Below are 110,558 nucleotides of genomic sequence, written 5' to 3'. Positions count from 1 at the left end.
TTGAGATGTTTGCAAAGATTACCCTTAATTTTGGCCAGAGTCTAATCTTGTCTGGATTTTGCTCAATGATAGGATGACAGCTGTGTTTATGAGAAAGATCAAAGTTTTGTAGTTAACCACTTTCCTAAGCGAAGAAGCCAGCTGCTTTTGCCTTTTATTACAAAGCAATAGAGACTCAACAAAGCATTCTGAATGCAGATGGCAGAAATGCCTACTTCATAAGGGTAAATCCACTGCACGATGCAAATTGTTCGCAAAGGTCAAGAAACCTGGTGGCTTCATTCTGTTTATTATTCGACGCTCATATGGAGTTTATGAGCTTGCAGAAGAGTTACGAATTCCAAGGTCTTCTGTCAGAAATTACCCCGGAATGCAAATACAGACAAGACAAAGGCACACATGGAAATAAATCGACCCAAAGAAATTTCCAGACAAAAGGTCACTTGTTTCTGCTAAGAGTGGCTGTTGTTTTACCAGGTTAGTTATAGAACGGCTGAAAAGGTCAGAGAAGAGATTAATGCTCTGGTTTCCCATGAAGACCGTGTCCATGTGTGCAACAGAAACGCTCACGCTGAACCTGGCAGTAAATACACCAGAAAACATCAAGTTTTTATTTTACAAAATGAGATCTTCAAAATGATGGCTTAATGATTTTATTGTATTACTGTGCTTAGGTAATGTCTTAGGGTTTTTATTACTGTAGAGAGACACCATGACCACAGCAACTCTTATAAAGGAAATTGGAGTGACTTACATTTTCAGAGGTTTAGTCCATTATCATCAGGTGGGACATGGCCATGGCGGCGGGCAGGCAGACACGGTGCAATTGCATTTAAAGGTAGAGCTCTCTTTCAATCAGCAAGGTGCACTACGGAAGAGACTGCCTGCTCCTGTCCTGTTCCGGAGGACACAGAAAGTGTTAAAGACACGCTGGAGGAGAAAGCTGCTTCTAAGGGCCTGACTGAGCTCCTGTAAGGGAGTTTGAGGATGCAGCAATCAAAACAGCCGCTTCTAGTTTGCAAACTTCTGCTTAGAGCAAAGGCATCACTGGTTGGGTCAAAATGAGTTAACTTTTTTTTTTTTTTTTTTTTCTTCGAGACAGGGTTTCTCTGCAGCTTTAGAACCTGTCCTGGAGCTAGCTCTTGTAGACCAGGCTGGTCTCGAACTCACAGAGATCCGCCTGCCTCTGCCTCCCGAGTGCTGGGATTAAAGGCGTGCGCCACCACCACCCGGCTATGAGTTAACTTTTTAAGTATAGAAAATTATGGAAGCAGTCTGAAGTAGCTATTTCTTAGAACTAATAAACGTAGCTTGGGGCATAACGTTGTCTTATTACTCCCCAGCATTTCTGGGATGTCTGATATTGGACAAATTAGATGCAAGGAAAGCAACAACAAACAAGTCACATATACGCAAGAAATATTTCATATTTCTTTCCCGACACGAGATTTCAAACAGTTATCTGATTTAAACATATCTGAGTCAGCGCCAATATGCAGCCACAAGTTATCACAGTAAGCAAGCACGAGTGTGGCTCTGTTCTGGCAGCAGAGACACTGAAATGTCTCAACAGCCAGATCATCAAAAGCGAAGATGCCTATGACTGCATCCTCCTGAAAGCAGAGGGTCAGTCCTGACATCCTGCAGGCCCGTGAGATCCTGACTGCTCAACGGTGCTGAGCAACACAAGTCAGAACGTATCAGCACGGCTTTTTCTTCCCATGACGCTTGTGAGTGGAGCCATCTTGAGGGAAACTGGACTTCAAAGAAGGAAAACCCTCTCAGACATATTTATTAACGAAAACAAGAAAACTAAACCCAGGAACACGGTATCAGAACCAGGTTATTTACCATGAACCGGAGTGAAGACTAAGAACCTCCTGTGGACATTTCCACCCATTTTAGTCTGACTTTCCTGTCCATCCGTCCACCCGTCTGTCATCTGTCTGTCTATCCAATGGCCTGGAGCTGATGGCAGGCTTACTAAGGAAAGAGTGCCAGGATGGTGTAAGAGGTGAGCAGCTGGAAAGCGTCCTGTAGCCTGTCTATAACCAAGGGCAACAGTGAACTCTAATTCTTTCAACTAAAAGATCAAGGACCCCCTCTCATTCCCAGATAATATCTTATTGTATAGAAATATATAATTTACAGTTGGAAACAGCATTTTCTTCCCTGTTAGGTTAATACCTATTTTTGGCAAAACTGTATTTAAAACAGTTATCTTTTCCCAATATAGGTACTTTTAATAAACAGATGGTAATTATACTAGATAATTTCATTAGACAAGTTTTACATTCTGAATTAATTTACAATTGGCATCTCACGCTTGATCCCAACTTCAGCATACTTACGTCCCCAAACTGGATCCCTAAATACGACTATGTTTTCACAACACTTCTTAAGCTTAAGATAACAATTTTCAAATATGGTGGCCCAGCTGATTAACTTTGGGTTCTCAATATTTTTATTTCTGACAATTAGGAAAAGCTTATATGTCCTCAAAATGTAGAGCTAGGGTGTTCAGCTTCATATTCCTTAGGAAAACGTAGACCTAGGACGTACAGCTTCAAGGCTCAAAAGTAGAGCTGGGACGTACAGCTTCCTGCTCCTTAGCAACTCTGTCCTATGTTCCTCGTCATCTCATCTCTGCAGCTGAGCTGCTGCGGTCATTAAACAGTTCTTACAAGATCTTACAGAGTTTGTGCACACACATTTGACAGGCAATAAAGAACAACAAGAACATATGTTTCAAGAAGTCCTCATCATTTTATTTATCAAAGAAGACAACTGAGGCATTTCTAGACTTACAGTATATTTGATATAAAAATAAGGATTTCTCCAAAATATACACCAAAATACAAAGTATAGGATAAAAAATACAGAGGAACATCATATTTCTGTCACCCAAAACAAGAGCTTGTGGTCTCCTCCAACTGCACACAGTGGGAGTGTTCTATGCCAGGAAAGACCAGATCCGACGGCCACAGAACCAGTGAGGATGGGCTGGAAATATGTGAAGAATTGAAGAAGCACAGTGAATTCTTAAAAAAAGGAAACCACCGTATTTCTTTATTTCTTTTTTTTTTTTTAGAAATGTATTTTACATTTATAACTGCTTGGTAAGTGTTGATGAAATAATTGTCATTTACAGTAAGGGACTTTACTTATTAAGCTACGATCCCCTAGAGTCAGAGACAGTGTCACAGAGCAGAGATCTGAACGGTGCAACATGTGAGCAGACGTTCAGACGACAGGACAGGTGCTCCCCTGTAAGAACTATGTGGAGAAAGTGAGCTGCAAAGCGGTGGGCTCTTACAAGTTAGAAATGGGACTGGAGAGATAGCTCAGTGGCTGAGGGCCCTTTTTGAGCCCCACACGGCTGTTCTCCATCACCCCAACCCCAGTGCTAGGGATCCAATGCCCTTTTCTGAGCTTCGCAGGCACCAGGCATGCATGTGGCGCACACATGCAGGTAAAACACTCACACACATAAAATAAGGTAAGAGACTATTGTTGTAATAGAAGCATAATATGATAAAATACAAATTATCTACTTGCACCTGACTTGAATGAAAACCTACACCACCTATGAATAGTGGTACAGTCCAGAGTCAACTATCTCTGTAGTCTACACAAACCAAGTAAACAAAATCAATATGCTTAAATGAAAGATAAAATACACATAGAACAGATGAAGTATGATTTTTACATTAATTCTGAAGAAAAATAATCTGTTGCTACTGGTGATCAAAATATTAAAAAAAACTTTCTTTTAAGCAGAGAGCAGACATAGTATCTTTAGTTACTAATTGCAAATTTGGGAGCTATGGATAGAAAATCAAATATCCAGTTTAAAAAAACACCTACCCACAAATGCCATGAAACATTTTATATTACCTGAGAGTGTCCTAAATGGTGAATCTGAAACTGGCTTGTCATTTTGCCAGGATACCCAGTGGTAGCAAATAAGTTTTCGCTGATTGCAGACCACCTAAGAAACAAGAGGGCAAAACCATAAGCACTGCCCTGCAGGCAATTATAAGTTTGTCTGAAGAAGGCGACATCTGTGCAAAAGCAGTCACTTCATAATTCCACATCTGTCAACACGGCTTCCCAGGTAGACTCCCAGCTTATTTAGTTGTGAATGGCTCCCTTTTCTGGATATTCGCTGACTGCTCACTTCGAGCTCAGGACTGCGTTCTACCATCACACAAGGTCAGCACAGTCTCCACAGACGGAGACACAAGGCATCAGCCATGTATGGACATTCTGAAGGTCAAAACAGCTATGATCTGTCACATGGGTGCTGAGATCAAACCTAGATTCTCTGGAAGAACCGCCAGTATTCCTAACTGCTGAGTCATCTCCAGCCCACTCACTGTCATTTCTCTTAAACTCATGTGATACCCTTGTGTTTCGGTCACTTGGGATGGCATAACCACTCAGACTATTCAAGTCTTCAAGGTACTGAGGGAAATCTCTCCATTTCCCTAAGTCAGCGAATGCTAGTGGAGACACGAGAGATGACTGTCGGTGTTGTGAAGAAGGCAGAGGAAAACAATTCTTTGACATGAAATATCTGGTGCAGACACTCTTGACTCTTCAACAGCGCCCGTCCTCCGTCCATGCAACTACCCCTCAGCACTGCTGTGACAGGCCCAGCTCTAGGAGGTGAGCTGTGACTGCTGAAGTCACCACCGCCATTCCCACAAGTATGGGCGCACTCCATTTTCTCCTGTGATCGCAGGCAACGCTGCAGCAGACTAAGATATCAGCCAGAGGACCACATCCAATACCTTCTGCTAGTCTCCTTCCCACTGCCTGCAGGCAGCGTGTCTCACTGAGCCAGAAGCTCACCATTCCTTATAGGCTGGCAGGCCAGTGAGCAGGGATCCACCTGTGCTGGGGAGGGGCTGGAGATTGGAACTCAGGTCTCAATGCCTGCATGATAAGGGTCCTTACCCACCGCACAGCCTCCCTAGCAATGTCTGGGTTTTTAATGACATTGAAGACCTGCTAAGAGCAGGTGACTCTAATTAATCACACTGAGCAGGTGATTCTCACTCTCCGGAGAAGGGGAACATCTTTAGAGTTCTCACAAAGCACACATAGTCATTGAGTTAAAAACATGCATTTGCTCATATCTCTGAAATTTTGGTTATCTGATAATCTATAGAATTTTTTAAAAATATAATTTATTTTTATGTGCACTGGTGTTTTGCCTGCATGTCTGTCTGTGTGAGGGAGTCAGAAGTCCTGGCACTGGAGTTACAGGCAGGTGTGAGCCACCACGTGGGTGATGAGATTTGAACTTGGGTCCTCTGGAAGAGCAGCCTGCACTCTCAACTGCTAAGCCATCTCTCCAGCCCCTAATCTATGGAATTCTAAGACTATGATGAATATATTTCACTTTTAATAATAATGGAGTCTCCATGATCTTATTAGGGGTATTTCAGACTTGATTTAAAACAAACAAACAAAAAAACCCCAGCAAATTTCAAATGTCTCAGTGTTTTCAGTCTGGTTATATGCTTTTTTTTTTTAATTATTTAAGACTGCTAATGACTATATAATGGAATAAAATGACAAAAAGCAAGACATTAAGTGAAAAAACAAAACTAAACTTCAGCAAGTTAAAGAGTCATACTAGCCGGCATGATATTCTTAAAATACAGTGACATTCTCATGCAAACACGGTCTGTGTACAGTGACATTCTCATGCAAACACGGTCTGTGTACAGTGACATTCTCATGCAAACACGGGTCTGTGTGTACAGTGACATTCTCATGCAAACACGGGTCTGTGTGTACAGTGACATTCTCATGCAAACACGGTCTGTGTACAGTGACATTCTCATGCAAACACGGGTCTGTGTGTACAGTGACATTCTCATGCAAACACGGTCTATGTGTACAGTGACATTCTCATGCAAACACGGGTCTGTGTACAGTGACATTCTCATGCAAACACGGTCTGTGTACAGTGACATTCTCATTCAAACACGGGTCTATGTGTACAGTGACATTCTCATGCAAACACGGTCTGTGTACAGTGACATTCTCATGCAAACACGGGTCTGTGTGTACACAGTGATATTCTCATGCAAACACGGGTCTGTGTGTACAGTGACATTCTCATGCAAACACGGGTCTGTGTGTACAGTGACATTCTCATGCAAACACGGTCTGTGTACAGTGACATTCTCATGCAAACACGAGTCTGTGTGTACAGTGACATTCTCATGCAAACACGGGTCTGTGTGTACACAGTGACATTCTCATGCAAACACGGGTCTGTGTGTACACAGTGACATTCTCATGCAAACACGGTCTGTGTACAGTGACATTCTCATGCAAACACGGTCTGTGTACAGTGACATTCTCATGCAAACACGGTCTGTGTACAGTGACATTCTCATGCAAACACGGTCTGTGTACAGTGACATTCTCATGCAAACACGGGTCTGTGTGTACAGTGACATTCTCATGCAAACACGGGTCTGTGTGTACAGTGACATTCTCATGCAAACACGGTCTGTGTACACTGTATTTATCAGGAAAGAACAATGCTAAGGTGGTACTGGAAGACTGGCTACACGTTTTCTGTGAACGATTATTTTCTAAGTGTTTGAAAAAGTAGATTTCCCACTTGCTTAAAGCAAAAAACTAAGCAACTATGTAGTAGGAAAAGCAAGATAACCCTTATAAAGCGAGCAGACAAAGCAGACCAACCCCTCCAAACTCTAATGCAAAAGGGAGGGTCGAGGAATTCTGGCAGTGGCATACCACTAAATCAAGGATTCACACAACTCCAACAAAAGAGAACATTACCTAAACAGGTGTGCTCGGTCCGTGTGAACAGGTCTCGTCTCTTGAGGGTAACTGCGAAACAAGAGTTTGCATTTTGAAATTATGTGTTAAACTCAAGAAGACAAACTTAAACAAAGGTCTTAAAGGTGTTTTTTTTCCCTTTGGAGTCCAGTAAATTTAAGGTGCAACAAAATTCCAAGTGAGCCCTCAATTGGAAATAGATAGAAACCAACAGACATGACTTAGAATCACCCTAGGGCACCGCAGGGTCAGCGTTTTTCTCTTCTAACATTCCCAGACCTCCTGTCCTTCTACAGGAGAGCCTTGTTTTCAAGGAGGCCTGTATGTATAAGAATGGCCCAATGGGTTATTTAACAACGTATTTATGTAATGTAACAGTAGATATACTAAATAACTACCTGGACCGAGTGATGTCCCAAATTATCCAATCATTTCCTGCAACAGCACCGACTTTGAAGGTGTTTTTCAAGCACCAGTGTGCTGACATTAACGGTGTCTGTTCTGATTGAAGAGATAAAATTGCCTGTTGGGCCATTAGATCATAAAACCGGATTGTTCCATTCTTTTCGGCAACCATCAGCTGTAACACACGAGGGAAGAAGGGAACTCCATGTTATCTCATTAGCTAAATCTAAGGAGAGGTTCAATGTCATAAAAATAAACACGCACACACAAATACACACACACATACACACACATATCACAAACAGAAGGCAGATGCCTAAGAAATGAGAGGCTATATAAAAGTATCAATACAAAAACATTCCAGAGGAAATTGGCAAAAACACACAAAAAAGTTAAATTAAATTTTAGGGTATCATCTTTGTCACTGGGTCTTCCCCCTTCACAAGTACAGGCACTATACTTGCGTGTTTGCTAAGGGAAAGCTGAGTTTCAGATAATAACCTTAAAGGCTTCCTCGGGGTGCCAGCATACACTCATTCCAGGAGAATGAAGAAGAAAATGAGCCGTCTGCTTTCCTTCCAAGTTCCAAATCCTAATAAAAAGAGTTTGATGTTAAATATTCTTGATACATCACTACCAAAAAAGTGAAACCCTGACAAATGTCATCAAAGCCATTACCTACAGATTATTACATACACTTGTATTTGATAAACATCTTTGAGAAAATGAAAATACTGTTGTTAACAATGTCAAGTTGACATAAAGAGTTTAAGTTTCACCATGCTCAATTATGGAAACAAAGACATATATTTTCTAATTAATCTAACATAATAACTAATTATTTATGTGTCCACTGCAAGCAAAATCAATGTTTCGAGGCCATTAATCTGGTTGCATGCCTACTTCAGTCATTTCAATTAATAATTATTCCTATCAGTGGTGCTCACACACACACACACACACACACACACACACACACACACACACGCGCGCAATCTCTATACACAAGCCTTTCCATTTTCAAAATAATGAAGTAAATATGAAGTGATAGGAATTTAGTGCATAGCCATTTTCCATGACGCTTATTCCTTCCACCTTGGGCATGCCTCATCTCATAGCATTTTGGTCTGGCTGACTTTTCTAATGTTTTCTCCCCAGAGCTGGACATGCTTAACAGTTACCAGATTAAAGATCGGTTAAAGAAACAGGCACTCGGTTCTTTCTACCGTCTATCAATAAGCACCAGCCTACTCAAAAATAAGGCTCTTCTTCTCAGCAGCTTTTTGAGACTGGGTTTCTCTGTGTAACAGCCCTAGCTGCCCTGGAACCAGCTCGTGTAGACCAGGTTGGCTTCAGACTCAGAGATCCGCCTGCCTCTGCCTCCCAAGTTCTGGGATTAAAGGTGTGCGCCACCACACCCCAGGTCTCAGTGTCAGAAATCTCAGGCAGGGCACACAGTCCTCACCCAGTCACTGTCCACTGTGCAGACTGGACTAACATGGCGGGAGACAGACGCCTGAGGGTCGGGGTGGCCAAGCGCCTCCAGCGTGCTGGTCTTGGTGGGCACATGCACAGCTAAGGGTGCAACTCAATGGACTGTGTGATGGCACACGAGGCCCGGGACCCATCCTCAGCAACCTCATCAAAACCGGTAATCAAGAGCAGGAGTTCTCCCCGTTCTGTGTAGGTTTTATAGTTTCTACTTGCTTTAGGACTCTGGAGGAGTCTGTAAAAATTGAGGAATGTAAAGTAGGGAAAGTTTATGTGAAAAGTATAGGATGTCAAATTTGAAATGCCATAGTAACATATAAACTAGCACACGTATGTTTCAGGATCACCTACTTGATTAAATATTAGAAGCACATCTTTTCTTTTACCAAAAGATACTTTTCATTTCTTTTAACTATATGAAGTAGACAGCTCTGGTTTAACTGAAGAAGCAAATCACCAAGAGTTTAAACTCTTTTCCTTCAATACCTAGGATGAGATTGGACTTAAGGCAACTAAATCTTTCTCCTCTGTTACCATTTCCATAATGAAGTATTGGGCTAACAAATATTTTATCACTACTGGAATAGCAGAAATCTGTCTTCTCAACTCAATGAGTCTCATTGGGGGTGGACTAAAACATCCATTCTTTTGATTTTATTTTAAAATGAATTTGATTTTTGTTGGCTATTATATAAATTGAGCAAATTCATGCCAAAATATTTTCATGGTTCCCCCCTCTTCAAATAAAAAAGACAAAAGAGGTGAAAAATAGAGAGACAGTTGTGAAAATTAGTCAATTAACTAAGTATATTGTGGTCTAATGAACCAAATTTTAGTCTAATTTCAGCAGTATTTTATCCAGATCAGAACCTGATGATCCTTTTAAAAAAAGGGGAGCTAGTTCAAGCATGAGGAGGGTCATATGGATTATATTTCAGAGGACTAGGATACAATGATTTATGGTTTGTAATTATACACTGATTCAATAATTCCCAAATGTTGCATAATCTCAGTACTAAGTATGCAAAATACAACAAATTGGACTAAAATAAGTTATCCTAACTAAATTAGCTGCAGATGGTACAATTTAAGTTGTTATGTCTTATTTCCCTTTTTGATAGATTCCGTAATTAAGCCCTCTGAAATTCTTTTGTGGCGCTCAACTCATTTTCTATCTTTACCAAATATATTAAGTACATCTGATCATGTTGCACTTCATTTTCTAGTGTGAAATATATCATATACACAAATGGTAGATGAATCTTAAGCACATAAAACAGAATACACTCCGAGAGCAGCAGCTCAATCTAAAGCATCCCCAACCACCCCACACCACCCACAACGCTCTTTTCTAGCTGTTTCCTCACTCCCTGTCAAGGTAAAAAGTCACCATTATGACTTCTAATGAGGTGGCTTACTTTTCAGCAGCATAAAGACAACACCACATTGTGCACTTTTGTTCTGGCTTCTTTTACCGCTGCCATGTCCCGTGAGAATGCTGTTATAATCTCTCCACTCGTTTCAGAGTTCCCCGTTCAGCACACAGCCACACACACACTGCCACAGACGTTCAGACTGTAATCTCCTAGTCCATGTCCCCCCTGGTGCCTACAGACCTCCATGTGACACCCCCAGCCCCTCTGCAGCACACAGTCATTCCCACAATCCCTACTGTCTGCTCAGTACATGCCTATGCATGGGACTGGTGGATCAAGTTTACAAATGGGTTTAACTTTGGCAAGACAGACATTTGCCAAACAGCTTTCCGGGTGAGTGACACTCTGCTTTGTTCTTCCTTCACTCACGTCTATAATCACCACCATAAAAAGGTAAAATTCTCATTTTAGTGCTAATAAAAATACATCACTGGTCTGAATGTCAAAAGCTGCAGATTTCCAGATGATCTTCTTTCGTCAGACTGGTTTCATTTCTAAGATTATGACTTTTTATTTTAAATTGTGTGTGGTGCCTGTAGATGCTACAAGCATCAGGTTTCTCTAAAGCTAGAGTTGCAGGTGGTTTTGAGCATCCTAGGCGCTAAGAACCAAACCTGTTCTCTACGAGAACTGTCCTCTACAAAGCCATTATGAACCCTTCACCGTTCAGTCATCTCTCTAGGCCCGAAGACCGAGTTCTTAAATTATTGTTCTTTCCTGTATTTGATGTCATTTCCCTGATGGATACATTTGGACAACTTTTAAGGCGTCTTTATCCTTGTTTTTCTTTGTTGTTTGTCAATTTGACACAAGTTAGTTATCTGGGAAGAGAAGCCGGTGCCTCCACCCAGATTGACTATAGGCAAATCCACTGATGTTTCCTTGATTAATGACTGATGTGGGTGAGCCCAGCTATTCTGAGTTGTGTAAGAAAGCAGGATGAGCAATCCACGGGGAGTAAGGCAGTTAAGCGCCATTCCTCCATGGCGTCTGCTTTTGTTCTCGACTCAAGGTTCCTGCCTTGAGTTCCTACCATGACTTTCTCAATGAGGAGAACGTGAGGGCTCAAGCTTTTCTTTCCAAGTTGCTTCTGGCTATGGTGCTCTATCACTGCAACAGAAACCCTGCCTGAGACAGCAGAGGCAAAATCTGCAGCAGATCCCTGCTGATAGTTCTTCCTATTCCCCCCACCCCCTCCCTGCTCTAAAATCACAGGAGAAAGCTGTTTCCGAATGTCTTCTAATGCCCAACTGCAGTATGCTCACCAAGATGGATCGTAAGTGCTCTGTCCAGCAAAGCGCTGCTTGCATGTGACTTGAAACCTTATTAGTTTAATTAATTATGTAAACTGACAACACATGAAAATAAAAGAGCTATTTCAATGAAATGAACTTGATGGCAACGAATTAATATTAAAAAATCTAAATTAGGTGTGTGAGACAAGCAAGCACCAAACAAACAAACAAAAAACCATCAAATATTGATGAATTATAAACTTTTTAAAACCATGCTGTTTACACTGTAGATATTTTATTATGGTAGTTGCTCATAAAACAACAAGAGAGAGACAGACAAGAGAGGGAGAGAGAGAATATGAGGAAATACACACAAAAGCAAAAATGTCCCAATGGCAATCAATGGATTAATAACCTAAGACAAAGGGCTTTGCTCTGCTATCAAATGAATCTTCATACATGTGTTGGATATTAAAATGAGTAGCAGGCATGATTTTAAGATAGTTTCCCAGCTTTCTGCTTTTCTAAAACTCACTGGTATAGCCCATACCAGACAGGAGGGCTTCCCATAAGAAGACATTGAAATCTGAAAATCTAGGTCTTAATAATTCCAAATTTATTTGAGTTCAACAATGTGTTCATAATATTTTTCAAAAAAGCGGGCACACTAGAGAACGAGAAAAGTTTTAGTCGGGGAGCAGGCTCTCCCCATCTCTGTGGCAGAGCACCTGCCGCCACGTCTAAGGCTTGGGTCGGATCTCCCGCGCCTCAAAGGGAAAACAAACAAGCATTCTCAGTACACATAGGCAGACTCACGGAAAGAAACAGACAGTTCATAAAATATGGTGTGAATGTCGCCAGGTTAAACTACTGGGGCCGACAGCAGAAAGCTATGCGAAGTGGACAGGTACATGAATGTGAATGCTCGCAGTTAAATACCAGAGGCACAGGGATGAAGCCAATCTCCAGTGAACCACAGGCACTGGAGAGTGGATGCTAGAGCACCATCTTTAAAGAGAAAGACAACAGCAGTCTTCACCCAACGTGAACTCTAACAAAGAATTTCCCATTCAATACCATCCTGTAAGTAGAAGTCAGATTTAACTGTAACATGGAGGAATCAAAACTTAACTGGGCCAAGTTTGTGAATTATACTTACTTTAGTTTTTCTAGTAAAACCATTGCCTTATTTTAGTCTGAGAGCTTTTCAACAGAATGTAAAATTTCCTTACCATATAGTATGAAAATATAATTGTCATGTAATTAATTAAAAGATCCAACAAATTGTGTGTTGGCACGAGATACCATAGTATTTCCAAGGACCTTTTCAATTGACAACTGGTGGTGGGTAGTCTGTCTGAGAACTCTAGAGGAATCTCATGCATAACACACTGTTCTTTTATTTGTTTATTCTGTTTCAGTTGGCAGCTCACTGTCTGCTAGAAAGTGTGTCAGAGAAGGACATTTCTGCTAGCAAATGTTTTCAAACAACAGACAAAAGAAAGGATGCATGACATTAGGTGACGCATCTGTACCCATTAAAGCCAAAATACAAACCACAGAATTTCTAAAAAACATGACTAGATCACATGAGTTGGTGTGCTGATTAATTACATAGAAAAGAACAAAAGTAATGGGTAGAGATACAGTCGTAAGGACGAGAAGGCACTATACGCTGTCCTTGTGTGCAAGAATGGGACTGCCCGTGTTGACAGGAAATATATTTTGTTCAATTTGTTGTGACAGCAGAATGAAGATTTTCCTTCTTAATTATGAATCATCAAGCAACTGAGGTTGGACGAGTAGAGAAAGGACTTAAGTGTGTCACATATCTGGCTTTAGGGCAAAGTTCAGAGGTGTGTAGTGGTACTTCATCTGTATTTTAATAAATAAAACTTGCCTGAAGATCAGAGAGTAAAACAGCCCCACTGGTCAGCCTTACGACTAGGTAATGATTAACACACACCTTTAATCCCAGTAACCACACTGGTTGCCATAAGAACCAGGTTGCCTTTCAATCCCAGTGGTGCATTCTTTTAGCTCCAGCCCTAGAGAGGATTACAGACAGGAGGAGACAGCCCTCAGGCTCAGTCTCATTCTGAGATTCCTGGAGGCAGGATCGCCATTTCAGACTGAGGTTGAGGTTAGAGTCAAGTGCCCTGTTTTGCTTTTCTGACCTTCAGGTTGAACCCCAATTTTACTCCGTGAGCTTTTATTAACTGTGCTTCCGAGGTGGGACTCTAATAATTAAAAGCCCAATTCTAGGAATTAAATCTTTACAACTTTTGTTAGTTAATAGCTTGGACTATAGAAAAGTTTGACAGCTATGTAAAGCCTTAGAAGTAGAGGTAACCAGGTCTACAAAGGGAGTCCCCAGGACAGACAGGGCAACTGAGAGACCCTGGAAAACCCGTCCCGCTGTGGTTTGAATGCAGACTGTCCTCTTTGAAACACTAGGAAATGAGACCTGGACTCTTGAGATGCCACCAGCCTGACAACTGGATTTCAACTCCTGAGATTCCCGTGGTGGAAATGAGAAAACAACTCCTGTAAGTTCTCCTCTGACCTCTACACGCACACCCCCTGGTATATTTGAGCCCACACACGCATAAGTAAATAAATTCTAATTTAAGAAAAAAAGTAGAGACAACTAAATAGTACGATAATTTGAAGCAAGGATTTTTCAAAGGGTATGTCAATATATGTCATTTTCAAATACACTCTGAAATTAACATTAGAACTGATTTTTACCTTTTTATAATACTGATGTGTACTAAGCAAGCAGTATCAAAAACTTTAGTATGCATGCAACATTAATGATGAAAAAACTTTGCTAGTCACAGAATGAGAATTAAAAGATTAAAAATGAGAACTGTCTATGTTTCTACTTTATCTTTCATTAGTATTAATTCATTCACTGAATTAATAAAGATATGCAAATGTGATTCAGTTTATAGTGTATTTATTTCCTGAAATCTTTAGTCATAACATAACAATGAACAATCCTGATTTTGCTCTATGTTGGGAATTATTAGGCATTTCCTATGTGGTCTTCAATAATGATTATTCTTAAAGAAATGCTATACTGGCCCATCTTCAGAAGGCTTAGTTTCCCCTTTGATACTTCCATCAAGGGCATTTTTTTGTTTGTTTGTTTGTTTGTTTTTGGTTTTGGCTTTTCGAGACAGGGTTTCTCCTCTGTAGCTTTGGAGCCTTTCTGGAACAAGCTCTTGTAGACCAGGCAGGCCTTGAACTCACAGAGATCTGCCTGCCCTGCCCCGAGTGCTAGGATTAAAGGCGTGCGCCACCACTGCTAAGGGTAATCTAAAATATCTCACATATTTTATGGTTCCAACTGAAGAGAGGGAGTAGAGAAACTTCATATTAGTAATGGATCCTAAGAGACTTTCCAATGTATGTAAATAGACCGCCTATGGCAAGAGCTTGCTAGTGTGTGGTACATGCTTCTCTTATAACAGCCGTTTGAAGACTATACAATTCAGTGGACATCTTAGGGCATCATTTAGTATTCTTAACCAGTTATTTGGTCATACCTGTAAAAACAAACAACAAAAACGAGGGGCTACATACAGAGATGGCCCAGCACAACTGTTCCTGCAGAGAACCCGAGTTCATCTCCCAGCGCCCACTTCAGATGGCTCACAATTCCCTGTAATCCAGTTCCACGAATCTAATGCCATTTCCTCTGGAGGCACTGCACTGCGTATGCAAATCCCCAACCCCACGAATACACAAAATTAAAAATAATATGAGTTTTAAATCAGTCTCATCTTGTAAGGAAAAGCTGTATCCTACCCGTCTCCCACTCCTAGCCAGAACAAGAGAGCTTTAATACTCCATGTTTTAGAGAGAAAGTGAATGGTATATTACATGCCTCATATACATTAGTCTTAAACTAAGAATCCCCTCATTTGCTAAAGTCAATTATTCCTTCATGAATTTTATCCAATATTTTTAAAGGCTAAGGGGTAAGGAGGAGAAAAGGTTCTTTCTGACATCTTTTGTAATTACAGTGAGCACCGAGTCTATCCCTTTTGTATCACTCAGAGTACAAAGTGGTGTCTGCACTAACGTGTTTAATATGTGTTGACGCGACTTGTTCTTACAGAATGACACTGTCTCTAATATCCAAGAACATATGTGATTTGGTACTGACTAGGAATGGGATGTTCATTAATAAATTTTTAAAGTAATAAGCTTAACTCATCAATCACTTAAACACAGGCTGGAGCTGGTTCTCCAGCTAAGAGAATGCACTGTTCTTGCAGAGGAGTGGATTTGACTCCCAGGACTCAGACTGGCCGTTCACAATCCCTCCCCTGTAACTTGAACCTCAGGATCTGAAGCCCTCTCCAGCCCTCCACTGGTATCCACGTGTACGTGGAGAAGCACTTATTTACACATCAGTAACTTCAAAATGAAACAATGGAAACCAGCTAAACACATGCCAGGAGAGGAGTGGAGAGTTGTCAGGAGGACTCTCTGCAGAGGTCAAGCACAGCAGCATGAGGCCCTTGGTACAATGTGGGCCCCGCCCCCCCTTTTTTTTAAATATTTGTTGAGAAAGGGTCTTGGTATGTAGCCTTGGCTGTCCTGTTACTCAAGTAGCTCTTGAAGGTTTCAAACTCAATCTCCCAAGTGACCAATACAGGTGTGTGCCACCACGTGGGAGCCCACAAGTGACTCAGTTTCCATCTGGGGTCCTTGTTGACTTAAAAAGTCATTTGAGTTCAAGCTTGCCTGCTCTGCCTGCTCCAGTATCCTTGAGAGCTGTGTGAATGTTCTGACTAAGTCCACAGAAAAGAGCATTTTGCCCACGAGTAACAACACATTATCTAAACCACAGGCTGGTGAATGCCAGCGACTGCACATTCAGATAGAGAGAGCAACTGCTTGCGGCTAGTGGGACTCACATGGTAGACAGCGAGCCCGCGTGCGCTTTCTCCCCAGGACGTTCTGTCTTCTGCCCTTAATCTGTATAAAGACAAGTTCTGAAACTCTGCGCATTTGGCGTTGGCCAACAGACCTCCCAGATCTGTCCTGTGTTTCTGTTTCAGTTTCTTTTATCTGCTGTCTCCTTAGCCTCGCACCTCCCTCCAGGTGCTCAGGCTGACTCATCGGCAGGCTCCAACACCACCACACCTGAATTTGACAGGTTTTTTTTGGCATAGTTTTTGCAAAGTTCAATTTATTTAAAGGACTTACTCTGAATTCACACTTGTTTTAACTTTTAAAAATGTCTTTTCTTCCAAAAGATGGTGGTAATAGAGTGTGAGAGATCTTTAAGTTTTTTTTAATACTCGTTAAAAATTTGTTAATTCTCATATTGGGAGAATTTAACTAGTTTACAAGAAAAACTGAAAAAAAAAAAAAAACCAAACCAAAAGAAACCCAAACAAAGAAACAAACAAAAATAAGCACGCTCTCAGTCTAATCTAAGGAAAACACAGTGTTGCACGAGAGGAGGTCGGCAGGCCCGTGACAGGATGGAGCCACCGGGAAGCCTGTGTAAGCATCACCACCTACTCCGTGGCATCTACCACTGTTTTAGAATCACCAGGAACAGGAGATAAAGGTCCAGCTAGATCTCTCTTACCCCCAAACAAAACCTCCAGTGCAGGAAAGAGTTACCTTTAATTGAACTGTTGGCCAAATAGAAACCACCAAACAATCCAGGATATTGTCAAGGTTATTGGTTGCTCTCCAAAAACTGATGGTAACGCCCTATTGCTGGAGAGAACACCAACAAGGCTAATCATGTCAGTGGTGACGTGGAGAAGTAGAGCTGATGCCTACAGAGAGTCATCACTGACACTGACTCATTCATGGCAATGTAAGGAACTCTGCCTACTCCCAGAGAAAGGCAAACACCAGCCCAGCTGCATACCTTTGATCTACAATGGTGGTCTGCCTTCAAGACAGGCTGGGGCAATCGTGGAACAACCAACTGCTCTGATGGATTTAAGGACCACCCCATGAGATGGAAGCCTAGAACCTGAGACTAGATAGTCCATGTACTGGGGAAACACATCCCACTGTTCTGCCGAGGGAACACAGCAATAAAATGACTCCTAATGGCCTCCTGCTGTTCTCAAAGATCAGTGTCTTGCTCAGCCATCATCAGAGACACTGCCTCCTTCAACAGATGGGAGTACAGAGATCCACAGCTACACAACGTGCAGAGAATGAGAGACCTTGAGCACAGTCTTGTGTCTCCATAAAAATCTCTCTCCTCACAGCTTAGAGAACTCTGTGGAATAAGAGGTGAAAGATTGTATAGGGATAGAAGACAGCAAGGAAAAAAGGCTTCTAGACACAACAGGACGGACACACGTGAATAGACCAGCAGCATGCACAAGGCCAGGTCCCAGAACTGATGTGTGTGTGTGTGTGTGAACACAGTCCCCACCCCTAAACCAAAAAGTTTTCTCCAGCTGATAGCTACTCACAAAGGAGTCTCACTGCATACAAACCACACTTGAGGGCAGGTCCCAGGCCCAACAGCAGACGCTAGAACAAAATGAGCCAATCGTGTTTTATAATGGTTTTGGTCTCACCATGCTTTGCTTAGACATTTTCTGTCTCTCTATTTATATATTTTAATGGTTTATTTTAAGTATATTATTAAATATACATAAAATATTATTTATATATTATATATCACACATAAAATGATATATAAATAAGCATATTACTACAGTAAATATAATTATAAAATGTAATTAATATGCTTTAATATATATTTGTGTACCATACAGGTAATATAGCAAGCAACCCTAATCAGTATATATTTCCTTTTCAATAACAAAAAGGAAAAGCAAACAAATGGCTAAAATTAAGGCAAAGCAGAAGAGAAGCCCTGGAGGAACGGTCGCAGACTATGGCATGCGCCCAGCTGCAGTCGCTATGCACAGGTTCCTCCTTGGCTGGCAAAGACATTCATTTCTTCTCCTTTCAGGCTTAATTATTCTATTTTTAAAAAACTCATATTTATCTATTTATTGTGGTGTTTTATATGCATGCATGTCTGTGTGAGGGGGTTAGATCCCCTGGAACTGGAGTTACAGGCAGTTTGTGAGCTGCCATGTGGGTGCTGGGAATTGAATCTGGGTCCTCTGGAAGAACAGCCAGTGCTCTGATAGGTTTCATTATTCCATTCATTATTTGATTTGATTAGAAAATCATATTTCATAGAACCAAATTATCAAAATTTATTTCTACTTTCCTATTACTTTAAAAGATGTTTATTATTTAGGTCTTATACAAACGGGTTAGTAAATAAAATACTTGGGGACTTAGGTTTTATGCCTACAAACCTTTCATGTCCCTCACAAGGAAATTTTAGCAGGTAGTACAGAGATACAATAGCCTATAGCTAACTATGCCTTTGGAAATGTAAGCTACATAAAGACAAACTGTTTAAGAAGCAGCTGGCACACCGACCTGCAGTGTGAAGACTCCATGTTTAGACGCCATACACATCTATGTGCACGGACAAACACAGGGCTGAAAGCGCAGTCAGTGGACTCTGCTCAGGGCCCCCTCACTGACTCCCCCAGTTTACCCTGCACCCTTCAGCTCATTTCTACCTATACCATTGCTTTGCATTTTCATTATTTTTGATATTCTACAGCTTTGAGCATTATCAAAATGTTACACTCATCCTATCCATTCTGTACTGGGAAAGGAACCCGTGGGGGACATACATCATACTGAAGTGTATCCACTGAAACAGACTTTAGGATTTGTCAAATTACTCAAGTTTCCTTCTTAGGCAGCATATGAGATTCACAGTTCACTAATAAACAGTAACCTATCTTTTGTGATGTAAGAAATAACTTCACAATATGATAGGAGACTTATATTATCCTTCTGAGCTTGCCCAGTATTGGAGACTTTAATTCAGTGGTATATATAGGCTTATAGATCCATCCATACATATTTATAGGGTTACAAATATGCAGATCCAGAAGAGGACAAAACTACTGATGAACCAGCAAGAGGAGCCCACTAACTGTATGAAAACTTAATTTATTGGTTTTGGAATATTTGTGCCTTGTCTACAATTTAAATAAAATAGGTTTCATTTATGATACTGCATGATATTACAATTTCCTAATTTTTAAAATGTTCATTAAACTACGACGACAACTCACAAATGTGGCTGAAACAGGCAACGCACCTGCAGGTGTGGTCGTCACTCACGCTGGCGATCTCATGGCCTTCCTTGGGATGGAACACCAAGTCATTGATGAAATCTGAATGGCCCTCCAAAACCTGGGAGAGAAAGACCATTAGGGAAGCACGGCCACAGTCTACAATAACCCTATATAATGTTTCCACTTTGTAATTTTTCCCTCCTTTTTTTTTCTTTTAAGGTTTTTCAAGACAGGGTTTCTCTGTGCAGTTCTAACTGTCCTTGAATGCTGTAGACCAGGCTGGCCTTGAACTCAGAGTTCTATCTGCTTCTGCCTCCTGCGTGCTGGGATTAAAGGTGTGCACCACCACAGCCCAGAATACTTCTTCTCTATAAATATATTTTAAGGAAGCTGCCATTTTAACAGTATGTTTTACATAGCCACTTTCCTAGAAAGTTGCATAGGAAAGAAGTCAATCATTCAACACACAGTCTTTCTTTGCTAGTATGTATTCCTTATAGAAACATATTAATTTTTTTTAACTGCGTCTGTTCTCATTGCATCTCTGTGCTCTGTTATTACATAAAGCTCAAATAAAAATTGAAGTTGTAAAAACATTTTGGGCTTCCTGAGACAGGGTCCTTCCAGGCTTCTTCTCGTGGATCTGTGGCTTTACACACTACAACCACCTAGCAAATATACACAATGTCAAGTTCACCTCTACTGTTTGCAGTTGTTTGTTCAATGTGAATGACAGCACTGGAGACAGCTAACACTACAAGCTCATAGCCACAACCAACACTAAAAGTCCTCCTCTGGCCCTTGAGGGAACAAATGGGAACTTGCAATGACCATTATTATTCTAAAAGAAAGTACAATTTCAATTCATCACGAGAGCTACTTACTATTAATAGAATATATCTATATCTCTTTATATAGACACACACCACACGACTTACTATGTATAAAGCATTAGTCTGAAGGTCTTACACGAATTAGCTCATTCAGTATCCACAAGCCAGAGGCAGGTACTAGACCCCAAACTTTATCAGTACGAGCAGAGTCGCCAGGAAGAGTAGAGTCCCTGCAGGCAGGACTGAGCTTTGAAGGCAGAGAGTGTGACTCTGGAATCTACTGTCTTTGTTCTTTTGTTTTTTTGTTTTTTTGTTTTTCTTTTTTCTTTTTTTTTGGTTTTTCGAGACAGGGTTTCTCTGCAGCTTTTTTAGAGCCTGTCCTGGAACTAGCTCTTGTAGACCAGGCTGGCCTTGAACTCACAGAGATCCGCCTGCCTCTGCCTCCCGAGTGCTGGGATTAAAGGCGTGCGCCACCACCGCCCGGCTCTGTTTGTTTTTTTTTAAACTTTCTTTTTATTTATTCTTTGTGTTTTTTACATCAAGCCTCTTGATTACACCCATCTCCCCTGAAAATAATATAAAATAAAAACTTAGAGAAAAAAAAAGGGGGAAAAATAGGGGGCGGGGGGTCTCATCATGGAAGCTGCAGTGTGACACAGGGAGTCACACGGTGAACTTTATCCATACATTTTTACACGCAGGCATTCAGTTCCAAGAACCACGGGTCTGGTTCGAGGCCCCTTTCCTCTGCTGCACTATCAATGCTGGGCCCTCGCTGGGGCTCCTCCTGGACATCCCGCTGCACCCGGTGCTGCTGCACCTATTTTCCTAAGGAGATCTGCGTTTAGATTTCTAAAATTCAACTTAAAACTTTTCCGCCTTTATTGAGGCTTCCTACATTTATTTAAGGAGTATGTTCATGCTGTAAAGATGATAGCAACAGAGCTGGCCTACCCACAGCAAGTTGTTAGATATAGTTGTCTCACTTTCCTTTTGTGTATGTGGGAACACCTAGGACCTATGCCCTTAGCAAATTTCTAGAATGCTGCATATATTTTTCATTTTGTAGTTATCAATGCATACATCATGCTCATTCTCCTTTCCCCACCACTCTGCCACCCTGCCTGGGCTACTGTGCACTCAACGTTTGCCTTATTCCACCCTTACTACATCCACATGTAACCCCTCTCTTGCTGGCTGTTCCTAGCATCTCTAAGTGTTATGTTTACTAACTAGCTCCTTTTAACAGTCCAGCTACTAGGGTGTGTAATACAGTAAATGAAACTTAAATTGAAGACTTTGGAGAGAGGGCGAAGACCTTCCCCGAGAGTGCTGGCACCAGGTGTAAAATGGTCCCAGGAAGAACCAGTGCTGCTTGTCAGCCCACCTTCACTTCTGGCTGGTGCCTGTTCTTTGCTGACATCAGACTGCCCATGCACCAAGACCACTGGTACTGCTGACTTCTAACTTCTCTGACCCAACAGCAACAACGTTCCCAGCCCCTTCAGCGCGCAGACTGCCACTGCTGGATGACCCAGTTCCTATCAGTAATGCCAGTCAAGCTAGTAAGTCCACTTTTATAATATGTGTTCATTCTACTGCTTTTGTTCCTCTAAAGAATTCTTGATTAATTCAATAGCTATTAAAAGGTCATTTTAAATCATAAGTATAATTTAATAAGCAAAGAAAATGAACATACTTTAACATATCAATTTATTGTAGTTGTTAATATACCTTATATTCATTTTTATCTTGAAGATCTGAAGTAAATAATCTAATCTTCATATCAGCAGCTGAAGTACAAAATCTGAAGAAAAAAAAACCAAACAAACCCATTTTTAGCATTTGGAAATTAAAGGTTTCTCCCTATGCCACCTTGGCTTCTAAGTCAATTAAACTCATGATGCTTTCTGGGATCAGTGGTGGTTGGGGGCAGGGGTTACTGCTGTTTGCACTACAAATATTACAGCCATTAAAGAAAGTAGGAGACAAATCCAATGTCTGGAACACATAAAATCTTAGTACAGTCTGGATTTGTGTCTCCAACTATAAACACAGAATTTCATGTTAAGTTGGCACGGAATGCCTCGCATTCTCTACCGTTCTCTGAGTTTTTGCTACTTTAGCGTTTACAAGTCATCCTTTAAGAAAAGCAGACAACCTCAGAGATGTGAACCAAGATGAGTAATCTGTTCTCAGCTACTGTGAATGAAAAACAAGCAGGATCAGAAGGGCAGCGAGTCAGGAGAGGACAACAAACAAACACACAGCACACTGCGTTACCAACGAGAACTTCTTAAATATAAACTAAAACTCGACAGTGAGATTCTAAGTCATACCTTAGCCATTTACAGAGCCCACTATGTAGTCACAAAGAAAATTCTATTTATTTCAAAATACACTTAAAAAATAAAGCAAAAATAGATCATATTGTATATAATCATATACAATTATATACAAGTCAGGGTACCAACTTGTTGGCTTCTCTTAGCTCTACTGGATGAAGAACTGTCTTGAGGAAGATATTAAATATATAAATATTAATAAAAGCTAATGAATGAACAAGTCTGTGTTTAACTTTTCTCTGCTGCCACAGAAAAGCACGAGGTCTCCACATAGTAATCCTAATTATGAAGCACTTGCTTGGAGAGTCTTAAAACCACCAGGCAGGTCCACGTTTGTCACCACTCATGAAGAACACGGACACATCTACGTAACACAACATGGCTTTCTTTCTTCATTATCAAAGCACAAGGGCAACACTGAGCAGACAGGACACCGGCGTGGCTGAGGAACCACTGTGCCAGTGTTTGGTTTGATGAAGTAGTTACAATTCTCAGTGTACTTTCAAACTGCTTGTCAGATGGTCTGGTCTGAATTTTACTTCTATATTTTTTAAAGTAGTTGCCAACAAACATAGATGCTGCCAAAAAGTGATGACATGAACGGCCGTGAAGCACAGAATATTTGTCTCCGGAAAGATGGGATTTACAAAGTCTAGTTAAAAACAAAACAAAACAAACAGAAAAAAAAAAAAACCCAAAACAGGCCAGTAAAGAGACATGATCAAATTCTTAAGTTGAATGTCAGATTGCAACTCTATGTACTCCATGTAAAATCTGGAAGGTAACGTTGATGTACTTACTCTTTATCATCAGCTTGACTGAATTTAGAATTATCACTGAAACAAATTCATGGGCACGACTGAAGGTACCATGAAGGACCATCAAATAAGCATGGCTCCTTTCCCATCACGACACCAACGTCACACAGTGCGATGACCACGGTGTTCCACTCTCTAAGTCACTCTGAGCACATTAACATCTGCGGCACTAATGTGACTAATGACATCCAAAGCCGTACACCAGCATCTGTACCCATGCACACACACACACACACACACACTGCACAAAAGTACACGCACTTACCAAAACTTTATAAGACTGTACTTAAAATATTTTTATCTTAGTTATGTGTACATGCGTGTGCTGGTATGTAGGTATGTGTTGGTGCCTGTGGAAGTCAGTGGTATCAGATCCCCTGGAGCAGGAGCTGCAGGTGCCTGCCAGTCCTCTGAGAACTGAACTTGGGTTCTCTGCAAAAGCAGCATATGCTCTCAACCCCTGAGCCATCCTTTGGCTCATTAAACTATACTACTAAGAGCTCACGGTTTCATTTGATATAAGTTGTCCCCTAATTAAAATTTTAAGTTACTTCAATAATAGCTAACTTAAACTTATTAAATACTTTTTTCCCAAAAGCCAAATCTTTAGGCTTTGTCATTTATAGGAACCAAAACCAGGGATTTGTAACACACCTTAAATAACCTAATAAAGTTTTAGCACACATCAATACTTGATTTTTCCCAAAAGTAATTCTTATTTTTTAAAAAATACTTTCATCGGAACTGAAGCCCATTGACCAAATTAGTGATTTATGTTCTCCTAAAAATGAGAATATGACCTTGGTTCACATTTGGGGTCAGAAAGGCTATACTATTGTTTCAAAAAATGTTACTTTAACAAAGTAGCACTTTGCTGTTTTTATAATTATTTTGTGTGTGCTTGTACACACAATGGCGGTGTGTGTGGGTCAGCGGACAACTTGAGGGAGCTGATTAGCTTTCCTTCCATCTGACGGCTTCTGCAAATTGAAGTCAGGGAGTTAGGTTTGGTGGCAAGTACGTTTACTTACTGTGCAATCTTGCTGGCTCTTAAATTGTACTTTAATGCAAAAGTGCAGACTCTGTGATGACTTTGAACAATGCTAATGAAACTCAGGTAAAGAGATTCATGGTTGGGACCAAACACATGGTCAAGGCAATGGCCACAGTCACAAATCTAAATTGCAGAGACGATATGTAAAATTATTAAATAACAGCGAATATCTAATCAGCCAATAGGCAGGGGGCACGGGGTCACTAGTTGCGAAGGCCATCAGTAACACTGCATGGGAATGTCGGAACTTACTTGATCACTGGAGGCAGGGAATCTAGCTTGGTTTCTGGGCTCCAGGCTATACCATCAACTCGGACTCCATGGTGAAATGTCCGTAGTGTTTTGTATTGAATTCCTTCAATGTCTGCTTCTTCCTCCTAAATGTATACAGTAAATGTTTTAATATGAAGACAAACGGTGCTCTGAATTTCATCTTAATCAAAATTTAATGGAGGTATGCATATGTTTCTGAAGAGTGTAGAAGAAAACTAGATATTGAGAGCATACTAGTTTATGGGATTAAAAGGAATATTGGGGGCTTGAGATGTAGCTTTAGTGTCTGTCTAACATACAAGGCCCTAGGTTTAATTACTGGGGCTTGAGATGGAGTTTTAGTGTTTGATTAATATGTACATGGTCCCAGGTTTGATCCCTAGCACCCCTGGGGGAGGGCAAAAGAAATGTAAATGAACAAACAAAAACAGTTGTTAAGCCTCAGTTACAAAATAAGACAAAATACCTCTTAGGTAAAACAAAGCAGTAAATATGTTACTTTACCTAGGAGACCGAACATTACCTAACAACTTTTTCAAAAATGAGACGGTATACGTAGCTTATCAACTGATAGACAACTGAACATATACTTGAGTTTTTAGCTATGTGGAAGACGCTCTGGATGACAGTTCAAGCTTCCACATCAGTGCTAATTTTCAGTGATATAGATGTATAAGATGCTGCAATTCACCTGTCCCACTAGAAGCCGTGGGCGGTGACTATAAAGGTATACTGGTTCAGAATTCTGGCACATAATGATTATACTACATAGAAAATAGCGAATTGGCCACAAAAAATTCCAAGCACAGTTCCTGGGAGAAAGAAAGGCAATGAGGGAAGACACTTCAGGGTCTTCCAAAATAGCTGCTAATCTCCCAGTTCTTAGACTTACAAGAATCTATTTTATGCATTTCTTTACACACTTCAGAGAACATTCTCACTTGTGTACTTGTGCTGAATCCCAGCAGATGTACTGGTTTTCCCAGGACAGCTTCTGAGATCGTAGCAAAGTCACTGCCCAGGCATCTTCCCCATGTCTTTTAAATTCAAACACCATTTGCAAGTAACTTTAAATTTCAGGTAAACTTAACGAAAAGATTTTCCACTAATCGAAGAGATGAACAGAAATACACTTAGTGGGAAAAGGTACCTGACAAGTTTTATTACTTCATAATTTGTGTGCATTACAACCGCTCAGCTAGCAGCCCACTCGCAGCTGACTGCAGTCTGACTTAGCTCTATTTTTCCATACTTGACAAATCTAAAAACGAATTTTCATATAAAAACACACATTATTTTGCTGCTGTAATGAGAGTGATGAAAAGCAGGTCCTGTATTTGTCACTCAAATTAGATATGGAATCACTGAGCGGCCAGAGGCATGGTGAGATCACGGGGCTGCACAGACTGAGCTTTATGGATCACCAGGAAGCCTTGCCCTGCCCTGGCACGACTGTCTCTTACTGAGCCAGCCGATGAAAGGAGCAATGTGTGTGGTATAGACAGAGATGAATGCTACCTCTGGTTCGGTCCGGGGTGTAGGCAGTATTGTATAGGCAGGAAATTAGAGCCTTTGGAAAACTTGCTGTAATAGAAATGGTTACACAAGGCTCCAGCCATGTGAGGCTGAGGAACAGCTCAGTCGGTGGAAGGGCTATTAAAGGATCTGAAAGTGGTAGGCTTTCTACCACACCCATTTAGAGCCACAGACAGAGTCTCAGTAAATTAAGGCTGGTGTATCTGATGCAACTCTTATTTAGTGCTTTCATTTTTATTGAAACATCTGAAAAAATATTAAAAAAGAATAGCTCTCTGAACACTTCCAATATGAAAGAAAGGGCTGCTTTGGGAGAAGCAGATTCAGCAGTAGATAGAGCTCTTAGCATTAAGCCACAGTGTCTCCACGTAAATTCTACTTAATGCCCTAGTTCTGCTTCTGGAAGTGTAGAGAATAAGCTTAGTTTAGTGATGGCAACTCTGCTATAGCCATCTCTACTAGGTGAACACATTGAGCATAATTCAGCGCCAGTCTTGGAACAACAAGTGCAAACAAATGGAGGTGAATGCTCCAGACTTTGCCAGTCCACACCAGTCTATGAGTTTTAGACAATTCTGAGAAGGCTCTGACACCTGTTTTCAAATATGCTATCTCCTTTTAATCAGAGTACAATGCTGAGAAATAAAGATTATTATATAAAACATTATCAATTTATAGAGAACTGTGCTGTAAGATGAGGTAGCTAGTAGCCACATAGAACCGGAAACATTTGAAATGCAGCCAGCATGTATACTTACTTTATAAGGTATACAATACATACGAAGATCTCTATTAACATATCAACTATAATCATATTATTTTTTACTGACTTATTATATTGATTACATACGAAGTATTTTAGTTACCTTAGTAAAATGTTGAAAGTTAATCCGACCTTTTATTTTTATTGTCTGGGAATGTGTGTATATGTGCACAAGCTGAAGCCAGAGGACAGCGTTTAGGGTTGGTTCTTTGTTCCCACCACATGGATTGCAGGAATTGACCTTAGGTCACAAGGCTTGGCAAGAAAGTGCCTTCCCCACTGAACTATCTCATGACCCTACTTTTATGTTATTACCGTAACATTTAAACTTATATTTGTGGCTCATATTCTAACTGGATAGTATTGAATTAGCTCTGCTTGGCTCCCCATTGTGTTGACTCAGGTTAATATTCAGGTGGCTAAAATTTCTAAGTCCTAATTCTCCCTTCCCAGTTCTAAGTCTATTGTCTTAAGACTTATAGTCTTCTTTATTAAATTTTTGCTTGTTTGACTTGGTCCAATCTGTTAAACAATGTTTGGATCTGAACACAAGAGTTTGGCACACAAGTGGAACTCAATAAATACTTGTTAAATGAAGTTGGTTGTCCAAAGGATTAAGGTATCTTTGTTTCATTTTCTCCACAAAAACAATGTACTTGCCTAAACCAACGTTCTCATTCAAGCCCAACTAGAGACGTCTTTATTACTCAAGAGCGAACGAGCTGCGAAACTTTATCCTCATTTGGTCATTTACAGATGAGGCTTTTACAAGAGTACTGATTTAAGAATCTCTTTGGGGATAAGGTCTTTACCAATTTTTATTTCTGAGTTTCCTGGCCCTTAGTACTCACGCATTTGGACAAATGTCTAACAATCAACAAGTCTACCATTTCGACCCGCATTTCTGGATCCTTCTGGGGACGGCATGAGATTCTGAAATGCTTCTGCTGAAACTCCAAACTTTCTGGACTCAGCCTTTCCTGATAATCTTATTGTTTCTGACAGGCATGGGGAAACTGGTTCCATTTATATAAATTTTCTTACAAGGTTTGAAATTGGGTGATACCACACTTAAAGGTTCTAGGCTGAGAGAATGGGAATGTTCAATAGCATCTGAGCAGATACACGAGAACTGTAATTTCTTTTCAGTCTCCAAGGGCAAACTAATGAAAATAAATCCTTCAGAACATTTGAACTATTGATTTAATTTCAATAGACGCAGAATGGGTTGACGGAAGGAAAGAACAGGGTTTAGAAAGATCTAAATCTTGTTCTCATTTCATAGTTATGTAATCCCCTAAACACCTTTGAGACGGTTGGAATGGAAAGGCCGGTGGCACTCAGCTCTATCTCTAATGTGTTCACTACGGGCTAGGAAAACGGAAAGCCCTACTGTTTCCCCAGACAACGTGGAAGACGGACTTTGTCACTCTCACAGATCTGAGGACCAACAAAGACAAACACTTCGTGCGCCGCCCTTCTCGTTGTCCTTTCTCCTATTTTCTTGTCTTCTCCTAATTTTTTTCCTTTCTCTCTTTCTTCCAGTATTTCCTAACTGAATTTAAATGAGAAGTAAATATATTTATCAGTATTCGGAAACACAATTCTACGTCTGCATCTATTAATTCAGAAAGCACTGACAGTAATTAGGGGAAACACAATCCACCATATGCTTTTCTGCGGGTTAGTGGCCCACATTAGAGAAAGTTTTTAATAAACCTTCCTTAAGACAATGCTACATTATTTGGCTAAATCACATGACTTGTGATTCTGACAGTCCAGTTGAACTTAGGTCAAGGGTCATAAAAATACAGTTCTGTAAACATTACTTTGGTAAACAAAGAATTGCAGAAATTCCAGAGGGTTGAATCCTCCTTGCTGAGTGTTTCCTATACGTAACCTCGGTTTCCTGTGAGAAAACATGGTATGGGGTCTCTTAGAAGCAATTTTCCTTTAATGATCAAATATGAGAGCACAGCTGTCACTATAGCCCCACTCGACCACAACTAAAACTCACACACGGGTTACAATGCGTCAAACGTCCTATGCGAAACTTACATGCACTCACTCCCTACCCCCACAAACCGCGCTGGACATCATAGTCCTCACATCTAGAGAAGAGACGTTAATTATCTAATGAAGGTTTAATAAGTCAATGTCTAGGCAATGTGGCTCCAGAGTTCAGAGCTACGAACTGCCTGCTGTACAGGCAATCGCACACTTTGCTCTTCTACTTGTACACTGTGGATACAGAAAGTGTGAAATCAAATCCATAGGAAAGACGAATGTTACAGATGCTACAGATTCTTTCAAAGAAATTTTCTTTAGAATTTCAACGTAACCCTGTTTCCTATAACACATTATAACGCAGGGAAATTGAACGGGACTGCATTTAATTGGACTTTTTAATACATGTAAATACATGTGTGTGTGTTCAGTTGCATCATACCCTTTATGAACATATAATTTTACCATCTACGTAATGTGTACACAAGTCTCAATCATTACGACCGGGAGAGCCTTTCTCTGTGGATCGTCAAGTCATTTTTTTTTCTTATATTAAGTGCAACACACTTCTAAAGTTTAGCCTTGGTTTGTGTATTTTGCTATTGATAAAATATCTCCACCATCACTCCTTGCAGTCTGTAGACTAACCTGAAACGTGCACATGCCAATGACCACGTAATTACTGCCACCATACGCAATTAGGTTTCCCGAGTCCCCACTCTCAAAGGGATTAAACTCTACCACATGGACATAGTCTTCACAGTCCACGGTGTAGGTGGCATTTCTTGTCGCATCCTGCTTCATCTTGGATGAAGTTGTGAGGACCAAACAGCCTTCGATTGTCGCGAAACTGGGGGCCAGAAACAAAATGGAACAGTGTTAGGTTTCCAAGGGAGGAATCAAAATAAGGCTAGGCGCTGCAATACCTGGGGCAGCTCAAAAGAGAATTCTGCTTATATTAACGAATAGACACACATTCACACTTGACAGCTGAGTAATTTTAATAAAAGTAGATTCATAAAATTACTATGTAGCAGAGATACCACACTATCTGTAGTTGGCATGTTTTGCATTTTACTGACATCATCACACCTAAGAGTTCCATAAAAGCTGGAACTACCAATAGTCCCCATTTTGCCTAAGATCTTGCCAAGTGGAAGAACGGGGAAAGAATTGAAGACTTAGTATGTATTGGGCCCAGATGCTAGAGAAAACACAGATACACACAACTGTCCTTCTTAAGACTATGCTACAATATTTGTTTTAATTATACGACTTTTAATATTCCAATTTGACAGTCTACCCAAATTCCCATCCAATGTGGGATGAACTGGAAACGCCTACCCTTGCCTAAAGAGACAAGGAGTCGAAGGGCCTAGAAGGATATTATGATCTAGGAATGTTACAAATCAACGTTAACCCACGCAATAAAATGAGCAGATATGAAACACAGGATCTGAGGTAATGTGATATATCCATGCTATAACGCTAGTCACAAGGCTCAACGTATCTGTGGAGGGGCAGGTAGCGGGCACTGAATAGCATTCCCACAAGAGAATAATTTTAATTTGTTGTTAAGACGAGGTGTCATTCTAGACTCAGAACAAACACACTAAATATCTTTTGAGTATCTGCGGAGATGCAGAGGAGTCCTCCCCTCAGGTAGCTTAAATATCAATAATAATCTTAATAAATGAGCATTCCAGACCGGACACGTGTGTGACCACAGATGTCCAGAGAGCAGAGAGGTAACAGGACGTGCGAGAGATTCGCGGGCCGGACTGGAAGGCGACCCCTCCCACACCTCCAGGGTCGACATTCTCAGGGCCCGCCTAGGAGATCCAGTCCCCCACGGGAGTCCCCCCGACGCCTCTCCGGAGACAACCCACGCCCACCCCGAGGTACACAGGGAAGAGCTCCGGGGAGCAGGGCAGGGTCCCTGGGGGGAGCGTCACGAGCTGGGGGCCCCCGACCCCGCTATGCTCTCTGTACCTACGCACCGAAGGCTGGGAAGGCGACCTGGGGACAACTTCCCGGCTGTGGGCGGGCCCGGCGCTCGCCGGTTCGGCTTCCGGGTCGGAGGGCGAGCGCGGCGATTGGTTCCTGGGTCCGGCCGCGAGATTTGAAAGGCACGCCGAGGCCCTTCAAACGTCCGCCGTCTGGTGTCCCGGCTGGGCTGCTCCTCCTTTGGCTCGCACCCATCAGGGCTCCCCGAAGTAGGTGAACCTCGCCTTTTCTCTGCCCTTCGGTCCCATTGCGCGTGGTCATTCAGGCTGCTGCTTCGCGAAGGCGATTCGGGTGACCGCGGGATTGCCTCGTCGCCAGGCAACGGCGTCGTCTGGGCAGTGGCTGCGCCCTGACTTCGCAGGGTCCTGTGCGGGAGGTCGCGAGGGAGCGACTTGTCTGTAGCTGGGCTGCGTGAAGGCCGTCCAGATCTGCTGGCCGTCCGGTCACACGCCCTGTGCAGATTCCCACGTCCAGACTGTGTGTCAGCTGTTTGCATCCTTCAGAGGGACCTTTCAGGACCGGACTAGGAGAGGAACAGTCTCAGCTGTCATCCCTTTTATGCAATAAGTGCTGGCAATAAGAAAGTTGTAGTTGCTTTGCTTCACTGATGCCTCGTCATTCTTTTTAAGTAGAAATTCCCGTCTCTGTGGACGTGAAGAAATGTACACTCATCGCGGTGTTTAGCTAAGGCATGGATGTGGTAGCAGGGATGCCGGGGCCGTGTGGCGCTCTCTCATTTTAGCTTCCAGGGACAATTCCCAGTCTCAGAATTTCCAGATTTTGAAACGAGGGTTTATTACTTCTGCCACCTTCTTTCTATCTCCTTCATCCTCCCCTCGCCCTTCTTTCCTCCCTCCTCTGTATAGGGCCCCTTTACATTCATTTTCCATAGTCAGCATCTCATTGATTCTTCACAACGGCTGGGAGATAAGAGCAGAGAGCGAAGCATCGCCTGCTTCCCATGTGATAATACATCTATACCGGGCAGCCAGGTCCAGAACGAATGTAGGCTTAGGCAGCGGGGTCGGGGTGGGGAGAAGCTGGGGCAACAGTAGAGGTTGGCAGGCCAGCTGCAGTGCCTATTTGTGAATAGCCAGCTCCAGAGCTAAACATTGCTTTTACATGTTTAAATGGTCGGCGAAAAAAATTGAAGGAGAAAATTTTGTTACTTCTGAAGATTATATAAAACAGGTTTTGGTGTCCAAAAATAAAAGAAATTTTAGTGGGGTCCAGCTATGTTTCCTTGTCTATGCCTTGTTCCTGGCTGCCTTGCTATGACAAGGTCAAGGTATGTGGTTGTGAAATAGACTGTATGGCCTGAATGTCTCAAATATTTAGTATTTCCCTCCTTCCAGAAAGTTGTAGCCTCCTAGATGAGACTTTTGGCTTTCTGACACTGGTTGTAAGAGGAGGGAAGCTCCCAGCAATGAAGATTATTGGTTATGGTCATCTACCATCTGTTTAAATTGCATTGCAGATTATAATTTATTGTTTCACAATTGTTGGACGGGTCTGAGCTACCCACATCTGTATTGCTGCACTAGTCACAGCCAGGTCATGTGATGACGTAGATGCCCATTGAAGAATGAATAATGGGGAGGTGGCTCAGTAGGTGAAGCCCCTGCTGGACAAGTATGGTGACCAGCCTTTAAATCCTGAGAACGGGAATAAGTGCTGGTGTACAGTCTGTAGTCCCAGTGTGCAGGAGGCAGAGATGAGAGATCCTTGGAGCAAGCTGGCTAGCCAGATTAGCTGATGTGGTGAGCTCCGAGTTCAGCAAGAGATGGTTCCGTAATGGATGAGGTGGAAAGCAGTGGGGGAGAAGCTCCCGGTGTCACTCTTGGGCCTCCGTACACATGTGCTCCGTACACATGTGAGCACACACACACACATAGACATTTAAGAAAGGGTAAGTTCCATCAAGAAGAATGAAAGCAGAAGAGGGACTTCACTGGTTTGGTTTCTAGAATGTTCACACTGCACCAGATTATTTCGAATGTTTGTGTGCATCCAGGAGAAGTTATGAAATACAGTGATTTAAGTGCCAGGTTTTGAGATTATGAGTCTTGGATTTATGCGTTTCGGCTATATGCTAGCTTTGTGTCGTTGGCTATTACTTTCTTCCTGTGTCAAATGCAGATAATTGTAGACTGACATCATTAGAACTCGTGAAAATTGAACAAAGTAACTAATGTTGAACGTTTGAAAAGTATCTGGCATTGGGTAGCTTCATGTCTTAGAGGAAATATTATCTATTTGCTGTGTAACAAAACACCGGTACCATGGTCACTGTAAAATAACCAAGCAGTTTGGGCTGGATCAGGCAATTCCTCAGCTTGCCTGGACAGAGATGACTCACGTTGCTGAGGTTCACCTTCCATGTTGACTGGGGTCTCCCTAGGATAAGGTGTCCTCTTTTGTGTCTGTGGAGTTGGGATAAGTAGTCAGCTCGCTCACGTGTCCTCTGCAGCGGGTTAGCTGGGTTTGGTACAGCAGGCTCAGGACAGCAAGCTGTGAGGGTTCCCCAAGACTGGCGGTTTGCTAGGAGGACTGGGAGCGTCAGCGTGTGGGTGTCGCTGTGTATGTGATAGCAAAGGGATAAGTTAGCGTCGGTGATGGGGAAAGGCACGGGAATGAAGTCCAGGGAGACCAGACACGGGCTTCTGAACGTCCTTTCCGTAGAGGACAAAGTCGTCCGTGTCGTCTGCACGGAAAGTCGTTAGAAACTCTGCCAGACTTTACTGGACTCCTAGGTAAGCCTGTCCAACGTGCACCAGAAATGTAGACCCAGGAGGAAATCAGGTGTTCATCATGAACACAGTTTATAAAAACAGCTCAGCGCAGTCCAACACTCTTAATCAAAACTCGACTGTTTTAACTCTTGCACAGACCTCTTAAGGTGTGTCCTTAGAATTCTCCTGATCTCGTACCCTTCTAGTCAAATCAGGTCACAACTGCTCCAGATTCAGATGGGCAGAAAAGTGAGCCACTCTGGGGACACTACAGGAATGAGAGCCCCCACCTCCAGTTCTCCACTTATAGTGCCATTTTTCTTAGAACAACTGTCTTAAAATACAGATGTAATTATTGGTGTCTATGTCTATAATTATAAATTTGTAGAATTTGCATGTCTGTTTTATGTGAATTCAGAATTGGAGGTTGGATTTTTGTTATTTCAAAAGATTTGGCTTAAGAAAACTAGAGGAAAATATGATTGGGCAGAAATTGTATTCTGTTTTCCTAAATTTAATTAAAAGTAATCTTGGTAAATATGAAATGACCCCTTGTTCACTACTTTTTTTTTCTAACCATGCTTTCTTACACATGGTAAATGTTAATTTCCAATTACAACAAGTCACTTTAACATTGTATTCTGTTCTCCTTTAAGAGAATGTCTGTCCTGGATATGATTAAAGAGTTTAGGAGGAATTGGCGTGCTTTCTGTTCCTCTGAAAGAACTACTCTATGTGGTGCAGACTCCATGCTCCTGGCGCTGCAGCTTTCCATGGCCGAGAACAACAAGCAGGTTAGGAGACTATATTTAGTTTAACTTTTTAAAACCTGAACTTTACTCGCTGCCTGTTTTAATAAGCTTGAGCTTAAGCACATCACTTTCTTTGCAGCATTTGCCCTTCTGTAATAGACTGTTCCAGAAATGCTTCTGCTTATATCTGTCAAATACTGCAGCTGGAGGGATGATTTATTAAATTATTTCATGTGTATAATTTGAACATGGATTGTGCACATTTGATATTTAATGAAAAAGTCACAAAGATTAAACCTGCACTCTTATGGATATATATATATATATATATATATATATAATATATTTGACAATAATTAAATAGGAATATATATATTATATATATTATTATATATATATAATTATTGTTCCTTTGTTCCCTAAAAGAAACTCTAGAGGAGCACATATAAATTTATTCAATATATTTTATGTCTAGTCTCAGCACTGTTGTGTGAGTTATGTATTCTTAATCAGTTTATGGCTGGGCAGTGGTGCTGCACACCTTTAGCCCAGCACTCAGAGGCAGGCAGATCTCTGAGTTCAAGGCCAACCTGGTTTATAGAGTTAGTTCTAGGGCTCCCAAACTACACAGAGAAACCCTGTCTCAAAAAAACAAACACACCAACAAACAAAAAAGTCAGTTTATGCATCAAAATCATTTGGAGGTCTTTAAAAATACTAGCTCATTGGAGCTAAGTGTCACGGGCCTGAAAACCCAGCTACTCAGAAGACAGACAGGATGATCAGAAGTTAAAGGCCTTTCTGAACTAAAGAGTGAGTTCAACACCAGCCCATGACTTGGGTCTTTGAGACTCTGTAAAAAGGGATGGAGAAATCACAGTGGTATAGTTTTTCCCTAGCACATGGGAGGTACTACCAACCAACCAACCAACCAAGAAACTATTGTTTAGAAAATCTCTACCAAGTGATTCTGTTGGAGGTAGCTTGGGCCCACTGACATTCAACTAGAGATGGTTGTGGGATAAATGCAGGCTAGGGCAGTAAAAACAAAAAGGCTTCTTGTTTTTAGATAGATCCTAGATATAAAGAGAAGAAGATTTAGGGAAGGGATAAAAGGAAGGGAGGGTTTAGGAGAGGGGATAATCAGTTCTGAAGAAGAATTCGGGGAGACCAAGATCCTGGCTTGACTATGGAAGAGCAGATTGGGCTCAGTGCCCTGGCATGGACCATGGAATGACATTCCTAGGGCTTCCTTCAATCTTACATATCAGACTTCCAAACTTCACAGACCCATACATTTTCAAAACGTGTTAGACATTAATAGAAAATAAAGACCATATAGGAAAAAGGAAAAAAAGGTTGACATATAATATGACCATTCTTTGAAAATTAAAATTATTTTAACACCTAAAAATAGGATGCTTATAGTCTTACACCAATGGTTAGTGTGTAAGTTACCTTATTCTTCCTGCCACTGTGACAGACATGAACTTACCGTGGCCCATGGTTTTTCAGGTCTCAATTCAGTCACTTGACCCGTTACTTCACGGTACGTGGTCTGGAATAGCATCCTGACAGTAAGACTCCATGGCAGCCACTCCTCAACTTGTGATGGGCAGGAGGCAGAGAGAAAGGGACCTTGGATGGAGTCTAGCCTTCAATTCGTGCCCCCAGTGACTTGCTTCCTCCATCTTGGCCCCGTCTCCTAAAGTTTCTAGCATCTTCCAAAGTAGTGTCCCATATTGGAAGCCAGGTGTTCGGTGCATAAATCCATGGAAAACATCTCTTCAAATTCTAACAGTCTTGCCTTTGTATGGAGAGTTGCAAGTTTTCCATATTTCAACCAGTATATAGATAATTTTGAGTGGAGAAGAATTTTTGCAATATATATCTTAGGTGTTCAAAGTATTTGTTGAGTTTTTATTATGTCTTAGGCATTATAAATATTGGGAATACAACAAATTAGGAAGTCCCTGATTGTGGTGGTTTGCATTGGTATGGTGCCCATCGACTATGTGTTTGAATGTTTGGCCCATAGGAGTAGCTCTGTTAGGAGGTTTGGCCTTGCTGGAGGAAGTGTGTCACTGTAGGGCGGACTTTGAGGCCCAATGTGGCCCTGTCTCTTCCCTGCTGCCTACGGATCAAGATGTGGAACTCTCAGCTCCTTCTCCAGCACCATGTCTGTCATGGTGCCAGATGCCCCCATGTTTCCTGCCATGACAATAATGGACTAACTGCTGACACTGTAAGCAGCCCAATTAAATGTTTCCATGTATAAGCGCTGCCGTGGTCACGGGTCTCTTCACAGCAACAGAAACCTAAGACACTGATGTTACAAGTTAATATTAGGAAAAGAGCAGCTCCCACTCTAGACAGGCGCATTCTAGATCATAATAAATGCTATGGGGTATAAATATGCAAACTACGGAGTAATAGGGGTTGAGGTGTAAAGGCTGTGGCAGTTTTAGGAGCAGGAAAAACTTTATCTAGAAAGTACCATTAAGACAAAGAGGGGAAGAGATGGGAAATTTCCCACAAGCTGCTGTAATTAGTCCTTGCTGTTTCCCAGATGTGCCAGGAAATCTTCACCTTGGTGTCCTTGCATGTGCTTTTCTTGTTACTCCTGCTTCAGCCTGGCAGGTTGCAGGCCTGCATTTGCGGACACAGCTCTTTACTTTAAGCATTGTCTATGTTCTGGCATCGAGCTATGTGCTGGAGTTAGAACGGTGAGCTGGAGTATTGAATCCTGCTTTATTACTGAAAGGTGAAGACGACAGTATGCAAATAATTATGCAAATACTAACTATGCGAAGTATATGGGGCTCTGAAACCAAGCATTTGATTTGGTGAGAGAGATAAAGATGAAGATAAAGGAAGGGAAAGAGTTGACTGCATGAGGAGGAAGGGTGAGACAAGGACGGGTCACCGGCACATGGAGTGCTGCCTGCCAGAGCTCAGGAATCCTAAAGGGACAGGCCAGCTGAAGGGGGGTGGTGCTCATAGTCCAGTTTGACTACACTTTGTTTTTAGCCATAGTTTTAAACAAAAATTGCATATAGGTGTGTTGAGTAGAGTGAAGCAGTACTCACTTTACTTAGTGCTTTGGGAATACAAGTTAAATTGACGGAAAGTAGAAGGAACAGTCCATCGATTCCTTAGATGTCAGTTCACAGATTCCCCACATTTGCCACCTTGATACATTGTTACTCTTTTAAATGTGTTATGGTATCTGGCACCTAATCTTAGTGTTAGTCTTTTCTGCCTGTGTATGTTCGTTTATTATACCTTAAAGACCATTTAGTGGAATCGGACTAGAGACCCTTGTTTTCTCTACTCTTCATTGCTGTGATAAAATGCTGTGACCAGAAGCAACTTATGAAGAGTTTTTTTGGCTTATGCTTCCAGGGGTGGGGGAGTCCATACTGGCAGCAGGTAGCCTGAGCAGGAAGCTGAAAACCTTATCTCCTTCTCCATGCAGGAAGCAGAGAGTAAAATGGAAGTGGGGTGAAGCTATAAACTCTCAAAGCACATCTTCCATGGCAGATTTCCTCCAGCAATGCTGCACCTTTTAAACGTGCCACCAACAGGGAACAAAGTGTTCAAACGCATGACCCGATGAAGGACATTTCTCATTTAGAACACCATGACTTATAACAAGTTCTCTTTCATAAAATGGTCAGTCCTGAAACTATAAATACATCTAACATTATACAGACAACAGGTTGTTTTTATATATTTAGGAACACACGCACACACACACACACACACACACACACACTTGCTCATTCTTAAGAACAATTCAAAAGAGGCCATCATTTTGAAAGAAAGAGGCAGAGGATTGATTACATTTGGAGGGAGGAAAGGGAAGGGGAGAAGTGAATAACATTTCATCTTTTTCGATGGCCTTTCTAGAAGATGTAAGATGAAATCTCATTGTTTCAACTGGCAGTCTTTCATTTGTATTTTCCCATCTGGTGATAGGTGGGGCTACTTGCCCAGCTTTTCAGGGGGCCTGCATTCCAGCTCAGGTCCTCACCCTGCACAGCGGAGGCTTCGCCCCTGCTCCATCTCCCCCATCTCCACACTGAGGACTTTGATCTCGCGCTATGGCAATAGCCTTTGATTCCACTGGGGAGCAGTTACTGTTTTGGTCTTTTCTTGAGACATGGCTTCACAGTTCGAGTCTGTCTGACAGTTATTCTATAATAGTGTATTTGTCACCTGATATAAGGTGACAGCATGTTTGTTATGTTTCATGGTATGAAATAAAGGAACGTAATAACTACATACAGAGCAATTGTTAGAGTACCCACGGTAGACTGTTAGATTTGAAGATGACCTAACAAATAAGAATAAGCAGGGTTAACAATTATACATTTACCTACCATCATTTCAAGAATTATTTTACCTTGAAAGGGAAAAGAGACAAAAATAGATGTACAATATTATTTTATAAGCAGAGAAACAGAGTTGGGGTATCTGACATAACCAAGTTCACAGAATGAATTAACCAATGCTCTTTTCTCTAATGGTGCCAAATGAAGTCAAATTAATTTAAATTTTGAATATTATTTAAAAGTAGAGCCATCATAAACTAATTTTGAGATATAACCAGAGCGCAGGTGCTCCTAAAACACGCAGTTCCACTAGAAAGTGCCCTCTAGGCCTGGCAGGGAAGCTGCACCCCGAAGTCTCAACACTGTGGTCGCCCCCACTGTGATTTTTAATTTCAACACTGACGTGCCAAGGTGAATGAGGTGAAATTCCGGAAACCTCTTCCCTAGATTAAAAGCATCGGGCAAAGACTTTGAGAGAGGGACCATCAATTCTCTTCAGAGGCAAGCTTCTGCAAAGCTTGTTCTATACCAAGTGGCTCTCCCTGAACACATGCACACTCAAACAATGCTAAATGGACTTATTAGGCTGTGTATACATATGTGTGTTATCTTTGGGTTTCTATTGCTGCAATGAAACACCATGATCAAAAAGCAAGTAGGGGAGGAAAGGGTTTATTTGGCTTATACTTCTATATTGTTACTGATTATTGAAGGAAGTCAGGACAGGAACTTAAACAGGGCAGGATACTGGAAGCAGGAGCTGATGCAGAGGCCATGGAGGGTGCTGCTTAGTGACTTGCTTCCCCTGGCTTGCTCAGACTGCGTTCTTCTGGAACCTAAGACCAGCAGCCCAGGTGTAGAACTACCCACAATTGGCTGGGCCCTCTCCCATCAGTCACTAAGTAAGGAAATGCCCGTCAGCTGGATCTTAGGGAGACATTTTCTCTGTTGAGGTTCCCTCAGATAACTGTAGTTTGTATGTCAAATTGACATACAACTAGCCAGCACTTATGTACACGTAACAATAATAAAGATGAGATCATGAATCTGGGGGTGCACCGGAGGAGTTAGAGCAGGGAAAGGGGCAGGAGTAATGTATATGTATGTAGTATTTATATATGACATTCTCAAGAAGAGGTGTAATTCTAACACTTCTCATTTCGTTCTTGTGAAATATAACCCATGTCCATAAGAGAATTAAAGAACTGAACAGTTTGAACTTGCTTCGTACATTAGTCAGCTGGCTGTTTTCAAAGCAAGCAAAACATTGTCTGATTTGTTACTGGTTTGAATCATAGAATATTCTGTCTTGATTGGCACCTCATGAAAAACTAATGTCAGGAATGCATTTTTATTTGGCTTTAAAACAGTTTTTTTTATAGTCCCAGTATGAACACTTTTAATGTAGTAATAGACAAGATCATGAGCTTGCATAATTTTACTTCAACTATCTCTAGTTGACAGAATGAGAATAAGTTGTATGTTTACTTTAGTGAGGAAACCTTAATTTTTTCTAAATATAAAGGATTGTCATACTAGTAATAATTTTAGAAATTTTTGAGGAAAAAAACAATTTAGTGTTGAAACTCACTGAATTTGTTTTATATTACTTAAAGTGTATTTACGATTATAACCTTTAAGGGAGTAGGAAGTATTAAAATATCTCATTTTTGATATGGTGCTGGGAAGTTACCTGACTTATGTTTGGGTTATGGTAAACCTTGAGAGCTAACGGTAGGGCCATTGAGTAGTTAGCTTCATATATTATAGTTGACTTAGATATTTGCGATATAGCAGGCCTCTATTCTAAGACAATAGGGCTAATTTATTGTCTCAGTATGAGTAAATAAACAAGTTTTAAAAGACATTTTAATCATGTTTTAAATCTGGATCTCAAATAACATATATGCCTTTATAAAAGATAAAGATATAGATTTTTAATAATTCAAATGTATATAAAAATGTATGTTTTGAATGTATTGGTTGCTGTGTATTATTCTTTATTAAGTAAGATTTAGTCCCAGACAACAACAGTTGCTAACTACGTAATTTCTATCCACCTTTGAAAGGAACTACAGTGAGTCTTAGTGTTAGCAGAGCTGGGAGAAACGTGGCCGTGGAAGCCCGCACATGCTACATTTCACAGGCCCACATATGGATCCTCAAACATACTTGTTATTCATGCTGAATTGAAAATGAGAAATCAGAACTTTTTAATGAGTCAAGGCTGGTGTTTTTGGGAGGCGCCATTGTTAATATCTTGCATATTATGTGGAGAAAATGCATTGAATATAGAGCAAGCCTTTTGCTTGTCCACTGAAAATGTATCACGTGGCTGCCCAAGGAGACACTGCAAGGAAAGCGTTATACGAGGTGACTATTGGCCTGCACCTGTAGGCAGTGCTGTTGGGTCTCTTGTCAACTACATGTCGGGGTAGTCAGATCACAATCTTTTGATTTCTTTCAGAATATATATATATATATGAATATATAAAATAAGAGCCAAAAAGTAAAAGAATAAATTTGCCTGACCAATGGCATCTGAGTGCTCATAAAGAGAAGCATAACTTCATTTTTAGTACTTAGTTACTATAATTTAGTGTATTTAGGACCAGGGAAAAAACAAAAATCTTTCCAGACCCTGAGTTTTGCACTGATCCCTTTCTTTCTCTGTAATAACAAAACATACGTCATAACAATGATGACCTGAACACTGTGGCTGAGTTTCAAAGCCGGCGCTTAGAATGTATGTTGTTATGTGGGATTCCTCGTGGCACTGGGGATATAGACAAGAGACTGAAAGCTCTTTAGCTCGGCGCAGTTGGTTGTGCACCCGTCCTTTTACTGTGAGTAAAAGATGCAGTGGAGTTTGAAAGTTGAAACATGGGCTATGCACTTATGAATTCTTTTTTTATTTTTTGTTTTGTTTTGTCTTTCAAGACAGGATTTCTTCTGTGTTCCTCTGCAACTTTCTCTGTAGACTAGGCTAACTTCGAACCCAGAACTTCTGCTGTCTCTGCCTTCTAAGTGTTGGGACTAAAGGTGTGTTTCACCATGCCCGACCCCATTCACCATATTTTTTTAATTTGCAAACTTGCCTGCTTGTATATTTTATCAACGTTTCAAAACTTTATGCTTACTATAAACACATGCTATTTGTATTTCTCTTATCAATTATAAGCCACTAGATAAATACGTCTAAGTATTAAGCACTCAGATTTATCACTTTCTTTCTTTCTTTCTTTCTTTCTTTCTTTCTTTCTTTCTTTCTTTTCTTTTCTTTTTGCATCTCCTTCAGCACAGTGGAGAATTTACAGTCTCTCTCAGTGACGTCTTACTGACATGGAAGTACTTCTTACATGAAAGACTGAGCTTGCCCACTGAGAGCATGAAAGTGGTTGACCACTATGAAGACATTAAGAAAACATACGACGATTTCTTGAGGAATAGTAATATGCTAGATCTGATTGATGTCTATAAGAAATGTAGCAACTTGACCTCCGCTTGTGAGAATACCATGATATCCTCTGTAAGTATTTTAAAAATAATTCTACTTTAATCAAATTAGAGCTCAGCTGTTATATTTATCTTACACTATAGAGTTACTAGTTTTAAAAATATGGTGGCGGGCAGAGGCTGTAGTCTTTGTTTTCAGTAGTAATGTGCTGGGTAGAAGCAAAAGATAGAATAAGTTGATTTTTTTAAACTTTTTAAATCTTATTAAAAATGGAAAGATACCTGAAGGCTAGTTTTTACTTGAAAGAAATATTTTTGACAAGTTTTGTTGGACTTGTGATATTCTTATTTAATATAAGAAAAATCTTCTTAATGTATAAAAATTTGACAAAGAAATTAAGTTCCAAATGTCAGGTTTCTATCAAATTAGATTAAAAATTGCCTGTCAACAACTTTTTTCTTCCTTGTTGAATGTACATGTATTTATTTGGTGTGTATTTTATAAAGTGATTGTTATAGTTCTTTTACATGATTTAATATCTTTTTTAGGTAGACATGTGTATATCACTATAAGATAATAGAATGATATCATGTCTGTGAGATAATACACTTCATTGTGTAAGCATATTTACTTTTAATTGAGTATAAGATTAGAAGCTATAGTGTCCCTTAGATTTGTTTATATTAGAATTGATTAACAGTTTTAGAATCTGTTTGTCTATGTGCAGGCTTTATTTTTTGAGTGTTGAAAGTACTTTAATATTTTCTGTGTGCAAATAAAGAAGTAAAGATTGATAATGGCTGAGTAATTATAGCTGGACTTAGGAACTATTTACTGTATTTTGTGATACTGATCCCTTTTCATATGATAATTGGGAATAGTATTTAAGTTCATTGTAATAGAAATCTGTACTATAAATGTATTTAAAGAAAGTAGTTCGTTTCACTCCCCTATAAATGGCCAGAGGTAGCTGTTGAGGGTCCAACATTGCTGCGGTGTTCCCTGCAGGAGGCGGTAGGGCCAGAGGATGACACTCTTCTTTTAAGGAAAACAACTCTGTTATTCAGTCTCACTGCTTACAGCTTGGTTGAAGGGCTGTGGTCTTTATTCAGAGTAGAAGGTGCCAAGGTGACAGCCACCATACTTTAAGCAAGAGTGGACACTGGGCAGCGTGTGGCCTTTTCTCAATTCGTGCATTCTACTAACTTCTGCCCTGTTAGAGCTTCTTCAAGCGCACGTTCACACGTCTTCTTTGGTGTCCACATGCAACACCTTGGAAGATGACTTTGTAAATTTTCCTGCTTATAAGGCTGATTTTTTACTAGCTCTCCATAGGTAACATAGAGAACTAGTTATATTAAGTACTGAGCTGTAGAAATGACAACGGTGGCATGTCTGAGACCTTGGGCACATTATCCGCCCCCCTTGCTTTCTCTTCCGTGGGCCACGTTGTGCGGAGGCCTGTAACGGTTCTTTGCAGGCTAGCTATATGGGAGATTGCCTGCAAATGTTAATGCGTCTCTGGAGGACACCAAAGATTAGCCAAAGCTGCCAAGAGGTAGCTCGTTAAGAAAACTCTGGAATTCTAAAGCTCAGTCTCGATATTTAGGTTTTCTCCAAGGAACTTTCCCCTAACAACAAAATTATTCAGCAAAACATTTGGGTTGACTTTTTTATTTTTAACCAAAGTGTGTTAAATGTAACCCTAATTAATTTGTATTATGTCTTTGAAGTTACATATCAGAATACTCCAAATGGTCCTGATTTTCATGCTCTTGAATCTTCATGGCCTTCATAAGGTTTACTTTGTTTCTTATTTGTTGGAGCTTAAGGAATGCAGAGATTATTGGGAATTAAGATAAAGATGAGGTAGTTCTGGAAAGGTGGTAACTTGAACCTTTACTCCCTAGTTTATTTTGTCTCCATCCGGGAGCATAGGCGACTTTGGATTCTAGCTGGAATATCAAGGAGAGAGCTGGGACAGATTGGGTTTTTCATGAAGTTAAAGTATGTGGACCACCATATCAGAGGCTATAGCCAGCAGAGTGTAGCTCTCAGAAGAACTTAGGCCTAGAGTTCTGTGGGTCCTCTGGGCAAGATCAACAGTTGCTATCTGTGGGTGGGCAGGGTGTCTAACAAAGAAGACATTTGCTGGGGGCATCTTTTGAGTGACATAGCAACGGCCAGCAGAAGCGCACGCATGCTCCAACTGTCGAGGCTGCTCGGAAGGCACTGACGTTGAACTCCGGGTCCGAGAGCTCTTTTATCCTGATGAGGCCACGCTTAAAAAGACAACACAGGACTCCCGAGGAAGCTACCCTTAGCTGTGGCCAGAGACCGGCGGGCGCACTGAACCTTTGTAAACGGCGTGCGGGAGGTGGACTCCTGATGTCTTCATGCCTTTCCCAGGCCACCCGCATCCACGCGGCAGAAGTCAACGCCGCAGCCGCCTCTCGGAAACGGAAGCCGGTTTCCAGGGCTTCCAAGCGGCCCTGTGGGCGGTTAAGGCCCTGCCAGGATCTCTCTGCTCCCGCGGAAGAAGCTTCTGTGTCAGCCCCCTCGACCCAGCGTCCTCGGCAGAAGCAACAGTCTCTTGCAGCCATGTCTCAGAGCTCAACATTTCCCAAGGTTTTCCATAAAACCCGCAGCAGGAGACGAGACCCGAGGAAGCTGGCAGCCGCCATGGAGCGGGTGAGGCAGTGGGAAATTCGCCTGCTTCAGAACCTCGAGGAGGCCTCGCAGCACCACCTCACTGTCGAAACCCAGAAGAGACCTGTGAGCCAGGGGCTTCAGTTCAGTACAGAAGACCCGCCAGGGGCCAGCTCCGATCTCCGCACAGGGCACGGACTTTTGTCATTCTGGACACATGTCCACTAAATACGAAGCTGGCATTACTCTTATAAATGATTGTACCACTCACTTTATCCAAAACACTTGTTCTTTTGTTGTAAAACGGTTAAGCACCCTAACCTGCCGGCCCCATCCTTCCTCTCCTCTTTCCCTCAGCCCCCCTTCAGGGGTAGGGGCAGGAGTGCCGGCTCTTCTCTGAGATGCTAGAGTAGACTCCGAAAGCACCGCGACTGGGAGACACTGAAAACTTTGTTGGAAGAACAACGTCCACTATATGCCAGGGGCATATATGGTCTAGGATGTTGCAGGAGCAGGGGAGGTTTATTTTTAAACTTCAGGTAGGACAGAAAGTTTTCCCTCCAGCTTGTGTCAGGTTAGAGGCATGTTTCGAAGGGTTACCGACATCGGGACACCCAGGAAATCCACCAGCAATGGGCGTGATGCCGGCTGACGGCTGCAGTTACTGCGCTAGAACAGCATTTCCACTGCTCCAGTCGTGTGTGTGTGTGTGTGTGTGTGTGTGTGTGTGTGTGTACTCACTGTGTAAGAGACCTCAGCATTTGGGACCCTTATGAACTTCCTCCTGTGTGAACGATTGCTCAGGTTATAAAAGTGACAGAAGTCTTTTAACTTGTCAAATATAAAGACACAAAAACTTGTTATGTAATGACATAAAGGCAAATACTTCCAAGTAATTCCTTCTAATTTTTATGAAAAACTGTTTTCTTGACAACTCAGAGAAAAATATGAGGAAAGATTTCTCAATACAGAACACTTATTGACACAAAAATTAATATCCTAACAAACAGTAAAGTTAAAGAACTTAGAGCTACAGGTCCTGACGTGAAGATGCTAGTAGTCCCAGAAGGGAAGACGCCTGAGGGCACAACTAAATAAAAATGTATATGTCATAATAAATAGTACTGTTAACTGAAGAGAAATCTAAGTTCTAGGCTATATTAATGAGAAAAGACACATACGTAGATATGAGCTGATAAAATTCCTGTATTTTTAAATATTATAAATTTATTTAGTTATAAGTTATTATTGAATTATAATTTAGATATGTTTGTTATTGAGCAAAAGATTAAATAGAATGTTCCTTCCCAACCACAGTAATTTTTTTATCATTCATTAGAAGGGTTTGTGAGAATATGCAAAAGTCTGTAGAGGAAAATGTTGTGCTTATTTATAATTATCCACAGATGTCAAGCAATACTCTGTCCTGGAGCATCCGTGACACTCACTGCGTGGAATCTTATATAACATACGATTCTGTTTCCTGTGACCTTCATTATACTGTGTACTGTTTACAGAGTCAGCTACGGGACTTTCTGTCTGGCACACAGTGTGCAGAACACGATGAGAGCAACCCTCAGGTACCTGCATCCCCGGTGAAACGCAGCCAGGACGACGGGCAGGTACTGGTTCAGTCAGTTAACCAGGATGTGACTCCCTCGAATCATCCGCTGCTGGTTCACTGCGGTTATCATTGTTTTGTTTTTTGTTTTTCCTTTTTTCCACCTTTTAAAGTTGTTTAAATAAAGCTGAATCTGCAAAGGATAATACACTGGGACTGGTGAAAGTCATCTTAGTCCGCATCTTCACGGTCTGGTCCGAGGCAGCCAGCCAGCACTGAGTGAGCACAGGCACAACCTAAGTGCAGAGAGATGGTTATGTTTCAGACTGTCAGGTTGATTTTTTTAAACTTTCTATTAGTTAAAATTCACATCTGCTGTTTTAGATGGCTGATTCTTGAGAGGATGTGTTCCGTAACTGATAATGTTCTTATGGCAGGGTGTATTGTGCATGCTGCTCCAACTAATGAGGTTTATTTACCCTTGGCTGAGTATTATACTACGTACCTGTTGCCTCAGCTAACCATGAGCTGGGCTTATGAAAGTTTCTATGTTTAATAGAATCACCATGGTGAGAGTTTAAGAATGTTGGCAAAATCAGTAAAATTTTGTTGAATGTGCTTTTGAAATCTACTTGCATGGCCTTCTGCTCCAGTAAGGTTACCACATTTGATGAGTTTCTCTGGTAAGTTGTCAGGAAGCAGTGCCGAGAGACTGTGCTGCAGTCTGGTGCTGAGCAGCTTGCCCCTTAAAGAGCAGAGACCCTCGCTGCTTCTAGCTAAGGCTTGCTCGCTTCCTGGATTTACCAATGCACTTGGTTTTCCTTCCGTGATTCCTTTTTCCTTTCTTGTTTAGGGTTACCCAAACCCTGTGTTGTACGTATGCCTGAAACTCTTGTGTGTGAAAATGAACGATAATCACATGTCTGGTTTCTCTATGTGTTCCTAAAGTAGTTACGTGTCTCTGTGGACTGTTTTAGTCTTAAGGATTCCCTAATTTTATTTTTTTCCTTTGTCTACTTAATGCTCTACTGTCCCTAAATTTGTTGTGTCTCTGATTAAAAGCTGTAAGTTAATATTTAGTGTTACTTTTTTATAAAAAATACTTTGTGACTAATATGGAATATTTCATATTACGTCACCCTAGGAAACAGAAATTCAGGCTGTCCTGAACTGGCAGATCTCTCTAGTATAAAAATTAGTTCCCACTTTGCTGTTATCACCAAACACCTGTGAGAAGGTCCCCTGCTTTGCAGCAGCAATCCTGTCTCCCAGCACCTTTTACCTAATGGGTTCTTTTAATACATGCCGTGATGATCAATTGTTGCCTTTTCCCCAGCATTTGTAGAACCCTGAGTTTTGTTTTTTTATTTGTAATATCTTCATTAGTCACCTTCAATCACCCAGAGCTTTATCCTGTTTAATGGGATAAAACAGTTCTCTAAAGTTGTGAAGCTGGTTGCTTAAACTTCCCTACCAATTAAGGGTAGGTGAGATGGAGCCACAGCTGAGATGAACTAGACGTCCACTTTCCTGCTTGTCTCTGTTTGTTCAGTACTGTGAGATCTGTGTGCTTGAGTACTTCAGTTGAGAGCCCTGTTAAGGTAGCTCCAGGTCTGTCTGTTATGTGCCCTGTAAGACGGAGTATTTTCTTGCTTCTGGTATAAGAAAATCCCAGGCCTACCATGAATGTTCCTTTCTAAATACCGGGTTCGTTTTATTACTATTTTCTCTTGCTTAAAATTATTTGTTTCCTACTTTCTTTCTCTTTGTTTTTTGTTCTTGTCCTAATTTTTTGCAAAATGCTAACCAAAATTTTCTTACTTAATAAGCATATACTTATGTATCAAATGAGAAGAGTCTTGTCTCTGATGGTTCTCTTAAAAACTGTGTGTGTGTGTGTATGTGTGCGTGTGATATACATGCCTGTGGATGTCAGAAGACAGCCTGTAGGAGTTAGCTCCCTTCTACCAGCATGCATGATCTGGGGATCACACTCAGGTCTTCAGACTTGATGGCAAACACTATCCCTACCTCAGCAGCCCAGTGTCTCTGTTCTCTCTTAGGAACTCTGTGAGGAGGACACAGTAATTGTTGTTATAATCTTTCAAGAAAGAGGACTGTCTGGTGTGTGGACAGATAAGCTTTCTCATTTTGACTTAAAGATATAAACCAGTATCCCAAAAGGATAGCTGTAACAAAGGGTGAGAGCTGGGACTTCACTGTATCCACATGGTCTCAGGAAGGGCTGGGACTTCACTGTATCCACAGGGTCTCAGGAAGGGCTGGGACTTCACTGTATCCACAGGGTCTCAGGAAGGGCTGGGACTTCACTGTATCCATAGGGTTTCTTTATTTAGGAAACACTGAGAGTGCAAGGTGTAGCTAAGAGGTAAAACAGGTGCTTAACCTGTAACTGGACTCCATCCCAAGCCCATGTGAACAAGTGTGGCGCACATACACACTCAAACACAAAATAAAAATGGTAGTTTTTTTCTCGAGTTATATTTTCTTTTTCTATTTTGTTCCAAGCATAGCTATATTCTACTTATTAAGTATATACTTTCTATAATCATATTTCAGGTGAAACATAGGCAGTCATTAACAGCATGCAGTTTTCAAGCATGTTTTAGGGTGACAGAGAGCTTCTATAAAGTCCGATGAAGGCTTCATTTGACACTGTGAACAGGCCAATGTTCCACACTAAGCTTAAAGTTTCAGACTGACCCTGACTTTCAGGAAGTGGATGAAAATGGCAAAACCACCAGTCTGAAGACGACAGTATGGGAAGGACCCACTGTCCTGAGGAGGAACGCCATCTCTGACACTAAAGCCAGTTTTAGGGAATCAGGCCCTAACGGATCTCTGCTCTTAGGGAGTTCTTTGCTGATGCAGGAAGGGGGAAGAAGACACAAAAGTGAATATGCCCACATCCCAAGGAATTTGTGTCAAGTGAGAGTCAAGAGAGTCTCAGGAGGGGCAGGAAGGGGAGGCCCTCCCGCACATCAGTCAAGTCAGCTTTGGAAACATTGTTAGGAACGCATGCGCCCTCTGCCACAGTGGCGAAGGGTTCTGTGTGCTAGCACGTAGCTCAAAACAAAATGCAAGAAAAGAGCAAAACAGACTACTTTTGATAGAACTAGATGTAAAAAAATACTCTCGCATGCTGTTCATCCTCCAAAAGTCACACACTTCACACTGGTGTCTCCAGAACCCTCAGCAGGCTGTGCCTTCTCTGTTTCCGCTTGTCCATGATCTGCAGAGCTGGTTCTGTCCCTGCTGGCATCATCTTCCCTCTCTTCAGGGTGCTTTGTCTCCTTTCTAGGGACCCTTTAGGCTTATGCCTGATTGATAAGGCGTTTTTAGAAGTCGCCATACTTAAAACTCTAACGTGACTTTTGGGGGGGTATAGCTTGGAGAGGTATGTTTTGATTATCAAATATATTTCTTAATGGCACACCAAAATCTTCTCATGGAACTGTAAGATCAATTTAAGAATACTCTTTATTTTCTAATTTTATTTTACTCTATTTTCCCCCTAAGGTGTTAAACTCTTGCTTTAGAAATTCTGGGGTAACGAAGTGGAATATACAATATTCCCTTGCCTGGCCATTAAGCAAATAAAAAAAATGTAACAGTGTATCAGTTCTAGTCCAATCATTTGCCATTATTCACAAGCATTTATGTCTTAGCAAGGAAAGTTTTTAATGAGGAAATAAGGTAAATTTTTTTGTGCTTGTTAAAAATCTTGATTTCCGATTAAGGCTGGATATTTGCATCTTAGTAGGATTTGCAGGAGAGGGCAATAAGTGCTAAGCAGTCACGAGGTTAATAAAGCTGTCCAGCCCACAGAAACTACGAGTACTTTGTGGTGTGGGTAGAATCGGCGTATTAAGCAAATAGATCAGTTCTCTCATTTTTTGGTGCCGTGCTAAAGCTTTCGTCTTGGGGATTCCTTCAGTTTGCGTCCCTGCTTCTGGATGTCGTAATTGCATTTATGGACTGCTTTTCCAAGGAGCCTTTTGAACACTTAACTTGCACATATAAGAGCACAGAAACCATAACTTCCATGTTATCTGACCATAATGAGAGGGAGGCAGGTCCAGCTGCAGCCAGAGTTTCAAGAAGCCCTTCATCTGTGAGGACTCCAAGATACTTTCCCCAGTGTTTGCCCAGCGGCCTGGATCAGAGAAGCGGGCTCTGTGAGCCTTAAAGAGCAAGTAGAAGGTGTGGGTACTTATAGGTTGGCTTTATATATATGTATGTATGTATGTATGTATGTATGTATATAATCTTCCTCCCCTATCCCTACTTTTTCTTTCCAGTTTTGTGTGTGTGTATGTGTGTGTGTGTATGTGAGAGAGAGAGAGAGAGAGAGAGAGAGAGAGAGAGAGAGATAGAGAGAGAGAGAGAGAGAGAGAATGCACACACATACTTAAATCCACTGAGTCCACATAGTGCTGCCTCTATGAGCACGGGTGTAGGAGCATCCACTGGGCATGGGCAGCCCTGGAAGGGCCACATCCCTGAGGATGACTCTTTCCAAGCACTCAGCTGTTGCCAGTAGCTCCTCGGCTGGGGTGGAACTTGCACGGGAGTAGCTTCAGCGTGCAGCTTCTGCTCTTGATGGAGACTGTCCTTCTTTATTGTGGTAACTCTTGTCAGTCAGGCGGGCAGCTTTAGGAGGGACACACATGGTGTGGGGGGGGGGAGGAAAGGTCCAGCTAGCCAGGGGAGCTGAGGCAGCCCTGTGAGCAGGGCATTAACATCCATCCCCCTTACCTCCCTCTCAGGGTTAATCTTTGGGTGCTGTTTTCTTTTTCTTTTGATGTTTTTCTTCCTTTTTTGTTGTTGCTTGTTTTTTGGAAAGGGCCTACTATGTAGCCCTGACTAGCCTTGAAGGTCGTGTAAGCCGGTCCTGCCTCGAATTTAGAGATCTACTTGATCTCTAAATATAAGTGATGGAATTAAAGGCGTGTGCTACTGCCTGGCCCTAATTTTGTTAACATTTTATCTAAAGTCTATAAGCTTACCTATCCTATGAAGTTCTTTTTCCTTTATCTTTTGTTTCTGTGAGGCGTGGTCTCGCTGTAGCTCAGGCTGTCCAGGAATTCATTATGTAGTCCAGGCTGCCCTGAAATGCCCAGTAATCCTCCTGCCTCAGCTTCCCAAATGCTGGGAGTTAGAGTTGAACCACCATGTTGGTTGGACACTGATTAAATGTTTTTTCTTTTTATTAATTATGAGTGCTGTTTAAGTCCAAAAAATTATTTTACATTTGCATATTTAAATAAACCAAAGCTTATCTTTAAATTTTCTTTTAAAATGTACATTAATTTAGGATCTGCTTACTTACTATTTACCAGAAGAGTCTTCCTAATGATTTTGTTCTTTATCTATTCAATTTTCTTTTACAGTTCAACATTTTTAATGTGGGAAGACAGAACAGATACAAATTAGTTAAAATAATTTTTATTCATTCTCTGGCAATTTTATATATACTCTCTTAATTACTGTTCTATTGCTGTGAAGATGTTCTACGGTCAAGATAACTTATGGAAGAAGGCATTTAATGGGGACTAAACAGTTTTCAGTTTCAGAGGGTTCGTCCATTACCATTGTGGCAGGGAGCATGGCGGTCAGCAGCCATGGCCCGGAGTAGTAGCTGGGGACGTGTGTGTTGAGACAACCACTGTGGGGCAGAGAGACAGCTAAACGGCATAGTATGAGCTTTTGAAACCTCAAGCCTCCCCTCCCCACCAGTGACATACCTCTGCTAACACATAATCCTTCCAAAACATATCACCAACCAGGGGCCAAGTATTCAAATATATGAGCCTGGAGTGGGGCGGGCTTCTCATTCAAACCCCCTATAAATGCACATGATGAATTTTTATAATATTCATTCCTATTCTCCTCTCTTAACCTCCTTTCTCAACATATCCCCCTCCTAATTTCATGCATTTAAAAATTAACCTATTGAGTTTAGGTATGGCCGCTTGCCTGGTCATCCGTATATGGCTATTTACCAGGGCTCGTCTGACTCCAGCGGCTGGTATCTGCCGACAGTTCCTCAGCTGGGGCGGGAGTCCTCTGTGTCCCCCCCCCCCCCTTCACGTACTGGAGTGCTGGGTGGTGCAGGTTCTGTGGAGATAACCACTGTTCCTGTCAGTGCGCATGCTCCGAAGAATCGCTTCAGGCTCTTGCCTTCTCTGGGAAAGAATGGGGTGGTGGCTGGTACAACTGTCTCACTTGGGGCCGAGCACTCACTTATTCTCAGTGCTTCCAGCTGTGAGTCTCTTCATTGACTGTTGTTGCAAAGAGACACTCTGTGACTTTGGCTGGGAGCAGCACTACTGTATGCATATTTAAAGGATAGTTTGACAACATGACATCATATGCATTTAGTGAAACAGCATAAATAGTTGTCTCCCCACCTCTCTTGACCCATAACCTTCCTAGTCACGGACATTTGACCAGGTTCCCTTCTGTAATATGGGTCAGAAAGTGCCCGGTTGCACCCTTAATGTTCAATCCACTCTTGTGCCTTGTGCCTCTGGCACATCTTGCCTAGCTTGTCAGTATTGTAGCATACACATGACTAGCTAGGTAAGACCACAGACAGCCTTTTCCTGCTAGTAGCCTGCATAGCACTTTCTGGAGCTAGGAAACCTAGCAAGTAGGTCAGTTCCAATTTGATTACGCCATGCCCTGCAACCAAAGCGTGCTGTGTCTTCAGCAGCAGGCTCTGTTTATCTACTTCTGGTAGGCAACCAGAAACAGTGGTGGTAGCCTGTAATTTTGGGGTTGGGGGTCTCCGTGGCTAGCAGTCCACAGGGAGACATTCCACCTTTTACACTGGGCTAAGAAAATTGAAAAAAAAAAAAAAACTTCCTTAGAGTTTGGAGATGATACATTGCAGGGCAAATGTATCTGAATTTCCAGTGTTCCCGAAGTGCTTGTGAATTGAGCTCAGCGTCTGAAAATCTGTTATCTGCAGGAGAGATTGCAGGCTTACCATATGAGAGCAAGAACTAGAAACAAACAACCCCAGAGCTGTGGGAGGTAGTCAGAGTTGAAGGGAAAGGCACATGAAGAGAGTCCATAAAAGGAGTTTGGTTTTGCTGAGATCTGGTTGTTCTTTTCTTTCTGCTCCCCCCATCCCCCAAATGTACTTTTGGTGTCAAATCTAAGTTCTCTGCCCCACTCTAGGATTTAAGGATTTTCTCCTATGCTTTGTTCTAAAAGTTGCTTTGCTATATTGTAGATTGAAGTCTGTGGTCCATTTTGAGTTAGTTTTCATGAAAGGTGTGAGCTTTTGGTTGAGGTTCATTTGTCTTTGTGTGGATATTGGAGATCTGTTGTCCCAGTCCCACTGATGGCACTGGATTTTGTATTTCTGTTGCTGTGGCTTTGTTCGTCTGCTTCTGGATTCTTTTCAGGTTCTCCCCGGTGGTGTATATGTCTTTTTTGAATATACTTCCCTGTCTTGCTTACTAAAACTTTGTAGTAATTCTTAAGATTTTTTTCCATATATTTAATATGTTTTCATATAACTTATGTATTTCTTAATAAATCTGTTAATGCTCTCAAAGGTTAATGTCAACACTAAGTGTTAATGTTTTCTAAACATTTGTTTTATTCATTTTGATCTTTAGTGATTTGATAATGTCAGTTGCTCTCTAGTAGTTCTCAGGACTTAAGCATTTAATTTTAGCTGTGTATCTGGTGTTGGGATATAGACTTGGGGTCCAGGGACCGGATGGCTCCCTCTCTAAGGTTCTGGAAACTGTATCTTCAGCCGTTATTTCCTGGCAGGCTTATGCAGATGAATAAGATGAAACCTCAGCAGAAAGGCAGAAAGGCCTCTATGAACTATCTTTTATATCATGTTGAAGATCAATTTTCCATTAATCATTGTTAATATTTTCTTGTTATTGAGTTCATTACCGTAAGAAAATTCAAGTTATCCAACTTGATCCCAATTAGTTTGGCTATTCTTTTTGCCTAAAGAATGAGATGCATTATTGTGATTACAGATTCTATGTATTCTTCCTGAATATAGAAAGAGGTTTAGAACAACTGAAATAAAGAAAATAACGGAATACTTTATTGTACAGGTACGGATATTGGCGAAGAAAATTTTCTTATCCTATTTGGGCCTGCTAGTGAATTCAAAGAATGACTTGGCTCTGGCTCAGGTTCTCAACATCCCTGATCGAGGACTGGGGAAAGAGGCCTTCACCACCTTGAAGCATGCTGCTCGGGAGAAACAGCTGTCCATGTTTTTGGTATGGATCTTACACTTTCAGGACTGTTTGTAACTCCTTGAGCAGTGACCTTTAATGTAGATTTCTTGCAATTATAATGAAACAATTTTTAAGTAGTTAATTTATATTTTACCTGTGTATTTGAAAATCCATTGCTTTTTATCTTTTCCTGTGTCTTCCAAGTTTAGCAAAGGGGGATTTCTCTTTAGCAGTATTCTCTACATAATTATATATTATAGGCTGTTAGTCCTAATAAATAAATATACAATCTTTCTCTTCTTCCTTCTTTCCTTTCTTTTCTTTGTGGTGCTTTACTATGTGGCCCAAGTTGCCCTCAGACTCTTAGTCCCCCTGCCTCTGTCTCACAAGTGGTGATACATGATAAACGTGTATCAATCACCATGCCTGGCTTTGATAAACTCTTCTTGAGTAAGTGTTTCCAATGGTAGAGTCTTCAGACATTGGTTACACAATGCATACGCGCATATCAAGGGCCGTGGGAAGTCCTTCACTGAGGTAGCATCCTCATGTCTTACGAACAGCCTTGTTACTTCATCTGTTGCTCTTCCTCAAACCATTGACCACAGAACTTCCCTACAAATTATTGATATTCCATAATGTGCCTTTCTTAGGGTAATTTGGAAGATACTGTTTAGAACATGGTATCTTTTTGATGGCGATGTTCTTGGGGATCGCTCTCCAATATGCATTTTTCTCCGTGTAAAGATAGGACTTTCATCTGCTTATCCTGGGTGTAAAAACTTGCTGGAATCCAGTCATTATCCAGTACGAATCTTGTTTCTTAGCAAAGGTAAAGTGAAGGTTTGGACCCATGTAAAACAGAGTCATTGGCATTGAAAATGAATTCTTCTATGTGATGATTTCAATAGCCAATTAGCCATATAAGTGAAAATTCTAAGCAGAATCTGAGTAGTAGTGATCTGCTCTTAAGGTGCGACTATATTCTTTCATCTTTGCCCCGACATTGCCTTAGTATCTCGGTCTCACCTGCAGACAGTCACCTGAAGTCCACCTGGCACTCATTCCTGTGACCATTTGCAGTCTCACCTGCAGAAGTCCACCTGGCACTCATTCCTGTGATCATTTGCTCCTCACCATGTGACATGATCCATAAAATGTTCTTCAATGTAACCATATACATAGGATTATATAAATGTTCCTGGCTTCATTAGCTATATTGTAATTTAACTTTCAAAAATCATTAAAGGCTGCTGAATCTTCCATCTTCATTCACAGATGGCCACCTCATTTATTAGAACACTAGAGCTTGGGGGGCAGGGATATGCACCATCCCCATCCGATCCTTTGCGGGCACATGTAAAAGGGCTATCTGACTTCATCAATTTCATTGACAAGTTGGACGAAATTCTTGGAGAAATAAGAAATCCAAGGTAATAATTTATAAATTATAAATGTTTGTTGTTAATCTGTCTTTAAAAGTTTACAGAATCAGAGGTAGGAATGAAGGGAATATTGAAATCACCAAACATCAGTACGAAGCATAGGTAAAGAAATAAAATATCAAACTAAATAAATCATAGGTGCACAACCTTCCTCTCCAAATTTCTGCCTTGCTATGATACTATTTTTTTGAGTGTGGAAGCCAAAAGTTGTGCTCAAACTAAATTTGTTTAGTGAAGATGATTATTATTTATCTCTATATATGGAAGAGACAAATTTTTCAGAACTGGAGGTGACCAAGTAATTTCTTTAAATTACTTAGCAATAAAGGAAAACAATACCAAGAATGAGGAGAGAAATTAGGTTTTTCTATTTTTTCTTTTCTTTCTTCCTTTCTTCTTTTTTTTTTCTTTTTGTATTTTTCAAGACAGTGTTCTCTGTGTAATAGTCCTGGCTGTCTTGGAACTTGCTTTGTAGACCAGGCTGGCCTCAAGTTCACAGAGATCTGCCTATCTTTGCCTCCTGAGTACTGGGCTTCAAAATGTGCACCACCACCACTGCTAGATTGTTTTTTAGTTTTTTTTTTATCTGAAAATCTTTGGTTTATCTAGGATTTGTTTTATGTGATATTAGAGATAAACATTCTTTTTAAATTTCATAGACTTCCATTTATAGTGCAGATATAAAGCTGTTTGGTTTATAGTGCAGATATAAAGCTGTTTGGTTTATAGTAATTTTAGGGGGACTGGGCTAGACTTGTTCGGAATCGTGAATTGCTATCATTTTGATTGGTGCGCCATAGCATTGTTCAAATAAAGTAGCTGATACTTACTGATACTTTCATTGAACATTGTACTGAACTCTTTTGTGTAGATTATCCCGTGATCAGTATAAGGTCTCACATGGTAGATAACATTACTATCCCTGGTTTAGAGATGGGGAGACTAAAGCATGGGGATCGATCCATTTACCCTGGATGGCACAGCCAGTAAGCAGCAGAGCTTGGCCTTGGATTAGTTCAGTCACTGACAGACATTTGCAGCAGGCTTTCTTTGACCCCAGTCAGCTCCTGAATCTAGACATGGAGACTTTTTATCAGTCCCACTAGCTCTTACAACTTAAATTAACCGGTTTCTCTTCATCCATGCTTTGCCTCGGGGATTTTTACCTTTCTTTCATTGTGTATGTCCTACTCCGTGTCTGTTTTTCTGGCAGCTGCCTGGCTGGGCTAGCCCCAAACATTTTCTCTCTCTCTCTCTCTCTCTCTCTCTCTCTCTCTCTCTCTCTCTCTCTCTCTCTCTTTCTTTCTCTCGATTCCTCCTCCAATTTATTCTCTCTGCCTGCCAGCCCCTCCTATCCCTCTACTGCCTTGCTATTGGCCATTCAGCTTTTTATTAAACCAATCAGGTGCCTTAGGCAGGCAAAGTGAAACTGTAACACATCTTTATGTAATTAAACAAATGAGCATAAACAAATGTAACCCACCTTTACATAGTTAAATACTTCTCAGCAGACATTCTCATCCTGAGAAACATCTTCCCAAGAATCAAATTCCATATTTCTTTTCTTTTTTACTTAATGCATGTGTATGCCTGTGTAGACAGAATGAATCACATGTGTGCCATGACATGGGCATAGAGGCCAGAGGACAGCCTGCAAGAGGTGGCCCTCCAACATGTGGGTCCCAGGGATTGAACTCTGTGGTGATCTTTCATTTGTTTTTTTTTTTTTAATAAATAAAGCTTGCCTGAAGATCAGAGAGTAGAACAGCCGCCCTGGTCAGTCTTACAGACCAGGCAGTGGTGACACACACCTGTAATCCCAGTAGCCTCACTGTTCACCATAGAAGCTGGGCAGTAGTGGTGCACACCTTTAATCCCAGCCCTAGAGAGGAATATAAAACAGGAGGAGACAGCTCTCAGCTCAGTCTCATTCTGAGATTCCTGGAGGCAGGATCGCCATTTCAGACTGAGGCAGAGATAAGAGCCAGTGGCTGGCTGCTTTGCTTTTCTGATCTTCAGGTTGAACCCCAATATCTGGGTTTTTATTATTTGTGCTACAGAACTCAGGTGGTCAGGTTTGGCAGCAAACATCTGTACCCACTGAGCCAACCCCAAATTCCATGCTTTAAAGGATTTTGTTCTGAATCGCATTGTATCTCGTATGGGTATCTATAATATAAGAGCAGGAATGTGGATGTGAGCGAGCATCCGTATTCAGAAGCCGAGAGTAAACAGGAAGTGAGGCCATAGTGTCAAGCCTCAAGACCTACCCCCAATGAACCACCTCCTCAGAGAGGGTTTGCAGCTTTCCCAAAAAGCTCCACCTGATGGGAACCAAGTGTTCAAATATGAACCTAAGAGAGATTTCACATTCATGCCCCCTATTTTTCTTTTGATTTGTTTCCTATTTATTATTCATCACTTAGTTATCAAGCTTGACAAATTTTGTGTTAATATTGGTCTCTCCACCAAACCATCCCTTGCCCTTGAAGACAAAGAGTCTCTGCCACCGTTTACCACGTACCTTCGCCCACTAGGCCTGCCTCAGAGTGGTGGCGGACACCTTCATCAGTACCTCGCAGGTTTTCCTTGTCCCCGCCCCGTCCTCTGGACCTCATGGCTCTGCTTTCCATTGGTGAGCTCCTCTAGCTCAGACAGCTTTATTCTTAAAGCCAACACGTGGACGAGGGCGTGGCTCAGCAGACAAGGGCGCCTGCTGTGAGCACCTGCTGACCAAGTTCATTCCTGCACCTGAGTAGGAGAGAGTCGACTCCCGGAAGGCGTCCTTGTCCTCGAGTGCCGAGTGCTGCCGCCCCTCCCCGGAACAAGAATGAAAGAATAAGAAAATAAAAGCCAACGGGGAGCAAACACATTTTTTCTCAGATTTGGCTTTTTATGGTCTTACCATATTTTGTCATTCTAAGATTGTTAGTCATGTTTAACTTCAGCTGGGTGTGGTGACTCACACCCGCTTCAAGCACTTAGGAGGCTGAGACAAGAAAATTGCTTGTGTTCAAGCCAGGGCTCCGGTGTGAGACCTTCCCTCAAGATGAAAAAAAAAGCAAGAGGAATGTAACATTTTTATTTGCTTTCTAGGAGTTTCTGGTTAGAGTTTTGTTTGGGCCTGTATTCTTAGACGTTATGGTGATTCCAACCGCCCTTTCCTTTTAAAAGTGAGGCTCTGTACAGCCGATAAGCAGCTTTGTGTCCTGGGCTTCATTACAGCACCGCAGTCAGTCGGCCCTTTTGTTAGGGACTTAACTCTGCAGACCTCAGATGACTGTATATCATTTCTTGGTGTCCTTCCAGAATTATCCACAAGTCCATGCTTTAATCCTCACAAGCCTAAATTCTGCCCTGTGATGGACGGGCTTGTCGACACTGAGCTGGAGTGCGCAGTTTTAGCCCCTTTATGTTCGGGCCTTGCTGGCCCTGGCCCTGGGTCTTTCCTGGCTTGCACTGCGGAGTGATCCTGCCTTCCATACATGGTGGAAGAGGCCCGCTAGCTTGACTGCTGAGAATGTGAGAGGGGAGCTAGGGTATAAGCACAGGTCCAGTTTTCTACACCCACCCTTGGTTGGAAATAGCCCTGCTATGGGGTCTTCAGTGTCTGAGGATCCTACCAGGTGTCTTGTATTCTGTTAACAGCGACTTGCATGTTGTTTCTGTTCCGGGTAGTTAGTGCCTGTCTGTCTGTTCTGGCTGTACTTTGATGGAATCTGTCTGCTATTACCAGTATCTTTCTTTCCTGTGTGGATTAAAAAAAAAATCTGCTTTGCTCTTTTTTTGACTTCAGTAAAGTCTGGAAAGAAAGCTAAGATAAATGCATACATTCAGTCCAATGAATCTGTTAAAATTTTGGTGGATTACATGGTTGGGGAAACTGACTAAATGGTTAGAAATGGAATTGTTTTATAGGCACCCAATATGAGAGAATATATTTCGTCAACTTAGCAGCCACTTATTTAAAGTGTTCAGTTTGGTCATAGCAAATACTCTATCTTCCGAGGAAGGCACTAAGGAAGTCAGTATCTAAATACTATCTTCAAGTGGGAGTTTAAAGGGTCCACTTTAACAGTCTGGTCTTCTTGTTTTTAAGCAGTAAATATGTGTTAATTTTGTAATTCAAAATAGTAAAACTATTAAAAGCTAAAAGCACACCCTGTTTATGAGATGCGAGAGAGGCAGTGGGTGGGCCTAGGCTGGCCTGGTCTGTGGGCGCTTCTGATAAGGCATCAGAAAGCGTGCCTGCAAAAGTCTTAGAGCTGAGCTTGACCTAAGGGTAAACCTGCATGAGCAGATGCGGAGGTGTGGATAACCTACCAGACTTCTGCTCCATTGGTCCTTTCGTCTCTAATTTTATACTTTTTCTCGACTTGAACTTTAGCCGTAATCTATAAAGACAGTAAGAAAAAACCCAGCAAACTATGTTTTCTGTCCAGTTCTCCACCCTTTTGCTCAGATTCATGAGAAATTAGTATTCTTTTTGTCTCCTTCTGTCCTTGCAATCTTGACATGCATGTCTTCCTAGGCAGTAAATGTCATAAGAGCCTACTGTCTTCACTAATGTTCTGGCCATAGCCGTCGACACAGAGCTGAGGATAATTTGCTTGTTTACTCTTGAGCGGCTCTCACTACCTGTGTCTGCTCCTCCGCTCCTCTGTGGTTGTGCATCTCTTCCCATCTGGAATGTTCCCACTCCTCATGTTTGACCACTTCTTAGAAGTTCTGTGATGTCATATCTCATCTTCTACCTCTTTAACTTCATATGTGGAGATTCCTACGAGTCTCTTCCTTGGGGAAACCCAACCAGTGCCGAGTGAGTTCCCAGGACTTCAAATGTAATGTATGCCAAAAATTAATATTCATCTTCCTCTGAAAAACTGCGTGCCACCTGAGTGGTTCACCCTTTCCCCGCCAGTGACCCAAGTCGTCTATATTGTAAGCCCTTTTCCCTGTCGCTGCCTTAGCTTACTTTTTTTTTTTTTAACATTTTTCACATATTCGCTTGTCTTTGCTCCTGTAACTACCTTATTTCTAGTGTTCGCCGTCCTTTTCTTTTTCACCTGAATCGTTCATTCTACTTCTTGAGCCTGCATTGCTCTATCCTGATGCCCGTGTGGTCTTCCCGAAATAGCTTTTGATAGTATCATGATTAAAGACCTTCAACGGTTCCACACTGGGTACAGGATAAAGCCCCAGGAGTCTTGGCTGATGTGCACAGTTGTGTATAATTTACCTTCCACTTTTCACTCCTGTCTCTTTATCCTCTTTGTTTCTTTACTTCACAACTTAAGAGATAAAGATATGTATCCTCTTGCACCTGAGCAGAAGTTTGTGCTTATCTTATAAAGGAGGCATTATAATAACCATTGGGTCTAAGGAATATGATGAAAATAGTTGGATAGGAAAGAAGGGGAAAAATGGAAAAATCCAAATTGTTGCTCAGTATCCTTTGCCAGGTCTTCACGAGGCCTTCTTAGCCAAGCTGGCTGCATTTCTGCACTTTGCCTGTAGGTGCCGCCATAAAATGCGTGCCATACCTTTACCTGAAAAATGTCTTGGAAGCTTCAGTTTTTACAAATTAGATTCTATTGTTATAAGAATCTCACATTGCTGTATTTAGGCTTACCACACAGCTTTTTAATGCATACCTGTGTTGTATATGAACTAAATATATGGCTACAGAATATTAATTTGGCTGGAAATTACTTGTCTCGTGTATTTTTCTTTATTTTTTGTTTGAAAAGACTTCAGAAGTATTTTGATACTATTTATGTGTCTTAAATCATAATTTTAAGAATGTTAAAGCAAATAGTTTTCAAATTCATGAATATATAATAGGAAAGCCTTATATTTTGTTTAGCAAAATGAAGAGTAACCAATTGCATGGAAGTATTTGTTCCTAATGTTGTTTGGTATTTTCTTCCATCCATTTAATTTTTAGTTGTGCTTTTCATTACTAGCTTCATTGTATTTTTTGCCCAGGGACTCGAGTATGATGGAGTTGGGAACTATAATTCAATCTTTCCTCTAAATTCTCCCTTTAATGTTTATCTAAATTAGCAAAAACTGTATCTTTTGGGAATAACTCATTCTTCCTTCCTCTCTTCCATTCAAGCTCCCTCTGTACTTTTAGTGTCATTCCCTGCTGTGGGACAATGGTCTGCACCCTGTCACTTGTATTTTAAATAAACACTGATTGGCCAGTAGCCAGGCAGGAAGTAGAGGTGGGGCAATGAGAATTCTGGGTACAGGGAAGTTTCAGTCAGCGGTCGTCAGCCAAATGCAAAGGAAGCCAGACACAGAGCAAGCAAGATGTGGCTGTTTCGCTGAAAAAGGTACCAAGCCACGTGGCCAACACAGACAAGAATTATGGGTTAATATAAGTTATAAGAGTTAAAAAGAAGCCCGAGCTAATAGGCTAATCAGTTTATGTTTAATGTAGACCTCTGTGTCTTTCTTTGTGACTCAATGACTTTGGGACCTGTTGGGACAGAAACCTCTGGCAAATTTTCCTCCCCCCCCAAATGTTTTTTTTTTAGTCTTAAAAAACAGTGCATAGCTGGGTGGTCTGGAATACTGGGTTAAAACCCGTGGAGCTTCTAGTTCTAAAAGCAACAGACTGAATTAAGTTACAGTATCGTCAGCTAGACTAGGACGTCTAATGGTTGGCTTTGGTAGGGGGTGTATGAACTCACCATAGTAGCAGTGTTAAGAACATTAGCTGATGGCCAGAATTAACCTTGGCAAGTAGTTAAAGCATATAAATATTTTCCTAGATACAATCTGGCAATGATTTATACCATCTTGAGAATTCAGCAATTTTCTCTTATCGAATTAACGGGGGAAAACCAAATGATAACCGTTTTTTAGTATTATTTGAAATTTCTATTCTTATAATTTGCAACTAAGAAATTCATATTTTATTATCCTTTGAATCTCTATCAAAAATGTTTTTGATAGTTTATTTGTAATTTCAATAAGCCTATGTAATTGACCTAGCTACTAAAAGCCACTTGAAAGTTCATTATTGATAAGAAGGATTTTATCAGGCTGGTAGCCTAACCAAACATTTCCTAGTTGCAGACACATTGCTCATATCGGTCTCTAAACCATGGCTTCATAGTCACACTGATAAAGGATGCAATGGTTTAAACACATATATAATGTATTGTAAACAATTTTTTTTTGCAAATTAATGAAACTACCAGAGCAGCAGAGAGTACCAGTGTGCTAATTATGGATTAATTTGGGCTATATTTCACCCAATTTGTCTGTTCTTTTAATAGAAATATGTTTAAAGTAACAGCTGAAAAGAAAGTTCTTATATAAGTGAAGGTATTCCTAGAGTCAGCCTAGACTCTAGTTAGGGAAGTACGGCAGACAGATTCCCTGGAATGTCCCTTTCATTGACAAAAATTAATAATAACAGATAACATTTTTAAGTACTTTTTAATGCTTTAAATGAATGGGCAAATGTGATTTAAAAAAAAAAAAAGAATACAGACCAAGGATCAGGTGAAAAAGAAAAGCCAGAGAGACAAGTCAAAGTGGAACAAGCCAAATAGAGTTCTCAGGGAACTGGATTCTGTTCTGTGGGAGGGAAGGCTGAGTATAAGTGTGTGGTGGGGGGTGTGGACATGTGTGTGGAGTCCAGTGATCAACCCCCTAGGAGCTGTCCGCATTGTGGCAGCTGCCTGTGTGCCCCAGGGATCTGCCTGTCTCCACCTCCCCAGACCTGTGGTTACTGGTACACTCCACCGCACCAGACTTTTGATGTGTAAGCTGGGGATCCAAGTCAGGAACTCATGCTTGAGTGGCAAGCATTTTACCCAATGAGCACTCTCTCCAATCCAGAAATTCCCTTTGTAAAGCCACTAACGTCTGCAGGACAGCTCAAGCTGAGGTCTAGTAGGAAGACATAATCACCCTCCAGGGGTGATCCCCCAGTGTAAATACGAACACGGACTGTGTACCCTGATGCAAGGTTCCTATAGAAACCTGGACGCCTTGCAGGGCCGTGATGGTGCACATCTTTAGTTCCAGAACTCGGGAGGCAGAGGCAGGTGGATCCCTGTGTGTCTGAAGCCAGCCTGCTCTACAAAGTTCCAGGACAGTTAGGGCTGTCACACAGGGAAACCCTGACTCAACAAACAAACAAAAAAAAAACACCATAACAAACCAAAAACCATAGTTAACTATAAAATGTTATTCAAATTAAGATTCAGATGAGAGCTCTTGCTGTCATCATTTCTTTTCAGTACAGTATTTGATGGCTAATCAGAAGGTAGGTAAAATAATTAAAAAATGAAACTATGTGGTTGTGATATGATTATATTGGTGTAAAATTTAAAGACTCTCAAAGCAGTACTTTAAATATTAAAATAAGCAGTAGCAAACCAGACACGTCTTACTGGACAGAGCCTTTCCAGAGATAGCTCATGATTCCATGTCACACCAGACACGTCTTCCTGGCACACCCGTTCCCGGGATACCTCATGGCTTCAACAGAGAGGCCTCATACACCATTGGACACCACTGACTTCAGAGCAGACCATCCTGCTGTGTTTCTCACACTGGGCCTGTGCCAATCCCGGGAGCAGCAGCTGCAACCCAGATTCAGGCTCATAAGGAAACACTGACTTCAGGTTTTGGGAAAAAAAAAAAATAACATTGGTTTGTTGGCCCTAAGTCTAGTTTTTGGTTTGCTCAGGTCATTACTGACAAACTTGATTTTCCTTTCTGTATATACAAATGCTTCTTGCATGGTGGGGTTAGTATTTCTTTCAGATCTGGCTTCTTCCCTCTTCCTGTCCTGGAACACCATGTGATCTAGGACAAGGTATTTCATCTCAATGAAAATGAGTTCAGTGGCAGCTTATTGAGTTGGTTTTAAGATTAAGGTAACGTTCTAGACATTTGCTGAGAGGTGACTGTTTTTCTTGTCTTAGTAGTGTATAAAGGTGCACACTTTACATATATCAGAGAAGTAGAAATTCATCTGATCTGCATCAATTTCATACATAACTAAAATATTTTTTCCTCAGCTTTCAAATCAAGGAAGATGTAACTTGTGACATGCTGGGTTTTAGAAGGACTTTATTTTGTTGCTCATGGTTTTTATCTTTCCCTCAAATGCTTTGTTATTTGATCTGTAAGGTCAGAGTTATATTCTTTGAAAGGTGTTAACACTGAAAAATATTTTTTCAGCTTATAAGCTTACTGTCATTTACAAAACTATCAAAAGCACACTCTTATTTCTATTTTCAGCCTGGCAGGGGGTCGGATATTATCGGTGCTAAAGATGCAGCTGATCAAAGGCCACAACAGTGGAGATCCTTTTTACAAAGCTGTAGAGGAAGTTGTTCGGGATTTGGATTTGAGGATTAAAAATATTATCAATTCTCAAGAAGGCGTAGCTGTCAGCACCACCGGCATCAGTCCTGCAGCGGTAACGGATTTATTCTTCATTGTCCTTTTGTATAAAACATGATCTCGTCTGTTCACTGCGGAAATTGTTTGCCACCGCTACTCAAGTCAGAAGAATGCATTTTCAGTGTTTAAAGATGATGCTCTCAAATTTGATTTTCTCAATAGGATTATGCTCAACTTAGGTAAATCAAAAAACATCTTTGGAACAAAGGTGTTTGTTGAAATAAGGCGTTGGATAATCTCCAGTATATCTTTCAGAACTGAATAATTAAGGTACTTAGGGCTACTTTTCAATAATAATTTTTATAATATCATTATTTTTCTACTCACTTTGATGTAAAATAATAGTCTGGTTTTGACCGCAGCACTCATCTCTCTGCAGGACAGCAGTGGTCCTATTAGAACAGGTTTTTCCTTCGGAAGTTGAGTTTTCATACATAGAGCTATATAATTATTATTTCTAACTACATTTCCAGTTGATTACAATTCAGTCTTCCATATACTCGGGAATCTTCTAATTATACAACACATACTTCTCCCTTGGCTTTCTTGCATAGTCAGTTTTAATGAATCATTACTACAGAAATGAACTACTATGATTTTAAATGCAGAATGGAATTTTAGACTATTATGGTGGGTCTATCTTTTTCTTTTTTCTCTTTCTTTTGTTTTTATTTGAGATGAAGTCTTTCTGTGTTGTCCAGGTTGGTTTGGAAGTCACTACGTAGCCCAGACTGGTCTCAAACTCCTATCGTAACATTCTGAAGCTGGAATTACAGTGTGAACCATTGTGCCTATCTACATTGTGGTGTTTATTTGGTTAACAAAAGCCCCTTTTCATTAGGTGTCACCATGGCAGGCCGTGCTTGAAGAAATTCTTTTGCTTTTGCTGTTTATTCATTCTTTCATCCACGGGCCTTGGTGGTCATTTTTATCTATTTTACCACAAAAATGCATGTTCTTAGATTTACTTCAAAGGCATCATGAGGAAGATTCTGGGATGCTACCCCAATTATTTCATGTGCATGCCAACATTTTGAGTAACTAGCTTGGCACAAAACACAAGAAAGCTATCACTGCAAGTGTAAGCCAGGAACCACTGCCATCTGAGATCGCGCCGAGTGTCAGTTTCTCATCTGTAGGCAAACAAAATCCTGACGCAAACCACCTGTTCTTAGTCTTATGTTTTCCACTAAATCACGAATTTTGAAAACATCATCAAATAACACTCAGCGAAGATACTATTAGCCATGTGGCCCTCTCTGATACCAAAGTAAACCATGTGGTAGGTACTAGGTGAGGGTAGGCTCCGTGAAGGTACTGTTAGCCTGTGGCCCTCTCTGATACCAAAGTAAACCATGTGGTTGGTACTAGGTGAGGGTAGGCTCCGTGAAGGTACTGTTAGCCTGTGGCCCTCTCTGATACTGATGTAAACCTGTGGCTCTTGGTTTTAGTTTGAGTGCAGCTGTGCATTACAGTTTGGTAGCCTTAGCTGACGGAGAGGAGAGGAGAAGAGAGGAGAGGGGAGGAGAGGGGAGAGGAGGGGAGAGGAGAGGAGAAGAAGAGAAAGAGAGAGAGAGACAGAGAGAGAGAGAGAGAGAGAGAGAGAGAGAGAGAGAGAGAGAGAGAGAGAGAGAGAGAGAGAGGCCAAAGCCGTGTTGATAAGTGCTGAGGAGCCTGCCACCGAAGGCTCTGGAAGAGTAGCTCTGATGTTTGGGCACCGTGTCCCTCACCCCAGTGGACAAGGCGCTGCCATTGCTCTTTGCCAAGTGAGTACATCTTGGGTGTAGGGAAGCTGAGCATTTCTCAGAGTCCCGTACTACATAATCAGTAGGGTATTTCTAGCCTAACAAGAATTCCAGAGAGTTGATGTTCATGTGTCCTTGTATGTGACACGGCACCATGCATTGCCCACCTCCTTCTTTATTCTCTAATTACTCCCTTTCCCGGCTCTCCCTTTTAATCTGTTTCAGCACTGTTTAGTTCAGACCATTTCATTTCAAAACTAATTTATTGTAATCTTTAATTTGCTGCAGTCGTGTCCATATTTGACAAATTTTACCCCAAAATATATTTTCCACATTGCTGTTGATTTTTCTAAAGTCTAAATAGGATTATTGTATTTACATGCTTTATAAAGCAAGAAATTTTGCCTCTATAGCAGATTGCCCTGTAAATTCCGTGCATAGTTTCTTCACACTCCTGTGAACTCTTCCTTCTGACCAAGGTGCCTGGACCTGTCCTAGCCCCTGGTCTCCACAGCTCCGTCCTCTCTGTGAGCTGTCCTAGCCCCTGGTCTCCACAGCTCCGTCCTCTCTGTGAGCTGTCCTGGCCCCTGGTCTCCGCAGCTCCGTCCTCTCTGTGAGCTGTCCTGGCCCCTGGTCTCCGCAGCTCCGTCCTCTCTGTGAGCTGTCTTAGCCCCTGGTCTCCGCAGCTCCGTCCTCTCTGTGACTCCTCTTAGCTCCGTTCTCTCCACAGCATTCTCACCATGATGAGTTGGGTGTTTCCACCATCACTGTGCGTGTGTACTAGAAATATCACTGCTCTGTAACGTAACGTTTTGCTGACTTATTTGTCTTATAAGGGGCCATGATTTCTCTGAAGGTAGTGCTTACACCTTGGAAGCCTTAGTTTCTTAAAATAATGCTTAGAACATAGGGTAATCATGAATTTTCATTTGATTAAGCCTTTTGTTTTGCATTTTTGAGACAGGGTCTAATTATAACCCAGGCTGATCTTAAACTCATGTAACTGAAACTAGTCTCACACTCATGCTCTTGCCTCCCCACCCCCCCATCCCTGTGCTGGGGAAATAGGCGTGCACCACATCTGACTCTTGATCAGGTCCTAAGTACATGGAGGTTTGCTTTGGATTGCCAGAGCCCTGCCCCTTTTGTACAAGAGAAAAAGCACACAGATATTAAGAGATAAAGTCATGGGGTTGAGGCTAACTAGATAGCGATTAGATTTTTCTGTCTTATAAGACTAATGTTATTCACATCAGAAACAAATGCCATCCTTTGGCGATATTCTTATATGTCTGAAAATTGGTAAAATTGATTGTAGTGTGGTTTAAAGGAGAAATGTCTAGATAGCTTATATCTAGAGCTGATTTTCTGTGATTTCAGCAATAAAGAAAGAAAAATAACATCTGAAATTGAAATTCATGACTGATTCACCTAGATGAGGTGATTATTGTGTATAATTTAAAATTAATTTTTGTTCTAGCCGAAGTCTTTTGCCATAAACCACAACACTGCGTACTGTGGCAGAGATGCCGTGAAAATGTTGCTGGTCCTTCTGGACGAAGACGCGGCCCGCGCCCCAGCCGGGAACAGAGCGGAACTTCTATATAACGAGGAGAGTACAGCACCACTCAGTGGACCGTCTTTCCTCACGCTCTTCAGGTGTGCGGTGTGGCGGCTGTAGGTGTGCGTGTATGTGTCTGTATGCACACATACCTTGCTGGTCATCAGGAATTTATACCTGTGACAGGAAACGTGGAAGCAGCTGGGCAATATGGACAAAGCAAACAAAAATTAAAGGGAGATTGGATATGTCACGGTGGCACAGTTATGTTTATAGTGTAGCACTTAAGAGTGTGGCAGGTGATTTGGGTTCTCAGTGTTTCGCTGCAAAAATATTTGTTTTGGTATGCATTAAGAGCCTTGCTAAACCGCAGCCCTTCAAGTGGTTCCTGTAATCGTGTCTGCACTGTCTCAGTGGGGAACTGAGACTTGAGGGAGATGTCATGGCATCCCCGAGAGAGCTCAGTTAACAAGTAGCCAAGGTTTCTCCTCCCAGCCTTGAAGTCGTTCTTTGTGGACCACTGTTCTGCATCAGAATAGGACGGACGTGCACGCCGTATTCACAGCAGAATCAGCATCTGTTGACTCCTTGTGCATTACGGAGAAAAGGGTTTGCTAGGTGCCTGTTGTTCTATACAGACCTTGATCTGCCCGGCTCTTGCTGCAGCAGCTGTAATAACTACCACACACAGACTGCTACCATTGCTATTAACCAACAGATACCTACCTAGTGTGAGGTGAGCAGCGGCAGAGCCTAGGTGGGCTCTGTTAAGAACTCCAACAGTGCTGTCTTCCCTAGATGCCCTTTCTGTGGTGTCCCTTTCCTACCAGGTGTTTGTCCTACGTCGTTGAGACTTTACTCTTCTGACTGTAATTGTCTCCTGGAAGCTTTATCACTACCAAAAGGTATCTTAGACTGGGTGATTGATAAATAAATTCATTTCTTATAGTTCTGGAGCCTACAAATTTAAGATCACAGTGTCAGCAGATTGACTGCCGTTTGTAGGCAGAGGCCGGCTGTTCCTCGTGAGTTGCACCTGCTCATGCTTTTTACTGTATCACAACAGTGGCCACTCAGGGTCTCAAGCTCTTTTATAAGCACACTAGCCTGAACACCTTCTGAAGGCCTTCCCTCTTAATATTATTTCGTTGGCAATTCAATATCAATATAATTTTGGAAGGACAGAAACATTCAAGCTCTATTAATTTGTGTCTTTTTTTTCTTATGTAGGTCTCCCACACAAGAGGATAATACATCAATTAAACCCCTCAGAGAGCGAATCCATAAGTCACTGCAAGCAGAAAAAGTTAAGGTATAATAAATTTTAATCATAAAATGGTAAATATTGTTTTATTTACGAAGAAATAAATGTACAAACCTGGGTCGGATATTGTAAATATGCAATTCACGTAACACAATAGGAAGGAACGGAAAAATAAGCCATGACAATGACAGTTGGTATAGAAAACACTGTTTTTACATAATCTTGACGTATCTGTAGCTTTTTAATTTACTGGAGTAAGTGAAAGAAAGGCATCAGCAGTCATAAATGTGAGAGGAAAAGCAAGGGAGCTGTGCCTGTCATGTGGGGTAGAAACCCAGGAAATAGCAGTTTATTTTATAGGAAGAGAGTAAAGAAACTTCATATGTCAGAGCTGGGTGTGCTGGGCATCTCCATAATCCCGGCAGCCTTACACTCTGGTGTCTAAGGCAGGGAGGATCTCAAGGTCCAGGCCAGCCTGGGTGCGTGGTGAGATCATATCTGAAGCAAGCACACAGGCGGAAAAGAAAACCCCTCGATGTAGTCCACTCCCTGCTCTTTCAGATGCAACCATTCCAAGATCAGATAGAACTCTTACGCTTTTTGTATTTTGATATGTATTTCGTGGTTAATCATTTTTTTTCCTCACCTGTACCTGGCCTTCTTGCTGTAAGAACATGCTACCTTGTAACTGTAGTATTCTGAGTTGGATCTGTCACCGAGGGCTTCGGAATTCCTCTCTGTGGTGCCTGAAGAGGGCCTCTAGCAGGAGACATGGTCACACTAGTTCTCGACAACATGGAATGGGAATCAAAAGCTTTGCTTAGATTGTGTGTTAAAAGTAAATGAAGTAATTTTATAAGAAAATTTCTATTCTTGCTACACATGAAACAGAAAAGCATACTATCTCAAACAGCACAATTACTGTCTTTTTATTGGTGTGTCCTATAGGTGGTGCCCTAATGGGCACAGGTGATATGTAGGTCACCTCTGACCTACATCGTCTTACCGGTAATACTTTTATAACTTGTTTGTCTGAGGAAGGGAATCAGAGAGTGTCACTATGTGGTCCTGGCTAGACTGGAACTGCCTCAGTCACCAGAATGCTAATTAGAAGTGTACACCATCGCGTTTGCTCCTCGTTATAACTATAAACACGTTTGTAAGTCTTTGTGAGCAGTAGAAAGAGTTGCCGGAAATCTTGAGTGACAGGAAGACTTATGGCAAGCTGATACAGCAGAAGTTGTGTTCCCGGGGACCGCGGGTGCCCAGTGAAGGGAGGCTTGCCACTGTCAGCTCCCGGGGACCGCAGGTGCCCAGTGAGGGGAGGCTTGCCACTGTCAGCTCCCGGGGACCGCGGGTGCCCAGTGAGGGGTGAGCGGGGGCTTGTCACTCTTTTCTAGTTTCTGCCAACAATAGCTTTCCAGCCGTGTGTATTTTTACACTTTTTTTTGTTCAGCCTTTCACTTCTTTGTGATTGACAGGCTGTAGCTGTCTAGTTCTTCAGTGAAAAATATGTAACAAAATTTTTCTAATATGGGAATGGCTTTTATTAGTTTTAAAGATAATTTATCGCTCAAAATGAAATTGGCTTTTATGAAGCCGCTGGAAAGGTGGCCATTCCCGTATCTTTTAAGCTACGGTCAGTGATTTTATTGCTATCATCTTTGCAAACATCTGAGTGAATTAGAACACTAGTCCCTGGTTATGTAACATAAAATGTAATTACTAAATATAATATATAACTACATTTTAATCAGTAAATACTCTTAGTAATATCCAGCATAATGTAAATATAATTTGAGGTGTTAAAAGGCTAGGGGTGACTTCTAATGGTTTGGGGGTTCTCCACACCATCAATGGTCATGGACTGAGTGGGATTGATGATGTATCCGCATTTTATGTATAGACTAGATCAGGACTGCTGCAATGGACTCCCGCTCCTGGGATAGCGCAGCAGTCTCTTCGCAGAATGCACTTCCAAACTGCGTGCTTTCCCGTCCTGTTCAGAGACTGACTTTCCTTCTTCCTTCCCCGCCTCGCCCTCCAGTGTCCCCGTACATATGTAAGCCAGGCCGACCTTCAGCTTTAGTCTGTTAGAGTGTTAGGGCTACAGCCGGATGTCGCCATACCCTCTCATTATTAACTTTATCTGTCTGATAACTTTTCTTCATTTATGAGAAAGTCGGGCTTTGATTTCTTATCTCTGAGGTTAAATGCAAGTGTATCTTGTGAAATTTTCACCATTAAAACTCTTTAAGTCTTTCTCGAATGATACAGTTAAAAACTCTTTCTGGTTTCCCCAAATATTTGTTTTAACTAAGAAATAATGTCTTCCCATGTTGTTTGTGCTTCCCTTGCTAAACATTTGCTATTTCTGTCTCTTTTAACATCTCCATTCCCATTTTTGCCTTAGTATTTCTCCTTCCACCAAGGTCTTTAATCACATGGACTACTTTTCTTTCGGAGTTTTTTTTTTAAATACAATATAGGACTCCCATTTTTATGATTGTGTGTATGTATCCAGTTATCATAACATTCACTCCGAAGCAGCCCAAAGAAATGTATTACAAGACCTCTAGAATATAAAATTGAATTCTATAACTGTTATAAAAATATGAAAGGTATGGGTAAAGCTAGATATTGCTAACAAGAACTAAGAGGCTAGCCACAGTAACAAGTGAATTCCAGAACTGTAACAAATCCAGATAGAAGTCCCAGTGAGAACTGTTGTTTGTAAGAACCGCCTTTATAGTATGTCTCTAACTAAATGGAAAATAAGACAAAATATAATTGCGTGTTTTTTCCTTGTGTTTCCAGATGAGGCAGACCTTAATTAGGTCACAGTTTGCTTGTACTTATAAAGATGACTGCACGGCGAGCAAGAATAGATGGAATGGTAATTTATCACCAAAGCCGTCTCATCTTCTTCACTTGGAAAAGGATGTTTCTGGTAATTAACCTTGTTTGAATAATTAGTCAACCAATTATTTTCACAAATACTAAGAAATGTAAAGACTTGTTTTTAAGGCCTGTATTTGTTTAAGAAATTGAATCTAAGTACAAATTTATGGGTAGGAATAGGATATGATTTCACCTAGCTAAGTGGATTTAAAAAATAATTCATAGTATTTACCTGTTGTATTTTTACATAGATATTCATTGTTTGGGGTGAGATGTGGCATAGTAAAAAGACAATATAATTATTTCTTGACATTTGATTGGGTGGGATTATTATATTATAAATGTCTTTAGATGCTCTAGCCATTTTAATGATTATTTTATATGTCTTGTGATTTGTAATACCAAGTATTATATGATTCCTTTCCCCTTGTCATTTTAAGGTGCCCTTTCCGCTGTTGGGAGAGAAAGAATTGAAACAGGTTCTGAAAGTCTGCGTCGGGACAGAAGTAAAGATGACAAAACACCTAGAAAACCTGCAGAAAGTAAAATACCCAAAAGGAAGCAGGTGGATCTAGACAGCGACAGTGTCCCCTGTGATGATGGGAATGAACCGTACCCACATAAACTTGTTAAGTTCCCTAAAGTACCCAGTGACTCACACAGTAAGACTGGTGGCAAACCAGCCCGCGGAGCAAAAGGCAGTAGGTGCACTGCCAAGGTCAAACTGATTCCTGGCCAGACCAAGTTAACTCAGTTTTTTAGGCTATGATTTTGCCATTGGTGTGCTTTAGATTTATGTATAGAAGACCATTCACCAAAGCCGTGAGCTAACTTGTAAATATCACGATGTAAATTCTGATGCTTTATTATTTTGATAAATGTATGAGAGGCGCACATCTTAACCGCTGCCAAAAATACCAGTAAGTCGGGATTATGCAGGAATTTCATAAAGTTTAATGCACAAGTCAGAGCATATCATGTAGATCATTACGTCTTAACTATTTTAAAACAGACATTTAGGATAATAGACAGGTCATATCAACACTAAGGGCTTTTCTCTCTCCTCGCAATGAATTGCGTTCTTCTGGAAGGACGGCGTGGAGCAGCAGGACTCAGACTTGCCAGCAGGGTCGGTAGACTCTCCCCAGCATACACCTGAGCACTGAGAGGGGACAAATGAGAGCGCAGTCACCACACAGAATGAAGAAAAGTTGTGGGCCTGTTTTAATAAATTCGGAATAAATCAAACCACAATTACTGACTTTTAGGAATTTCCCATTTTGACAGGGTCACCTGCTGTCTGGTAGAACTGAGCCCGTGTTCTTACTACACTTTGATGTGCTCAGACCGCTTTTAATAGAATTAAAATGTAGGAATTGAAGTTTTAAAAAGCTACTCACTGTCAAAATCTCTCCTTCCTATGGGAAATTTAGCTGAGTTTTCTTCATCCCCAATTTCTCTCTTTTCTTGTGTTGACTCAGAATTCTGAACTCCATTCTCAGCTGGAAAAGCTACTGATCCTTTCAGAGCGAGATAAGGTTTTATAGCCAGATTCAGTGGCAGACCATGACTTAGGAGATTCTGTTTGGAGCCTGGGTTCTGTAAAGAGAAGGTTGGTTTGTATTCCAGCTGTCGTCTTCAGCACAGACAAGCTAAAATACAGTTGCCCAGCATGCTTGCTGACCAACTTAAGGTGCTCTACACTGTTTTTCACTTCTGAAATATCCTAGATATAGGAAACAAAGCTTTTGGATAAGATGGGGAAGTAACTGGTGTGTGTGAAATTGTACTAGTTATCTGAACACATACTGGGACTCTGTTGGCAGTATTCCCATTTACAAAATTAAAACACCCCGTTTACTTCTAGGTGATTTATAACATAAAAGTCATTTTCCTCCCTATTGTAATAAAATCTGCGGCATGGACTTACCTTGGAATTCTTGCTTTCATCGTCGCTCAGGAAGCCGCTGTCAACGTTTTTATATTGTTCCAGAGAGGGAGCCACCACTGACCTTTCTGCGGTGTCTTCCTTCTGGAAGGCTTTCCCCATCCTAAATGTATTAAATACCACGTCGTCTTCTAAATTTCTTATGGGCTTGGAAGCTGAAAGTAAAATACGTTGAGAAAACAAAGAAAAGATCAGCATTAATATGTAGGAAGAGAGACTCATCTTTGCCATCCTTAGTCTGATGCTTGCATAAAGCGAAGAAGAAGGTGTAAAATGAAGAATTCCGCACTCTGACAGTGGCTGATTCCCTGCCTTTATATGTTTTCTGCTTGAATAGACAGCACTTGAAGGACTTAGCTTTCCATCATGTAGAAGTGACTCATCGCAGAGGGCCTCGCCTTTTGTAAAGCTGCTAATGCCTGATTGCTTGGGTTTTAGTGCCCTGTTGTTTATTTTGTGTGTGAATTTTCTCAGAATCTGATTAAGGCCTTTGATAGAAGGCTTTCTGTTGAGTAGATTATAGGCTCTCGAAAGTGGGTTGTTATTAAGGAAGACCACGGGACACCAGGCTCTTTTAATAAGACTGTTTCCTTCTTTGTGGTTTCCGATTAAGCTATTAAAACACAGTTACTTCATTCACGGATGATAAGGATAAAGTTTTATGCTCTTTTAATCCTTCTTAAATAGAAGTTATCTCCAGAAAAGAGTTTTATTTTGTAAATACTTGATATGATCTTTTGTGATCTAAAGTACATACGCTTGTCAGTCTTAACAAAATAAACAAACCCAAAACCTCTTCACTTCATCCAAAACTCATCTGTCTGGTGTTTCATCTCGGTTCCAAGAGGACAATAAATATTTATTAGTGAATTTAGTAACTAAACGATAAAGAGTCTGTGAAAAATATTGATGTCTTCCATAGAGATTAATTTTAGAAGTTTTACACTTTTGCTTTCTTATTTATTGAGACAGGGTCTTGCATTGTAGACCTGGCTAGCCTTAAATCTATGGCAATCCTCCTGCCTCACCCTACCAAAGGCTGGGATTACAGGTAGGTACTATGCTACCACAGTGAGCTTAGAAATTGTGTCTTTTAACCACACATTTCAGGCTTAATTTGTAAGATTTTAGTATATCCTCATGCAAGTCTTTGTGTGTGCGTGCGTGAGTAGTCTTTAGGCCATAGTATATGTCTATGTTGGGTTTTAGAAATGCTTTCATTTAACAGGGCACAAGAACCTGTTGCCCCGTGTTTGGCCCTGACAGTACTTGAGTATCTCCTTATGCTTTGGGGCTTTTCTCTTAGCTGTTATTCTATGTGTCCTCTCTCCTCCTCCTGAGCTTTGAACTGGGGTTGCATGTGCTGGCCACATGCTCTATCACTGAGCGGTATCTCTAACCCTTCTTTTCTTCTAGTTTTCGTTCTTTAGGTGGTGTGGCCCTGTTTCCAGCGGGGCCTTGAACTCACTCTGGAGTCGAGGCAGGCCTTAAATTGTCAATCCTTCCTAGCATTCAGAGCTGCTAGAAAGGCTGCCTGACTTTGGTTGTCTTTTGCTAATTGATCATGAGCACCCTGTGTACACTGTTCTGGACATTATTTGTTAGATATGCACGTTGGAAATACTTTTCTTGGTTTGGGACTTGTTATTTCAGCTTATTTGTGGTGTGTTTTGGTGACCTCGACTGCTCAATATTAATATGTAAAATCTTTCTTCATGTTTAATTATTCTTAATATGTGCTTTCTCAAGAAATTTTTTCTACTTGAGATTATTCATGTATTTCCATATATTTTACTTTTAAACTTAAATATTTTAATTTTCACATTTATTATTTATTAATTAATTCTAAATTATTTAGAATGTTGCAAATGGTAGTGTATTTAGGCTTTTACGTTTCCGGTGTCTACATGTTTCCTGGGCCATCAAGCATCCTCTTCCTGTTGGTCTGCGGTTTATCTGCGCAGTATGCCAGGCTTCCCGGGACGTGTGGGTCCTTTTCTGAATTCTTCACTCTGCTGTCTCATCGACAGACTTATCAATTTATATTTTAATGTTTAAGTGGGTGAAGCCTCCCAGCCATTTCGTCTGCCGTTGACTTTTGCTAAGCAGTCCCTTGGCTATTCTTGGACAGTTCTTAGTTCTGAAGCACATGGATTCCTTACAGACTTTTTATGAAGACACACTAGCCCAAACCTCCAGCTAGTGTTGAAAGGGAGGGCACAGACATCTGCATGGGAATCATTCTACAGAGCGTAGTAACGCTGTACCCTTGAGCACGACCGTGGGTCTCTTGTGGACTGTCTAAAGGGTAGGAGATTCCCTTCTGTTTCTGCCTGACTGACATTTTTTTTTTTATCAGAAATTGCTGGTTTCTATTGAATGCTTAGTACTCTGTGTCTTTTGGAAATGATAGTGTAATTTTTTTCTTTAGTCTTTGGTGAGCTAATAGATTTTCTCTAGCACTAAAATATTCATGTGCTGGAAAACAAATTTTCATTTATATTCAACCTAGAAATATTTCATTTGGTTATTTTAAATTATCATGAATGAGATCTATAAGTTCTCTTTAATACTGAATTTGTCTGAGTTTGACATTAGATTGTAATAATTTCATAAAATGTAAGAAGGGAAAGTCTTTTCCTTTACTGTACACTATTTGGGTGTGGTTTTCCCTTAGTGGAATTTAAAATCGTTTTTGTTCTTTTCCCGCTAGAAAGAGGTATTCGTCCTCTCTGTTCTTTGTTTTAAGAATTTACTGTCTATGATGTGTGCAAAGTATATTTTATCAGGTAGACATAGTTAATGTTCAGTCACCTGGGGCTATTAAAATTATAATAGCTAAGTGTTTTCTGGGTGTTATATAAACAAAAATTTCTCCTCTCTTAGCTCTTAGAGAGTGCTTATCTGTTTTTTTGCTGCTGGTTTATTTGCTTTTAATCTTAATGCTGTTACTTATGGCCTGCTTTGTCTTCCAGACCTAAAACCTGCTTTGGAGGTGTGTGCACAACCTATATAAGTGCTTAGTAACACTAGCCTTTTCTTCTGAGCTGCTGTGTTGGAGTATGATAAGTATTAATAATTATGTATTTTGTTTTAAGTTTCCACTGGCTGAATTGTTTTGGCTAGGTTTCCTCTAAGATTCGGGCCAATCCAAACCATTCTGACAGTTTAAAAAATTAGTTAGTGTTTTCCTTTATTTTGCTTAAACTGTTTTAGCCTCTGAGCAATATGAGGTTTTCTCATAACCATTTAATTACAGAGATAGTTTCCAATTTTTAATGATAACTCTTTTTACATCAGATACTCTGATGTTCAGTGGAGCATGGCAGATTTCTTTTTTATTGATGCTGAAAATTTAGTTCCCCAAGCAGTAGAAAGCAACTTTGAAGAAGAAAAAACTATTGCCAGATGGAATTGTGTGGTTCAGGAAACCTGGGTAAGTACTAGGTTTATATCAAACACAGCTTCATTTTCTGAAGAACTACTATGAATACTGTCTTTGTTTGTAAATCATTTTATTATTAATTTTTCTTCCAGTTAGCATGCTGTTGCTATGTGACGAGAGTAAATTTGCCGAGAATCTTGTCAGGTGGACACCGGTTTACTAAGAATGAAGAATGTCTTGCTGATTAAATTTCTCGGCGTAAGCCCCGAGGTTGTTTCTGAACTTTTGTGTGTAGAAAAACAATGCTTTAGGAAAGTTCTTCCTTGTTGAACTTGATTCAGTAAAAATAAGTAAATATAAAAATAATTACTGTGGATCTTCAAATAAACAGAGAAACATTAAACTCCTAAAAGTTGTTCATCCCAGAAGATATCCATACACAGGTCTACTGCGAACGGAGTCTTGGAATGTAACACATCTGTACCAAGAGGATCTACATCTGAGTCGGCCCAGGATGCTTTAGGTTGATGGAGGCTTCTATTTAGTGTGTCCCTTTATTCTTTCTACCTTTTCTGTATGGGATGCTGCCTTTTGCTAATTGAGTCGTAAGAGTTAATTATGAGTATATTGTTGTGTGTGTGTGTGTGTGTGTGTGTGTGTGACTGTTATCTCTCAGTCTGCCCTTAATTTAGTTGAATTTTTGTAAGCATAAAAGTTTCCTTTTGAGATATTTTGATTGAGGGAGCCATTATGGGGTTAGCAAGAAACCTGGCACTAGAGAAATTCCCAGGAATCCACAAGGATGACCCCAGTTAAGACCCTAAGCAATAGAGAAGAGGGTGTCCAAACTGGCTTTGCCCTATAGTCAGACTGATAAATTTCTTAAATACGACCATAGAACCTTCTATCCAGCAACTGATGGAAACAGAGGCAGAGACCCACATTGGAGCACTGGACTGAGCTCCCAAAATCCAGTTGAAGAGTGGGAGGTGTGAGAATATGAGCAAAGAGGTCAAGACCATGATGGGGACACCCACTGAAACAGTCTACCTGAGCTAATGGGAGCTCACTGACTCCAGATGGACAGGGAAGAAGCAAGCATAGGATCAAACTAGTCCCTCGGAATGTGGGTGACAGAGTAATGGCTGGGGAAGACTGTGGGGTCACTGGCAGTGGGACCAGGATTTATCCCTACTGCTTGTACTGGCTTTTGGAACCCATTCTCTTTGGAGAGATACCTTGCTCATCCTAGATATAGTAGGGAGGGCCTTGGACCTTCCCCAAAGCCAAAGTGGAGTGGATGGGGAGTGGGATGGGGTTGTGTGTGGAAGGAATGGGAGGAGGAGAGGGAGGAGGAACTGGGATTGGTATGTAAAATGAAAAAAATATATGTTTTCTTTTTTAAAAAGAAATTTAAAATGTTTTCTTTTGATTAGATACAGTTTATCAAATTAAGAATTGTTATTGCTTTCATCTTTTATGGAATATTTGCTTATTTCTAACACACAAAGATGTTTTCTTGCATTGCTGGAAGCTTTTTTATATTACATTTAATTATCACCTTTCATATTAATCCCTGCATTTTTAAATTTTTAATTTATGGTTCTCTGTCCTTAGTGCTGCACACGGAGGTCCAGCCGTGTCAGTAAATCAGCTGAAAGCCATCTTCTTCCTCTAATTGCTTCACTTTGATGTGTGTGTCAAAAATTAAACTCCTAGCAGTACAGAGTTGGTCGGGACTGCCTATCTTGTTTGTTTATTGGCTGATGTACTTATTAAAATTTTACTGTTGAATCATCTTATGTGTCCTTGACACTTGCTAAGAGAGCAGATTTTGAAAGTTCTGGAACAGCTTTGCCCTGTATCAGCTTGCCTTGATAATAATATTGAAGTTGGTTGGGCAGTTTGTTTCATTTTCATGGTTGCTAGATATGTTAAGGTTTGTTTTTTAAACCATAGATTGTGCTTTGGAATCACACTGGAATTAAATTTGAAGTCAATAATATTAAAATCATGTGGTTTAGGAAAGTAACCATAAAAAATTAGAGAATAGTTTGGATTGAAGATAAATATGACATAATTTGTGGAACCAGCTGATTTTTAAAAGGAAACATATGCTTATAATGTGCATTTTCTAAAATAAAAAACAAAAAACCAGTTTACACCTTAAGCTTTGATCTTAATGAATACAAAAAAGAATCAGAAATAAATTTTTAAAATTAAAAATAAATAAAAAATAAATTAATTTAGAAAATGGAGCAAATGAAGGACAAGAAATAAGAGAGCAAAGAGATGGCCCCATTGGTAAAGTGCTTGCTACAGCAGCATGAGGGCCCAAGTTCAACTCGGCACCCACGTAAGAGGTGGGCATGGTGACACACCCTGCTAATCCCGCACTGGGATAAAAGCCAAGACAGAAAGATCTGTAGGGCTTACTGACCAACCATTGTAGCCAAATAGATGGGTTCTAGGTTCAGTGAGAGACTTCATCTCAAAAGTACTAATAGAAACAATGTGGAGAGCAACTGTAAAAGATCTCAGGCCTCCAACACACTCAAGCACATATACACGTGTGTTGTGTGTTCATATGCCTGTATACACTTAAACATGTACACAAAAACATATACACTGTGCACACATACACATTTGTACACAAATGTACAAGCACATGTCACAACATGTACACACAAAAGCAGTCATACACACACACAAACATGTACATGTATATGCTCCTGCTCATACAACTGTACACAACCACCAATAAATGGAAATCTTCAGCAGTGTTTTTACAAATAAATGAATAATAAATTGGCAAACATCTTTCCGCAGAGGGCTAATACATGCATCATGCTTTCTGGGCCACACAGCCATACCTGCTTGCTGTGGGACAATGGCCTGTACCCTGTCACTTGTATTTTAAATAAACACTGATTGGCCAGTAGCCAGGCAGAAAGTATAGGTGGGGCAACCAGGCAGGAAGTAGAGGCGGGGCAATGAGAACACTGGGAAGAGGGAAGTTTCAGTCAGCAGCTGTCACCCAGACACAGAGCAAGCAAGATGTCACTGCCTCGCTGAAAAAGGTACCAAGCCACACAGACAAGAATTATGGGCTAATATAAGAGTTAATAAGAAGTCTGAGCTAATAGGCCAATCAGTTTATAATTAATGTAGGCCTCTGTGATTTCTTTGGGACTTAACGACTGTGGGAACCGGCAGGACAGAAACCTCAGTCAGCACCTGCTCGTCTCTACTGCAGCAGTACAGAGGCAGCCAAGGCGTGCCCTGTGGGCTTTATAGGGGGTTGGCTTACACGATAAAGCTTGTTATAAGTTTAAACAGCTCCTCTTGTAAACAAATGGTAAATATCACAAGGTAAGTCTGGCACAAGAAAACAAAGCTAGAAATACAAATATTTCTGTGTGTCCATCAAGGAAACTAAATGCATTATTTAAAAGCTGCTGTCACGGGGAAGTGTTAGGGAATACGTCTTTACTGATAAATATTTTCACATAATGATACCGATCTCGCCTTGGGAGAGATAGTTCAGTTGTTAAAGTCCTACTGTGAATCCACGAGAACCTAAGCTTGCCCTGCTTCCAAATAAAGATTAAAGAAAGTAAATGTGTAACAATACACATTTGTAATCTCACTGAGAAGGAGACGGGTGGATCCTTAGGCCTACCAGCCTAGATTATTACTCAGTGAGCTCTAGGTCAGTAAGAGGCCTTGTCTTGGGCTGTAGATATGGCTCAGTGGTTAAGAGCACTTGCTGCTCTCTGGGTTTGGTTCTCAGCACCTAGTATGCAGGACATTTACATATAAGTATACTTATAAAAATAAAAAAAATCTTTTAATAAAGGACTGGGGGAACCTTGTCTCGGGAATAAAAGTAGTAGATGGCATTTGAAGAAAAACACTACCCCAGATTGTCCTGACTTCCACATGCACCTGTGTATGCCCCTACAATACACACACACACACACACACACACACACACACACACACCAGTCTTACAGAAACCTCCTTTGGAAAATAAAGGGAATAGCATTCTCTTCTCTCTCTGTTCCCCCCAGATCTATCATTTGAGTCTCATCCACAACTCTGCAGCAGAATACCCTGGCAGCCTTTCCTGCTTCCTGCTCCCATCCTCTCTGGATCCCACCCATCTTCCCCTTCTAACCTCCCTCCCCCCACTTCTTGCTTTTTCCCAACCCCCCAACTCCAGCTGGCACCCTCTGCTAATTCCTGGGCAAGAAGTAGGCTGAAGGCAGAACCACACCTCTCCTACTGCTCCTGAGATGCAATCCCCCCAGTCTCCAGCTCTGTAGCAGGAAACCTGCTGTGGTTTCCTTTTCTATCTGACTCCTTTCTCAGGAGACCACAAGACCCTAGTCCAGCTTCCCCTCCCCCAACTCACTCCAGTATTGCAGCTTCTAACACCAGCAACATTCCCCCATGAACATGCCATCTAAGCAGGCCAGGGAAACAGGCAGCATACAACCATCCCACTCTCCAAAAATCCAGAAAGGAAACAGAAACCAAGCAACAAAACACCCACCCAAGAAAGACAAATCTAGAAATCAGCACCTAGACCTATAATCATCTCAAACCAAGATGCCTAGACCCCAGCAGAAAAACATAGGGCAATATGTCTCCAGTAGAGCCCAGGTATTCTACCATAGCAAGCCTTAAAGATTCTAACATTACACACACACACACACACACACACACACACACACACACCTTAAAAACAAGTTTATGAAGATGATAGAGGTCCTCAAAGAGGAAATGAGTAAATCCCTTAATGAAATCCAGGAAAAAACAATTGGAAGAAATTAATAAATTAATAAATGAAATCAGAAAAAACACAAATTGAAGCTGTTCAAGACTAAAAATGAAATAGAATCAATAAAAAAAACACCAATTGAGGGAATTACAGTAATGAAAATTTTAGGAATTTGAATGGGAACTAGAAAGTTTCACCAGCAGAATACAAGAGGTGGAAGTGAGAATCTCGGGCATTGAAGATAGTATAGAAGAAATGTACGCACTGTTCAAAGAAATGTTAAATCTAAAAAACTCCTGACACAAAACATTCAGGAAATCTGTGGCACTAAAACGACCAAACCTAAGAATAATGGAGATAAAGAAAAAAGAATGCCAGCTCAAAGGCCCAGGAATTAAATGGAATTCACTTTGGAGACCAGGCTGACCTCAAACTCACAGAGATCTGCTTGCTTCTACTTCCCAAGTGCTGGAATTAAAGGCATGCCCCACCACTCCTGGTCAGAAAATATTTTCAACAAGATCATAGAAGAAAAAATTTTCTGCCTAAAGAGGGAAATTCATATCAATGTACAAAGAACATACAAAACACCAGATAGATTGGACCAGAAAGGAATATTCCCTCACTACTTAAGCATCAAAACACTAAACATACAGAACAAAGAAAGAATATTAAAAGCTGCAAGGGAAAAAGACCAAGTAACATATAAAGGCAAACCTATTAGAATTATACCTAATTTTTGAATTTAGATTGCAAAAGCAAGAAGGACCTAGACGTGTTGTAGACTCTTAGAGACTACAGATGTCAACCCAGGCTACTATACCCTGCAACACTTTCAATTGCCATAGATGGAGAAAATAAGATATTCCATGACAAAGTCAAATTTAAACAATATTTATCTAAAATCCAGCCCTACAGAAGGTGTTGAAAGGAAAATTCCAACTTAAGGAGGTTAACTACACTCATGAAAATACAGCAAATAATACCACACCAACAAAATCAAAAGAAATAACAAATCAGCAATTCCGCAATCAAAAGACACAGATTAACAGAATAGATTTACATGAGGGAACAGGATGGTCGAGTTGGGGGAGGAAAGGAGGAGAATAATGAAAGAGATATCTTCATAGAGAGAGTCATGGGATTAGGGAGAAACCCGGCGCTAGGGAAATCCCCAGGAATCTACGAGGATGACTCCAGCTAAGACTCTTAGCAATAGTGGAGAGGGTGCCTGAACTGGCCTTCCCCTGTAATCAGATTGATGACTACCTTAATTGCCATCATAGAATCTTCATCCAGTAAATGATGGAAACAGATGCAGAGCTCCACATCCAAGCATCAGGCTGAGCTCTGGGAGTCCAGCTGAACAGCAGGAGGAGGTATTTTATGAGTGGGGAGTGGTCAAGATCATAATGGGGAAACCCACAGAGATAACTGACCTGAATTAGTGGGAGCTCATGGACTCTGGATTGACAGGTAAGGAGCCTGCATGGGGTCTAACCAGACCCTGTGCACGTGGGCGAGTGTGGGGCCCCTGGCAGTAGGACCAGGATCTCTGTAATGTAATGAAAATGAAGGTGTGGGAAAACAGGTAACAAAAATGATGTTTGTATGTAGAGCAGGGGCAATAGAACTCAGGAGGATCATGCTCTCAGCTCTACACAGTGAGGTCAGTCTGGTCTTGGGTCTCATTACCAGATGGTATGTTGTATTTAGTGTCGTGTGAACAGAATTAAGCTAAGCGAAGAACCAGTTGTAAGGAATGGAGCATACTCAGATATTAGAATTTCAATCTGCTAATTTTGAGAATCCCCTTCACACTCGTGTCTGTCACAAACCAAGGTTTAAGTAACATGAAATGTTGGTGCAAACACTTAAGCTTATATTCACGACAGTTTTCTACTTCCTTGGAAAGATGATTCTTAAATTTTGTTTTAATTCCTAGCAATTTTGGAGTCATCTGATATCTTGCTTCCAGAAAAACAATCTGATGATAGCGTTCAGCATCGGGTTACCAGCAAGGATTGTTGTATGTGTATATGGATTCATAATTCCAGGTTTCTTCATGTTATTTACTGTAAAGCTACACTGAGTCTTCATTGTTATGTATGTTAGGAATCTTAGGTTTGTACTCTTGTGGATATCTTCAGCCCTCAGACATTCCTACTTATTATATTTTGAACTCTAGTCTCCTAAAACATTTTAAAATGTTGTGGTTTCTTCTATATAGGTTAAATGTGTTTTTTTTTTTTTTTTTTTTTTTTGTAAGACTGCATTTCCCCATGTGTGATAGATTGGATACTGAAAGCATCTGGATAACTGGTATACCTGCTAACCTTTTCACCATTTCCACCTTAAGTACTCTTCTCTATCATCATTGTTTTACTCACAATAATTCTTGTCTTAAAATACTCTCATTTTATCTAGTCATCCATCCATCCATCCATCCATCCATCCATCCAAATGTGAAATAGCCTTTGAGATCCTTTTTCTGTTATTGGGATATCATTCACATTCACTCCATAAAATTTGTTCCATATAAGGATAAGGACTTGAGCTTGTTCTCCAGAATTCTGTAAAAGAGCCAGGCTTAGCAGCATGCACCTATAAATTCTAATACTGGGTTATAATATAGGCAGATCCTTGGAGCTCACTGGCCACCCAGCCTCACTAATTGATGAACTCTAGGCTCAGCAAGAGAACCTGTACCCCATAGTAAGGTGGAGAACAATTGAGGCAGATATCTGTGTTGACCCCTGGTGTCTACATATGTGCACTTGTATTTGCACAAACATGTGCACCCACATGCATGCGCATACCACCACACAAATATATGCACCCCCACTCCATAAATGCACCATGTACATAAATATGTACATATAGACAAAGATCCTTCTCCTTGCAGCTTTGTCTGGGTACTACAGTCAAATTTCATATTTTTGAGTTTCCACTCTTGTATTATTATAATTAAAGTTAATTATGTATTTATTAGTTTATAAAAGCTATACTTTTCTGCAGAATCTTGCCATTATGTCTTCATTCTTGCTATGGCCATTGCCGTATAACTTTGTAGCCCACTTTAAGAGCATACTTAAAGACTAAAATATTACACAAGATACTAGGAATAGGGTTATATTTGGGAAGCCTTTCTCACCCCAACTTTTGCCATTATCATGAGAATGTTCACTAGCTAGGAGGTCCATGTTACTCCAGGCATGTTACACAAGCAGCAACATTTATTTAATTACAAGATATTAGATCAAGGTAAGTTAAGATCAGCTCCTATGCCTAGCTGGTTCCTAGTTTATAGCATAAGCCATAAACATATTATCACTGGGTGCCTTCTGAAGCCTTACATGCTTTTGTCACGTGAAGGGAAAATTGGTGCTTTGTTTACTCCCTCTTCCTCTGAAGAATAAAGACAGACACATAATAAACTCTCAATGCATACAAGATTAAAGCATGGATGCTTTTTCTTGTTAAGAGAATAGGTGGTACACGATATGATCATTATTTATTAATTATCTAGGTCTACTGTGACAAAAGACTGGAGACCTTGTGGCTTAAACAGATGTTATTTTTTACAGTTCCTGAAGCTACAAGTCTGAAATCAATGTGTGGACCAGACAGTTCTCCCTCCAGAGGCTCCAAGAGGATGGTCCTTCCTTGCCTCTTCCATCTCCTGGCAACTGTTAGCCTTCACTGGTTGGTGGCTGCATCTTTTTCTGCTCTGCCCTTAATGATGTTCTCTTTGTGTCTGTCCTTAATACTCCTCTGCTTTTCTCTTACGAGTATTCATATGCTGATGGTTAGTGCCCACTGATGGTTAGACCCAGAACTGTCTTCTCATCTCGAAATCTTTAACTTAGTTCTATTTTCGAAGACTTTCTAAATGATGTAGCCTTTACAGGTTGAGGGAATCCGATAAGGAATTAGTGTGTGTGGGATAAGTTAGCATGTGAAATGTATGTGAGCAACAGGAGCAGCGTTGAAGAGCACCTGCTAAGGGGCCTAGCATTCCTGGGTTTGACTTTCAGAGTTGCTGCTTGGATGGATATGACCATGCTACTTAACTTCTCTGTGCTTGTTTCCTCTTTGGAAAAACCCAGACAAGAATACCTACTTTAGAACCTTGTAGAGACTGGTGTGTGAGCACTCGGAGCAGTTCCTGTGATGGAATCAGCTGCCAATCACTGCACTGTAGAGTCATGCCTTGTATTAACTACGTACCAAGTTTTTGCATGCATTTTATGCTTTAGCTAACTGAACTACTGGGCCATTGCCTAAGCCATCGTTTAAGGTCATACATGGAGTTTGTGATACAGATGAAATCCAGTCAGATACTGCATCAGGAGTCTGACTGATGGTGTAATTTTTAAATTATTACCCCAAGAACAGAGCTGGCTCTTAATGTTTCCAGGAAAACTAGAAGTTTCTGGGAGACATGGGGACCAGAGAGTAGAAATTATAAATCTTTGTGTTCCTGTGTTGTTGACCTCCTTTGGGCAATGCGGTTGCTTATTAATCTCACTACCTTTCCATGAAACATGGATTTCCTGAACATGCTCTAGAGACATCACTCCTTTGGGGATTTAGGCAAGTAGAATCAGTCAGCACATCTTTCCTGTTCTCATTTTGCCTAATACCAAATCTACTTGTTCCTTTTAGTTTCTCTCTTGCTGTTCTGATAAAGTGCTTTGATGAGGCAACACAAGGGAGCACTCTGACTCACGGTTCAGGGACGTGTTCCATCCTGGTGGGGAGATCAAGGTGGCCAGAGTGTGAAGTAACTGCTGTGTGGCATCCACAGCTGCTCAGTTCTCTTTCTCCCTGCGGTCCAGGACCCCAGCCAGAGAATGGCACCACCTACTTGGGGCAGTACTTCTACCTTCATCAATACAATCAGAATAATTCCCAATGGACATTCTCAAGAGTCTCAAATCCCAAGTGATTCTATATTCCGTCAGCCTGACCCGAGACAGTACAAAATATCACAGTGTCCACCAGAAGTTCCTTTTATTCTGCAGAGTGTTGTTGCAAATGCTTATGACATCAGTTTTTAATGGATCATACATGTTGGTGTAAATAGTATCTGAATGAAGACAAGGCTCTCTGTTAAGATGAGCTGAATTTGTTTCCAATTATTTCATGCCCATTAGAATGTGAGCTGGCAGAAGGTGGAGGGGTATTTCCTGCTTTGCTCCAGTCCTCTCCTAACCTCCCCGCTACTCCCTACCCTCTACATCCCCTTTTTAATTTAACGCCCAGAGTAGACCTTTGAAAATGCAAATTGTATCATTTTATGTGTCTAATAGAAACCTCCCAGGAATACTGGCACACACTACACTCCTACCCCTTGGGAACTGGAGCCACGAGGATCAGAACAGCCTCAGCTACACAGGTTGAGGTCAGCCTTGGTTCCATGAGATTCTGTCCCCCCCAAATAAGTAGTTAACAAACAAATAAGAGTAAATCCCTCTGAACTACAATCTAAGGGTAACTTGTGAAGTCCGTGTCGCTGTGTCCCAGCTTCTCTTCAACCCTGTACCGTTTCTGATCTACTCTAATGTTTGTCTTCATCTTGATTGGATTTGTGGTCCAAATGTTTGTAATTCTAACAGTGTTGTGTGCTTCAAATGCTGTTAGTTCTCAGTATAGCTAACGATGACAAAGCTCTTTTCTATTCTTTCTTTAAATATAACTTAGGGAAGTACAGCTCCCTGTAAACAACGTCCTGATTATCATTCTTGGATTTTTTTTCTTTGGCTGTGTATATTTTGGGTGTAGTGGCAATGGGGGAAAGGGATGCTTTTATCCCCACACATAATTTAAGATTCCCCGCTCTCTCCCCCAAGCTCTAAGAAATTCTTCCGTGAATGTTTAAGAAACACTAATGGGTGCTGCCCGGAGTGAGACGACAGCCAGGCATTGTGGCGATGCTGCAGTAGCCACATCCCAGGAGCGGGTTCGCCACAGGGGCGTGGCGAGCATCACGGTGGAGAATGCGGAGTATTCTTATCCGGAGGGCGTTCTGCTAAAAAGCATGGTCCACATTAGAGCCCTGATGATTCTCTCTCATCTCATCTCCCATCTCTACCAAACTGCCTTTGCCCTTACCAGCTCTTTCCCCAGGTTTATGACTTTTGCTTTTGTCTTAGGACCCAATTGCCTTAGCTAGGGCCATCTGCGTAATAGTTGGTTTGTGGGACCTATCCAATAGAACCCAGTGGGATCACAAGTGGGTGCACACGTGAAGGCAGGGACTCTCCTCCACGCGTCTATCAGTAGCACCAAGATGGGCAGCGAGAAGTAGGCTCCTCCAGCCCACCGCCATGCCTGACTGTTGATAGGTTCATTCTTGTGCAGATCCCAAGCAGGCCTCCATAGCTCCCTGGAGTTCCTGGGAATTGCAAATGACTGTCTTGCCTACAAAATAGTTGTTTGCAGCCCTTCTCCTTATCTTTTGTGGCTAACTTTTTTTCTCTTATGCAGTGTCTCCTTAGACTTAGTGGGTGTGGGATAAATGTCTTGTTTGCTCCTCCTCCATGTGTGTTTGTGTGTGTGTGTGTGTGCGCATGCGTGTGTGTGCACGCGCGCATGGAACTGCAGAGGCCAGGTTAGGCCAGATTTTGATGGTAGGTGTCTTGCTCTACCTCCATTCACCCTACTTTTTGAGACATGTCCTTTCAGCGAAGCAGATGTTTACAGTTTGGCTAGAACATTTGACCGGGATGTTGTCTTTGCCTGCTCCAAGCATATGCCGCTGTGTCTGGCTTTTGACTGGGATCCTGCGGGACCTGAATTCAAGTCCTCTGCTTGGACAGCTATCATGTGCCCCACAGAGACCTCTACCCAGTCCTGTTTTATGTTTTGTCACCCCAATGGGAAATGAAAAGAAATTTCCCATTTCTTATAATTGTGTCTTATAATTGTATTCCCTCACCAAATGGGTTTGATCCCACACGCAAGGCCCTGGAGGAAGCCCTAGGAATCCAGTTGTGTATAAGATAGTTTCGGGCTTTTGCACGGAGTATGTATTCTAATGGAGAGGCAGTTATTAAGTCGTCAGATAAATAACTAAATCACACCGTGAGATGTATAGTCGGCGTGTCTGTGACTCTTGAGGAATTGACTTATGCATGCCGTTCCGTCAACTTCTTTGATACTGACAAGTTATAGGCACAAAAGCAAGATAACATGGCCGAGGCCCACAGACCCATCAGCATTTCAGTGCAGTCAATAAAATTAAGTAATGTTCAGGCTGTTTTCTGTGTTTTTCTTATTTCTGACATAAAGCAACGGTTGTGTCTGTTGCCCCGTGGTTGAAAGCCACAGTTCTGCGAGGACACAGTTGCCATCAGTGAGTGAGAACTGATCCAAAAGAATTCTGGCGGAGGTCTTGCCCACGAAGGAAAGAAATGGTATGTTCTGGCAGCTGTGTTTCTTTGGTTGGTGACAATATTTTTGTCTCGAAACTCCTTGAATGTTGTGACTTGCAGGCATGAGTGATGGCTGAGAGTTAGAGATCATTGGAGCAGTTCTCACCCGTGAAGAGCTGACACTATCTGGATACCTAAGAAATCCTTTAATGCTGCTGCTGATAACAGTAAGTGGCATTCTGTAGAAGGTTGTAGAAGATAAACCAGGAATATTGGGAATTTACTGCTGTTTATTATTTTAGTTTTCTTTCTCTCTTTATAGCCCCGATGCCTGTTATTCTGTAAGTCCTAACAGCCCTCTTTGCTGTGACGGGGGCTAGGGAGTGTAATTCCTTTCTCAGAGAATTGGTTCTTTTGTTAGCTTGCATATCTTTTTTATATAACATAATTCTTTATGCATTCTTTGGGGATTTCACACTGTACATCCCAATCTCACTCACCTCCCAGTCCCTCCATATCCCCTTCTTGTTCCTGCAGCCTTTCCTTATTAAGAACGCCTCCAAAAAATTAATAAAAACAAAAGAAAATAAACATACAGACAAAAAAAAAAAAAAACCAACCTTGCTCCTCTGTCTTTCCAACACTTCTCCATTCATCCTCGTGGCATTGGGTGCTGGGTCAGGCGCACCCCCTTTTGTCCAATCAGCCCCACCCACAAAAGGTTCACTACAATGACTCATTGGTCTGGTCCAAGGCTCGGCACACCATCATCCCTGGACCCTCACTGAAACTTCTGCTGTTGCTCTGAGTCCTGGGAATCCCGAGGTTATCGTTTTATAATCAGGCAGGACCATTCCCTTTGCACACTCCAGCAGGTCCTAGATGAGAAAGAGAGATGTTCTGGTGGGCCATCCCAAGGCCCAGGATGTGAGGTCTGGACGGTAGCTGAGCTGGTAGGTCCTTGCTACTGGGACAGCGACAAGGGGCAGAGCCAGTTCCCATGGTGAGAGGTGCGGCCATCTCTCCAGAGTACTTGGGAAGGGACACAACTCTTGGGAATGCTTAGGGTTATGGGGGTGGGGATAGAGGTATTTGGGTGTAGGGTCGGGGGGTGAGGAGGGCAGCTCTCCCATAGGAGGCAGGATCATTTTTATTTCTCCTTCAGTAGCGTCCAGCGAGGGACAGGGCCAGCTGTCTCAGGGGCAGTATGGCCCTCTGGTTTCTGTGGGAACAGAAACGGGTCACGGACATCAATCATCACAGACCCCCGTTGCAGCAGGTAGTGTGTGCATCTTAATCTGTGCTTCCGGTATGTGTCAGAGGATGCTGAACCCGTTGATAGAAGAAGGAAATCACTGATGGTTGTATCAGTAATTATCCGAGAAGCAGAAATCCGCAGTAAAGGAATTTAACTAATCGGGCTGATGGTTTTGAATGCTCCCGAGGACCAGACTCCTTTCTTTCCTGTGGGCGAACGAAGTGACTGGATTCTTTTTCTTCCAGTCGTGTGGTGGTTGCCGCAGATCCAGCCACTCCAGATTCCTGCCTGGAAGGCGCTGAAAAGCAGGGAAAGAATTTTAAAAAAATGTCGTTGGCTCAGTTTTCCCCTCTAAAATCCTCTTCTTGAACCCCACAGGGTCACTACTTCCCATACAATCACCCTTTAGTGCCAGGAGAGAAATTCTAGCTATCTTCACCTGCTGTTCCAAACTGCGTAACTTTATTAACAAGGGATCTTAGCGGCACAAAAAACATGACGTGACCAGGTAGGGTGGTGCATGCCCGTAGCCCAGTGTTAGAGGGGCAGAGTGAGAGACTAGAGAATTCCAGGCTGGCCTGGGATACATTGCAAGACCCTGTCCCAGATTTCAACAGCGAAGGAAAGAAACGGCACTGGTAGCTTACACTCTTACCACTGGATAGCTGTTTTGTTGGTGAAGAGGGGGCAAGAGGAAAAGACAGTTTTAATCTTACTCCCTAATATTTTTTAATTGAAATTTTTTATAATAAAGTTTTAATTACTAGAAAAAGCAGTTTTAAGAGGCATTCTGATTGACATAACTGAATGTGAGTTAATGTAGCTCTATAGGAAGCTAGAGAAATGTCCATTCTCCTGATTATGTTACCAAGTGCTTCAGGTAAACTTTGTTTAATCATTGCTAGTCCAGCTAATCCCATGACCTTCCATAGTAAATATTAGGAGAGGAAACTAGGTATCAAATTAATGTTATTGAAATGAATCGTTTTGACCTGTCTTTCTTTAGAAATTCTTCCTTATTAAATCAAATACCCTTCTACTGACTGTGGATTATTAATGTATTAATGTACTTGGTAAAGGATGTCATCATAAACTAAAATCAAGTCCTTGTTTTTTGAAGGAAGAGAAGGTGTTTGTTTTTCATTGTTTTATTTTTAGTTTATGTACAGGAGTGTTTTTCTGAATATATGTATGTGTCTTGTGTGTGTACATTTCCCATGGAAGCTAGAGAAGGCCCCCTGTATCTGGAGTTACAGACTATTGTGAACCGCCATGTGGGTGCTGTAAATCGAATCCACATCTTCTGCGATAGCATCCCGTGCCTTTAACTGCAGAGCCAGTTCTCCCTTTGCCTCCTTTGCGTGTCCTTGTGCAGCTCAGGTTTTCCTCACTCTGGCGTAGCTGACAATGACCTCGAATACCTCGTCCTCTGACATCCCCTCCCCAGTGGCGGGATTACAGCTGTGCCCAGCCACACCTGTCACGTTCTTTCACAGTTCAGTTTCTTTATTTTAAATCACGACAGAACACTTACTAACTTCCAGTGACAAGGATTTGGTGCTCATTCAACCAATAAAAATAGGTAAGTAATGAATTGTGACTGTTTATGCCTATTGTTGGTTTTTTGGGTTCTGGATTCACCTCGGAGGTAAGCCTCTGGGCACACCTGTGAGAAAATGTCTAGATTTGGGTTAATTGAAGTGGGAAAACCTGCCCTAATTATGTGAGGCACCATTTCATGGGCCGAGTTTCTAGGCTGAACAAACAGGCAAAAACAAGTTGGACGCTGGCCATCTCTCCGCTCCCTGACAATGCAGTGTGGCCAGCTGCTTCCCACTTCTGCCTCTGTACCTCTCCTCCCATGATGCACTGCGCCTTCAGTCTCACATAAGAGGCCAAAATAAGCCCTTCCACGTGTTGATTCTGTCAGATATTTTGTTACCACACAAGAGAGGTGATTAATTGCTTAGTGACTTAGTTACTAATAATTTATATCGACGTTGGTCATTGTATTATAAAATTACATTGTATCACACACAGAACAGAGACACATAATATTTAATAAATTATGAAATACAATAACCACTACCCACGTCAAGAAACAGCATTTCCATGCGTCACCCAAGCCCACCTGTGCTCACTCACTCACGCCCTCAAAAGATCTACTCTCACTGTTCTTTAATTAATCATTAATAATCAATTCATTGAATTTCTGTGCTTTCCCCTGTTCAAGCGCACATGCCACAATTTAGAATTTAGTCTTGCCCATTAAAAGTTGTCTCTTTTGATATGTAGATCTCTCCCCCATTCTGTTTTATTTCTCATAATTCATCTGGTTGAAGAACCAAAAATACCTGATCTATAGAATTTTCCAGTCTGTATTTTGTTAATAGTGGACTCATAGTGAAGTTCAGCTTCTTTATTTTCCTTTCATACAAATTGGTAATAGTATCTAGAGAATTAGTAAGACGCACGTGTTTGGGCCCTTTGACAGGAGTCTAGGTTGGGCTTTTTAATTTCAAAATCAGAAGCAATATAATTATTATCTGTTGATGGCTAATTAACTGATGGTTTAAAATAAAGGTATTTTACTTTTGTACTTTTTTAATTAATAAATTTATGAGTATGGGTATTTTGCTGCATATATGGGCACCGCATATATGTCTAGTGCCTGTGGAGGCTAGAAAAAGGCACTGGAGTCCCCGAAGAGCAGTTACAGATGGTTGTGAGATACTACAGGGTGCTGGAATCTAGCCAGTGTCATCTGAAGGAGCACCCAGCGCTCTTAAGCATGGAGCCATCTCCAGCTGCTTTTCATCTCCTTTTCATTTATTATTTGGAATATTTTTCAAGAAATGTATACCTTTGTTATTTTGTTACTCAGTGATATGATTTATGCAAGAAATGAAGAATAAATACTTATTTTTATTTATTATAGCGCTCAGAATAACGGGAGGGAGATACCTCTCCTCTTCCTAAGGTCGTTGACTCTCTAGATGTCAGCACAAACTCATAACCTTAAACATAATTGCCGTTTCAATATGCTGGCATCATTATCCAACCTAAAGCGCAAATGATCCCATCTTTGGCCACTGGAAGAGTCTTGACATGAGCACACGCTCGTTGCCGAGACGTAACACATTAAAATGTCTAGTAATCATTCATTTCATCCTAAATTGCCTACAACTTCAAGACGTTCCTCTATTGCTACTTCCACCCCCACTACAGCTACAGGGAAGGGTCTGTGTGGCTTCCCTTGGTGTGTGCTGTCGTACAGGAGTTCAGAATTGTCCGGCCACATAACCATCTCATACCATTACCTTCCCTTTTAATGAGCGTTATGTCTTAGTCTTCTCATGACTTTGTTTTCATTAGCACAGTCTAGAGACAGTCTTACTTTATTTTGAACACTTATCACTATCTTTAGTATGGTTTGCTAGTCACCTTGGTTGCATGAAGAAGATTTTCAGCAAGGGCATGTGAGAACATTACTGTGTGATCTTTTACCTGCATATCAAATGAACCCTGGCAACTTCAGCAGTCATTTTTCTGTGTGACCTGCATGTCCAGTTTATACAGGATAACATTAAGCAGTCCAGACAAGAGCAGTTTCTTGCCCAAATGGCTAGCAAACTCCATAAGAAGCCTCTTCGATGCCCATTATTCTCTTGAAGTAGGTTGGTGCTGCCAGGAGTAGATGTGTCTCACTGTCATGAAAAGTCCTAAGTTCTTAAAACATTTAAATGCCATATTCTGTAGTATTTGAAAGATTTGAAGAATACTTATCTAACTGAAATATATCTCTATATATCTAGAAAACTTAACATGACTATAAGCTTGACTATGATAGATGATTATCTATTAACCTGTATTTCTTAATTATACATTACATTCTTAAAGAACTGCACAATCACAATACCTTAGGAGCAAAAATATACATATAACAAGATTGATCTTAAATTTGTATCAACATACCAAGATCCATACCAATGCAAAGTATTGATTTCTGTATCATATACTCCTTTAAATGTAAAACATGTATAAACAGTCCATTAGCATAGTTCTCTCTAAACTGATTCCTGTTTTGTCTAGGACTAACAGTTTCCTCTTGTCATGACCCTAAAACTCCTCCCCACACCTGGTGAGTTTTTTTGTTGCAACGTGTTGCCATGTACAGATAGCTATAGCTACTCAAGGTAACAGTCACAAAGATTACAAAGCAGCATATTTTATCTCCAAATATTGTTGGAAGTTGTGACTAAGAATCCGAATAGGATGCTCCAGTTTTGTCTTTGTCGTGTTCTTTGGAAGAATGCCATTCTATTTAATTATGTTTTTATTTGAGAAAAAATGAAGAGATCTGTATTCCAGTATTTTTTTTTTAAGATTTATTTTTAATATGTATCGGTGTGTCTATGAGTGGATACATTTGTGAGTGCAACTGGCTACAAAAGCCAGAAGTTCTTCCTGAAGTGGGAGTTACAGTTGGTTGTGAGCCTTCTGATATGGGTGCTGGGAATCAAATGCAGGCCCTCTGTAAAAGCAGTGTATGCTGTTAACAGCTAAGACATCCTTCCAGCCCCTGTTCCAGTGTTTTTGAGACCAGCCTGGTCTACAAGAGCTAGTTCCAGGACAGGCTCCAAAGCCACAGAGAAACCCTGTCTCGAAAAATCAAAAAAAAAAAAAAAAGAACATTATTTTGAATGACTTATCCTTAAATGATCCTATGAGATTCTGACTCATCAATAAAGATTTTTTTTTTGTCAAATAAAAATGCATGCCAGACAACTCACAAACAGTTTATTCCATATGTAGCCACCTTCTGGACTTCTGTATGAAAGACTTATCTATAAGGATGGTAAAGAATGCGGCTTGTGATGTCGTGGTCATCGCTGTCCTTTTCATCATTGCCTGCAGTGACTCTCTTTTCACGGGTGCTCCTTCAACAAGGCCCATCAGTATGGAACTCTGAAGTTGTTATTCACGGTGTTGGTCTCTGAACTGGTATCTGCCCAAGCTAGAAATAGATTGCAGTAATTTTTTTGAGGGTAGCAGAGTCCCTAACTATCTGTCTAATCCATGACTACATTGTCTTCAACATTCCTTGTGGCTTTTCCGTGACATCTTCATTTCTCTTAGGCCCCGTGTTTCTAGCACAATCTCTTCCTCATGCAAATCTGCATTCTGCTGAAATACCTGTAGAATTCACCCAATCTCAAGTCAGAAGGCTTACATCTGGTCATCCATTTCTCTTCCACTCAATTCTTACAGAACAACATTTAGTGTGTGTCTACATTTACTTAATTCTTGTCATTTTTTTGATAGCTAATAGCTATTCTATTCTGAACAAAACTTACTGATTTTTAAATATGATTCTGCTTTTGGGAATGCAGTACCCTAAGTTTTTCTATTGCATACTTTAAGTGGGGGAACGAAGAGAGTCTATTACAAGAGAAAATGTCAGCATTTTAAATATATATATATATACATATATATATATATGTATATATATATATTTCAGAGTAGATAATCCACTTCATGCCTACCTAGGCCTATTCTCTCTCCATGCTGCTAATGGAAATGCTTCTAACACTGGCACCAAAGTAGTCAATTTTTCCACTCTTTCTCCCAGAAAAGATCAGGAAGTGCAATAAGGTTCATGAAAATTTAAGCTCGAAGTTTAGAAAACTCAAAACAACCCAAAGCCTCAAGCATTCAGTTTGGTTTGAGTCTTGGACAAAAAGTTTGCTCTGCAGCAAGTGGAGCCCATCCAGTTAGAGGGCTGTAGTAACTTCATTTCAGGGCCAGTGACGGGGGAAATTATGAAACCGTAACTTGGACCTCATTTTAACAAAACCAAGAAACAAAAACACTTACTGGGGAATCTGCTGGGGAGAGGGGGCCTGCCTAACCCCAACTGCTGCTATTTTATTGTGACAGCCCCTCTGACTATATGAATTATAAAAGCATTCTGGGCCACCCCCTCCACCGTGGGAGAAGGCTGGCTTTGGAAAGGGATGGCGCAGGCTGTATCCAGTTTATAAGCCTCCCAATGTGCACAACAGGGGAAGATCTCTCCTAGGTGGCTCAGTCCAGCGGAACGAAGGCCTGTCACAGTCACTTCCCTTGTGGTCAGCTTGCATTTCGAAAGTCATCCCAGGAGAGCAGCTGTAGCTTTTCCACCTAGTTAACTCATGAAACAAGCTTCCTGCTTCAGCGACAGCCCAACAATCTAGACCCTATCTACTTCATCTATGGCTCATTTGTCCCAGGAACAAAAATTCAGTTTAACGACTATTGGTGGCTTTCTTCTGTTCAGCAAGGCAGAACTATTTCAAAGCACAGATACATAACACAGGAAAGACACTGTCAAAGATTCTATACGTAAAAATTACTCAACAACGAAAACATCTTAAGGCAAACAAAATACAGGGAAAGGTTCATCCTGAAAAAAACACCAGGAAACGCTGTTTGATTAGAAAGGCTAAGCATATGCAAAAGAGAATCTTATATGTTTAGAGATGATCACCTATCAAATACTAAGCAACATGAGATCAAGCTCAGCCTCTGCAGGATGTGAAAGACAGACAGACTGAAGACAAAGAATTAGCCCTGCTGGAGTTGTGAAGCCTGCAGTTGCAAAAGAATGTAGAATTTGTCTTATACTAAAGTGACTAAATTGGCAAAGGTCCAGTCAGGATTAAACTACACACAATATCTACATTATTCAAACACATTTTTTAAATCGTGAGTATATTTAGTGAGTTAGTTGGGTTACATCAAGCGTTAACTATTCCTTCAAGTGCTCATTTCTGCTATTACATGGACTCCTGTTACCATGAAATTTGAACTAATTCACATGAAATTGGTGAGTCACAAGCCAGGGGAATGTGGTTAATGATATTTGGTGTGACTTGAAAGTTTTCCTGTTTGCATTTCTTTTAAAATAAAATATTGCTTGAAATATTACGCTCTGATGACATCAATACGTAGTTCATTTCCTTCCTTCTGTTTGTCTTTCAGAGCTACAGGAAGAACGTCTGCTTCTTAGAATACAAATGCATCTAGCTAACTTTGCAACATTTGGATAGTTCTTAGAATTATTTTCTGACGGAATAATGATTCAATAATGATTGCAGTTGACAACGGAATTAAAGGAGTCTGATTCTACATCTTTTTAAATCAATCAATTGATTAATTTTACATACCAACCAGTTTCCCCTCCCTCCTTTCTTCCAGATCCCTCCCCCTACCTCCCTTCTACCCTCCCCCATTTGTTCCTCTTCTGTCTCCATTCAGAAGGGTTAAGGCCTCCCATGGGAGTCAACAAAGTATGGCACATCAAGTTGAGGCAGGACCTAGCTCCTTCCCCTTGCATCACGACTGGGCAAGGCATCCTACCATAGGGAATAGGTTCCAAACAGTCAGCTCATGTGTCAGTTCTGGTCCCGTTGCTAGGGGCCCCACAAAAGACCAAGCTACACGACTGTCACCCAGAGACAGAGGGCCTAGGTTGGTCCCATCTAGTTATACATCTTGATACTTGATATTTACCTGAGCTCTTTTCAGCCAATCAATAAATGTGGGTAGACTACTATACTTAGGAATGAACCAATGGTTAAAGAAATGAAATAATTCTGAATGTAAAGGTCTTTTAAGTGGTGAAAGGCATTAGTTCTGATCACAGAAATTATTATTTCCAGACAGAAATGGACCAAGTGTTCATGGAAGATGTGATATTGGTATTAACAAGCATAAGACTTTTGAGAGAGGTAAACAGGATATCTCAACTAATTGGAGGCATCAGGGGCTGGGAAATGCATTCTGTGGGGCAATAAGGAAGCCACAGACATCTATGTAGTTAGAATGGGAGAGTAATAAGAGTCATGGTTTGAACTGTGGCATGAAGCCAGATTTTGGAAGCCCAAGTCAAGGTATGTTGATACAAAGACCAGTTCTAATTTTGTACTACATTAATTCATAATAAAAATTTGATCTGCTTTGTGTGTAAGCAGCAGTTGTGGTTTAGATAGGTGAGGTCACCAAAGGAACATCTCACACATGTTTGGAGGGGAAATGCAGGTGTCTGAGATTTGAGCTGAGAGCGAGAGAAGGTGGATCCAGAGGAGAAGGCAGTTGAAAAGCAAGGAGAGAACCAGAACATGAGAGAACATTCCAGATAAGGAATCAAGCAGGTCTTTTTTTTTTTTTTTTTGGTTTTTCGAGACAGGGTTTCCCTGTAGTTTCTAGAGCCTGTCCTGGAGCTAGCTCTTGTAGACCAGGCTGGCCTCGAACTCAGAGATCCGCCTGCCTCTGCCTCCCGAGTGCTGGGATTAAAGGCATGCGCCACCGCCGCCCGGCCTCAAGCAGGTCTTGATAGTCATAGTTATAGGCAGTTCTCATACTTACAGAGTCTAAACAGAATGGGAGATGGGAGGGGCCAATGACTTTAAAAGGAAGAGTCTTTGGAGCGGATTCAGAGTAGTTTTCATAAAGGAAACGCAGCTGTATGAGAAAAGGAAGCTCTGGCAGTAAGAGAGTGGGGGCGGAAGTTAAGGGAGTGGGGGCAGAAGGGAGAAGAGAGTGGGGGCAGGGGCCGGACGGCGGTGGCGCACGCCTTTCATCCCAGCACTCGGGAGGCAGAGGCAGGCGGATCTCTGAGTTCGAGGCCAGCCTGGTCTACAAGAGCTAGTTCCAGGGCAGGCTCTAGAAACTACAGGGAAACCCTGTCTCGAAAAACCAAAAAAACAAAACAAAACAAAACAAAAAAAAACAAACAAACAAAAAAAGAGAGTGGGGGCGGAAGGGAGTGGGGGCGGAAGTTAAGGGTGTGTGGCGGAAGTTAAGAGAGTGGGAGCGGAGGTTAAGAGAGTGGGGGCAGAGGAGAGTGAGGGCGGAAGTTAAGAGAGTGGGGGCAGAAGTTAAGGGAGTGGGGGCGGAAGTTAAGAGAGTGGGGCGGAAGTTAAGAGCGCGGGAGCGGAAGTTTAGAGAGTGGGGGGCGGAAGTTAAGGGAGTGGGGGTGGAAGTTAAGAGCGTGGGAGCGGAAGTTTTTGTTTTTGTTGGTTTTGGTTGTTTTGGAAGTTAAGAGAGTGGGAAGCTGTGATTCTTTGCCTGTCTAAATAAAGAGCTGAACAGCCAATAGCGAGGCAGGAGCAAGGATAGGCGGCGCTGGCAGGCAGAGAGAATAAATAGTGGAAGAACTATGGAAAGGAAGATAAGGGTAAGAGACCGGGAGTGGATGATGATGATGATGATGGACCAGCTACCTGGCAAGCCACAGAGCCAGTGACGCCAGAAGAGCCAAGTGAAGGTAAGATACACAGAATTAAGAAAAAGGAAAAGCCCAGAGGCAAAGGGTAGTTGGGACAATTTAAGGTAAGAAAAGCTGGCTAGGAACAAGCCAAACTAAGGCCGGGCATTCATAAGTAAGAATAAGACTTCAAGTGGGATTTGTTTGGGAGCAAAGAGTCTAACAACATTGTGGTGTTCCAACGTGGGGCGAGAGTAAAAGAAAATCCAACTATAATTGTGTTGTTTTGGAGGTTATTTTGTATCCCCTATTCTCTCTTAATTTCTCTTGTCTAATCTGTTGCCAAATCTTATGAGCATATTTCTCTTGCTGGTTGAAGTCAGTGTCACCTGGCTTAACACTTGGTAACTGTCCACCTGAGCTACTACTCTACCCGCTTGCTTGTCCTATACCCCAGGGTCATCCTTTAAGGTCATCAATTGGGTAACCTTCCCCCTCCTTCACACCTTCCAGTGGCTCCTTCTGTCTTTAACGGGAAGTGATATTATGGACACACGTTGGTGGGCTGTGGCACCTAACTCCAAACGGAGAAATTAGGGAAGGATTTGGTTAGAAGCTGGCATGTGGATTGCCCTTACGGCTTTCCAGAAGGATCATGTAAGAACAGATAGAAGGGGCCGGGCGGTGGTGGCGCACGCCTTTAATCCCAGCACTCGGGAGGCAGAGGCAGGCGGATCTCTGTGAGTTCGAGGCCAGCCTGGTCTACAAGAGCTAGTTCCAGGACAGGCTCTAAAAAAAGCTGCAGAGAAACCCTGTCTCGAAAAACCAAAAAAAAAAAAAAAAAAAAAAAAAAAAAAAAAAAAAAAAAAGAACAGATAGAAGGATATGGCAGAAACCCTCTCTGTTGTTGGGTATTGTATGCAATGGCAGCAAGCAAGAATTCAGGACAGACTGACAACTTCAGAGCGACTGCTCGCAAGTGTTGGGGGTAGAAAGGTTTTCTGTGTTTTTGTTTAATGTTTTACTCCTTTTTTTGTTTGGTTTACCCCTCCCACCTCCCCTTTTTTTAAAACAAGTTTCAATGTATACTCTTGGCTAGCTTAAAACTCATTGCGTAGACCATACTGGCCTTTAACTCAGAGATTTTCCTGCCTCTGCCTCTAACTCCTGAACGCTGGGATTAAAGATAGCTACCACCATACCTATTCTGTTTCTTTAAAAAAAAAAGATATGATTTTTATTCTGTGATTCCATACATTAGTTTGTGATCTCATACATTATTTGTGATTTCATAATACATACATACATACATACACACACATTAAGTAATCACATTCATCCCCTATTCTTCCTCCAACTCCTGCCCTTTCCTCTTCTCTTTGCATGCTGACCACCAAGTGGGCTGTATTTTCTCTGCCACGCTTTACTTCCATGTTACTTGCCGCAGGCCCCCAAATAATGGAGCCAGCCCATCATGGAACGAAAGATCCAAGATGGAGTCCAGCTGAGCCTTTTCTTTTTACATTTATGCTGCTTTGCAATAGCAGCAGAAGGCTAGCTAGCGCTGGGAACTGGGAATGAGAAGCATTGTAATGTAAGCGGTGGTCTGAAGGAAGACTTTGGGAAAGTTTGTGGGAACGGGTTAGGAACAGCCTAGAGTGTTGGTGAGACATTAGGCCCAAGACTGATGAGGCTGCTGCTGAAAATTGGATCCAGTTGTTCTTGTTGCACTGTGGCAAACAGTCTAGTGACATTTTCCCATTCTCTGAGTCTCTGTGGGAGGGTAAGCGCAGAAAGACGGACTAGTTTATTTGGCAAAGGAGAGCTCAAGGCATCTAAAGCACTCAGTGAGGTGGGCACTGCCGATTGCATTTAGCCAAGTTTATTGTGGGAGTCGGAAGCAAAGAGGGGCAGACAGGAAGATTTGAAAAGCTTGGAACTTGGCAAGAAAAGTCATATATATTATATAAAGGTATGGCTAAGGAAGGGAGAAAACGTTTGCAATGAGAGAATAGAAAACAAGCCTTGAGGGTAGCTAAGCATTCTGAAGGTCATTCTACCCACCACAGGCTCAAGCATGTAAAAACTCATTTTTTTTTCAAAGACTTTGCTTTCAGGGAAGCGACTTCCTCAGGCACAGTCAGAAGCACTCTGTGGCTCCTCTTGGTTTTCGTCCCATGAAGTTTGCTCCAAAGGCCCTGCAGCCGTGACTCAGGTGGGCCCTGGGAGGGCTCACACTGGCAGCAACCCTTGGCACTGTCTGTGTGGTGCTGGCTTTGCAGGAGACGTGTGTTAGAGCTGGGGGGTCACTGAAACCTCTAACAAAGTTTCTAAGGAAAGCCTGGCATCCAGACAGTCTTGTGTGGTTGGTGTCCTGAGGGTAGCCCCTGATAGGTCTCTGCTGGATAGGGAAACTGTCACTCCTGTGGAGAGGCCAGGGAGATGCAGGGCCAGAGACATAGAATGCTGACATCTGTGAGGAGAGTTAGCTAGCTAGAGTAGCCAAGTGGGCTGAAATAAAAACCGTCAGAGGGGAGGAGCTATCCAAACCCTCCTGAGCCCACACCCTGCCACCCTGTGTTCTAGATAAAGGCGCAGACCTACAGAAATCAGTTTGCTCCTTTGTATCTCAGACTCGCTTTGGTTCAATCCCTTGTTATTTTAGGGTCCTCTTCTTTAAAATGTGGTTAATTTTTAGCCTGTGTCTATCCTGTTGTTTTGGAAGCATGTAGCTTTCTATTTTGATTTTTAGTAAAAATTTATATATGTTTGCCTTGTATCTCAGAATGCTGGACTTAGATATTGGGACAATATTGGAACAGGTAAAGGTTGGGACTTTGGGGCATGGAGTTGATTGCAGTTTTTCATTGTAAGGAGACTTAAATCCTTGGAAACCAGAGGCAGGTACTACAGTACATGAATTAAAGGCTTGGTGACTGTTCCATGTCACTATAGGATGCTCTAGTGCTAAAACCTTGTTTCAGGCTATTAGGTCACTGGGAATGTGTTTTCTAACAGGATGTTGGAACCTGACCCTTTCTTCTATTCTATTGTATTCTGGCCATAAGACAGTGGGTTTTTGTGATGGCAGACATTTCTACCGTGACACGCTGTCCTACCACAAGTCTCAAAGGAGAAGGCCAATAGACCTCCAAAGCTCAGCACTCCAGTAAGCCACTTCAGGTTACAAATTGGTGAATCTGGGTAGCTGTTAATAATAGAGTTGACCAGCTTAGCTGGAAATATACATAATTTAACAAAATTTCTTTCATGTATGAAGCACTGCAGAGAAAAAGAACAATAGGTAAAAGAATGTTCCAACTTGAATAAAGTGGATTATCTAATGGGTAAACTTAATGCCAACATTAATACTTCAGAGTGGTTATTCGAGCCTCAGGCTTACCAGTGAAGCCTCTGGGTTCTGGTAAATGCAGTTCCTACATTGCTAGGCAGGTGGATGGCAGGGAGTAGAATCCAGGCGATGGGTCTCAGATAGTTAATCCACTTGTCTTTGGCCAATGTGATTAAAGGATTTTAATCAAGACCATTAACCAACCAAGATCACAGTTTACTGCTCATATAAAAAGTACAAAGTGTGGGCTCCCTGAATACGGTTCATTGGTAAATAGATACAGTCTACATTTTTGGCGAGGCTGGGATGAAAACTTTGATGGGGTTATGCAACTGTGGCGAGATATTTTCAACTGTGGCGCTGGTGGCCAAGTCATCAGTGGAGTTAGCGTACTACTTAGCAGGCAGACAGGCATGCTGGCATAAACAACACACGGGGCTGCAGACTAAACTGGGGAACGACAAAGGAATGGGATTTTACAGCGTATTTATGTGAATTCTTCTTGCTATGTGTATCGCATCCAGCTCTTGGATGAGGGCCATCCGATTTTCTGGGTTGAATTTAATGTGAAGGTAACAGAATTGGGATTCTAAAGACAGGATCTTTTATGACATTCACAGTCTTGCTCAGATAATCTTTAGAATTCACTCTTCTAGACAATAATTGTTTTCTGGTGGTGAAGTAACATTCTTTATTGGTTTGTCTTTGTGCTTTGAGGATCACAGGTGAAACAAAGCTGGAATAGTCATAAATAAAAGTACTTTGCAGTTTTAAAGTACATAAGAAAATAAATTGTGCATATACTTGTATGCATTTGGTATATTCTGTTTCTTAATCAAATTATAAGTGTATAGAGGAAAGTTGTGGAATTATAACAAAAGTTGCTAAAATTTTAAATTTTATTACTATTATTCTGTGTGGGGAGGGGAGAGGGAGAGAGGGCAGTGGTATACCATAGCCTCTGGGCATGTGGAGGTCAGAGGGAGCATTGTGTAGTTGTTTTTCTTGTTCCAGCTTTTGGTGGATTCCAGGTATTGGTTTTATGTTGCCAGGCCTCCCCTGCAAGTGTTTTAATCCATGAAGCCAGCAGTTCTAAACCTGTGGGTCGGGCTTCATACATCAAACATCCTGCATAACAGGTATTTACATTATGAGTCATAACTAGCAAAATTATAGTTATGAAGTATTAATGAAAATGGTTTCGGGTTTGTGGGTCTCTACCAGGCTTTTTCTTTTGGGCCACCAAGCAGCTCCCAAATCATAACATGGAGACTTATTATTAGTTTTGAATGCTCGGCCTAGCTTAGCCTCCCTTCTGGCTAGATCTTTTAACTCAGATTAACCTGTTTATTTTATCTACCTTTTGCCTTGGGTCTTATTATCTTTCTCAGTCTGTATATCTGACTTTGACTGCTTCTCTATGTCTGTCTGTCTGGCATCTGCCTAGCTTCTTGTCCCAGGCGTGTTGCTCATTCTTCCTTTTTCTCCTGGAGCCTACTTTCCCCCTCCTATTTATTCTCTCTGCCTGCCAGCCCCTGCTCTCCTTCATCTACCTACTGACTGACCATTCAGCTTTTTCTTAGACCAGTCAGGTACCTTAGGCAGGCAAGGCGAAGCAGACGCAGCCCATCTTTACACACATCCTTACATTGTTAAGCAAATGCAGCATGAGCAAAAGTAACACACCTTTACACGGGTTAAAGTAATATTCTGCAGTGTAAAAAAATGCAATACATCTTTGCTTAGTTAAAGTAATTTTCCATAGCGGGTCACCACAACATGGAGGACTCTGTTTGAGGGTTGCAGCATCAGGAAGGTTGAGAACTGCTGACCTAAGGCCATCGCTCCAGTCCCTGTGACCGTGCAATTCTACAGTAACTTTCAAGATTTGTAACCTGAGTGTGACAAGAAGCCCGGGTCCCCCTCAGGTGCCTCCACTGCCTCGCATCCTCTATTCAGGTCCTCATGCTTGTACATAAGCCCTTTACCCACTGAGCCATACCCTCAGCCCCATTTTTCTTTATTTGCGCCATGTAAAATCACGTTGAGGCTAATATTAAGGCATTGTAGGTTAGCTGGAGTAGGGCTTGAGTCACTGCCCTTTCTTATCTTATCTCACCTAAAAGAAACTGAGCTAGACAGAAGTCAAGTTCAGTCGCTTAATGCCAAGGTGCCAGAACCAGGATTCCACACAGCTGTCAAACTCAGGTCTAGAGCACATAGCCAGCCCAAAACCCTGTCTGCTGGTCATCCACCAACACCTACGGCTCTAGCCAGAATGAGTGCTGGGGTGGTCATGTCGGACAGCTGTAGATTCAGGAGAGTGGAGGGTGGGGGGAGAAGAGTTTGCAAAGCCCACCATGGACAGCTGAGTGAAGAGGCACTGAGCCACAGTGACTGTAGGCAAAATGAGCCTTAAACAGATGAAAGCTGCAGGAATGCAGGGAAGCGGGAACGGAGAGGCCACCCACGTCACTGTTCTGTCTAAATCCATATGCAAAATACTTCTGTGTAGCATACAGAAAGAAAATCCCTATGTGTAAGATGTCTAGATCTGTATTTATGCACCCCTATATCTACACACACACACACACACACACACACACACACACACACACACGCACGCGCGCGCACACACATGTATTCTACTCTTTGAAAAGGGTCTTCTCCTACTAACAAATTGTTTTATCCCAACTTTAGAACGTAAAGCCTTATACATCCTGCTGTTCTTGCTTATTGGCTCCCGTGTGCCACAGTGCCTAGAGAAGTTCATTGTAAATATTTGGAAGGTCGGTGACTTACCGACTAAATGAGTAATAACTTTCCCCCTTTATGTTCCATACCACACCGAATCTTGGATCATATTTGAGTGTGGAAAAGGGAGGCTTTGAAGGGAGGGGCAGAAAGCTCGTGAAAGGCCGTGGACATAGCCAAGTGTTCTATGACTTCTGTTTGCTTCTCACGAAATGAGGTAGACAAAGTCCGTTAGGATCTAGCACTGCTGATGCTTCCAATGGTAGAGAAGAGCCAAGTGGAAAAGAAGCCAGTGAAAATACTCATTCTTTCTGTCAACCCCGTGTTCACATGTGCGAGAGCGCGTGGCCCAGCACGTACGCACGCACATTTATAAATTTAGTATTTCTTTTGTCTATTTGTCTAGTCAGCTCAAATGGGTAGACTCGTGTTTTGGCTCCTAGAACCAAACCAGACTCTGGCTCGCTCTACCTGTGAACTTCTTGGCCTATTTGGGCAAAATGAAGTGGTTTAAATTTCTGAGAACAAATAACTCAGCTCTAGGAAAAGGCCGTGGTTATACAAAACCCGTTCATTTCTTTCTGCTTCTGTGGGTTTGGTGTCTCTGTGAAAAGGAACAGCAAGTCAGAGAAGGACATCTTTCAGCCATGTGTGATTTGTGGCATCTCCCCTTCAGTGGTATCAAAACTGCTTGAACTTGTAAATCCTGCATGTGCTAGGCTACACAGTTAATGCTTCTGAGCCATGTTGCCCTTTGTCCGGCAAGCCTGTGGAAAGAGATGGTATTGGCGTGGAGCAGAAAGCTGACCTTGATTATATTCTTGTCTCCCTTCTGGGGCTGTGAGATACCGTATTATAAAAGGGGCATAGTCAACTCAAGTAGGTCACGGGCACGCCATCTTTGTGGACATATTGTTCTACTTGTTCTACCATCCTTTTCCATGCTTCTTGGGTTCTTTCCAAATAGTTAGACCTTGGAAAACGGTGTTTCTGGTGCCACCCTCACTTCCGGTAGAGATGCACTGTTCCCAGTGAATTGATTTCCATTGATTGGAGACAGTGTTTGCACCAGATACATACATGTATAGAGATGAATAAATCTCTCCTTTATACTTCCTTCCTCACGGGACCTTCTGCCTGGTAGACCAGGGTCCTAGCATGGAGTTACGGCTCCAGACTAAACAGTTTTAAATTGGTTTAAAAGTAGACCCAAGCCGGTGGTGGTTGTGCACACCTTTAACCCCCGCACTTGGGAGGCAGAGGCAGGTGGATCTCTGAGTTTGAGGCCAGCCTGGTCTGTACAGCAAGTTCCAGGACAGCCAGAGCTGCACAGAGAAATATTGTCTCAAAACAAAACAAAACACCCAGGAAAAAAAGTACACCTAAGCAGAAACCTCACTTTTATGCCCTTTTCCTTATCAAGAACAAAACGTCCAGAAGTCTTCTCTATCTAGGTCTTTTGTTTTGTTTTTAAGATTTGTGTGTGTGTGTGTTTTAAATGTAGGGTGTGTGTGGGTGGATGTGTGTGTGGTGTGTGTGGATGTGTGGGTGTGTTTGTGTGTGGGGTGTGTGTGGGGGGGAGTGAGGGTGTGTGTGTGTGTGGTGTGTGTGTGGGGTGTGTGTGGGGTGTGTGGGGGGGAGTGAGGGTACATTGATTGTGTGTTGGGTTGGAGGTAGTGGGTGTGGTGTGTGATGGGCTACGAGGAGTGAGGGCGGCTGTGTGTGGTCAGCAGTGTTTGTGGTGTGTGTGGGGTGGGAACACGCGGAAGTCGAGGTTGGGTGTGAGGCGGAGCTGAATGAGGGTGTGTTGTGTGGTGTGGTGTGTGTGTGTGTGTGGCGGTGGTGTGGGGGGAGTGAGGGAGTCTGTGTGGGCGTGGAATGTGCCCTTGCGTGGGTGTGTGTGCGTGTTTGGTGATGTTGTGTGTTCGGGCAGGGATTATGGGAGGTGGGGGGAGGGTGTGTGGGGGGGGAGGTATGTGGTGTGTGTGTGGTTCTGGGGGGGTGGGGGTGTCTGGAGGGGTGTGGGGGTGAGAGTGTGGGGGTTTTGGGGATGTGTGTGGGGGGTGAGGGATGGGGGTGTGTGGGGCTGGTGTGTGGGGTGTGTGTTGTGGGGGGTGTGGGGGTGTGTGGGGGGTGTGTGTGGTGTATGTGTGTGTGTGGGATGTGTGGTGTGTGTGTTTGGTGGGGTATCTGTGGGGGGGTGGGGGTGTCTGGGGACTGTGGGGGTAAGGGGTGTGGAGGTTTTTGGGATGTGTGTGGGGGTGGGGGTGTGTGTAGGATGTGTGTGGGTATGTGTGGGGGGAGTGAGGGTGTGTGTGTGGGTGGGTATGTAGGATGTGTGTGTATGGGTGTGGGTGTTGGGGGGTGTTGGGGTGTGAAGATTTTTTTTTGTGTTTTAAATGTGGGGTGTGTGGGTGTGTGTGGGTGTGCATGTGGGGTGCGTGTGGTTTGTGGGTGTGTGTGTGTAGGGGGGTGTTGGGGTGTGTGTGTGGGTATTGGAGCTGGGGGTGAGTGGGAGTGTGGGGGGGTGGTGTGTGTTTGTGTGTGTGTGTGTGTTTGTGTGGTGGGGAGTGTGAAAATTGTCCATCTGAAAGATATCATAAAAGCTTACTCGGTTGTCATTACCACGCTCCTGCACCCACATGATATTTGTGGGGTAATCATAATTCCTTAACCAAAAGATAAGAAGTAAAGTCTGGCAGGGACTGATTTAGATCAGCACTCAGTACCAGGGGAATAAGAGGATGTTTCACATTCCTGTGCTATCTTCACTCTTTATCCTTCCAACTTAGCAAAACCACGACTGCCTGCCCAGGTCCTGGCTGATCTTGTTAATCTGAACATTTCCTTGTTTAGTTTGTCTGCTTGTTCTTGTACTTCTTTATTTAGTTTTTAATACAAGGTCTTTCTCTGTAGCCTGGGAGGGCCTCAAGATCCCCGTTTTCCTGCCTCCCCTCTCTGGCTGGAATTACAGTTGTGTGTGACTATGCTTGACTCTTTATTCTTTTTTTCTTAAAGCTTTTACTTTGAGACATCATGGAAATAAACCATACAGGGACACATGGAAAAGACATGATCACAGAATGATGTTAACATGAAGCATCAGTGACTGTCAGCTAAAGTTGAAGCTGAAGTTCTGGGAGT

General features: G+C 41.5%; 3 protein-coding genes across 7 annotated transcripts; 1 reads left to right on the top strand and 2 right to left on the bottom strand.

The window, feature by feature from the left end:
• Window positions 1-2,742: 2,742 nt before the first annotated feature.
• Nup37 (nucleoporin 37) lies at window positions 2,743-30,083 on the bottom strand. The gene is made up of 9 exons (XM_038315010.1): window positions 29,856-30,083; window positions 24,881-25,005; window positions 22,146-22,218; window positions 19,602-19,696; window positions 7,738-7,828; window positions 7,230-7,411; window positions 6,832-6,882; window positions 3,898-3,991; window positions 2,743-3,003 (listed from the first exon to the last, which is right to left on the bottom strand). The coding sequence occupies exons 1-9, from the start codon at window positions 30,009-30,011 to the stop codon at window positions 2,890-2,892; spliced, it is 981 nt and encodes a 326-aa protein (XP_038170938.1). The 5' UTR covers window positions 30,012-30,083; the 3' UTR covers window positions 2,743-2,889.
• Window positions 30,084-34,608: 4,525 nt separating this feature from the next.
• On the top strand, window positions 34,609-74,071 carry LOC119803570 (PARP1 binding protein). 5 transcript variants are annotated; one of them, XM_038314959.1, is made up of 10 exons: window positions 34,609-34,740; window positions 42,334-42,564; window positions 46,659-46,763; window positions 54,820-54,990; window positions 56,227-56,381; window positions 65,667-65,847; window positions 69,057-69,235; window positions 70,368-70,449; window positions 73,219-73,351; window positions 73,743-74,071. In XM_038314959.1, exons 1-10 carry the CDS (start codon window positions 34,621-34,623, stop codon window positions 74,069-74,071), a joined length of 1,686 nt encoding a protein of 561 aa, XP_038170887.1. In that variant the 5' UTR covers window positions 34,609-34,620. The 5 variants fall into 5 exon arrangements, with proteins under 5 accessions (XP_038170887.1, XP_038170886.1, XP_038170888.1 ...); XM_038314958.1 differs by having other exon boundaries at window positions 34,615-34,740; window positions 69,057-69,244; XM_038314960.1 differs by lacking the exon at window positions 54,820-54,990 and having other exon boundaries at window positions 34,615-34,740.
• Window positions 74,072-74,414: 343 nt separating this feature from the next.
• On the bottom strand, window positions 74,415-75,481 carry Pmch (pro-melanin concentrating hormone). The gene is made up of 3 exons (XM_038315115.1): window positions 75,233-75,481; window positions 74,703-74,901; window positions 74,415-74,464 (listed from the first exon to the last, which is right to left on the bottom strand). The coding sequence occupies exons 1-3, from the start codon at window positions 75,479-75,481 to the stop codon at window positions 74,415-74,417; spliced, it is 498 nt and encodes a 165-aa protein (XP_038171043.1).
• Between the last annotated feature and the right edge of the window lie 35,077 nt (window positions 75,482-110,558).

The sequence above is a fragment of the Arvicola amphibius genome, chromosome 17 (genome assembly GCF_903992535.2).
Source record: "Arvicola amphibius chromosome 17, mArvAmp1.2, whole genome shotgun sequence".
Classification (NCBI taxonomy): Eukaryota; Metazoa; Chordata; class Mammalia; order Rodentia; family Cricetidae; genus Arvicola; species Arvicola amphibius.
This window is presented reverse-complemented; position numbering and strand designations above follow the sequence as displayed.

Bases quoted from the DNA above. Each gene is read 5' to 3' on its own strand.
- Nup37 (XM_038315010.1), bottom strand. From the start codon at position 30,011: ATGAAGCAGGATGCGACAAGAAATGCCACCTACACCGTGGACTGTGAA. The intron at 7,829-19,601 runs GTGCGTTGCCTG...TCTTTTTATTAG, and splicing joins AGTGACGACCACACCTGCAG to GATTTGGAACTTGGAAGGAA. The intron at 3,992-6,831 runs GTAATGTTCTCT...CTTGTTTCTTAG, and splicing joins GACCGAGCACACCTGTTTAG to GTGGTCTGCAATCAGCGAAA.
- LOC119803570 (XM_038314958.1), top strand. From the start codon at position 34,621: ATGATTAAAGAGTTTAGGAGGAATTGGCGTGCTTTCTGTTCCTCTGAA. The intron at 42,565-46,658 runs GTAAGTATTTTA...TACTGTTTACAG, and splicing joins AGAATACCATGATATCCTCT to AGTCAGCTACGGGACTTTCT. The intron at 69,245-70,367 runs GTGGCGGCTGTA...TTTCTTATGTAG, and splicing joins ACGCTCTTCAGGTGTGCGGT to GTCTCCCACACAAGAGGATA.
- Pmch (XM_038315115.1), bottom strand. From the start codon at position 75,481: ATGGCAAAGATGAGTCTCTCTTCCTACATATTAATGCTGATCTTTTCT. The intron at 74,902-75,232 runs GTAAGTCCATGC...TTCTCTTTACAG, and splicing joins ATGAAAGCAAGAATTCCAAG to AACCCAGGCTCCAAACAGAA. The intron at 74,465-74,702 runs GTGAGTAGCTTT...GTCCCCTCTCAG, and splicing joins AGGAAGGAGAGATTTTGACA to TGCTCAGGTGTATGCTGGGG.